The 122,957-nt window shown below is 52.3% G+C and overlaps 6 protein-coding genes across 38 annotated transcripts; 1 reads left to right on the top strand and 5 right to left on the bottom strand.

Annotated features, from left to right (window-relative positions):
- Positions 1–43,971: 43,971 nt before the first annotated feature.
- SLC6A9 (solute carrier family 6 member 9) lies at positions 43,972–75,229 on the top strand. Of its 9 annotated transcripts, none has more exons than XM_059134901.1 (14): positions 43,972–44,180; positions 49,560–49,681; positions 61,551–61,707; positions 62,309–62,440; positions 62,827–63,097; positions 69,072–69,204; positions 69,423–69,557; positions 69,649–69,752; positions 70,135–70,372; positions 70,463–70,597; positions 70,707–70,806; positions 70,896–70,996; positions 73,667–73,837; positions 73,951–75,229. In XM_059134901.1, the coding sequence occupies exons 2-14, from the start codon at positions 49,652–49,654 to the stop codon at positions 74,143–74,145; spliced, it is 1,902 nt and encodes a 633-aa protein (XP_058990884.1). In that variant the 5' UTR covers positions 43,972–44,180; positions 49,560–49,651; the 3' UTR covers positions 74,146–75,229. The 9 variants fall into 9 exon arrangements, with proteins under 9 accessions (XP_058990884.1, XP_058990885.1, XP_058990887.1 ...); XM_059134902.1 differs by lacking the exon at positions 43,972–44,180 and adding an exon at positions 44,330–44,410; XM_059134904.1 differs by lacking the exon at positions 43,972–44,180 and adding an exon at positions 44,575–44,943.
- Positions 75,184–79,128, bottom strand: CCDC24 (coiled-coil domain containing 24). 13 transcript variants are annotated; one of them, XM_059134927.1, is made up of 9 exons: positions 78,697–79,126; positions 78,342–78,546; positions 77,945–78,132; positions 77,697–77,813; positions 77,125–77,202; positions 76,581–76,635; positions 76,049–76,118; positions 75,860–75,938; positions 75,184–75,776 (listed from the first exon to the last, which is right to left on the bottom strand). In XM_059134927.1, exons 2-9 carry the CDS (start codon positions 78,465–78,467, stop codon positions 75,539–75,541), a joined length of 951 nt encoding a protein of 316 aa, XP_058990910.1. In that variant the 5' UTR covers positions 78,468–78,546; positions 78,697–79,126; the 3' UTR covers positions 75,184–75,538. The 13 variants fall into 13 exon arrangements, with proteins under 13 accessions (XP_058990910.1, XP_058990916.1, XP_058990912.1 ...); XM_059134933.1 differs by having other exon boundaries at positions 75,887–75,938; XM_059134929.1 differs by having other exon boundaries at positions 77,125–77,199.
- Positions 79,129–79,269: 141 nt separating this feature from the next.
- Positions 79,270–89,389, bottom strand: B4GALT2 (beta-1,4-galactosyltransferase 2). Of its 4 annotated transcripts, XM_059134919.1 has the most exons (8): positions 89,114–89,389; positions 88,527–88,683; positions 87,097–87,452; positions 86,650–86,885; positions 83,250–83,440; positions 82,973–83,095; positions 82,756–82,860; positions 79,270–80,148 (listed from the first exon to the last, which is right to left on the bottom strand). In XM_059134919.1, exons 2-8 carry the CDS (start codon positions 88,559–88,561, stop codon positions 79,998–80,000), a joined length of 1,197 nt encoding a protein of 398 aa, XP_058990902.1. In that variant the 5' UTR covers positions 88,562–88,683; positions 89,114–89,389; the 3' UTR covers positions 79,270–79,997. The 4 variants fall into 4 exon arrangements, with proteins under 4 accessions (XP_058990902.1, XP_058990904.1, XP_058990903.1 ...); XM_059134921.1 differs by lacking the exon at positions 88,527–88,683 and having other exon boundaries at positions 89,008–89,388; XM_059134920.1 differs by lacking the exon at positions 88,527–88,683 and having other exon boundaries at positions 89,114–89,387.
- Positions 89,390–90,290: 901 nt separating this feature from the next.
- ATP6V0B (ATPase H+ transporting V0 subunit b) lies at positions 90,291–93,608 on the bottom strand. The gene is made up of 8 exons (XM_059134937.1): positions 93,420–93,608; positions 92,649–92,697; positions 92,334–92,417; positions 92,102–92,179; positions 91,828–91,897; positions 91,667–91,718; positions 91,257–91,447; positions 90,291–90,597 (listed from the first exon to the last, which is right to left on the bottom strand). The coding sequence occupies exons 1-8, from the start codon at positions 93,484–93,486 to the stop codon at positions 90,571–90,573; spliced, it is 618 nt and encodes a 205-aa protein (XP_058990920.1). The 5' UTR covers positions 93,487–93,608; the 3' UTR covers positions 90,291–90,570.
- A 1,923-nt stretch (positions 93,609–95,531) lies between these two features.
- DPH2 (diphthamide biosynthesis 2) lies at positions 95,532–99,248 on the bottom strand. Of its 8 annotated transcripts, none has more exons than XM_059134911.1 (6): positions 98,668–99,224; positions 98,340–98,452; positions 97,831–98,054; positions 96,948–97,631; positions 96,691–96,867; positions 95,532–96,625 (listed from the first exon to the last, which is right to left on the bottom strand). In XM_059134911.1, exons 1-6 carry the CDS (start codon positions 98,812–98,814, stop codon positions 96,597–96,599), a joined length of 1,374 nt encoding a protein of 457 aa, XP_058990894.1. In that variant the 5' UTR covers positions 98,815–99,224; the 3' UTR covers positions 95,532–96,596. The 8 variants fall into 8 exon arrangements, with proteins under 8 accessions (XP_058990894.1, XP_058990893.1, XP_058990896.1 ...); XM_059134910.1 differs by having other exon boundaries at positions 95,532–96,609; positions 98,668–99,206; XM_059134913.1 differs by having other exon boundaries at positions 95,532–96,609; positions 98,720–99,206.
- A 2,408-nt stretch (positions 99,249–101,656) lies between these two features.
- IPO13 (importin 13) lies at positions 101,657–121,812 on the bottom strand. Of its 3 annotated transcripts, XM_059136279.1 has the most exons (20): positions 120,989–121,807; positions 118,524–119,260; positions 113,057–113,197; positions 112,790–112,931; positions 112,515–112,681; positions 112,183–112,303; positions 111,949–112,096; positions 111,347–111,528; positions 111,240–111,266; positions 110,925–111,059; positions 110,590–110,733; positions 109,259–109,339; positions 108,359–108,496; positions 108,084–108,180; positions 105,071–105,123; positions 102,776–102,842; positions 102,629–102,687; positions 102,393–102,482; positions 101,917–102,098; positions 101,657–101,825 (listed from the first exon to the last, which is right to left on the bottom strand). In XM_059136279.1, the coding sequence occupies exons 1-20, from the start codon at positions 121,070–121,072 to the stop codon at positions 101,729–101,731; spliced, it is 2,892 nt and encodes a 963-aa protein (XP_058992262.1). In that variant the 5' UTR covers positions 121,073–121,807; the 3' UTR covers positions 101,657–101,728. The 3 variants fall into 3 exon arrangements, 2 of the variants coding, with proteins under 2 accessions (XP_058992262.1, XP_058992263.1); XR_009345122.1 differs by lacking the exons at positions 101,657–101,825; positions 101,917–102,098; positions 105,071–105,123 and having other exon boundaries at positions 102,402–102,482; positions 120,989–121,810; XM_059136280.1 differs by lacking the exons at positions 101,657–101,825; positions 101,917–102,098; positions 102,393–102,482; ... (1 more) ...; positions 102,776–102,842; positions 105,071–105,123 and adding an exon at positions 106,749–106,891 and having other exon boundaries at positions 120,989–121,812.
- Positions 121,813–122,957: the final 1,145 nt, after the last annotated feature.

The following is a 122,957-nucleotide window of genomic DNA, read 5'->3' as shown; positions in this document are numbered from 1 at the left end:
ATTTTATATTCCAGATAGGGGTTTATATTTGCCATTTCATGGAGGGGTTTTTACAGTTGCCAAAATAAAATACAGGTCTCCTCATGGTAGACACATGGAGGCACCCCTCAGATGCCCCTGCAGGGAGAGCTGGTTTTCCAGCTTCGCGGAGCACAGTAGGCAGATGCTCTCCAGCTGCCAACGATTTCAGAATCAGCCTCATCTACAGAAAACTGCCGCCTGCCTGCAGCCCCTACCTGGGGACCGGAGTGGCGGCAGGCAGGCAAAGGCCCAGCTGTGTGTGGGCCAACACCAAACACCGAGGTGCGTGATTCTTGCTAGAGCTCCCTGTTGGGTTAGTTGAGGCTTGTGGTAGCCATATCATAGTTCAAATTCTTACTCTGCCCAGTCCTGTTTCCTGCCCCCTGCCACTCATCATGTTGACCCCTGGTAAGCTTCTTGGACCTCACATTACGTTTCAGCATCTGCCTCTGGAAAATCTATTCGGGGCATGGATTGCAAATATTTTCTTCTGTGAGTTATGATTGGTTGGTTATGGTTGTGCCCCAATATAGTCCCGCCTCACTGACGTCATCTGTTGCTCACTATGCCCCCTGCCTTCCTTGGCCATTCAACACCGGGCTCACTGTCAGTCTCTGCGATGCTGCCCTGTGATCATTCCTGGTCACTTCAGCGTAGCCAGCGATGTGCCTGTTCACACCTTGGCCTCTCAGCTCTTTGGTGTCCTCTCCTCCAGGAGCCTGACATCCATCCTGCCTCAGCCATTCAGGCCCATGGTCACACCCCAGACTTTGTCACTACAAACTGTTGCAACTCCCTATAATCCTAATTTCACACAGTCCACCCTCCAGTCAGCTCCTCCCCATTTCCAACTCACACCTTCTAATACGCCAACTCCGAGGAGCCTTTGGTTTCACCATTACCTACAATCCATTCATCTTACCTCTTTGTCATTCTCCTGGACTGCTTCCTTCCATACCTTTATGGACTGAACTGTGTCCCTCCAAAATTTCTGTGCTGAAGCCCTAATCTCCAGCATGATTGCATTTGGAACAGAGCCTTTAAGAGATAATTAAGATTAAATGAGGTCATATAGGTGGGGCTCTCCTCTGATAAGACTAGTATCCTTATTAGAAGAGGGCACTATAGGGCGCCTGGGTGGCTCAGTGGGTTAAGCCGCTGCCTTCGGCTCAGGTCATGATCTCAGGGTCCTGGGATCGAGTCCCGCATCAGGCTCCCTGCTGAGCAGAGAGCCTGCTTCCTCCTCTCTCTCTCTACCTTCCTCTCTGCCTCCTTGTGATCTCTCTCTGTCAAATAAATAAATAAATAAATAATCTCTAAAAAAAAAAAATAAGAGGACATTATACTAAGTGAAATTAGTCTGAGAAAGACTAATACTTAAGATCTCACTTATATGTGGAATCAAAAAACAATATAAGAAACCAAGCTCAAAAATATAGAGAACAGAGTGGGGGATGGGGTGGGCAAAATGGGTGCAAGGGGTCAAAAGTACAAACTTCTAGTTATAGAATAAATAAGCCATGGGAATATGATGTACAGCTAATAGTACTGTATTGCGTATTCACAAATTGTTAAGAGAATAGATCTTTAAAATATATATATATTTTATTTATTTGACAGAGGGAGAGAGCACAAGTAGGCAGAGAGGCGGGGGTGGGGGGAACAGGGTCCCCGCTGAGCAGAGAGCCAGATGCAGGGCTCGATCCCAGGACCCTGAGATCACGACCTGCGCTGAAGGCAGGGGCTTAACCCATTGAGCCACCCAGACGCCCCCTAAGAGAATAGATCTTGAAGATTCTCACAACAAGAAAAGAAAATGTGTCAATATATATGGTGAAGATGTTAAGACTTATTGCAGTGATCATTTTGCAATGTATACAAATACCAAGTCATGTAGTATATCTGAAATTAATATGTTATATGACCATTACACCTAATAAAAAAGGAAGAAGAAGCACCGGCGATCTCGCTCTCTCTCTGTCTACACACATAGGAAAGGTCATGGGAGGACATGCAAGAGGGCTACGGTCTGCAAGCCAGGAAGAGAGGCTTCACCAGAAACCAACCCTGCCAGCACTTTGATCTTGGACTTCCAGCCTCTAGAAGTGTGAGAAAATAACTGTCTAGTTTACGTTGCCCAAGTACCTTGGTATGGCAGCCAAGACAAGATACTTGGCTCCTACACTTCCTTACCCAGTGAAATTTTCATGATCAAACATAACGAACCATTGTCAATGCTCTCAAGTCCCTTGGCCAGATCTCAGTTTGCATCTCTTGCTCCGCAAAACCCAAACCTTGGCAGAATCCAGTTCTCCCAGCTCCTCCACGTTGGCATCAATGCTGCAGAAAAACACGGCTGAAGAAAAAGGTCACTGTGTTGGCCAGACTCCTTCACATTCCTGACCACTTACCTCCAGTGGGCACTTAACGTCCTGGCAATTATTCTACATGTTTCTAGTCCATTAACTCTCTTATTTGCGTACTTAATTATTTTACATCTTTTCCTCCCTCTTCACACAGGTTACATCCCTAACTCCCTGCCAATGACCTTGCTCCTCGTTTCACTAATAGAGGCCATCAGGAGAGCATCCCACCGCGCCTGCTCTCCGGACTGCCGGTCTCCCGGCATCTCTCCACAGGGACTCTGCCTTCTCGCCTCAGCTGTCTGCATCCTCGCTCTGCTCCTGCAATTTCCCCACAGCCTCGATATTTACTTGCTAGTGGATAATTGCTGTCAGCATTCAGAGATGCTGTATAATCTCCCAACACCCCCCCCAAACCCAGAAAACACGAAGGCAAAGACTTCCCTTTACCCTATTTCTCCTTCCAGCTATTATACTGGCTCTCTGCTCCCCTTCAGAGCAAAATCCTTCAAAATAATGATCTGTTCTCACCATCTCTATTGTCTCTTCATCCGTTCTCCCCTGAAGTCACGTCAGGCAGGTTTTCAACCCTGTTGCTCCTCAGGGCTGGGCCGCTCTCTGCCCGACTCTTTTTTTTTTTTTTTAAAGATTTTATTTATTTATTTGACAGACAGAGATCACAAGTAGGCAGAGAGGCAGGGGGAAGCAGGCTCCCTGCTGAGCAGAGAGCCCGCTGCGGGGCTCCATCCCAGGACCCTGAGATCATGACCTGAGCCAAAGGCAGAAGATGAACCCACTGAGCCACCCAGGCACCCCCCCCCCAAATACATACTTTTATTTCACTTTCCTTGTTTTGTGTCGTTAGTGCTAAGTCCACCTAACCTAATCTATTTTACCTCCCTACTGTGTTTGTTTTCTGTCTTCCCATTAGAATGTGAGCTCCATGGGGGAAGGAATTGTTGCCTTCTTTTCTTATTCATTTAACCCCAATGTCTGGCATATAGCATGTGCTCAATAAATACTCATTGAACCAAGAGTAACGCCAACTTGCCCATAAATATGAGTAGCTCATCCTCCCCCGCAGGACATTTGTATATATTTAGATGTCTCCCTAGGCAAAGAAATGGTGTTCATTTTGCCTTTGGTAATTCAAGTACGTTTTTAGCAACGAGCAAAGGCTAACCCAGTCACCATGAATCAAAAACTTCTGAAAATCTTTCCCAGGTTTAGGCAATTCTATCCTTCAGCAGTGATCAGGTCAAACTGTAAAGGAAGTGAGTAAAGCCCTGCTGAAATGAACAATCCACTGCTCTCATCACCCACAATTAGCTCAAGGTGGGAGAAAGCCAAAGCGGGATTTCAAAAAGGAAATTAGCCAAATCATATAGACCGAAATGGTCAGATGTCTTGCCTACAATTCTCAAGATCATAAGAACTATACCAACAGAAGAACTGGGTAACTTCATGTAATTTCTCATTGCACTTCCAGTGCCATCCACTTGGGAAATATTTATGTATTCAATGGCATTTTGCTATCTTATTCCAAAGCACTATTGAAGTGTGTCAGAACTTCTGTTCACAGGAACAAGAAACCTGAAAGATCACCCTGGTGACCCTGAACTATAATCTACAAACTAAAGATTGTATAAACCTTAAGATGCACCAGAGAAACGGGGCGCCTGGGTGGCTCAGTGGGTTAAAGCCTCTGCCTTCGGCTCGGGTCATGATCCCAGAGTCCCGGGATCAAGCCCCGCATCAGGCTCTCTGCTTAACAGGGAGCTGCTTCCTCTTCTCTCTCTCTGCCTGCCTCTCTACCTACTTGTAATCTCTGTCTATCAAATAAATAAGCAAAATCTTTAAAAAAAAAAAAAAAAGAGGCATCACTTGAATTTCCCTGGAGGAACCATCTCAGCTTGGACTGACCACCCACATAACCAGGTCCAGGCTTTCCACCTCAAGAAGACATCTGTGCCACAGGCATGACAGCTTCTCAGGCCTATTTCATGGATATTTAACCTTAACCTTAAAAACAACCTGGCTGATATTTTATACTGTCTCCTTATTTGCTCTCTGGATGCCAGCTGGCACTTATCCTGACAACGGGCTCTGAGTGCAGGCCGATTTGTGAGCAACACAATGAGGTCACAGCTTTAAAGGAGTAATTCTAGGGGCACCTGGGTGGCTCAGTGAGTTAAAACCTCTGCCTTCAGCTCAGGCCATGATCCCAGGGTGCTGGGATCGAGCCCTGCTTCGGACTCTGCTCAGCCAGAAGCCTGCTTCCTTCACTCTTTCTCTGCCTGCCTCTCTGCCTGCTTGTGATCTCTGTCTGTCAAATAAATAAATAAAATCTTTAAAAAAAAAAACAAAACAAAACCGTTCTTTCGGCTCATAAAGAAACTTCACATCACCAGGTATTGCGTCAGTTCTCAGGGGATACCCAAGATACCAATGCTCCTCCTCTAGGAAGACTTTTGAAGCCCAGGGATGCAAAACCATTGTTTTTGATTGCTGCTGGAATGGGACCAATAAAGCCTTCCAGACGCACCATCCCCAGCGTAATTTCCCATATTTCCATACTCTTTCCACAAATAGCCATCGCCATTAACGTGTTTCAGTGTTTCATTCAAAATGGATTAGTTCCTGTGGCTAGTGGCCAATGTAATTATAATGAATGTTGTATTAATCCTTATGATATTTCCCCAAATTTGATACATCACTGTATCTTAATCTTCCGCTATTCAGTTGCTCAATTGCCCAATTAGGCTGTCGGTGATCATTTATTGGGACTTATTTCATCTGTGGTACATGAGCTGACTTTTGGCATCCAAGGAATTGGTCTGGCGTATGTGATTATGGGGATATTATCCTGGTTATGCACCACTTCTAGTCTCTCCCCTAAGCAAAATTATAGAATCTCAGAGAAATAAGTGAAACAGAAAGTCTTTGGACATTAACTTTCCAAATATATGGTGTTGCCAGGTCCATTAAGAAAAATTATCCAAGATTTTAGAACAGGTTGGTAATATCACATATAATAACACTCTGGAAGATATTACAACAAAAAAGATTTCTGTCACCGGCAGTATGGTTCACTAGAAAATGCCCTCCTGCTTGAAAACATTGATACTGGATAAATTTCAACAAACAGACATTCATACATTTTGCTAGGACCTTTAAGACACTAAAGAAAACCTCCAGGGGCCTAAAACAGATACAGATTGCTGGAATTGGTGATATACCAACGTGGAAGCTAGGCTATCATGGGGAAGGTGTCACTATCAGAAACCTAAAGCTTTGGAGGTAAATAAACATTATGGGGAATGGGGGATAAGTTTTGGGCTTGTCTGAGGGAAATAAGAAAAAAACCTGTCTCTGTTGTGACTTTGAATGAAAATAATAATAGCCTGCCCAGAGTTCTAACCATGAACCCGTCCTCTCATGAGTCTTGGGTTCAAATTTATATCATTTAATCTTACAGATTATTTAGCCCAATATGAGCAAGCAACAAAAACAAACAAACAAAAAACTACCACGTGAGGAGAAATAAGCCACCATGAGACAGAGGCAGCAGAAACAGAAACAAATAAAAACAGTTTAGAGTATGACTTTTTTTTAAAAGTTTATGTTTTGGGGCACCTGGGTGGCTCAGTGGGTTAAGCCGCTGCCTTCGGCTCAGGTCATGATCTCAGGGTCCTGGGATCGAGTCCCGCATCGGGCTCTCTGCTCAGCAGGGAGCCTGCTTCCCTCTCTCTCTCTCTGCCTGCCTCTCCGACTACTTGTGATTTCTCTCTGTCAAATAAATAAATAAAATCTTTAAAAAAAAATGTTTATGTTTTGATAATCTCTACATCCAATGTGGAGCTTGAACTCATAACCCAGGGAGGTCAAGAGTTGCCTGCGCCAATGACCGAGCCAGCCAGGTGCCCCTAGAGTCTACCATTTAAAAGGCAATCAGCACGATCCACCATAGACTAAAGTGTGAGATTATCTCATGAAAAGCATTTGATAAAAATCCAACATAATTTTGAAGTAAATGATAGCTGTGGAAGGACATGCTTTACTAGACACCAAGACTTATTATGAGACGTGATTAAGACATGAAGGCATTAGTGCAGGCACAGACAGAAAAATGGGGCAGACATACATCCTAGACATACACACAGGGACTGTTGCTCTATGACAGAGCTGTCACTGAAAAGCAATGGAGGAAAAGAAGTCCTTTCACTAAACGGTGCCAGGACAATTGGTTATTTGGAAAAAGTGAAGCTGGACTCCCGGCTCATATCACATACTGAATTATTTCCAGGTAGACTAAATACTTTGTCAATCAGGATCCAGTCTGGCAAAAGAAACCACACGAGTAACATGAACAGGACAATTTTAATATAAAGAATTAGTAACTAGTTATAAGGGGATTAACTACTTAGAGGAGTAGAGAACTACAAATAATGCAGGCAGAGCAGACGCAGAGAGCAGCCACCACCTCTATGGCTAGGGCAGAGCACCCAAGAAAACACATTTGGAAGAGCGCCCACCACCCACCCAAGGCTGAGTTGCAGATCCCACTGAAGAAGGTGTCGCTGCCCTCCACCGGTTGAGAGAGAAGGTGCTGCAGACCAGGGCTGGCCGGCAGAAAACTGCCCACTGGGGTGCTGGTAAAACTTACTGGGAAATCACTTGCAGCAAAACCCACTGAGAAACCATGGCAAGGAAGCCACTTACTGGCAGCTGCACATTTGGAACAAGAAGGAAAAGCTCCAGGACCAAGAAGCTACCCTCCTCTCGCAGTGTCTCTCTAGCGCCCTCTCTGGCAAGATTTAGAATTGTATCTGCTGATAAAGGAGAACCATTCCTAAGGTCCCGCTCCGGGATGACAAAGCAGGACAAAACAGGGTGCATTTGGAGCTGAGCACTAGTAAATTGATAACTGCATTAAATATATAAACATGAAAGGCAAAACCATAAAGCTGTTAGATGACACGATAAAAGAAGAGACCTCCAGACCTCACTGTCCTGGAGGCATTTACAGCAACAACCATAAAGGAAAAGATGGATCATTTGACTGAATTAAAATACTATTCAGGGACATCTGGGTGGCTCAGTCGGTTAAGCGTCTGCCTTCAGCTCAGCTCATGACACCCGGGTCCTTGAATCGAGTCCGCATCCGGCTCCTTGCTCAGCAGAGTGACTGCTTCTGCCTCTCTCTGCTGCTCTCCCTGCTTGTGCTCACTCTCTTGATCCTTCTCTGACAAATAAATCTTTTAAAAAATAATAAAATAAAATACTATTCAACAAAAGACTCCATTAAGACAGTGGAAAACTAATCCTCAGAGTGGCAGTAGATGTCTGCAGCATATATAATCAATGAAAGATTTGTATCCAGAAAAATGTAAAGAACTCATGTATATAAGGGATTGCAGAGGGTGGGCTTGGGGGAGAGGTGGCAGTAAAAAAAAAAAAAAAAAAAAAGAACTCCTGTATATGACAAACATATTTTCCAAAGATAGTATCTTCCATGTGCTCTTATATAGTCTAGCTTTCTAATCCACCAGGAGTTAAATGAAATATTTTACATAGCAATAATAAAAAGAAAAAGGACATACAATCCAATACTACATTGGGTAAGAACATTAAACATGCATTTCACAAATGAGGAAACACAACAGCCAATAAATGTATGCAAAGTTGGTTAACGTCATTGGATTCAAGAAAATGTAAATTAGAACCACAGTGAGATACATCCAATAGAAGGCAAATATTTTTAAAGTCTGACAATCTCAAGAGTTGGTGAGGAAGTAAGTAATGAAAATTTCCTGACCTGGACCCTCTAGAAAGCAGAGCCTGAGACAAGGATTAAGACAAGGACTAATGCTTTATTTTAGATGTGCCAGCTGAGGGCAGTGAGGTGAGGGAGGACAGGAAGGGAGCAAGGGAAGCTAGGGTATGATGGTATGCTTGCAGATCACCACAGATAATGTTGCCATAAATGTCTTTGTTCCTACAATCTGCCTTGCATGTGCACAGACTTGTGATTCATGCTTTGTAACCAGCTTCAAAGAGACACAGCTGATTGTTCATTAAACATGGTCACTCTTCATGTGAGCAGGGTTGCAAGATGAACTACGCTTTGGAAGAGAGAAAGAAGGTTCCTGGTTCCTAGCTTCTCTCGTTTCCATTTCCTTTTCTTGTTTCCAGGCTGCTTCCCATGGCTCTCTGGCAGATCTCCATGGTGTGAATTTCAGCCAAATCTGGAATTGGTCAGGGAACCAGGGGCAGTTTGAATGCTCAGGAAGAAAAAGAGAGAAAAGGAGGCCTTTGAAGAAATCTGAAGGCACACAAGGTTTGTGTCACCTTAAAAGATATTCATACACACTGTTGATGGAGTGCTAAATTGGCACAACCCCTTGAGGGAAATTTTGGCAGCAAAGTTTACAATGCATATACCCGCAGCCCACCAATGCTACTCCCAGGTTCATACCTTTTTGAAATTGATGCACATGGGAACCACATCACATGCACAGAAATGTTTATAGCAGCATTATCTGTAGTAGTCAAAATCTGGAAGTATCTCAGAAAAATGCCCATCAGCAAGGGAATGAGCAAATAGATGGTTGTTTGTTCTTACCTTGTCATACTATAAGAACAGACTGTGATTACACACAGCCATATGGATAAACTTGAGAACGAAATGTGAATTGAAAAAAAGTAAACCACTGAAGTATAACATATATTATGAAGCCCTTCATATAATACCCAAAGATGCATAAAACTTAGTGACATACTTTTTAAGGTCACGTACATAATCTGTAATAAAATGTTAACAAAAAGCAAAGAGGTTATACCCACAAAATTGAGAATGACCATTATCCCAGCAGAGGAGGGAGAGGAAAGATGGGAAGAATCTTCCAAAAGGCTTCAAAACTATGGGTGAGGCTCTGCTTCCCAAGCTGGACGATGGGCACACTGGTCTTTATATACACCGTATAGTCTTCATACATTAACATTCTCTATGGTGTTTTTATTTGTTATATTACAATGTGGGATGCAAAAAATTATTTCTTTTATAATTTTTAAGAAAACAAAATGTATCAGTCTGAAGGATCTTGGTTGGTATGGACCTCAAACAAAATAGGATCTCAGAGGTGATAATTACATTGGTGATGTTTACCCATTGTGTAGAAGAGAAACTGACTTGGTCAAGGACTCTACGTGCTTGATCTCTGTGGTAATAGATCCCTACTATAGAAACATTTTTTAGATCCTGAGACAAATAAACATTCCTATAGGTTAAAATTATATACAACAACAATGGTAGCAAATTCAACCATGATGTTTACAAAAATCACATGTCTCTTGATTTTATTCTAGCCAGGAAAAAGGATTTTGTGTGTTCATTGGTAAAGAACACCAATGAACAGAGGGCGCCTGGGTGGCTCAGTCAGCTAAGCTTCCGACACTTGATTTCAGCTCAGGTCCTGATCATTCAAAGTAGGGTCTGCTTGAAACTCTCTCTCCCTCTCCTTCTCACCCTTCCTTCAAGTAAATACATAAATCTTCTCTTAAAAAAGTATTGAGCGGGGTGCCTGAGTGTGTTAAAGCCTCTGCCTTTGGCTCAGATCATGATCCCAGGGTCCTGGGATTGAGCCCCGTATCGGGCTCTATGCTCAGTGGAGAGCCTGCCTCCCTTCCTCTCTCTCTGCCTGCCTCTCTGCCTGTTTGTGATCTCTGTCTGTCAAATAAATAAAATCTTTAAAAAAAAAATGTCACAAACTCTACAGATGGAGCCAGCCAGGCTCCCCTATATAAAAATAAATAAATAAATAAATATGAATTTTAAAAGTATTAAGTACCAGGTTGAGGATTATGACTTACGACCTTGGGCTGGTATCTGACTTAAAAAACTAGTAATAAAGTTATATAAGGAACCGTAATCATATTGGATATAACAGTCTTGTTAATATGTGACAGTAACGAGTCATAGATTAAGTAATTTTTGATAATATATCATTATTATGATATCTGTACTATTATGATACAGGTGTACCTCAGAGATATGGTAGTTTCAGTTCCAGATCAATGCAATAAAGCAAATACAGCAATAGAGTCAAAGGAAATTGTTTCCCATGACATAGAAGAGACCTGTTTATAGATAGTCTATTACGTGTGGAAAAGCATTATGTCTAAAAAAACAATGTACATACCTTAACTTAAAAATACTTTTTTGCTGGGGCGCCTGGGTGGCTCAGTGGGTTAAGCCGCTGCCTTCAGCTCAGGTCATGATCTCAGGGTCCTGGGATCGAGTCCCACATCGGGCTCTCTGCTCAGCAGGGAGCCTGCTTCCCTGTCTCTCTCTCTGCCTGCCTCTCTGTCTACTTGTGATCTCTCTCTGTCAAATAAATAAATAAAATCTTAAAAAAAAAAATACTTTCTTGCTCACTCGGCATCAGGGAAATACAAATCAAAACCACAATGAGATATCACCTCACACCAGTCAGAATGGCTAAAATTAACAAGTCAGGAAATGACAGATGCTGGTGAGGATGTTGGTGGGAATGCAAGCTGGTGCAACCACTCTGGAAAACAGCATGGAGGTTCTTCAAAATGTTGAAAATAGAACTACCCTATGACCCAGCAATTGCACTACTGGGTATTTACCCTAAAGATACAAACGTAGTTAAAAAAAAAAAAAAAGACACAAACGTAGTGATCCAAAGGGGCACGTGCACTCGAATGTTTATAGCAGCAATGTCTACAATAGCCAAACTATGGAAAGAACCTAGATGTCCATCAACATACAAATGGATAAAGAAGATGTGGTATATATACACAATGGGATACTATGCAGCCATCAAAAGAAATGAAATCTTGCCATTTGCGACAACGTGGATGGAACTAGATGGTATCATGCTTAGCGAAATAAGTCAATCGGAGAAAGACAACTATCATATGATCTCCCTGATATAAGGAAATGGAGATGCAACATCGGGGGGTTAAGGGGGTAGGAGAAGAATAAATGAAACAAGATGGGATTGGGAGGGAGACAAACCATAAGTGACTCTTAATCCCACAAAACAAACTGAGGGTTGCTGGGGGGATGGGGGTTGGGAGAGGGGGGTGGGGTTATGGACATTGGGGAGGGTACTGTGCTATGTTGAGTGCTATGAAGTGTGTAAACCTGGCAATTCACAGACCTGTACCCCTGGGGATAAAAATACATTATATGTTTACTAAAAAAATAAATTTAAAAAATAAAAAAAAGACAAAAAAATTACTTTCTTGCTAAAAAGTGCTAGCCATCATCTGAGTTTTCAGTGAGTCCTAATCTTTTCGCTGGTGGAGGGTCTGGCCTCGCTGTTGACCGGTCAGGGTGGTGGGCACTGAAGGCTGGGGCGGCTGTGGTGGTTTCTTAAAATAAGACAACAAGGAAGTCTGCTGCACTGATGGGCTCTTCCTTTTGGAAACGATTTCCCTGTAGCACGTGATGCTGTTTAATAGCATTTTGCCCAGAGCAGAACTTCTTTCAAAATGGGGACTCAGTCCTCTCCAACCCTAAAGCCGTTTCAGCAACTGAGTTTACGGAGTGTCCTAAATCCTTTACTGTCATCTCCACAATCTTCACAGCGTCTTCACTGGGAGCAGGGTCCATCTCCAAAAACCACTGTCTTTGTTCCTCCGTAAGCTGTAACTCCTCACCTGTTCAGGTTTTCTCAAGAGATGGCCGCACTTCAGCCGCTCCTTCAGGCGCCTCTTCTGACTCTCGTTCTCTTGCTCTTCCCACCCTATCTTCAGTCACTTTCCGCTCAAATGCTCAGCCGGTCACAGTCACCTGTGAGGGCTGGAACCACCTTCTTCCGAAGTCCTGCTCATGATAGTATTTTGACCTCTTCCCATGAATCATGATTATCCTTAATGGCATCTAGAATGGTGAATCCTTTCCAGAAGGTTTTCGGTTTACTTTGCCTGGGTCCACCAGGGAACTCGCTCTCTATGGCAGCTGTAGCCTCAAGAAACGTATTCCTTAGATGATAGGATTTGAAAGTCAAAATTAAACTGCGATCCGTGGGCTGCAGAATAGTTGCTTCTTCAACAGGCATGAAAACATTCATCTCGTCCATCCCCATCAGAGCTCTTGGGTGACCAGCTGCTTTGTCAATGAGCAGTCTTATTTTGAAAGGAACATTTTTTTTTCTGAGCAGTTTTCAACAACAGACCGACACTATTCAATAAAGTATGTTGTAAACAGATGTGCTATCATCCAGGCTTTGTTGTTCTTTTTTGTTGTTGTTGTTGTTGTTCCCTCCAGAAGTTCAATGCATTTCTTCTTTTTAATTGATTTTTTAAAAATCTATTCATTTGACAGAGATACAGAGTCAGAGATAGAGAGCACAAGCAGGGGGAGAGGCAGAGGGAGAGGCAGAAGCAGACTCCCTGCTGAGCAGAAAGCCTGATGTGGGGCTCCATCCCAGGACCCTGGGATCATGACCTGAACCATCTGAGCCACCAGGTGCCCCTTTGTTGTTCCTTCGATGGAACACAGGCAGAGTCGATCTCCTATAATTCTTAAAAGCCCTAGGATTTTTGGAATGGTAGATGAACATGGGCTTCAACTGAGTCACCAGCTGCCTTAGCCTCTAGCTGGAGTCAGCCTGGCCTTGGAAGCTTTGGACCCAAGCACTGACTTCTCCTCTCTAGCTATGAAAGTCCTAGATGGCATCTTCTTCCCATAGAAGGCTGCATTGTCTACACTGAGAATCTGTTGTTTAGGGCAGCCGCCTTCGTGAAATCTCATAGCCAGACTTTCTGGAGAACCTGCTGCAGCTTCTACAGCAGCACTGGCTGCTTCACCTTGTACTTCCATGTTGTGAAGATGGCTTCCAACCTCAGGAACCCACCTCTGCTAGCTTCTGACTTTTCTTCTACAGCTTCCTCCCCTCTCTCGGCCTTCAGAGAACTGAAGAGAGTTAGAGCTTTACTCTGGGTTGGGGAATGTTGTGGCTGGTTTGATCTTCTATCCAGACCACTAAGACTATCTCCATATCAGAAATAAAGTTTTTTTCTTTTCCATTTTTTTTTTTAAATCACGGATGTGTTCACTGGAGTTGCACTTTTAATTTCCTTCAAGAACTTTTCCTCTGCAACCACAACTTGGCTGTTTGGCTTAAGGGATCTGCCTTAGGACCTATCTTGGCTTTCCACATGCCTTCCTCACTAAGCTGAATCATGTCAAGAGACACGTGACTCTTTCTTTCACTTAAACAGTTAGAAACCATTGTAGGGTTATTAATTGGCTTATTTCAGTATCATCATGTCTCAGGGAATAGGGAGCCTGAGGAGCGGGAGAGAAACGGCGGGTCGGCCGGTCAGTGGAGCGGTCCGAACACACACAACATTTATTGATTAAGTTTGCCGTCTTGTAGGGGTGTAGATCATGGTCCCCCAAAACAATTATAATGGTAACATCAAAGATCACGGATCACAGATCATTATAAATACAATAATAATAATGAAACAGTTTGAAATATTTTGAGAATTACCAAACTGTGACACAGACACACAAAGAGAGCAAACACTGTTGGAAAAGCGGCTCTACCCAGGGTTGCCACAAACTTTCAACTGTTTGTTTTTTTTTTAAATACAGTATCTGTGAAGTGCAAGAAAATGAGGTACACCTCTAATTAATTAATTCATTGATTTTAATATATACATATTTTGGTCCAGTCTCAACTACAAGGAAATTCTAGGTCACAAATTGGGATGAGGGGAAAGACTTATAAGTCTTTAAAGACTTATAACAAAAACTCAAGAAGCTAAAAATACTGTGTTTATTCAGGTGCTGTGGTGATTGTTTCCCCTGAAGATAAAGAAAGATGAAGTACTTACAACCCAGTGAGCAATGCAAAAAAGGCTTGTTAGCTGACTAGTCAGTCCAACTCTGGCAGAGACCAGAGTCCCAAGTAAGATTCAATTTGAATTGCTCTGTTTTTCATCATAACTTACAGACATTCTCTTAATTTCCTGACATTAGAAACTAAGCAGAGAGGGGAAAGCCCTCTGAAAAGCCATATTGTTTTTACCACAGAGTTTGGTAGATGAACATGACGCTTTAATCTCTCCGGCTTGGAACCCCTTGTCTCAAGGCTTGAGATAATGCCAATATTTGTAAAACATGTTTCAGAAAATTTCAGAGTCATTTATTCTGTCTATTGTAGGGAATCATGCTAGTTTGTAAGATATGTTTGTTAATACTTACTTAAGTCACTATGAGAAGGAGTCCCATTCATTGGTCTTCCCATTGCTGCTTGTCTTAACCATACAAGATTGGAGATTTCCAACCGGGGTGAGGAAGCAGGTTAGGTGGTGATGGCGTTGGCAGAAGGACATGCGGGAAGAAACAGTGATGGAGGCGGAGACGACATGTTGCTGGCAAGAGAATGGACTGGGAGTGGGGGGACCGGAGGCAGTATAGGCAGTAGAAACCGAGATGAGAGTAGCCTTAATGATGGGATCAGTATGAGGAGCCTGATGTGGATGGGGATAGAGCTAAGACTGGGGTCTCAAGGGGAATTGAGATGGGGGATGGAGGAAATTAGACCTAGAAGAGGGTGGGTACACATAGGATGAGGATGGTATGGGGGAGGGACGGCATGGGGATGCCAGGCATGCTAATGGGCATGGGGCTGAATGCTCTCCTGGGTGAATGGGGGAGGAGATGTGGGTTATAGAAGAATGGAATAAAAACAAGAACGGGGGGCGCCGGGGTGGCTCAGTGGGTTAAAGCCTCTGCCTTCGGCTCCGGTCATGATCCCGGGGTCCTGGGATCGAGCCCCGCGTCGGGCTCTCTGCTCCGCGGGGAGCCTGCTTCCTCCTCTCTCTCTCTCTGCCTGCCTCTCTGCCTACTTGTGATCTCTGTCTGTCATATGAATAAATAAAATCTTTAAAAAAAAAAAAACAAGAACGGAATGAGAACTGAGTATGTTGCAGTGGTCATCAGGGAAATAGTCACTTGTTCCTTCATGCTTAATTATTTACTGGGTAGCTGCTGTGTGAGGCACTATTCTGAGTGCTGAGAATACAAGGGGGAAAAAGACCAAGTCTTCCCACATGGAACTTATATTCTAGTGAGGAAGATAGAAAGTAAAAAAAAAAAATATGTTCTATATTATTATGAGAAGTGCTACCTATAAAAGCAAAGCGAGCTAAAAGGATAGAGGGATGGGGGTCACCACTGTAGAAGGGTGGTCAGGAAAGACTTCTCTGAAGAGCGGACATTGGGGCAGAATGAAGGGAGAGAAGAAGTCATGCGAGCAGCTCAGAAGATCTGATGTCCAAGGCCGACCTCTGTGCTGTCAGTAGGTCCCTTTCTTTCTCGACCCCTCGGGATTCCATTTCCAATATTTCTTCTCTCTTCCTCCATCCATCTTTTGGGTTCTACTGAATCAATCCCCTAGATATACTGAAATAAGGTGCTGTAATTTTTCCTATTTTTAAAAGAAAAATCTCTCATGTCCCTAACCCACCCTCCAGCTAACATCTACTGTACCTTTTCACAGCAAAACTTGAAAGAGTTGTCTGTCCACCTGACTCCTACCCTTCTGTTCTTTCTCTCCCAGACATGCTCCCCTAAGCTTTGGCCCCACCATTCCTGCACTGTTCTTGCCAGTGGCATCAACGACCTTCCCGTTAGCACATGTAGGGGGTCAATTCTCAGACCTCCTCTTATTTGACCTGGGACACAGCTGACCCCTCTCTCTTCCATCAGATCCCTTTACCACTAGGCTATCAGGGTGCTGCATTTTCTTGCTTTTCCTCCAAGTGTACAGCTCCAGCTCAGATCCCCTGAAACCAGACTCCTATACCCGTGTGGACTTCTAAGGGCCATTTCCATTAGCACTTGCAAAACTGAACTCCCCATCTTCCCACTCAAACCCATTCTTCCCACCACCTTCTCATCTATTAGCAGAATTAATCCCTTCTAGTTAGACAAAAACAACCTCACTTTTCTCCCCCATACTTCCAAACCCAACCAGTCCTACCGCACCTTCCTTTAAGTATGTCTAGCATCTTGGACCACATCCATTGTCAGCACCCTGGTCCAAGCCACCCACATCTCCGGCCTGGCTATGATTGCCCCAGAAAGCATCATCAGAGCTGCAGGGGTTGAGGGAAGGGACAACAGTGGCCCAGGCAGCACAGGGAAGAAACGGTGTGATGGAGAAGAGTGGGAGCTCCAGATAGATACTACTGGACAGAGAGTGGGTGACAAAGAGTGGGGAGAGCTAACGCTGAGTGCACACCAGGGACCAGAGGTGGGGAATCTGGATCATTACCCGCTGGAGCTTGGGTTTCTTCTGAGCCAAGGAGAACTCAGTGAAACCTCACCAGACTGGCTTCAGCATGGGAAATGGACTGAGAACGTGGAGGTGGGAGAGACCCATTCGGAGGCAGTTGCTGCGGCGTAAGCAAGAGATAATGGCGACCCAGAAAACTGAGAAGCACATTCAGGATCCTTAGGAGATGGTTACAGACCCGGGAGATGACTGTAGGCAGGATGTGGGGGAGGAAGCTTTGAGCTTGGGGATGGAAAAGGTGACAGACACAGCTGCTCACTTGGGCTTGACCCAGCCATACAGAGGCCACCGAAGGTGTTGTGGGGGAGAGGAGAAATCAAGTTCAAGTTCAGGTTTAATGAACCCAAGTGCCTGGAAGGGTATGTGGCCGGATACGTGGACCTAGAGCTAAGGAGCTGAGCTGGGGTGGTATTTGGAAGTAACCTAATTACAGATGGTAACTAAGACCCGAGAAGGGAGGGAGCCAGACCAGGAGAGATGGATACAGGGCCGGAGGGGGAGAAGGCCCCGCCCAGAACTCTGGGGAGCACAAACACTTTGGGGAAGAAGAACCAAGAGGAAGTCAGAAAGGAGGAGGCTAAAGAAGTCGAGGAGACACCAGGAGAGAGCAGTTGTCACAGGACCCGCAAGGAGAGCTTTTCAAGGTCAGAGGGCATCACGGCGGAGCCCAAAACATACCAGTGTGAAGGTCATTGGTGACCTTGGCAGTTTGTGACTCTGCAGTGTCTGAAGCCACACAGGATCGGAGATCAAGGGGTGAGGAAAGAAAAAATGAACACCTTGAAAAGATGAGGCTTCCCAGGCGCCTGGGTGGCTCAGTGGGTTAAAACCTCTGCCTTCGGCTCAGGTCTTGATCTCAGGGTCCTGAGATGGAGCCCCACATCAGGCTTTCTGCTCGGCAGGGAGCCTGCTTCCTCCTCTCTCTCTGTCTGCCTCTCTGCCTATTTGTGATATCTCTCTGTCAAATAAATAAAATCTTAAAAAAAAAAAAAAAAAAAAAAGACGAGGCTTCCCATCCTTTCTATAGATGACACAAAATACATTTTCAATTTTCAAACTAATATAAAACTTGCATGTATGCTTAAATTCAAATAAGCCCTTTCTAAATGATTTTAAATGCAAAGTTAACATATTGCCACTCTTCGTTGAAAATAACTTCTGCTGTGGCTGTCTCACTCCTTCTCCGGAGGGTTGCTCCTCCTCGGTGGTGCCCCCCAGCACAGGCCTGGCTCCTCCGTTGGGTGGCCCAGCAGGGTTTGGCTCTGATGGGGACAGGAGAGAAGGGAGGACGAGGAGGGGGACTTGTGGTGGAGACAGAGTGGGGCCTTTTTTTTTTTTTAAACAAGGGAGGATTTTGCATGTTGATGGGATATAGATAGAAACCCATACTCTTGAAGGCTCAACATGCCTAATTGATAGAACATGAGGGTTGAAGGTGGGGGGGATTTGGAGCACAGGAAGGACCGCTGAGGATGTCGGGGCCCCACCCACGTGCTCCCAAGGCCTCAGTGGTCACAGCTGTGAGGGGCACTGGGTCTGAAGGAGGGGACAGGCATTAAAGGCACGGGGACAGGTGCTGAGGCTGGACAAGAGCCAGGAAGAGCAAAGGGAGGACGTTGGTTCCCTTGGGGTTGGGGTATTGGACACTGACCCACCCAAGAAAAAAGATGTAGCCTCTCCCTCAGCACCCTCAAGGTGAGGGCAAAGGGGAGGAGAGCCCGCTGGCCTGGGTAGAGCCTGCTGAGCCCCTTCTGGACAAGACCCCTCCCTGGAAAGCTCTCGCTCCCTGCTGAGGCCCCCTTTCCCATCCCCACCTGCCAAGATGCCCCCTATCCATCAGCCAGACCGATGGGAGAACTGGAATGTCTCCTACCCAGGCTGTCTCAGCCTCTGAATTGCTGCCACGAGGGTGTGCTGGCTCTGACTTTCTGTGTGACTGTCCTTGAGATTTCCATTTCTGCTGGAGGTGGGGCCCTGGCCGCTGAGAGCGGGGGACGCTGCTGGGGGAGGGGAGAAATGTGTGCAGAAGGCCCAGGGGAGGCCCCCTGGTTCATGATGTCCCAGTGGTGACCCCAAAGAATAGACAGAAGGGCAGAGGGTAGCAATTGTGTTGAAAAGGAGGGTGGGGCAGGGGACACACTCTTTTTCCTTAGTTTAAGTGTTTCTCGAATGGCCTCAGGTAGAGATGAGGAACTATGTGGATCATCTACAGCTTTCGACAAGGTTTTTCTCTGGTGCCATCCTGGAGAAAACAATCTGTAGAACCCCAGGTTCTGGCCCTGGAGAATCATGCTGGCAGAGCAGGAGTTAACCTCCCTTTTCCCCTCTCCCAACCCCCCCCTCCTCACCATTTGCCCTTCTATGAGACCAGAATGTTCCACTCCACACTGAGGCAAACAGCTTGGGAAAAAACTGCCCATCAGCCAATGAATCAGATATCACATTGAATCTAGCACTGTCAGAGCCCGAGATCAAGGAGAAAGCCAGGGTGGGGGAGGGGGCAGCAGGTTGCTAAGAGAGAAAAGCCTCCTGTTCTCGCCCCGCCTGAGTAACTGGGAGGGTGACAGTGATGACTGGGGGTGGGGTGATGACAAGCTCAGCCCTCACTGGAATGAAAGGCTAAGGAAAGAGCTTGGTCTGTCCCTCTGTGTCCAGACAAGGAAGAGTGGTCGCTGCTGCACAAGCTCAAGCACCCAGGGTCTTCAGGAACCCAGGCTTATACTTCCAAGATCTATAGACAGTCCCCCGATGCTGCCCTTGTCTAGCTGTCCTCCTCTATCCCCCCACCTCAACCCTGGCCTTTCCCAGTGAGCTCAGGCTGGCACTGGGTCACTGCCAGGACTGTGTCCTGGTCACTGCACCCAGCCCCAGTCACTGTGAGAGCTGGTTGTTCCTTCTCTAAATAATTTCCCTCAGCCACATGGGAATCAACTTCCCTGGAGATTAGGCACCTTCCCTGGGGTGCAAATGGCTGTCCTGTCCCACTTGCCTAAAGCAGGGACAGATTCTGTAGTACGATTCATGTTCCAGTGTTCCCTGGGGAACCAGGACGAGGAGTCTCCAGAGGAGACCATGTCCACATCTTTGCTGAACTTTCTTCATCTGACCTGTCCTGTTCGTCACTCACCTTGTCCCACACATACTCATCCAGTAAATCACTTAAGCAGGAATCTTCCCAGCAGGCTTTCTTCTAGGGATTCCAGCCAGTCTAGAAAACCCCGTATCATTCATTCACAATCAGCATCACCCCCAGTCTCCTGTGAGCCACAACCCATTGTCACTTGAATTTCAGCCTCACCGAGAACCTGATACCTGGTAGTAAATTCCTTCTTGTTTAAACTCGATATTGCAGATTCTGTGGCCTGCAACTGAGGACTTTGACCAATACTATGATTCACACAAGAAGGTTGTGGCAATTAATGCTCAAGGGAACAGGGAGTCTGGTCTAGGAGTGGAACTGGTCATCTGACCTGGTTGGGCTTTGAAGGCATTGGAGGTCCTATTAGTAACAGAGGATGACATAGTGAGAACTATTTACCCATTGTTTTAATTTTGTAAGGAACATAATGAACACCCATGAGTTCAACACTCATCCCAAGTTATATTATCAGTAACGTGGGTCTGCCATGTGCTCCTCGGGACCTGTGTCTCCCCCAAGAGGTCACTACTGTCTGAAGGCTTTATCACGTATGTGGATGCCTAAGTAAGATATTGTTTTTGTCTTGTCTTTGAACTTTATGAAGAACATAGTCATTTGAGACTTGCTTTTCCACTCAGAATTATGCTACTCAGATTTACCCATGTTGTGGCATATAAAGGAATATCACTCATTTTTACTGTTGTATAGTATTCTGTGTGTGAATACACCACAACCCATTTATTCTGGGGCCACTCGGCACTTGAATTGTTCTTGAATTGAATTTTTTTGTTCTTATACAAAGTGCTACCAGCAACTTTCTTGTCACCTATCTTCTGATGCACATGGCAAAAATTTCTGTTGGCTATAAACCCAAAAGTTGAATATCTAGGTATATGATTATCCAATAGCATAAAAGAAAACCAAATTGTTTCCCAGAGTAGCTGTTCAATTTGCACACCCACCGTCAATGTATAAGAGCGTTCTCGTTGATCAATGTTTTCTTCAGAAAGTATTGCTCTTAATTTTTGCCAACTGGCTGTATTTAAAATGGTATCTCATTCCAGTCTTGATTTCCTGATTATTAGTAAAGTTAAACATTTTTCATCAATTTATTGACCATACATGCTTTCTTCTCTGAGAATGTCTTTTGTCAATTTTTCTATTGAATTCCTTCTGTTTTTCTTTTTTTTAAAGATTTATTTATTTATTTGAGAGAGAGAGAGAGTGTGTACCCACAACATGTGGGAGTGGGGGGAGGCACAGCGGGAGAGGGAGAGAATCTGGAGTAGACTCCCCGCTGAGCACAGAGGCTGACCTGGGGCTCAATCTCGCAACCCTGAGATCATGACTTGAGCCAAAATCAAGAATCAGAGGCTTAACCGACTGAGCTACCCAGGCGCCACCCCATTTTTAAAATATTTATTTATTTATTTGAGGAGGGAGAGGGAACACATGTGCACGCCTTCTCTTTTTCTTATTATTTTATAGTAATTTACATACACTAGATATTAATCTTCTGTTGATTATATGTGTTACAATTATCTTCTCCTTTGCTGTGGTTTATATTTTTATTTCTTCTGAGGTGTCTTTTTACTAAGTGAAAGTAAGATAGCTAGTGAAGAGTATTTTGATTAATGTTAGGAATACTATTACACCAAACAGTTCTACAAAATTGGAATTATGATAAAATCTGATCACTAGTTTCTGGTTTGTGTTATTTAAATTATTACAAAGAGTTCTAGACCTTACAAAATATGAAGTTTGGGATGCCTGGCTGGCTCAGAGGAGTGTGCTACTCTTGGCCTGGGGGTCATGAGTTCGAGTCCCATGTTGGGTGTAGAGATTACTTACAAATAAAATTTTTAACCGGAAAAATAAATTATCCAGTTAAGAAATGGGCAGAAGGCGTGAATATAGACATTTTTCCAAAGAAGACATACAGATGGCCAACAGACACATGAAAAGATGCTCAACGTCACTGATTATCAGGGAAATACAAATCAAAAGTACAGTGAGATACCACCTCACATCTGTCAGAAAGGCTTAATTAACAATGTGGAAAACAGATGTTGGCGAGGACACAGAGAAAAGGGAACCCTCTTACACTGCTGGTGGGAACGTGAACTGGTGCAGCCACTCTGGAAAAAAGAACGGAGTTTTTGCAAAAAGTTGAAAATAGGGCTACCTTACCATCTAGCAATTGTACTACTGGGTATTTACAAAGGATACAAACTTCTGATTTGAAGGGGCACATGCACCCCAATGTTTATAGCAGCATTATCAATAGCAGCCAAATTATGGAAAGAGCCCATGTGCTCACTGACTGATGAATGGATAAAGAAGATGTTGTGTATACGTACAATGGAATATTACTCAGCCGTAGAAAAGAATGAACTCTTGCCATTGACAATGCTGTGGGTGGAACTAGAGGACATTATGTTAAGCAAAATAAGTCAGTTAGTAAAAGACAAATATCATATGATTACACTCATATGTGGAATTTAAGAAACAAAATATAGGATATAGGAATATAGGATAAAGGAAAATCAAAGAGGGAGGCAAACCATAAAAACCCTTTTTTAAGATTGATTTTATTTATTTATTTAAGAGAGCACAAGCAGGAGGAGGGGCAGAAGGAGGAAGAGAAGCAGGTTCTCTCCTCCACTGAGCAGGGAGCCCAACCCCAGGGCACTGGGATCATGATTTGAGCCGAAGGCAGATGCTTAACCTACTGAACCACCCAGGCGCCCTGCCATAAGAGACTTGTTTTTTTTTTTTTTTTTTAAGATTTTTATTTATTTATTTGAGAGAGAAAGGGAGAGCGAGAGGGAGCATGAGAAGGGGGAGAGGGAGAAGCAGACTCCCCACGGAACAGGGAGCCGGATATGGAGCTCGAACCCAGGACCCTGGGATCACGACCTGAGCCAAAGGCAGACGCTTAACTGACTGAGCCACCCAAAAGGCAGACGCTTAACTGACTGAGCCACCCAGGTGCAGCTAAGAGACTCTCATCAATGGAGAACAAACTGAGGGCTGCTGGCGGGGAAGTGGGTGAGCAATGGTGTAGAATGGGTGATGGGCGTTAAAGAGGGCACTTGTGCTGAGCCCTGGGTGTTGTATGTAAGTAATGAATCACTAAATTCTACTCCTGAAACTAATTTCACACTATATATTAACTAACTAGAATTTTAAATAAAAACTTGAAACATTAAAAATAAACAAAATCTTAAAAAATAATATAATAATAATATAAAGTTCTTCCTAAAGACACCTAGTTAACATCTTTTTTCTTAAGAATTGTATTAACTGTTAACCTGCTCCTATATTTAATGGTTTGAAAGTTCTTAGTCATTGCTTTTATACACACAATTAGCAGCTTTCAAATCATCAATTATTACAACATTTTACTCGTGAAATATTAAATATGCATTTGTACTTCAACTGGCTGAAAGAATTTAAGCATCTAAAGCAAAGAAGGACATTTAAAAAAAAAGATTTTATTTATTTATTTGACAGAGAGAGCCCAAGAGAATAAGAGGATGGAATGGCAGAGGGAAAGGGGGAAAGAGACTCCCCACTAAGCAGGGAGCCCGATGTGGGGCTCCATTTCAGGACCCTGGGATCTTGACCTGACCTGAAGGCAGACGCTTAACAACTGAGTCACTCAGGTGCCCCAAAGATGGACATTTTCAGTGATTTGCATCTGAAACAGCTACCCATGTTTGAAAGAAAATATTCAGATATTAATAGTAAACCTAAATAACATGGCTTACTTAAATTTGCAGACATTGTTACCTTGATAAGAATTGATGAAAATCATGATCATGGACCACACAGAAGTTCAAAGACGTCAGAAATGATACTAAAGTAAATGCTTGGCTGTTCAACCTTCTAAGGGTTCAGGCCAAAGCCACAGTTGAAGAGCTGATATGAGCCAAAAACCAGGCCCGCAGCTAATCTCTGTCATGACCCTAACACAGAATTATTTAAACTGTACATCATTAAATGACTTATAGCTAATGTTCTCCATATATTGGCATAGAAAGTTGGCTAGAATGATGATCAACAAATGTTGAAGATGATTGTTTTGGGATAGTGGCCCTTGGTGCAATTAAGAAAATGTTTCTCCATTTTCTACATTAGTTTTTACAATGAGCATATGCCTTTTATGATAATTGGTTTAAGAATCTTTTCTCAGGGCGCCTGGGTGGCTCAGTGGGTTAAAGCCTCTGCCTTCGGCTCAGGTCGTTATCCCGGGGTCCCTGGATGAGTCCCGTATAGGAGGGTTTCTGCTCAGCAGGGAGCCTGTTTCCTCCTCTGTCTGCCTGCCTCTCTGCCTACTTGTGATCTCTGTCTGTCAAAAAAAAAAAAAAAAAAAAAAAAAAAAATCTTTTCTCAATTACAGTACCAATAGCTACTAATACTTAACTATAATCTTACTGCTTTGATTACCCGTTGCTGTGTTCAGCATATCAGGCCTTCCTTGTTTCTCAGCTAACTTTTCTCATTTGCTTTTCCATTTGGCTGAAGCACTTGCTCTAACAGTTACTTCAGAGAAGCTACACGGGCAGCATTTGCCCATTTGGGATCCGCTTTCCACCTTCTCCCACCCTGCTCTGAGGCCCCCACCCCACTTCCTGCCAGCATTCACCCCGTTTCCTGGCTCCTACTTCCCTCATCACCTCTCAGAGAAGCCCAGATGCATCTCCGGGCCTGAGATGCCCCCGATTCCTTTGGGGTACATTCTCCCTGTTGCTGCAAGCCGAAGAAACTTAACTTGGATTACAGGTGTGTTTGATACAGGTGTGTTCCTGGCGGTCTTTTGCTGCTAGATTTTGACATCATATGTAAACTCGTTCCCCCTGAATCTACGGCTATAGACAGAAGGTTGCAAATTAAAACCGAGTATTATTATTCCTAAGGTCTGTCTAAACCCCACAAGCAAAGAGTCAGAATACGTTCAAGTGATGATTTAAAAATATATATATAGGGGCACCTGGGTGGCTCAGAGGGTTGAGGCATCTGCCTTCTGCTCGGGTCATGGTCCCAGAGTCCTGGGATCAATTCCCACATCGGGCTCTCTGCTCAGCAGGGAGCCTGCTTCCTCCTCTCTCTCTGCCTGCCTCTCTGCCTAATAATTGTGATTGCTGTCTGCCAAATAAAATAAATAAAATCTTTTAAATAAATAAATATATATGTACATACATACACACACACACACACACACACACACACATATCAGCTGTCAGCTGTCAAATCTTACGATTAATGAACTCTGGAGCTGCCATAATGAAAAGTATTGCCAAATATTGCCGAAGAAACAGCTGGTTCTCCCCTTTCTTACCACACGCCTATGGAAGATGGTATTTTCATTTCACACTGCAATGTCAAAGACATATTGAAAAAGACTGAGCCTTCACTGACATAAGAATCTGACTCAAGGGCACCGGCGTGGCTCAGCTGGCTAAGCATCTGCTTTGGGCTCAGGTCATCATCCCAGGGTTGATTCGGGGATTGAGTCCCATGTCGGGCTCCCTGCTCTGCAGAGAGTCGGCTTCTCCCTCTTGTTCTGCCTGCCGCTTCCCCCGTTTGTGCTGGCTCTCTGTCAAACAAATAAATTAAGATCTTAAAAAAAAGAAATTTAAGAATGTGACTCAGTAATATCACTCTTAACAACAGGGTGTTAGGCAATCTTTTCCATTTTATTGGCATGTAATTTAGAAATGGTAATGTGTACAAATTGATTTTAAATGCATATGTCCTGTGTAATCACCATCCAGATCAAGAATACAATAAGTACAGCTTCCCAGAAGATTCTCTCCCATCCCTGCAAGTTAGTACTCCTCCCATGGGTAACTCCTTCCTGATCTCTACTACGGTGGCTAGCTATGCCAGTTTTTAACTTCATATAACTCTAATCATACAGCATGGACACTTTTGTGTCTGATTATTTTTTAATTTTTTTAAATATTTTATTTATTGGGGCATCTGGGTGGCTCAGTGGGTTCAGCCTCTGCCTTCAGCTCAGGTCATGATCTCGGGGTCCTGGGATGGAGTCCCGCATCGGGCTCTTTGTTCAGCAGGGAGCCTGCTTCCCTCCTCTCTCTCTGCCTGCCTCTCTGCCTACTTGTGATCTCTCCGTCTCTCTGTGTCAAATAAATAAATAAAATCTTTTTAAAAATATATTTTATTTATTTATTTGAGAGAAAGCATGAGAGGGGAGGTCAGAAGGAGAAGCAGACTCCCCATGGAGCTGGGAACCTGACGCAGGACTCGACCCCAGGAGTCTGGGATCATGACCTAAGCCGAAAGCAGTAGCTTAACCAACTGAGCCACCCAGGTGCCCTACTTTGTTCTTTTTTATTGCCATGTAATAGTCTGTTGTGTGAATTTATCAAAACATATTTACCCACTCTGCCGTTGATGGACATCAGAGTTGTTTCCCGTGTGGAATATGATGAATAGAGCTGCTATGGACATTCTCTTCCATGCCTTGTGGTAGACAGAAGCATTCATTTCTGTTAGGTATATATATCCAGGAATAGAATGCTGATTGTGGGAGGTATGCACGTTTAGTTTTTGTAAATACTGCAGACATTTTCCAAAGCGGTCGTCTCAGTTTACACTCTCGCTAGCTATGTGACTGTCCTGGTTTTTCCTCACCTTTGACCTTAAGATACACAATTTTTTTAAAGGCCTGGAAAATGGTACTATTTTTAAATTTTTTTTTAAAAGATTTATTTATTTATTTGACAGAGAGAGAAATCACAAGTAGGCAGAGAGAGAGAGGGAAGCAGACTCCCTGCTGAGCAGAGCGCCTGATGCGGGCCTCAATCCCAGGACTCTGAGATCATGACATGAGCTGAAGGCAGAGGCTGAACCCACTGAGCCACCCAGGCGCCCTATTTTTAAATTTGAGGTAAATATATGTGTATAAAATAAGAGATGTCTGACTCCTTATATTTGATCTTAATAAAATTATTTCTCTAAATTCTTAAATCAGAGTTACAAATATATCCAATTAAAATTTTGATCAGAAAGTTTTTATTATTTCTTTTGAGGGGAAAAAAAGACTGACTCTACCAAGTATTGGAAAGCATGTGCGGTTTCTGTGACAGTGGGTTTTGGCAGTGGTTTGTTGGCAATTATTTAACAAGTGGCTCTCTGAGAAAAAAAACTCTGATTTGTAGAAGTTGCCGATTTCTGTGGCATAAATATTTTTTGACGTGGCTGAACCCTCACACGTTGCCGGTGGGAGTCTAAATTGGCACAACCACTTTATAACATCATTTGATGTTACCTACTCAAGTTGATGGGGGGACAGCAGTCCCAGTGGTAGGTATGGGCACCGAAAGATTTATATTTCTTGAAATAGTCAAAAAGCCGGAGAACTCGAATGGATAAATCGTGCATTAATGTAATGGGATACCACACGGCAATGGAAGTAAACAAGTGGCTGCTACACATAACAACAGGAATGAATCTGAGAAATAGCAGAGAGTGTATACTATGCAATTCTAACAATATGTAAAGTTCAAAAACAGTCAAAACTAATCTAGGGAGTTAGAGGTCAGGATAGTGGTTACCTGGGGAGGACAGAGGGTGGTAATGGGGAGGCTTCTTTACAAAATGGTTATTGTATGTACTGAATGTTTGTGCCCCCCAAAGATCACATGTTGAAGCCCTAACCCCCCATGTGACGGTATTAAGAGGTAATGAGGTCATGAAGGTAGGGACCCCATGGTGGGATGAGTGCCCTTTTAAGGAGAAAGCACCGGGATGCCTGGGTGGCTCAGATGGTTAAGCGTCTGCCTTCAGCTCAAGTCATGATCCCAGGGTCCTGGGATCAAGCTCCGCATCCAGCTCCCTGCTAGGCAAGATCCCACTTCTCCCTCTCCAACCGACTTCTCCTTCTCTAGCCTGCTTTTCCCCCTGCTTGTGCTCTCTCTCTGTGTCAAATAAATAAATAAAATCTTTTTTTAAAAAAGAAGAAGAAAGCAAGAGGGTGTATGCTCTCTTTCCTCTTCCTTTATCCTCTCCCTCACCCTCCACAGTAGAGAGAGGGTAACCTCTGGGAGTGAGGAAGAGGTTTCTCACCAATCTGCCAGCACCTTGATCTTGGACTTCCCGGCCTCCAGAACCATGAGAAATAAATGCCTGAAATTCGAGCCATCAGATCTACAGTATTTTGTTACAGCAGCCTGAGCTGACTAAAACAATTAAGTTTACACAGATGTGTTCAAGTTGAAATGATGCGTTAAGCTATATATTTATGATTTATGAAATTTTCTGTGGGAGTTATTTCAATTAAAGGGTTATTAAGCTAACGCATTCATGCACATAAAACCAAAAATCTTATTATTATCAGAATAAATTAGCTTTTCAACATCTCTAATTCATAGATAAATCTTACTGTGTTCATAAATTAAACAAACTATACCTCAGCCAAACACATGAAGACAATTTCACCAAGGGAAACTTAGGCTCACAATCAGGCAACTCATTCACATACTTAAGGGCAAAAAGAATATTTTCCCAACCCCCAAATACTAACTTTTAACCAATGAGCTCTCAATCCAGTCATATCAGAGGAAGTTTCTGGTTCGAAAAACAGAACGTAGTACCTTCTCAGAAGGAGAAAAAGTCAAACACACATTTCATGACAAAAGCATTTACCATTAAGAAGGAACCTCTAAGTCATCTGCTCTTCCCCTAAAACCCTTCTATTTCCCCATTCTGATAGAAACATCCCTTTATTACACTGTGGGTATGAGGCTGTGATATCCTGCAGTTCTCCATCTATTCCAGGTGAACCAAGTGAATCCGTGGAATCAGGACGTTTCACAGCATAACTGACATCTAGAACCACCCCAGGCATGCAGCCAATTCTGCTTGGAAACTTACAGGCTCTGCCTCTTCTTTTATTTAAACCACCGTATTTAGTCTACTTTAGGAAAGGGGAAAAGTTCCTATCTCCACAGGCTTCGGTTTTCTCACATTTTTAAATAAAATCTTTGGGCCATTGCCATCAGCTACTCCCACATTTTGCCTCTATCACCATTTCCTGACATCTATCTACATGGACACACACACACACACACACACACACACACACACACACCCCTCTCTTTCGTGGACCTGCTTTCCAAACACTGTGGAAGCCATCCCCTGGTAAATAATAATGTCTTTGGTGAATTTAGCAGCGTACCTATCAGAGTCTGATATTGCTTAAATTCTTAAAGTGTCCACTAGAGGACACTATAACACCACCTCTAACACCGATTTGAGGCAGAATGGCTTCTGTGAACTCCCGAGGGAAACTTCCTCTTCCTGTATAACCCACCTACATGGTCCTATCTGATTATTCCTTATATTAAGCACCGAAAAAAGAAATCGGTGGCATGAATAAGAAAGGAATGCAGCACCACCATCTATCCCTCTATTCTTGAGCCCTTGGTCCCCGGGCAGGATACTCTCACTTACAGTCATTCCTTCCCTCAAAGTGTATGTGACTGGGCGCCCGGGTGGCTCAGTGGGTTGGGCCGCTGCCTTTGGCTCAGGTCATGATCTCAGGGTCCTGGGATCGAGTCCCGCATTGGGCTCTCTGCTCAGCAGGGAGCCTGCTTCCCTCTCTCTCTCTCTGCCTGCCTCTCTGCCTACTTGTGATCTCTGTCTGTCAAATAAACAAATAAAATCTTTAAAAAAAAAAAAAAAGTGTATGTGACTGACACAGGTGCATTTTTAGGCGAGTTGATTTGACAGTGCCGGACCCCTCTCAATGCTCCAGAAAAAATCAAAGGGTTGAGTTGGGTCTAGGATCATTACGAAAACATTAAAGATAGGTCAACATTGTTGACAACCCCACCTCATGACCGGGCGGTCTCCTCTCTAGACCTAATTCTTCTCCTGGTCACCCCCACCTGCATCTTCTCCTCCCTTCTCCCTGGACCTTTTGTCTCAGGACCAGCTCTCCTTGTTTCCTCTCCCCAAGGCTGTTATATCTAAAGTCAGGACTAATCTCTCAGTAGCTCACCCAAGAGAATGGGTGCCTTCATGTTATTAGCACAACTACTTTATCTTAGAAAAACAAAAACGAGCAACCTTGAGTGTTGAAAACCCCTCTATGACTGAGCCTTGATAATAAAACGTTACTTCTTATTATACTTTTTTGACAAAAACGGACATATCTAAACATAAATATATTCAAGATGGTGGCTTTTGCGAGGGCACGTGTTTGAGCCAGACTGCCTCGGATCAAATCCCATTGCTTGCTGTTTACTGGCCGTGTAGACTTGGGCAAGTTACTTCGTCTCTGCGCATCAGTTTCCTTAGCTGTTGGAAGAGGAAGGTATGAGCGTCTACCTACTTCCCCACGTTGGTGGTATGAAGATGACAAGAGTTAATGAATGTATTTACATGGTGCCCGCTAAGCCAATCAGAGCCGATCTTCGGGATTTGGAAGTAGGGAAGCCAGGAAAAGCTTCTCTCTGTTCCTCTGACCCAACCAAGGCCCCTGTGATGGAAGACCTGAGCTGCTTTTGGCTGTGTGGCTCCCTGTGTGGCTCCTGCGTGGGGAATCTTGTGTGGATTCCGGAAGAGTCCCACCTGCAGAAGAAGCTGTATGAGAAAGGGAGAGAATGTCTGAGTCCCGGGATCTAGATCTACTCTTATTCTCTCAATGAACAAGAGTCACTAAGTGCCAGGCGCTAGGAGGACCACTTTCCAGGTATGGGCCCAGTAACCCCAATAACCGCAGAAGCGTAGTCCATGCTAGATAGGAGGAAAATTGCTCAAGATGGCAAAGTGCAAAAGCTGGGATTTCAGCCTGGGCAGCCAGCTTCGGAGCAGACAGTCTGCATGTCGGCCCCATATTCTTTGTTGTGGGGGGCCTGTGCGCTGTGGGATGTGAGCGGTATTCCAGGCCTCCTCCCACTAGACGCTTAGCACACCTTTCTCCCAATTGTGACAACCTAGACTGTCTCCAGACACAAACGGATCACCCTCTGATGAAAACCACTGTGGCCACTCCTACAGTCTCCCAGGTTCTTTTTGAATCGCTACCATGGAGTGACCCAGATGCTGCATTAGCCACAATTCAGGGCGACCCGACGCAAGTGTCAAATACAAACAACCCAATTTTCCTCACACGCTGGGTCACCCACAACACATTGCTTCCTAGATCCCGGGTTGTCTAAAACCCCAGGTCACTTACCAGCCTGTGTCCCCAAAACTTCCTGTCACTGAGTTTTCTATAACCCATTACCTAGTGGCATCCCTGCCCTCTGTTCCCAACCAGAGTTTCACAGGGTCAGAGCCACAAAGCTCTTCACAGAGACAAGGCACAAAATACCCACGGAGGCGGAGACAAGGAGACAGAAACCCAGATGCCAAGACAAGGCAGGAAGAGGCAGAGACGCTCCCAGGGACGGAGAGAGGCTCTACACAGCCAAGAGGGCCATAGCTGGTTATGCTAAATGGGTCACCAGGGACCCACCAAGGCCCTTCCCCCCACCTCAGGATTAGACCTGGGGGTGGGGAGGCTAGATTCTCAGGGTAAGGAGCTTAGACCCAGCGTGACAGCTAATCGCCCACACGAGACCTCTGTGTAGGTCACCTAGCCCCGGGCAGCGCCCACCCCCACAGCCACTCCTCCGCTCCTCCCATCAGGTTCTCCATGGACAAGTTTTTACCCCTGAAAAATCACAGCCCGGAGGGCAAGGGCAAGAGGTCAGACCGTCCAGCCTCCCCTCTAGCTCTGCTACTGGGGAGTCAGGGTGGGGCAAGATCCACAGGCACCTACTGTGTTGGTGGGGGCCCGGGAGCCCCCCAGACAGAGATCTTGGGCTTTCCACTAGATTGTCTCTGGCAGGATCTGGCTGAGTCCAGAGAAACATCTCTCTGGGTTGAGAGTCATGGTGGGGAGCAAAGGGTCCCTCCTGTTCCAGACCCCTCACCCACAGGGCCCCTGAGGATTACCAAAATGAAAGAATCACGCCTGGGTTTTGGGGCAATAAGTCTTTAAAGCAGCCCCACCCACACACTGGCCTGGCCTGGTTGCCATGGTGATACCCCAGTTGCTCCAGAGGCGGCTGCCAGGCCTTGAAGTGGGGACAGGGGAGGCAGCGGATCCTGGAACTGCGGCGGGTTGGGGTGAGAGGTCAGTGCTCTCTGAGAACATTCCCGACCATGGCTGGGGGCTGAGTGCCCAGGTCTGTCTCCACTCCCACTCTCTGAGCTCAGGCCCCATCCGCAGCCTCCGGCCTCTACTTCCTCTGCGGCTCCCTGAAACGGACTACCTCAGAGGCCATAATCCACCTGTAGTTCACCGAGGGCAGGGTTCTGCTGTGAGGACTGATCAGTGGGCTCAGGCCCGGAGGCTGGGTGAGGAGCTCAAGCATGTTGCCCCAGGGTAAGGGCTCAGAGAGGTTCCAGAGAAAAAGAGAGGGGATGAAGGCTCAGCATAAAGGTTCTGGAAAAATCCAGGCTAGACATAGGTACAAGACTTCAGGCTTGGGGCAAACATGCCCTAAATATGACAGGAGAGGGACGCCTGGGTGGCTCAGTGGGTTAATGGCTCTGCCTTTGGCTCAGATCATGATCCCGGGGTCCTGGAATTGAGCCCCACATCGGGCTCTCTGCTCAGTAGAGAGCCTGCTTCCCTTCCTCTCTCTCTGCCTGCCTCTGCCTACTTCTAATCTCTGTCAAATAAATACATAAAATCTTTAAAATAAATAAACAAATAAATATGACAGGAGACGTCAGTGGGGGCTCAGGGACGAGGACCCAAGTGGGAGGGCACCGATGGGGCTCAGGGGAGGATCTGTACTGGTGCCTCCCTTCAGTACTGACTTGTTACAAAAAACAATTGTTAAAATACTAAACTTCTGGAAAGAACCTAGATATCCATCAACAGATGAATGGATAAAGAAGATGTGGTATAGGGGCGTCTGGGTGGCTCAGTGGGTTAAAGCCTCTGCCTTCGGCTCAGGTCATGATCCCAGGGTCCTGGGATCGAGCCCCGCATCGGGCTCTCTGCTTGGCAGGGAGCCTGCTTCCTCCTCTCTCTCTCTGCCTGCCTCTCTGCCTCTTGTGATCTCTGTCTGTCAAATAAATAAATAAAATCTTAAAAAAAAAAAAAAAAAAAAGAAGATGTGGTATATATACACAATGGGATACTATGCAGCCATCAAAAGAAATGAAATCTTGCCATTTGCGACAACGTGGATGGAACTAGAGCGTATCATGCTTAGTGAAATAAGTCAAGCAGAGAAAGACAACTATCATATGATCTCCCTGATATGAGGAAGTGGTGATGCAACATGGGGGCTTAAGTGGGTAGGAGAAGAATCAATGAAACAAGATGGGATTGGGAGGGAGACAAACCATAAGTGACTCTTAATCTCACAAAACAAACTGAGGGTTGCTGGGGGGAGGGGGGTTGGGAGAAAGGGGGTGGGGTTATGGACATAGGGGAGGGTATGTGCTTTGGTGAGTAGTGTGAAGTGTGTAAACCTGGCGATTCACAGACCTGTACCCCTGTGGATAAAAATATATGTTTATAAAAAATAAAAAATTTAAAAAAATACTAAACTTCAGGTAAATAACTTTTTGAATGTATGAATTAAAAGGGTCTTTTGTGGGGCGCCTGGGTGGCTCAGTTGGTTGGGCGACTGCCTTCGGCTCAAGTCATGATCCTGGAGTCCCAGGATGGAGTCCCGCATTGGGCTCCCTGCTTGGCAGGGAGTCTGCTTCTCCCTCTGACCCTCCCCCTTCTCATACTCTCTCTCTCTCTCTCAAATAAATAAATAAAATCTTAAAAAAAAAAAAAGGGTCTTTTGTGGTGTATCTATACAATGGAATATTATTCCACCTTAAAAAAAGAATGAAATCTTTTTTTTTTTCCCAAGATTTTATTTGACAGACAGAGAAAGACAGTGAGAGAGGAACACAAGCAGGGGAAGTGGGAGAGGGAGAAGCAGACTTCCCGCTGAGCAGGGACCCCAACAGGGGGCTCGATTCTAGGACCCTGGGACCATGACCTGAGCTGAAGGCAGATGCTTTTTTTTTTTTTTTTAAGATTTTATTTATTTATTTGACAAACAAAGATCACAAGTAGGCAGAGAGGCAAGCAGAGAGAGGGGAGGAAGCAGGCTCCCCGCCGAACAGAGAGCCAGATGGATGTGGGGCTCCATCCCAGGACCCTGGGATCATGACCTGAGCCGAAGGCAGAGGCTTTAACCCACTGAGCCACCCAGGCGTCCCTGAAGGCAGAAGCTTAATGACAGAGCCACCCAGGCACCCCAAAAAGGAATGAAATCGTGCCATTTGCAACAACATGGATAGACCTTCAGGGATTATACTAAGTGAAATAAGTCAGGGAAAGACAATACCATATAATCTCACTCGTATGTGGAATTTAGGAAACAAAACAAACAAGCAAGGAGTGTGTGAGGGGGAGACAAGCCAAGAAACAGACTCTTAACTCTAGAGAACAAATTGGTGGTGACCAGAGGGAAAGGGACAGAGGATGGGTGCAATAGGGGATGGGGATTAGGGAGTGCCCTTGCAGTGAAAAAAAATTATATGATTTTAAAAATATTCCTCTTTCTTTAAACAAAAGGGATTTAAATTCAGTTACATTCCTAGAGGTTTCTCTTAACTTTTCTTTTCTTTTCTTTTCTTTTAAGATTTTATTTATTTATTTGTCAGAGAGAGTGAGCACAGACAGAGTGGCAGGCAGAGGGAGAAGCAGGCTCCCTGCCGAGCAAGGAGCCCAATGCGGGACTGGATCCCAGGACTCTGGGATCACGACCTGAGTCGAAGGCAGCTGCTTAACCAACTGAGCCACCCAGGCGTCCCTCTCCTAATCTTTCTGAGATTGAGTTCTCTTATCTATAAAATGGGAAGAATAGTAACTGGTTTGTGGGTCATTGTGAGGACTAAATGGGAAAGTGAATGTGAAGTTCTTAACACAGAATGTACTCAATAAATAATAGTGTAAAAAAAAAGTGCACTTAGAAACAGAAGAGACGGTATGAAGCAAGAACAGCAGTAACCACACAGGTCGCTGCCCACCAGCCGATGTTATCAGTCCCGAGGGCAGGAGTTCGTAAGGATCAATTTCTTTTCTCATTAAGAAAGACGAGGCTTTGTGGGGAGAAGGTGCACCCTTCATGAGGGAGAGGGAATGCTGCCAACTACAGTAGGAACACACTAAAAATCTGTAGCTTATGGGCTTTGGCATGTAGGCAGTAGGATAAACTTACTTTCTCATGGTACACTAATCAGAGAGGTCTAGGGCAGAAAAGGGGCTCTCTTTTAAACATTGACATGTAATTGACATATAATGTGTAAGTTGAAGGCAAAAAACATATTGATTTGATACATTTATACTGCAATGTGATTACCTAACACCTCTACTGGGTCACATGATTAACATTTCTTCTTTTTTTTTAAAGATTTTATTTATTTATTTGACAGACAGAGATCATAAGTAGGCAGAGAGGCAGGCAGAGAGGGGGAAGCAGGCTCCCTGCTGAGCAGAGAGCCCTATGCCAGATCTCAATCCCAGGACCCCGAGACCATGACCTGAGCCAAAGGCAGAGGCTTAACCCACTGAGCCACGCAGGTGCCCTGATTAACATTTCTTCTGGCAATGGGGACAATCATGGTGTAGTCTCTTAGCCATTTTAATGTTTATAATACAATTTTGTTGTCTTTTTTTGTTTTCAAAATAAAACTCCAGCAGCACCTGGGTGGCTCAGTTGGTTAAAGCACCTGATTGGTAATTTCAGCTCAGATCATGATCTGTGTGGGTTGGAGCCCCGAGTCAGGCTTCATGCCTAGCGGGGGAGTCTACTTGAGATTCTCTTTCTTCCTCTACCCCTCCCCCTGCTCATGCTCTCCCTCTCTCTCTCAAATAACTAAATATTTATTAAAAAATAATAAAACCCCCCATTCAGTGGTTCTCAAACTTTATTTCAGGACCTCTTTGTACTTTTAAAAATAACTGAGGACCCAGAAAGTTCTTTTTTTTAAGATTTTATTTATTTATTTATTTATTTGTCAGAGAGAGAGAGAGCGAGCAAAAGCAGGCAGAGTGGCAGAGGCAAGTAGAGAATCAGGCTGCCCGCTGAGCAAGGATCCCAATGCAGGACTCAATCCCAGGACCCTGGGATCATGACCTGAGCCGAAGGCCTTGGCTTAACCAAGTGAGCCACCCAGGAATTCCCCCAAAAAGTTCTTTTTAAGTGGGTTTTATCTGTTCATATTCACTATATTCAAAGTTAAAAGTGAGAGACACTTAAAATACATATAAATTGAAAATAACAATATCCATGTATTACAGGTTAACAGAAAAAAAAATGTCTACGAAAAATAGCTGTGTATTTTCCAAAATGAAAACTTTAATGAGAACAGTGACATTGTTTTACATTATTGTAAATCTCTTTAATGTCTGGGTTGACAGGAGACAGCTGGATTCTTATACCTGCTTCTGCATTCAATCTGTCACCATATGTTGGTTTGGCTGAGTTATGCAAAGGATATTCAGCCTCACAATGTATGTAGCTGGAAAAGGGAGAAGTGTTTGAATAGACTTATCCACTGTGCTTATTCTTTCATACCACACCAAAACTCGCCAGGCATAGTTTCCTGAAGGTTAGTTGCAGTGTGGAATCTGAAACTCCATTAAAGAGGTTTTCATATTCTGTTACATGAAATCTCATGGGTCTGTCCTGCACCCTGAATGCATCTTTTATCCATGTGTGATTTTGAACATCACATCCCGGTCATTTGGAAGATATCGGTTCACTGAGTTATGCAGATTTTCCAAATACTGACACATTTCATTATACAATACAAACAAACCCCCCCCCCCCAGTTCATTGATGTCATCACCAACCTCATCAAAACTGAAACGATTTCAGGGGCACATGGGTGACTCAGTGGGTTGAGACTCTGCCTTTGGATGTGGTGCCTGGGTGCCAGGGTGGCTCAGTGGGTTAAAGCCTCTGCCTTCGGCTCAGGTCATGATCTCAGGGTCCTGGGATCGAGCCCTGCGTCGGGCTCTCTGCTCAGTGGGGAGCCTGCTTCCTCCTCTCTCTCTGCCTGCTTCTCTGCCTACTTGTGATCTCTGTTTGTCAAATAAATAAATAAAATCTTAAAACAAACAAACAAACCTCTGTCTTTGGCTCGGGTCATGGTCTCAGGGTCCTGGGGATGGAGCCCCACGGGGGTTCTCCATTCATCGAGGAGCCTGCCTCCCCCTTCCTCTCTCTGCCTATTTGTGATCTCTGTCTGTCAAATAGATAAATAAAAAATCTTTTAAAAAATTTTTGAAAAGATTTCAAACTCACAGTAGCAGATAGATATTTGCCAAATTCTAATTTTCACTTGAAAGCTCTAATTTTATCAATGGCGACAAACACTAAGAAGTTGTTTCCCTTGAAGTGACGGGCTCACTTGGTTCACTTTGGAGAAAGTGGATGCCAAATATCCAAGCCTGACTATTTTTTGTCATTTGTTTTTTTAAGTAAAACGAGTGAGAAAAACGACTTTCAGCTCGTAAGTTGACTGCATAAGTGCTTTTCTCCAAGATTACTATCATACAACAGAATGCAGAAGACATGCCTTATGTATACTTCCCATTTGTCACAAAAATATTGAAAAGACACTTAAGGGTTGAAAGTTAAAATAGTTAATAATTTTACTGTTTCATCAAGACATTTTTAAGTGAAACTGGCCTTTTTTTCCCCTTTTATCCTTTTTCCTCTCTCTTTTTTCTTCTGCGCATGCACAGTGGCAGACAAAATTCAAAGCTTGCTGGTACAGTTGGGAGCCACGCCCTGATTCCTCCTTGGGCATCAGATTAGAACTGCCCGCCTGCTGCCCTTGCATCACTAACGTGAATATCGACAAAGGGAAAACAGCAAATAAAAATTTGACATTATTATAAAAATCGTTTTTGTCTTGTGGGTCCCCTGTAAGGGTTCTGGAGACCCCTGGAAAACTTCAAACAAGACCTTGAGAATCGGTGCTTAAATTTGAATTAAAGAATTAGAGTGGTTGTATTGACTTTTCTTTTTAAATGACCCTTTTTGGGGGAGATATCATTCAAAGGTTCGTAAAATGCTCTCTCAAATATCCCATGGAAAAAAATGAAAGTCAATTCCATTTGTGGTACTATTTGCTTTACTTCCTCCAAAAAGGGGCGGAGAGAGGACTCAGAAGTGGTTCGGCCCCTGGGAGTGCACAAGGCATGTGAAGTCATCCATCATATGTGTCATGGTGAGCAGACACAGTCCTGAGACTGCAAAGGCAAATGGTGTTGGGAACTCAGGGCCCTCTGTCACCTTCCCCCACACAGTCTCAATAACCACACATGCCAGCACCAGACGCAGGCACACACGCACGTGTGGGCAGACGAGCCACACGTTTTACCATGGCCAATTTCAGACAACATCAATGACAACCCCGACCATGGTTTATACTCACACAATGCAATCAGCCACATCATAGCCAACAAAAGATCCCAGTAGTCAAACACCCAACCTTATTGTTCTTAAAACCAATTCACGTTTTATAGTCACAGTTGGAGAATTTCAATGGCCATACACCCAGTCATAGTTACACTCAAGCTATCAGTATGGCACAAAAAACATCTCCTGGGTTGCCATGCAACTCTGTATGCATACTGTTCACACGATGAGAGTGTAGATTTGGGAGACGGGACCAACTTGGACTCAAGTTCAAGTTCTACCATGTACTAGTTCTGTAACCTTGGGCAAATTATTTAACCTTCTTTAGCCTTAATTCTAGAGAATGGAGGTCATTCCTACCTTGTAAACTTGATGTGAGGACGACACAAAATAACCGGACAAGTGACAACACCTTGTCTGGCCAGATGTGCCCAGGGATCCAGCTGTAATTGCCATGTATGGCTTTTGTCACCAGAGGGCACCAGGGCTCCAAGGTGTCCATAGGGGGTGCAGGAAGAAACCAGGCCAGAAAGACTGGGATTCCTGGGAAGGATTCCTGAGGCAGGTGCAGACTGGGAAGGTATGGGGGTGCACACGGGGATGTGCATGGGGCTGTACAGCCCCCGAAAACCCCAGACCCCAGTGAGGCTCAAGACACCAGAATGTGCTGCTGGGTAGGATGGGCCTTTCTGGGTGAGAATTCTGATGTCACCTAGGAAGCAGGACAAGTACTTACTATATACCAGGCCCTTTTCTATGCCTACTTCACACATACTTGATCCCCACAATACTATGATTGATGGTCACTGCTAATAGTATTCTTGTTGAGGAACATTGTAGAAACTGAGGGCCCAGCTTACCCGCATGTGAAATGGAAGAGCTGGGGTAGGAAAGCAGGCATCTTGGCTTCAGAAACCCTGTTCCTAACCCCTGCTCTGCATTGCTATCCCAGGGACCCCTCCCCTCTGCCTCCTGGGGCTCTGCGAGGACACCCTGACCCCTGCTGTCTGTCCTGGAGCTCAGCCAGACACAGCTGACCCTTTCCTCTTTTCCAGCCTGCTCCCTGCCTGCACCCTGGGCCTGCCCTGGTAAGAGGCTTATCAGGCATGTGGGGGGGACAGATAAGGCAGGGCCCCCGAACATGGCTTTATCCAGTCCTGCCATCCCCAGCTGCTGGGACTTTGGGGAGCTGCCAGCAGATGGAGCCCCACCCACCCAGCCCTATGCCACCCACACCCAGAGCCTGGTGTCTCTCCCTGCCATGTCACAGCTCCCTGTGATGTCATCATCTGTGGTGACATCATTGCTCCTCCTCTGAGTCTAAAGGGGCCACCAAGATGGGAGTTGGGGAAGTGGAGTGAGACAGGAGTCCCAGCCAGGCTCCAGGTCAGCAGGGTGGGTTGGGCTGAATGTCCCAGCATCCTCTCCAGGGTAGATGGTTATTTTTGGTATTGGCTGCTTCACTTAGAGCCACCCCTCTTCTGGTCTTCTCAATTCAAAGAGGATCTGGATCTGGCAGGGGCTGGAGAAATCTCTAGGACCACTGCAGGGTGGCTCTGGGGATGAGCCTCTAGCTCTGAGCCAGCCCCCTACTCCCCACAGGGAGGCCTGATGCTGGCGAATAGGGACCTTGCATCACTTCCCGTGGAAAGTGGCAAGGTGGGGAGCGACTAGAAGGATGTCCTGACGGGTGGACAAAGCCAGACCTGTTCTGACAGTCACGTATGTCAGCTTGCTTGTGTCAGCAAGTTTATGTTCACAGCCTCTGACCAACACCATCACACGCCAACAGCCGTTCCATCTCACGGCCAGGCCTTCGGCCACAGATGGCCACATGGTGAGCTACACCAACACACCAGCAGAGGCACACTATCCTACCTCCCACATGGGAGAGCGGGAACCCCTCTCCCCTCATGTATTCCTCTGTATTCCTAGAGATTAGCAAATTCTCAGTACCTTGCACACGGACACTCCTAATGTGGTAAGTCCATGGATGTCTGATTATACGGGACCTGTGACTGGGGTGGGGGTGGGCCTGGGAGAAAGCCAGCCTTTCTGTGTCCCCTCTTGGCCTCTGCGGACCCAAGATGGGGGCAACGAGGAAGCATAACTGCTATTTCCAGCACTACCCACAGCCCCAACTCCAGTGATAGTCGCTCCCCAGTTTACACCAGTCCCTGAAGGTCTCGGGGCCATGCAGGGGCACTCCTCCATCCCCTCCAGGTGGTTCTCTGGTGGGTTGGGACATTGGCACTCAAAATTGGGTATTAGGAATGTTGGATGATCTAGATGTTGGGTACCCTGGGCATAAGCCCACCTGGGTATTGGACCCCTGAGGCTCTGGGTATTGAGAACTCTGGATTTTGGGTTCTCTAAAGTGTTAGGAGCTCTGGCGCCCTTGGCATTGGGTATTCTGGATTTGGGGAGATCTATGGTGTTTTAGAATCCGGGTTTTGCACGCTCTGGACATTGGGCCTACCCACCCACCCACCCCCAGACAGGGCCAAAGCCAACGTTTCCAGTCTATAGGCCTAATTTCACCCGGAGCTGCTAAGATCCAGCCTGACACCCTGCTCTGAGCTCCATGATTGGCTCATGCTGCCCCCTTGGACCAGACCCAGAGACAGCTCAACAGAATGATCTGAGGGACACACGGAACCCCACAGACATCTCCTGGATTGGGAACCAATTTAACCTGCTCCCTTGCATTAGGATAGGACAGGGAAGATGCCAGGTACTGAGCACTGGGCTCCAAGTTCAAGGAGAAAGAATCTGAGAGCCGAGCCCAGGCGGGCCACTCCCAACAATCTTGCCCTGTTCCTGAGGCTGGGACTCCAAGCAGGTGGAGATCAATGGTCAGAACAGGCTGCTACCCAAAACAACGGTCTACCCTCCCCCAACGTCTCAGCAGGGCCCCTCCCCCTCTGCACCCTTGCACCAAGCTCCTTCAGTGCCCTCTAGAAGCGGCCCACGTCTGGTCTTATCCCTATTGCCACAGACACAGGCCCAAGCCAACTCTGTGTGTCCCAACAGAGGCCTTGATCCTGCAGGCTGATGACAACAAAGGAGGAAGCCAGCCAGCACTGGGGGATCCGACACTGGGTGCAGCCCTCCCAGGAAATAGCACTGTAACTGGAGGCTTGGGAGACACACCTTAGCCCACAGTGGGTGGGGCCCCACCGCAGGCTGCCTGCCCTCTCGCTGCCCGGCCCCAAGAAGACAAGAAGCAGCAGGTCAGCAGGTCAGCAGATTCCACTGGTCCTCTTGTCTGTCCTAGGCCTGATCCCCCTACTCTCCTGACAATGGTCCAGGCTAGCCATGCCCTTCCCACTTTGTGGGCCAGCTGCCCAGGGCCAGGAGCTCCCAGCCAGGGACGAAGGCCATCCAGTTCTGACCTGGGCTCGGCCCAGACCTGCCTCCCTTGGGGCCTCATTTTAGTTGGGGAAGAAAAAAAAAAAACACACAGCTGCTCTCATCCCTGTCTCAGGGAGCCAAAATCTTTCTCAAGTTTCTCCTCAGGATTCAACTCACTGTATGGCTGCCTAAAGCCCTTTCTGGATCAAGGTGGGTAAAATACACATTTCCATGAATCTCTCTATACGTTTACAAATATATTTTGTGTTCTGTCATCTCTGTCTACCAAACACCCCAGGGAAAATCTTTTCCCCCAACCCATGGACTAAGGTGATAACTGCCTCCGCACCTCCCCACTCCCAATTAATGCCTAACTATCCTCCCAGTAAGGCCTCAGGTTGCTGAACCCTGAGAACCTCACCCTCCCCTGTCCCCAGTCCCAAAGCCTGAGGGCCTCCTGGGCATCTGGTTCTGAGTCTCCTGAAATGCTTCCCTTCATATGGATGCCTTAGTGTGAGATAGGAAGTCTCCTCAGGCCTAATAATCATCAGACACTTCACTGATCTGCTTGGGGCCTTCTTGTGCCCCTTCACTCTCCATCTACTGCTCCAAGAGCCAAGGAGCCCAGTGAAACCCCCTCTCACACACTTCCTTGTCCCCACTCCCTACCTCCGGGCCTCTTCCAAGAGACTCCAGAGAAGGAGGGAGAGCGAAACCAGAAACAGAATGCATGTCCTAGGCAGGAGTGTCAAGGAGGGCTTCGACACTCCTGTCGAATTTGATGCTGCCAGTCCCCGGAGTTGGGGACACACACACACACACACACGCCACTGCACAAAGTGGTGGCAGTGCACAACAACTCCTCTAGCAAACACAGACCCACCTCCTCAAATCCACAGGGTAAGCGGACACAGGCCCAGCTGACTCCCCGGGCAGAAGTGCACTCGTGCACGCACGGGCACATACATGCACAGGACACTTGGCCATTCGTTCTAGAACAGAACAGAACTCTCTAACCTGCTGTCCCTGCTAGGTTTGGGAACAAGGTAAAAATGCAAATAATCTGGTGATAAGGTAAAGAGTCTCTCCAGATCCAATCAGGTCTCCAGTGTAAATAGGTTGTAAGGTCTGAGCCTACAGCCCTGGGGAGAGTTTGTGAAATGGGCTGTGTGTGGCCTGAGAGCACTCCTGTGGACAGGAAATGTTTGTGCCTGATACCTATTATCTTGCTCAATGCCTCTGATCGTAAATTAATCGAGTGGAATCTCACTTGTGTGACTTTGGTGTGTGCTATCAGCTTCTTGGAGGGTGACTGTCCCCAGGGAACAACAAGACCACAGTGAGAAATAGAGGCAGGGTCCAGAGGGCGTACCATCTCCCCAGGCTGGGCCCCTGCTAGGCAGATGCCCCTCTCAGGCTGGGGCAAGACCTGTTTCTCTGACTGCCAGTACAAACTGGTGGTTCTCACAAGGGAAGCAAACTTTCCACCAACTGCCAGGCATTGCTGCCCAGGGAGGCAGCCTGGAGCAATGTGTGTTATACACAAGGATACACATTATCTCAGCTCATCCTCTCCACTTCCCCAGGAGGAAACTGAGGCTCAGCAAACTCCTTTTGGCAAAGTCTCCCTTATCTAGTATTGGAACCCAGGTCTGACTCCCCAGGGAGGGAATTAAGGGGCCCAGATTTGTGTCTGCAGCCCTCAACACAAGCAGCCAAGTAGGGCTGACCAGTAGCCCAAGGAGTCTCCCTGGAGGAAGAGTTACCCCTAGACCTCCAGTTCCGAGGATTAGGACCTGGGCCTTACCCAGCTGTGCCCATAGTCCCCAGAGGCACCGCTCCAAAGGCAATGGAATTTGCTCTGACTTCTCCCTGGGGGCAACGCAGGCGCAGAAGACCAGGGGCCTATAAGGCCAACTCCAGCCCCAGCCCCCCAAAGCGCCCCAGGTCTTCTGGCTTCATTCCAGGCTAGTCCGAAGTGGGCAACGACATCTGCTTCCTCCAAGGGCCCCAGCTGGGGGTTGGAGGGGGGGCGGGGGGGGCAGCAGGCAAGGGCGAAGGGGGCTCCTTTGTGGAGCCCACTCCCAGGGGTTATGGGGATCAATCATCTGAAAGCTGGAGAGACTTGTAATTTTATTCCCCGGGAGGAGGAGCCTGAGAAGTCGGCCAGTGGGGTGGGGATGAAATGGAGGAGGGGGGGGGACAGAGGCCAGGGAAGCTGTGTTCAGGGAGGGGAGGGACTTGGCTAGGTCTCCCAAGCCTTCTCCACTCTCCAAACTTTCACCAAACTCTTGGCCCCCGCCTCCCCGAAACCAAAACACAACAAGCTCTGGAGGAGCCGCGAGCGCAGCGGCGGGGCGGGCGGACTCGCAGCGGCACTGAGCCTCGGGAGGCTGATGCAACTTTCCCTTTAAGAAAGCCACCTGGGCGCACCGCGGTGCGGACCCAGCACGCCTGGGCCAGGGGCTGCAGCATGGTAAGGGGGCTTGGGGAAGGGAGCGCTGCGGCCCGCGCCTCTGTCTGTCCTGCCGTCGGTCTGGGTTTGGTGGCTCCTCGAGGCTAAGCCCTAGGACCAGCGGGCGTGAGTGTGTGTGTGTGTGTGTGTGTGTGTGTGTGTGTGTGTATGATCGGGCTTGCATGCGGGCATCTGTGGGTAAGAGTGTGGGTGCACGCACGAGGATGTCTGTCTCGCCGCAAAGATCGGGGGTAGGTGCGCGCGTCTGGGTGTCACCGCTGTCACCAAGGAGCTAAAGCGAGCGAGAACGGATGGGGGGGGCGCGCTCCCGAAGGGGGGGCGCTGCGTGCCGACGCCGGCTCGGTCGGGGGCGGCGGGCGCGGAGCTGTGCCGGCAGCGCCGGAACCAGAACGTGTCACGGTCCGTCTGGGGCGCCAGTGGGTCTGCGAGCCGGGGGCCTGCGGCGGCGGGGAACCGGCGGGCCGGGTCTGCGCCCCGCGTGCAGGCTCCCGCTCCATCTCTTCGCACCGCTGGCAGGCCTGTTTGCCTATCTGGCCCCTTCAGCCTGCCTGCCTCCCTATCTGCCCGCCCACCCACCGGCCCGGTTTGGGTTCCCGCGCGCCTGCGGGACCCGGGAAGCCGCGCCCGGGGGTTCCGACGCCCCCAGGATCTTTGTCCGCGGCTCCCGGCCACGGCTTTGGGAAGGGACTACGGCCGTGCAGTTATTTGGGGGCTGCTACTCCAGGGAAAATCCGCGCCCTCCCTACCCCAACCTTCGTTTCGGGTGCGTGTGGGGCGGGCCCGGGCGGCCACAGGTGAGGGCAGGGGCCTGGCAGCCGGGGGCGCCCACCCGCAGCCGGCGCCCCGCACCCCGCAGCCACCGCGGGGCGGTAGAAGGCGGCGGGGCTGGGGCGGGACGGGAGGGGGCTAGCCAGGAGGGCCGGGAGGGGCCGGAGCCGGCCTGAGGGCGGGACAGGGGGCGGGCACCTCGGCGCCCCGGTACTTTTCCACCGCTGGGGCCGGGGGCGGGGCCGCCGCCTCCACACCAGCTGAGAGGCCCACACGTGGCGGCTGATGTAACACCGCCCCCCAACACCTCGCACCCTGATTAAAGCGGGCGCACCCCGCTTCGAGGAATCAGGGTGCTACGGGCGGTGCCGCAGCTCCAAGAGTGACCGCGCCCCTGCCTGCCGGCCCGGGGCCTCCTCGCAGTTCGCCGGCTGCTTCTTAAAGGAGCCGCGCCCCCTTTCGGGCCTGCTCTCCGCAGACCACGCCCCCTCGCTGGTCACTCTTAAAGGAGCCGCGTCCCCGGCTCGCTGACAGCTTCTGCACAAAGCCTGGGTCTATTTCCTTGCTGAAACAAGCTTGATGCTGCGGTTGTTAGAAGATAAAGGCTGGGGTGGAAGTGGGGAGCGAGAAATAGAAAAGGAAAGAAGGACCTGAGACCTCCAAAGTGAGAGAGCATCGGAAGGTTGGAAAATAGTGGGTGAGGGAACCGGTTGGCGGCACTGAGCATGCCCGAGTGTTTCCAAGGACCGCAGAGAAAACGCCCCCTTAGTCGGCCTACACTGCGACTGCGGCGGTGCCCGCTCAGTGCCCAGCCCTGGGGACACAGAAGAATCACACGTTTTCCCTGGACGATCTCTCCAGTTCGTGGGGAGCGAGATCTGGACATAAGTAACCATGCCGCGACACTACATGTGACGAGCGTGTTCATGAGATGTACACGCTTTGGGGGTACAGCGAAAAGGTAACTGCAGCTGGAGGAGGAAGGAAGGCTTCTTGAAGAGAATGCTACTGGACAGGTTTGAAGCTGGGTAGGATCTATACAGATGGTAATGGGGACAAGGATGCTCAAGGAAGAGGGAATTGCCTGCAGGAACATGGAGGCAAGAACCTCTGGGAATGGTCCCACATGGCCACAGGTGGCTGCAGATAGCCAACTTGGGCTCCAGGCAAAACTAGAAGCCATCCCCTGCTCCCACAGCCCCTCTGCTCCAGCATCACAGTGAATAGAATTTATGTTTCCTCCTCTGTCTTTCTCCTAAACTATGAGGTCCTCCAAGGCTTGGCTCAGATGGACCCTTACAACCGATTGACAGATAGCTCCCTCGGGGAGAAGGAAAGACAGAGCAAAGGTAGCTGGGTCCTGGGACTGCCCTCTCACCATCCATCCTTGAGTGGCTCCCAGGCAGCTCACACCCAGCTCACCTGCCTCCCACTCTAAACCTGCAGCACCCCACACTCCTGTCCCTAGGCCTGGCACTGGCTTTTTCCTGTTGCTCCTGCAGAAACCAGAGATCCCCGCTTGTCCCTCACCTCCTGTGCAATTCATCACCAAGTTCTACCAATGTCAGCTTCTATATTTTTCTCAGATCTGTGCACCTCTCTCCACCCTATGGCCACCTTCCTCATCCACCCCGTCATCGTGGCCTGGCCTCTTCCAGACTGTCTTCTCTCCCACTAACCACTCCTTCCCGTCCTTTCCCCACACTGTGTCTAGGGTGATGTTTTCTAAATGCACCTTCTACCATTTGCTCTTGCCAGGTGCAACTCTGCCTTAAAGCCTTTGATGGAGACGATTGCCCTCGGGATAAAAATCAAAATCCAGGCTCCAAAGGCCCTGACCCTGTTTATCTGTCCACCTCCATCTTTGGCCACTTTCTCCCTGGCAATCTGAGCGCAGCCTCGGGGTCTTTGCACATATTTAATTTGTTTGAACCTCTCTTCCTGTTCTCTTCCTCATTGCCACTTTGCCTGAATAAGTCTCACTGAGCCTCTAACATCGCTTCCTCAGGAAAGCCCCCTGTGACTCTCACACAAGGCCATGTCCCCTTGCTCCCAGCTCTCATGGAAGGATCTTTCTCCCTCAGCCTTTGATCGTCTACATCTGAGTCACGAGTTTCCCTTTCCCCCTAGTCTGTTAGATGCAGGAGGGCAGAGACCAATGAGTTCTTGCTGCCCAGAACAGGTCTGGCCCAGAGCAAGCCTGAAATATTTGTGGAATAAATTAATTGAATTGTGACCAGCCCTAAATGCTCACTAAACAATCTAGGCCGTATCTGTTGGCTGTGGAGAACCATGAGGGGGAATCAGGACTTTAGGGCTTTGGGAAGCTCAATGAATCGGCTAGAGGGGGGGACGTGCAGTAGAGTCCAAAATTAAGCAGAAACTTCAGAACTTACAAAGGAAGTATTACTAGTCCCATCTTCCAGTTAGAGAAAACTGAGGCTTAGAGAAGTTAAGTAACTTGCTCGGAATCATACGTAGTAACTGGCAGAACCAGAATTCCACCCCAGGCCTACCAGGTCCCAGAGCCCAAGCTCTTCAACACATGCTAAACTAACTGCTTGCCAATGGTGGTCCATATGTGGTACTTTTTGAATGGATGGACAGGGCCATTTAACAGAAATGGCAGAAGTGGGAGAAGCAGCAAAGCTTTCTGACCAACTCATTTATTCTCCTGGAGCCACCACCAAGCTGTCTTCTGGTCACCAGTAAACATTCTGAGCACAAGGACTGTATTTGTAGTCTGTGCTCGGGGATAACCTGAGTGAGAACACTCTGGAACCTGAGTTCCTGAGCAGAGTGCCCTCAGTTTATTTACCTAGTGAGGGGACATAATAATTACTAACCCAAGAGGTATATTTGAATATTGCCATGGGCTGTTATTTCCATTTGTTGGCTGAAGAGGGACAGCTTTGGGTAAGTCAGATCTAGAGTTTACAGCTTAAGGAGGGGTGCAGTGAGTGAGGAGGACAAGGGTATGACCTTCTAAAGGGGCACAGACACCCTCTTCTCCTGACTGCCCCAAGAAGACCAAAGCCCTGTTCAGGGACCTCTTTAGGAGGACTCTTTGAGAGGCAGAGAGGCCAGATGGGGTGACTGACGAAAGGGAAATGGTTACAGATCTTATCCATGCCCATACCCCTTCCGGCACCCACCTTGGAGAGAAGACTGTGCAGGAACCAAGTGGCAGGGGCCAAGTCCTACGGAATCCAAGAGCTGATTTTCACAGGCATGGAGCTGCCTCCTTGTCCCTTCTGGCCTTCTAAAACCTTCCTGGGCCTATAGGAGAGAGGGGGCCCTTGACAGGTGGCTGTGGGTGGGGCAGAGTAGCACCGAACAGCCTTGGGAGAAGAGTCTGCTCCCTGGGAGGATAGAGAAGGCCCCAGAAGCTGAACCCAGTCCCTCCTGGGACCAGGCACTATGGAGGTTGAACATCCTTGTCCACCTAATCCAGGTTTTCCTCCCATGAGAGAATTCCTTGAGGCTCCTTGAAGGTTGAATCCTCTCCTGAGGCTTCTCAAAAACGAGCCCCTATTGCATCCGTGTCTGACATTAAACCTGTATACACCAGCTCGGCCATGGCCGTGTGGCCACTCCTTCCGTTTGTCCGCCACCTCCACTCGTCACGCCCACCCTGCATCTCAGATGCTTCCTCCAAGGTCTCTGGCTGGCCTGGACCGTCATTCCAATACCTCAGTCTCACCCATTGCCCTTCAATCCCATTTGAGCAAGACACCCTGCTTGTGTGCCCTGGGCTAGGGGGCAGGCATGGAAGGTAAATGAAACAAGGACGCAACCCACGGTGAATGCACAGACTCAGGTTGATGGACAGAAACAAATAAGTCTAGTATGAGCTGGTAAGGACACCAGCAGAAACCTGCTAAAAAAAGAAAGGAAGAAGTAGTTTGTTCACTCTGGTTGGGGAGAGTGCCAGAAAAGGCTACAGAGAAGATGTAACATTTCAGCGTGGTTCTAAAGGATTTGCAGAATTTTACTGGGTGAGCAGGAAGGAAGACGTTGTAGGCAGGGGAAGGCCTGAGGCAGGGCAGGGAGGTGGTCCCACGCACCACATGTTTGGTGTTCACAGAGCCTGTGGTCCAGGTCCAGCTTGCCCGGCTGTTCTGGAGCCCCAGAGGAGTGGCACCAGGATGAGGAAGGAGCATCCTGGCTGCCTGGCTGGGGTGAGCTCGGGGAGCACGTGCTGATCCATGCTGACTCCCCTTCAGGAGAAAGGTTGAAGCCATCCACACAGACGATGAAGGAATTGGACCCTGTCCCAGTCCTGTGTTCATTTTTTAATCTTTTATAGAATTGGGCATCTGGAGAGTCAAAAATAGACCTTTGCCCATTGGGACAGGAAGCCTGGAGACCAAGGGATTCAAGGGAAGGGTTGGAAGAAGGGTTAGAAAGGAGTTGATCGAGGGTCATCCAGAAAGGACCAGATGGGAAAGGGCCTGGCAGAGGGTGGGCCAACCTGGGAGAGGAGTGAGGGCCTGCCAGCTGGTGGCCCGGGCCCAGCACTACCTGTCCTGGAGAGCTCTGACCACCCCACCTGGCTTGCCCTCACTTTCCTGGGCCAGGTTCCCACCCTGCTCTCTGCTCTCTCCACAGCTCTTGAGGTCTGTGGTCTGAAAGGTGCTGGAAGCAGAGCCTGTGAGCGTGGTCCAGGACTCCAGGCCCCCGCCCCCCAACCTGCTGCTGCCATGGTAGGAAAAGGTGCCAAAGGGATGCTGGTGAGTACAGGAACCAGACTGCAGGGAGGAAGGGGGGATCAGGAGCACTGCCCCCCCGGAGACCTTCTGCCGGCTGCCTGCCATAACAGGAGAGCCGAGGGGGCTTCTTGGGGCCCTGAGTCTAGCTGCACTGCTGGGGCTCCTGAGTAGTAGGGCTGTCCCAGGCCCCAAGTAGGTAGCCCCTTACCTGACAGGCTCAATGGTATTGCAGCTCTGTGCCCATAAAAGGGCCAATGCTGCCACAGAGCCCACGACGGCACATCAGGAGGCAGGAGCGCACACCCCATCCTCATTACGAGAGGTGCTCTGGCCAACAAGACAGGAGGACACCCAGGACCATCACATAGTTGGACCCCAGTACCCCACCCCCACCCCGTGCTCTGCCCACCACACGGAGCATTCCGTATGTGCGAACCCAGGGAGCATTCCGTATGTGCGAACCCAGGGGTCTTCAGACCCCGTCTGGTTTTTCTCTCCTTCCCTGGTTCCTTCTCACTCTGAAAAGGAACAGAGAACATTTTGTTTGAATCCTCTTCCAAGGCCTCAGTAAACTCCCCTCTCCTCCTTCCCCAAGCCATGGCCTTTCCTTTGCCCACGGCTACAGAGCACAGGAGCGGTGGTAGTGAGGCCCCACAAGAGGCAGCAGGCAAGGGCCGGGCATGGTCAGGGCTTGAAGGAGGAAGACTCGCCGATGGACAGAGCAGGTTGGCACCGGAAGCAGGAACCGGGAAAAAGATGTCAGATCCTGTTCCAAGAGCAGTGGTTGTGTTTCTTCAGTTGGGATCTTGCCTCGGGGACAAACTAGATGGGGCAGCTGTCAGGGGAGGAAACCAGCGACGGATCGCAACCCTGCCCTTGGCACCTCTCTCGCCCACATCAATTCCTTCCATTGCTTTTCTCATTCTGTGAAGGACTGACTGGACTAGGGTCTCTGCAGAGCTCCCCCACTCCCTAAATAGGTCCTATCTCTCACCAGAGATTTCTGGGGCTCCGAGTACTTGGTCCAGAGAAATGGCTTGGGAGCGGAAATGGGCAGTTTCGCTCCAGGGTAAGGACCCTCCATTCTACCCCGTTCTGAATGTCTAGCATTTAGTCCCTCAGGCCTGCTCTGGCCTGGCTCCTACCTCGTTGGAACATGTCTGAATGAGCCAAGCTTCCGAAAGTACTCCCGAGCCAGCCTGAACTCAGGGTGTTCACAGATGGGCAGGGAGGAAGTCTCGTGATGGGGTCAAAATGGCCTCCCTTTCCCAGAGAACTCTGGGAATCGCCACAGGCTCCTCATCCGTAGGAAGTGGGGTGTGGCTCTGCCCCAGGCTACATGGAGATTCTGAGCCCCATGAAACCTAAGAAACCCTCGGAGGATTCCCCGGCTGCTCTTCTGTCTTGGGAGTGACCCTGAAAGGACTGGTGGGAGCAAGCAGTCGAGATGCGGGCCACAGAGGGAGCATGAATCACAGTGTCCCATAATCCCTGCCCCGAGCTGGGCTTCCCGGACTTCGGGCCCTGCCCGGCCAGCCTGTCTGTAGAAGGGAGTGCTGCCTTGGGACGCCCGTTCCCAGCCCCAGGATGTGCCTAAAGATAGCTGGGGCTCGGATGCCCTCTGCCCTTTGGCTTCTGCCCGCCACTGCTGGTTTGAGGCCCATAGCATCTGTCCCCTGGGTTCCCCCCATCCCCCACCACAGTGGTTGCTAGAGATTCTATTCCTGCCTCTTTCTCAGTTCTGTTGATGACCTTGGGCTACTCTGTTTTCGGGCCCCAGTTTGGAAACGAAAGCCATCTCCATTCAGAGCCTGTCTCTAGGACACAGGCTGCGAGGGGCGCCATCCCTCCTGGCTAGATGAGTCAGCCTGTTTTTTAGGTGTCTGTGCTCCCCTAAGGGCAGAGAGCTAAGGACACTCCTTTCAGACATGCCTTCCTCTCCATGCTGGCGAAAGGGCAGAAGAGGGGCTAGTGAGGGCCACGCATGTAAGCTGCATGGACGGTCCCAGGCCTGTGGCTTCTTTTGCCATTTGTAACCTGGTATGCGGGGATGGGGTAGTTAACCCCTGCCACTGGGTCATTCCTTCCATCCCCTTTCTCTCCGGTTTGGGTGTGAGGACATGGGTGCCTCCTCTGCCCCCATCCCCAGGCTCTCTTCGGTGTCAGCAGACACCCTCTGTCATCCTTGGAACTCCTGCCCTCTCCCTATGGGGCAGGGGCCTGGCAGGGAAGCAAGACCCTCTTCAGCACGTGCCCAGGCCCACATGCCTGCTGCACGTGTCCCTCCCCCACCCCCAGCCCAGATGGTCTCTGCCGGTCTAGCTCAGCTGCCTCCCTCACGCCTCAGCAGCTCCTAGGACAGGGCCATGAGAGAACCCAGCTGGCCAGGGTGCCTCCAAGCCTGGGAGCAGCTGGGATGCTTGGGGGCACTGGGGGATGGGTGGGGTGATACTTGCATGGAGATCTAGTGCCTCTGTACCCGCATGGGGCGGGGGCTGCCTGAGGCTCAGAGGACAGGGAGCTGGGAGAGAGGAGCCTAGGACAGGAGAACCCCACTGGGATCGGCTATAACCACATGGCCTCCCAGCAAGGTCACCAGCTGGCTGATTTGGTCCCCTCCCTGTGCCTGCTCCCCACTGACAGAGTCTTGGCCAACAGAGGCCTTGGTGAGCCTCATTGGCCTCTCCCTGTGTCTTTGAGCACCCTGGTCGCTCTTGTCATTGGGCAACCTTGCGATGATTAAGAGCAGAGTCACCTGGGCTAGGGCGGTAGGCGCCAGAGCATCTAAATCATCCCAGAAGCCTTTGCAGGCACCACAGGCACCCGGGGCTGCCCCGCCCTGACCCGCTCAGTTAGGCTTTGACAGGAGGATTTGTACAGTTTGTACATCTCTTATTTGCGATGCCCATCACAGGGCCTGGCACACAGTGAGTCCTCCCCCAGCCCACAGCCTGACATGAGGCAAGTGCTCAGCTAATAGGGGCTTGGCACATGCTGGGAGTTTACCAAGCACAGGGTTTGGCCGACGTTAGGCACTTCCTAGGGGGAGAGCCTGTCCTCGGCTAGGCCCTCACCAAGCACCAGCCCCAGCACTAGGGAGGTGCTCACCCAGGACAGACTCTGCATGCATTGGGCGCCCATCTGCCAGGTGCACAGTGGGTCCTCCCGCAGCTCCACGCGGGGCATACCATGGGTCCTTACCTGGCACGGAATTTGGCCTACATGGGCTACTCCTCTGGCACAGGACCTAGCCCACCGCTGGGGTTCGCTGGTGTTGGGCTGATAGGAAGGGGTGCTCTCTTCACCCCGGCTTGGCCCCGTGCGTGTCCTTATAGCTCAGACTTTGCGCATCGTGGGCCCTCTGCTAACACAGGTCCCGGCCCACAGTGAGTGCTTTCCAAACACAGGTCCGGGGTGGTACAGCAGGTACAGCTTTCCTAAATCGGTGCCTAGCACACAGTAGGTACTCTCTTAGCTCAGGGACTGGCACATAGTGAGTGCTCTTCTTATAGGAGGCCTAGCCCAGAGTTGGGGCTCTCTTAGCCAGGACAGCCTGAACAGTGACCTAGGTAATCAACCAGGTGATTGGAGACATGTAACTACACCCTCCCTGTGAAATGGACGGTATCTAGATCCAGAGGAAAAGGCTCCATGTTCCTGAGGCCTCCTCTCTGGACCTAAGATCCTGCCCTCCCTTCCCCTTGGTCTCCTTCCCCTCCCCACCTTCCTGGGAGCACACCTGCTCCATCCTGTGCCCTCCCCTCCGCTCACAGGGCTTCCCTGCAGCCCTTGCCCTGCTCAGTCCTAGCTCTGCAGGACCTTCACCCTGGAGGCACAAGGCACAACAAAGCAACTAGATTCCTTGCCCCTCTGGAGGCATGCCCACTCTTATTAAGAAAAGTCAGGGGTGGGGGCTGGGGGAGTCAGTCTCCCAAAGTGGGGCTGGAGCAGCTGGGTCCCACTAATGAGGCCTCATTACGGCCAGGGCCCAGCTGGGCTGCTGCCGCCTCCTGTCCCCATGGCCAGGGCCAGAGAAAGCCGTCCAGCCAGGGCTGCCTGTTCTGGGCACCCTGCCCAGGCCAGAGCAGCCAGAGCCGGAGCCCACCCTGGGTGGAAGTGAGCATTTGGGCATCATGGGTGACTGGGCCTTCCTGAAGGCAGTGGCCCAGCCAGGGCCTTGGCCCGTAGTCTGTGCGCACAGGAAGTCAGCGGAGTGTGTCTGGGGACCTGACTGCATGAGGCTGGCCCAGTGAGACACTGAAGTCAGTGGGGTCTCAGACCATTCTTGGGAGACTTGCTTGAGCCAAGGCTGGTCTCTATCTATCCCCAAATATGGGGCTAATATCAAGGGATGGGTCTACATCAAGGTGTGGAGGGATGATATATATGGCCCATAGTAAGCACTCACTATGTGTTATCTATTACCGTTACTGCTAATTCTCACTAGACTCGGTGGTGGGTGGATGTTATCCTTATTTCAGAGATGAGGAAGCTAAGACCAGACATATTAAGTGATTTGCCTGTCTATATGGTGAGAAACTGGCTGTGCTGGTGTTTAAACCAGGTCTGTCTGACTCTAAATCTTGTGCCTTTTTTTGTTTGCTTAAAGCCATTCTTTAAAAAAAAAAAAAAAAAAAAAAAAAAAGCCATCCTGACATGTTCCCTTCAAGGTCACCGTACTTACCAAGCTCACAGAAAGGGCTAGGTTTTCTTTACATCAGAATGCATGCTTCCAGATGGTGGGTGTTTGCTAAGATTGTACCATGTGCCCGGCCCTCTGCCGACCTATCCATTTCCAAAGAGATGTTCGCCTTCCGGGGATTGGAACACTCTTGTCCGCCTTCCTAACCGCTGGTCTGTGGCATCTCAGCATCAGCTGGAGACGGACCTGTGAGTGTGGTCTCAGAGAAGTGGGACTGGATGGGTCTGAGTGACATCCCGCCCCAGTGACAGGGACACCTGCTGGACGGAACCCAGCCCACACGGCACAGACTCCCAGAGCAACACGTCAGGCTCTGGGCAATGCAGTACAGATCTCTGAGAGTCCTAGTCCATGGATCCTCCTTTGCCTGGCCTCTGTGGTGACCACTCTCTGAGCTGGTACCATCTTTCTTAGGATAGGTGACCGGGTAGTTCCTGGGACCAGAGCTTTCTTGCATGGTCAGCCACATTCTCCTGTGAGGACCTCAATCATCTTGGCTGGTTGAGGGTCTCCAGCTCTTGCAGGAGGGGGGGAAACAGCTCCAGGGCCCACCCCCCCTTCCCCCAACCCGCATCACTCTAGGCAGTCTAATGTGCTTTGTTAGGGCCCTGTGGACTATGCACCCCCCTTCTTCCTGCCCTTCACCAGGTCTAGAGCCCAATGGCACCCAACCACCCTACCAGGAGCCCACCAAGTGCCAGGCTTGGGAGCTCAGAAGCATCTGGGCCCTGAGGCCGCTCACTCTCTTACGCGCTTGCTCTGCCTCACTCTGTGGTTGTGAGTGTGTGTGTGTTTTGTTCCAATAACTTGCTGGGAACAAGAGAAAAACACAACAAACTCCACGCCTCACTCCAGCTCCAGAGCACCCGCGCTGGGCTGCTGTGGGGACTGGCCGGAGGGGGAGGGCCAGGGGAGGGGGAGGCAGAGCTTCGGGAGGAGACGAGGTGAAAGTAATTGATGCTGCCCAGCCGGCAGTGGGAGAGGCAGGGATGCGGCAGTGTCAGTGTCGCCTGGAGCTGGCAGAGGTGTGAATGAGCAGCGGAGAGGGCACATCCTGGGATGGCCTCGGCTTGTGGACCTGTGGCCCCCTCCTCCCCAGAACAGGTCAGTCACCTTCCAGAAGGTTGAGCACCCCCCTCCTGGAGCCAGGCGGTGTGGGAGGCTGGGCTGGGGGTGGGGAGAGGGGCTGAGTGGTCTGTGCCAGGGAGGGGCAGGCACAGCCAGGCAGGGAGACAGACACCAGCAAAAGTGACCCAGAAAGTTACAACTGTGCAAAGGAGTGCAGGAAGAGTTAGCTGTGTGGCGGGGGCCTGGGGGAGGAGAGTGGGGGGAGGGGTTGCAGGCTCCCCCAGCCCAAGGACCTGCTGAGAATCTGCTCTGTGTATCAAAGCTGCATTGTCCCAGCTCCCGGGGAGACGGGCCGGAGGTGCCCAGGAATTGTACTAATCAATACAGCCCCATTGTCCGTTCCACGGCAGTTACTCCTATGGGGAGAGTGAGCGAGGGGGTAGGGGAACGTGGTACATGGACTCAGCAGTGACAGTGGGGGAAGAGGAGGGGATGAGAATCTCCGCTGGGAGGAAAGAGACCCCAGAGAACATTCACCAATGTGCACGGCAAGTGCCCGGATGAGGTGGGCACCCTGTGGCCTCCTCCCTGGAAGCTGGGGTTGGGCAAAGATGTTGGGGAAAATGGGGCTGATGGCAGCAAGAGTGAGGGGGACAGGGAGAGCCATCCTCCCCACCCTGTAGAGCATCCTGATTTGACCTTCAGAAGGCAAGAGAAGGAATGTCTTCTGGCGAGACGCAGGTTGGGTCCCGGAGAAGCATTATGCAGAGCTGCCCTCGGACCTCAGAACTGCCAGGGTCACAGACCAGAGCCACTTCTCTGAGTGCCAGCCCCACTGCCAACTGCCTGGAGTAGAGACTGCCCACAGCCGCTGCACGTGAGGCCGGGCTGCTGGACTTCTCCAGGCCCACCCAGTGTTCCCCACCACTGCTCCTCAGGGCCTGGAGCGGAGCTGGGCGTGCCTGGGAGTGCCCCTTCTGTCTGCCGTCCGTAGTGTTGGCGTGTCTCTCTCCACCAATTAGGGCTCTGGGCGAGACAGCACAGGGTATCCCCTTGCCTCTCTCACCTGCTCTACGAAGGCTTAGACTCCTAACGGGTGCCCAGAGTTTTCTCTGAAGCTCTCCTGGAAGCCAGAGGCACCCACAGCCCGCCGGGTACTGTGCGAGCCTCAGGCAGATTTTCCCATGGTCCTGTCCCTCCACCTCGGGTCCCTCTTTCCGGGATCTGGATCAGCGAGGCCAGATGAAGGATGGAAGGCTCTGTCATTGCAGGGCAGCGCTACGTAAGGGCCAGCCTGGCCCCTGGACCAAGGGGAGAGAACTTGGGGGAACAAGAATCTAGGGGTATGAGGCCGTTGTGAGGTCTTCTAAAGCGGCCGCAATTTACTGTAATGGCGTTCCTGCCTGAATTCCCTGATGGGGCTCAGAGAAAGTTGCCAGTGATCTGGATTTGGCTCAAGGTCAGTCTGGGATGTGGGGTCTTGTCTGTCCTCCTTCATAAAGTTTGTCTTGGATGGGACTTCATCCCATGAGCAAACCCTGGGGCTGTGGAGTTCTGAACCAGAGGCCTGCTGGATCCCAGCGGGGCCCGCCCAGCCAGGCAGCTCCAGGATTCTTCTGTGTCCACCGAGAGCAGGAGGAGGGAGCTCACAATTCACAAAAATATCCAGTGGACCCTGATCCGGGAGGGCAGGAGTCAGGAGCCAGAGGAAAGCCGTAGCCCAGGGTAGAAATCCGGGCTCTGTCCCAGTCTGTGCATGGAGAAAAGAGGGGGTGCCTCCCGTGTTGGTGGTTACCTCTGGGCGGGTGCTCTGCGGCTTTGTTTCCTCTTCACTCTTTGCTGTGGGTTCCCATTTTTTGGTGATAAGCTTATAATGCTCTTCTAATTAGAAGAAAAACAATAAAATTTAAAAAATCATTTAGAAAGTTAGTGGGAACTAATGGGAGATTCAGAAGAGAGTCAGAAATAGGAAAATTCCAGGCAAGGCAGAACTGCAGAGGCTAGTAGATCTGTGGAGGTGGCCTGGTCTGTGAACGGATTTCATAGTTAAGGATGCTGAGTCGCAGGGAGTGGAAATGACTTGCCCAGAATCACTGGGGTAGCAAGATCTAGAATGCTGGGGTTCTCACTCCTGGCCCAGGTTCCTGCCCTGCCAAGCCCAAGGCACGGTGGGGAGATCTGGATTCTGCCCTCGGAGCTGAACATCGCTTGTTCCAGGAGCTGATCTAGCGGGGACTAAGCCAGGCATGGGGTTGTGTGTAAAGGACTTATGTAAGTGATTGTTCTGTATGGCTCACCTGGCTAGGCAGGCATGGGGTGGGAGGTGACAAGTCCTTGTGTGGGACCGGACCCTGCTGCCTCAGGGACTGCTCCTAAAGGGAAGGGCATCGGTGCATGTGTGGTCTTATGTGAGGGTCTTACGTGCGTTTGTCTATATATGGTTGGGCATCGTGGAGGACAACCAGCCAGCCTACCGCTCTCAACCATGGAAAGAAAGCCCCAGAGCCTGCCTTCTACTTCGCGTGGGGAGCTTGGGCACAGGGCAGGGCTGTCCCTATCCTGGAGACCACCGATCAGGCCCATGGTCATGGAGTCCCAGGTGAGGGTGGGGGCTATCTAGGGGGCCTGGGGAGGAAGCACCAGCCCACTATGGTTTAATTCATCACGGAGGTGTGAGTAGAGGAGGAAGAGAGAGCAGTGAGGGGCTGAGAGTGAAAGATGAGTGATGAGCAGGAGAAGCCTGGAGCCTGGCCAGTCAGCAGGACTGAGCTGGGTCGGGCAGACGGGCCGCCGGTCTGGGTGAAATTATGAGCACAAAGGGGTTCCTTCGTGGGTGCCCGAGAGCCGACATCACTGCAGGGACAGGTCTGATCAGTGACACAGGTGTCTACCCAGCAGATGAAGAAAATGAGCGGCTTGGGCTAGGGGAAAGGACGCAAGGAGAACAAAATCGAGGCAAGTACTAGAAAAGTCTTGCCAGCTGTGGGCCTCTCTTGCCGAGGAAGGCAGCGGCCGAGAGTGCCCAGAGGAGAGCAGAGAAGGGACCCGGCGCCCTCAGAAGCCCCGTGGGGCATGCATTTTGGAGATCCTTTCCTCTGGCGTACTTGGAGAAAGGGGGCTTGCTATGTCCTCTGCAGAGAGCCAAGCCCTCACCAGCCAAGTCCCTTGAATGTAGCTTGCTCTAGCACAGAAGTCAGAGGCCTAGCCGTGCTCCCACGGTGACCTCCCAGCCACAGCTCCGGGAGTCTGCCGCATGCATGGTGCTGAGCCGCAGGGCCCAGGAGCCTGAGGGGGTGCTGCATCTGCGGGGCACTTCTCACGGGGCTTGCAGAGTGTATAGCTAACCCCCAGCTCCTTCTGCCCCGAAGACCCTTAGTGTGGTCAGGGACTTCCACCAGAGCCCCATCCCTGGCTCCCCGCCCCTGGGCCCAGTCCCAGGGCCCCTGCCTCCCCGAGGCATGGATTGTGGTCAGCATAGCTAAAGTGCTTAGCGCAGGGCCCAGTGGCGTGTGGCTCATTAACTGAGTGGCGCTGCCTTCTGAGGGCGGCCTGGGGCACGTGGCTGGGGAGCACTCGCACCCTCCCTGTCCCCCTTGATGCCAGGGAAGGAGCAGACCTCAGAAATCCCAGTCAGGTCCTGCTGAACTTGGTCGGGGGGAACTGGGAGCAGGACAGATGCCCCAGCCTTCCAGCTTTGGGGACCTAGGTCTCTTCAAGGAGCCCTGCCTTTGCCCTGCCCCGTGAAACACTCCTGGCCCCTCGGCTGTCTCTGTTACAGCTGTGAGCTCTGCTTCATGACCCCACCCCTGTACTCGGCAGCTGCCACAGTCTCCTATTGTGCCCCTAAGTAAACAAGCCCTGAACAGAATAAAACTGTTATTGTAGGGTCAACATATAGGAGCCCTATTTGGCCGGGATTTGTTTGGGAATGCAGAAACTGTCCCCTAGCCGGACTCACATCCTCTGAAAAAATGCCCCCCCACCACCCGGACCATGCAGAATTGCTAGGCCTGTCCCCAGGAAGGCTCTCAGAGGTGGGGACAGCCTTAGGCAAGATTTTGTATAGGCCTGTCCCTGAGGGCACCCTCAGACTGTGAGCCACCCTCTCCCAGAGCCAGACTGGCCCTCATGCCCCTTCATCAGGGAAGCTTTCCTGACCTCACCCTGAGTGCACCCCACCTGGCCTCCTTCCTTATTATTGTGCCCTAAGAACTTCCGCTTTGTGGTCACCTTACGGCTGCAATATAAAAATCACAGATTTGTTTCTGACATTACCGGCTTGCTCAGCCACCAGATTCTAATCTCTGAGCGCACCGCCCTGTCTGTTAATTCACTGCTGGGTCCCCAGTGCCTGGGGCGGGGCCTAGCACACAGCGGGTGTTAGTAAGCCTCTGTGGTTGCAGGAATGAATGTATGCGGGCTCTTCCAGCCTGTCAGCCACTCCACGAAGAGGACCAGACCCTGGTTCTCGGTGCCACGTCCCGAAGCCTCCCTTGAGGGTATGAAGGTCAGCATCTCCTCTGGTGTCAATACCAGTTTGAGGGAACACCTCATAAGAGTGTCTGTGTTGTAGGGGTCAGGGTACACAAGCCGAAGGGTGCCCAGGGGTCCATGGCTGGGGCCTCTACTGGCCCCTGGTGCCCCCTGTGTCTGCATTCCCAAATAGGCCTTTCTGGAAAGCACACAGGTCCCCAAGAAGCCATTCCTCCCCTCTGCATTTGTGGTCAGTGTCAGGATCCGATAGCATTTCAAAGCACCAGACCTCTTTGTTTATGGGCCAGTGTCACTGCTGTCCTTGACTATGTCTCTTTCAAGCTGAGGGTTGGTGTCACTTCAGCTACGTCTCTCAGGAGCCATGCTGCTCTGTCTCCAAACCTGGTGTCCTCTAGGGACTCCTGTCTCTTTCTCTCAAGGGAACAGCCCATCTCTGAGAGGCTGTCTCTGTCACTCCAGGGCTCTGTGCTTCTCTGCTGGTGATTCTCAGGGTCCCTGGTCTCCAGTGAGACACCCCCCAATCTTTTAGGTGCTGGCTCAGGGTGGCTTGATTTCCTGGGAGGAGGTGGAAGGGCCACGGCATGGGGAAGGGGCATATTTACACTTGTAAAGGGACTTGCTGAGTCAGATCCAACTGTGGGGTTGGGGTTCAATAGAGACTGTCCTCAGAGGGGCCTCAGGCCACCCAGCCCAGCCCTGAAGCTCCCCAGGGCAGGCCTGGCTTTCTCTCCTTGGGGCGAATCCCCTCATCAGAGCCTCCTGGCCAGCCCCCTGCTCCGCAGCCCATCCCCTCTCAGGTCAGAGACCTTTTTCCGGAGTCCCTCCCTCTGTTTCCCCTAGCAGAGTCTGTCCTCCAAGTCTGGCGTGGTGCCTACAACTCTGGTCTCCTCCCCCAACTCATGGCCAGCACCACCCAGCCCAAGTCAGCTTCCCCAGCGTACCCCCCACCCCGGCTATGGCAGTATAGGTGGCTCCCTTGGGTGCTCCCATCCTGAGTCCCAGAAACACCCTCCCTGATTCTGAGAGCAACTCAGTTGCTCTCCCATCTCCCACCTCGAGGCTCTGCCATCCTGTGCCCCCAGGAAAGTGTCTTTGGCTGGGGGAGGGGTCGGGCATCCCCTCCCCCACACTGCCTGCCCATGGGCAGGCGTGCTTAGCCTGGTGATGTGGTCATGGCGGGTGGGGGGGGCTGTCTGGACACAGGCCCCTTTGTGCCCAGCCCGACTTGGCTGCTTGGTATGAGGCTCAGCTGCTCCCAGATCCTCACCCAGAGGGGAGAGGGGAGGCTTTGGAGGGGCTGGGGCTGGGGGCTCTGGACTTGAGCTCCCTCTCCGCATCCCACCTCTCAGATGTTGGGAGTAGCTGCTCAGGTGGGCTGGTGCCCCTGGCACAGGGTACTGGGGGGCTGGTGAGAGAGAGAGGCCCCGCTTGGCATCCTCTGGCAGCCGCTTCTCCCTCCTCCCCTTCTCTGCCAGGCCTGCCAGCAGCTCCTGCCAGCAGACGGGAAGCCCAGGGTGGGGGTGGGGGCTTGGAGGGTCCATAGTGTCCCTGCTGGGAGAGGCCCAGAGGGTCAGGCACGGGAGCACAAATGCCTTTCTGATGGTAGCTTCTCTCCTGTCCCCACAGAATGGTGCTGTGCCCAGCGAGGCCACCAAGAGGGACCAGAACCTCAAACGGGGCAACTGGGGCAACCAGATCGAGTTTGTACTGACGAGCGTGGGCTATGCCGTGGGCCTGGGCAATGTTTGGCGCTTCCCATACCTCTGCTATCGCAACGGGGGAGGTACCCAGCGGGCACAGGGCAGGGACCACCCACTCGGATAGAGCCTACCCACCAAGGCCCGGGCTCCCCACTCCCCAGCACAGACCCCTCTCCGGACAGGCTGGCCTCTGGCTCTCATTTCCTTTGCCCCAATCCCTGGCTTAGGTACCCTTTACCTAAGGCACCATCACCCCCTGACCCTGGCTGTCTGCTGTTTGGGCCTGACCCTGCTAACCTGCTCCCTTGAGGTCAAGAGAGGTGGAGAAAGGCACCTCAGCCTCCCGAGGTTCCCTGTCTTACACCCCCTGTGTGTCAACAACCCCCTGACTGGCTTGGGGAATTTGAGGATCCCAGCAACTTAGGTTTGTGACTTTGCTTGGTGAACCCATCAAATCCCACCCTAACATGGTGGGTCTGGGGCCTGGGTTCTGTTCAGGAAGCCTCTGCCAAGTTCAAAGATGGGCTGTGGGTAGGATACCTCAAGCCCCAGGCTCCTGCTCAGTGTGTGGCCCACCCTCCTCGGGCCTTAGCTGATCGCGAAAGTTTTGCTGTTGGGTTGTCAGCAGGAAGAGGGTGGGAGCCCCCAAGCCCACCCTGAGCCAGACCTTTCCCTGCCTGCCAGGAGCCTTCATGTTCCCCTACTTCATCATGCTGATTTTCTGCGGGATTCCCCTCTTCTTCATGGAGCTGTCCTTTGGCCAGTTTGCAAGTCAGGGCTGCCTGGGGGTCTGGAGGATCAGCCCCATGTTCAAAGGTGAGGCCTGGGGAGGGTACACCAGCCCCCACCCCCACATACATGCACACACACGCACGGGCCTCTGGGGCCCTATTCACCCATCTGTACAAACACTGCCAACCTCCCCGGAGCGCTGGTGCTAACCCCAAGCCCTACATCAATGGCCAAGGCCACGGATGCATGCTGGGATCCAAGTTTACTTGGCCTCCGCCCTCCCCACCGACCACGTGTATCCATAAAGCCCCTGGGCCGCCCAGATCACCCCTGCTAAGGCCTTGACCTATCCCTTCGATGGCCCTCCACAAAAGCCTACCCCATGGGGGCAGGGCGGGGGCCCATCAGCGTTAACCTTGCTTCCTTCAGCTAGATGCGTGAGGCTGCCCCCGCTTCCCTCCCTCTCGCAGGTGTGGGCTATGGCATGATGGTAGTGTCCACGTATATCGGCATCTACTACAACGTGGTCATCTGCATCGCCTTCTACTACTTCTTCTCGTCCATGACGCATGTGCTACCCTGGGCTTACTGTGATAACCCCTGGAACACGCCTGACTGTGCCGGGGTGCTGGACGCCTCCAACCTCACCAATGGCTCCCGGCCTGCCACCCCACCAGGCAGCCTCTCCCACCTGCTCAACCACTCCCTCCAGCGGACCAGCCCCAGCGAGGAGTACTGGAGGTGAGGAGGTCCCGCTGGCCCCGGACCGGACCAAGTGGGGGATGGGGTAGGGTGGAGGGGTGGACACCTGGTGCCAAGCCTTGGCTCTCCCCGCCTCCCCTCCACCCTCCCTACCCAGCACCTCCCTGCTCGGCACCCCCAGATATCGGGCAACTTTCTGCTGAGCGGGTAGGAGGCCAGGACCAGAGCCAGGGAGAGGGCCTCAGGAACTTACGGATGAGCTCAGGAGAGAAGGCTGACCCAGCCGACAATGCTGGAGGGCTAGACACTGAGTGCAGCATCCTGACCAGGGTGCCATGAGGGAGGGAGGGCTCCAGCAGTTGGGCACGAAGCAGAGTGGAGTGGGGACAATGGGGTGTCTTCCCTGTGAGAACGGCGTGAGCAAAGTCCTCAGGTCCCAGAGGAGCAGAGGCTTGTCCTAACCCCGAAGGGAGGCTCTTCTGCTGAGACTCATAGGTGTTTGGGAAACTCCTGGGACCTAAGGGAGCCAAGGAGGGGCGCCAGCCTTCTTGGAGAACTTCTATGAATTAAGCGTAGACATACCACTGCAGGGTGAAGGGAGCTGTAGAAGTTTCCTGAGCCCAGGGCTATCATCATCAAGCTATGCTTAGGAAAGACAGCCTGGCACTAATATGGTGACAGAGATGGGAGTCTCAGTCTGCTGCTGGAGTGTTCTAGAACACCTTATCCCCACAGGGTAGGAGTGAGGGTGCAGGGGGAAGTCCTGAAGGAGACTCCCCGTGTCTTGTTGGGGAACCGGTGGGAAGAGAGTGTTAGGGGCCTATGGGTAGGGCATGTTAATTCATTCCACATCTATGGGGTCTGCTCTACCAGGTCCTGGGTACCAATGGGGTCTGAAGAGCCCAGAGGCGCTCACCTGAGGAGTCCACAGCCCTGAGGGGTTCCGATTAGGGCAGAGGTGTGGTAGGGGCACAAAGAGGGGGTGGCCAGTTCTGAAGGGATGGGGGCAAGAGGAGGTGGCCCAGAAGGCTTCCCCTAGGAGGGAGGAGGGAGGTGTAGAAGGGACATGGGAAGGTAGGCCATGGCTGCGAGGTGGCTGAGGTTTGAAGTCTCTCCACCAAGTGGCAGAGAGCCGTGGGTGAGAGGGCAGAGGCCCCGGGGAGGCTGGAAGTTCTAGCAGCTCAGTATCCTCTGAGCCTGGTCCCGGTGCCCTGACCCCACAGGGTCCGGCTTCCCTGCACCAGCCGCTATGCTGTGCCACCGACGTTCAAAAACAGCTAAGATGTGCTCATTACCACCAGGGGCTCGCAGTGTAGACAACAGGGCTCCTGCCTCCCAGCGAGGGGCAGGCAAAATTACTGGCAGGCTGACTCAGCCCCTCAGTCGCTAGACAGATCATTTCTTTTCTTTTTTTTTTAGGTTTTATTTATTTATTTGACAGAGAGAGAGAGAGAGAGATCACAAGTGGGCAGAGAGACAGGCAGAGAGAGAGGGGGAAGCAAGCTCCACTCTGAGCAGAGCAGACTCTGAGCAGAGCGGACTCTGAGCAGAGCGGACTCTGAGCAGAGAGCCCAATGCGAGGCTCGATCCCAGGACCCTAAGATCATGACCTGAGCTGAAGGCAGAGGCTTAACCCACTGAGCCACCCAGGCGCCCCTGGACAGGTCATTTCTTGAGCACCTAGTGGGTACCAGACACTGCCCTTGGAAGGGAGACAGCATGAGGACTGAGACACTCGGCCCCTGCCCTCATGAAGGTCCCATCTACTGAGAGGACCAGGCAATTTACTTCCCAGTTAGGTGTTGTGGTACATTTGAGGCACCATGTGGGCTGGCAACTTGATCTAGACTTGGGGGTAGTGGGGAGTCTGGGGAGCACAAAGCCTCACCCACACCCACACGAAGCCCTCACCCTAGCAGCTGTCTGCCAGGAAGTCCCAGCTAGCTAGGGCCAGCCAGGGCAAAGTTCTGGAGATTTTATCCAGAGGGGAATAGTCCTCAAAGAAAACTGTTCATGGGTTGGGAGGGCTCACTGGATGGCGCATTGAACTCTCCTCAGTCAAAGCTGGAGCCAGGCCTGCCTCACTAGCCACAGCCCCAACGGGACTCCTTCCCTGCAGGATGGCTCCCTGCTGCCCCCTTCTGGAAACCCTGGGAAAATGACCCTTGAGAGGTCTGCCCAGGCTGGCTTCCGCAAGGAAGTGGGGAGAACAAGCACCCGCATTTCCTGGGCCCCTACTATGTGCCAGGCATATTATCTCCTGTCCTAGTACCCCTGTTTTTCAGATTCAGAGGCTGATATTCAGAGATTAAGGAAGTAGGCAGCCAAGCTGGGTCAGGATACACGCCCTCCCCTGTGTGTGAATCAGGTCGATGGTATGAATCAGGCCAATGAGACTGCAGGTGTTCTTGGCCCACACTCTCCAACACCCCTTCAGAAAGCTGTGTGATCACATTGGAGCCCCACCACAACCTTGTTTGCTAGCTCATGCAGGTAGTATAGAATAGTCCCATTTTACAGATGAGGGAAGCAAGTCAGAAAAAAGATTAGGAAACACTTCTAAAGCAAGAGAAGGACAGATTTCTGAGCCCCAGTCTGCCTCCTGCCCACCCTCTGGCCCATGGTCTCCTCTCTCCTACCAGCCCTTCAGTCTTATTTCACGATCATCTGCGTGCTGGTCTGATTCAGGCCCGGAGGCCCTAAGAAACGAGCAGGCCCTCACCTCCACAGCCTGTGGAGCCCAGAGCACCTGAAACCCAGTGGGACTCAGGCCCCAACACCCTGCTCTCAGTGTCTTCATGGCAGCTCTGGAGTGGCACAGACCTCCCTCAGATCGTGGTTCTTTGGCTTATCAACTGTTTGGCCTCGGGAGACCACCCAACCTCTCAAAGTCATAGCTGTTCATCCACTAAATGGGGGGGGGGGGTCACAGCACCTACTGTGTTGTAAGGAGGAGATGAGATCACTCAGATGGACCATGAAGGACAGGGATGGGTGCTCAGGTAGTGATGCCTGCCGACGAGCTCCAGCTGCTGCTGGAGACACAAAGAAACAGATTAGGCTGTTTCGTTCTCAAGGAGCTGATCGCCAGGCTGGGGCAATTAAAAAATAATGCAGAATAATTCCAGAGATGTTATGCACCGAGAGCCAACTTGTAAAGATGTTGGGGTCCAACAGTTCTTAGGTTAATTGATCTCAAAAGCACATGGTCCCAAAACAAAACAAAAAGCTAAATATGGTGCCATAAAAAAGAGAGGTAGAATTCACTACTTGGTACCCAGGCTAGCATTCTAAACTTTGTTAGCCCCCTGGTATTGTAATGCTGTACCCTTGCAAATCATATAAATGATTAAACAAAGTCATATAAAACACTCCCAGTTGAACATACATAATTAGACAAAGTTAAAAAAAAAATCTTTTGAACAAGAAATTATTTTCTTTACATGGAATGCTATTGCCTGAAGTAAGGCAGGTCTGAGTAGTAGAAGCAGAAGGACCCTGTGGCTATTCTAGAGGGCAGAACTTCCCAGCACTTACGTGCCCCGAGTAGGTGTGCCCCGTAGAGTGGGGCCTGGGCAGCCCGGAGCCCCAGCCCAACTGCCTTCAGCTTTGAGTGATTTTGTCTGTTACCCCCAATAGCTCCCAGAATACTTTTTCTGTGTACTATGAAGGAAAAAAGATTGAAAGCACTGTCGAAGGGGACCAGGTGCCTCTTGGATGGTGGTCCCGCAGCTCCTGAACTTTTGCCATCCCCTTGACCAAGAGCCTGGAGTTGGGGGCACAGAGGGATGTGTCCGACAGCGCCCTCTGCGGGTTGCGGTGCAAAGGGTGGTCTCCGGGGAATTTCTGCGGCTGCAAAGAGACAGGCCTGCGGAGCAAACACCAAATCCCAGGCCTGGCAACATTGTCCTATGAGGAGACAGAGCAACATCGCATCACAAGGTATTAAAAACGTCACCGTGAGGTTTGAGAACTGACTTGGAAAAAAAGGTGAGAAGAGCTGAGAATGATAGAGGACAGTCTATGAGCTATTCTGAGAGGTCTTAACTGTGAGAGGGGACAGAAGTGAGCCTGTATTTACCTAAATCCAGCTACAAATTATGCTAGATTGGTGTTATTATGCCCATTTTACAGATGAGGAAACTGAGGCTCAAGAGCTTGCCTCTTGCTCATCACTTCTGGCCTGGACAACTGCAATACCAGGCTGGTCCCCACTCCCAGGTTCTCTCCTTTCTACTTCCAAGTCCTTTTACCACGGTGTTCACTTACTCATTCATTCATTCATTCAACAACATCTTTTGAGTACTGCTCTGTGCCAGGCACTTCGCTAGACAGTGGGGGAGCTGGGTACTCCTGTCTTCCAAGAAAATGGATGACAAACAAAATAAATTAGGTTAAAAAAAAGGAGATGTGTGCTGTGGAGAAAAATCTAGCAAAGGGGGTAAGGGGTGCTGGGCAGGGACCAGGGCTGCCATTTTAAGCAGAGTCGCCAGAAAAGGTCCCTTTGCAAAGAGGGTACGCAGAGTAAGTACCTGAAGGAGCTGAGGAGGGAGAAGGCGATGCCGACAAACCCAGCGGCGTAATTTGTGGGGCCCAGTGTGAAATGGACATATGGGGCCTCTTATTCAGATGTAGTCAGAATTTCAAGATGTCAATGGCAGAACGTTAAGTCCAGCACAAGGCCCTTTGAAGCAGGGGGCCCTGTGTGACGGCACACGCCTCACACCCACATGTCCATATGGATGTCTGGGGAAAGAGAACTCCAGACGGAGGGAAAGCTCATGCGTGCAAAGGCCCTGAGGGAGGTGCCTGGCATGGTTCGGGAACTACGCGGAGCCCCGTGCAGCTGGGGCAGGGAGCGGGGCATCAAGTGGGAGGACAGGAGACCAGAGGGGTGGCAGACTGAGGACAATGGACCACTTAGGGCCTTGCAGCTACTGTAAAGACTTAGGCTTTTTCCTGGTGAGAGACGAGTGCTGCTGCAAAGTTTTGAGCCAAGGAGAGACCCTGCAAGTGCTCTTATAAAAACCCTTCGGAAGCTTCCCATTGCTCGCAGGATAAAATTCAAACTTCTCAGCCTTGCCTTTCATGGCTTCTTATAATCTGGCTTCTTCCTCTCCTTCATCCTTCTCTCTTCCCTCACCTTCTCTACCAGACTTGCTGAGCTACTGACAGACCCAGGCGAGGCCACATTCTTTGGCGATCCCCTGTCCTGCTGCGAGCTGCACCCACAGCCTGGCACGCACGTCCTCTTCTCTTCACCCTCCTGCTCCCTTCCTCACACCTTAGCTCAAGCCTCACCTCTTCTGGGAAGCCTTCCAGAGTGCCCCTCCGCCTGGGATCGAGATGCCCTTCCTGTATCCCACGTGCCTGATGCGGGTCTCTGTGCCCGGCACCTATCACAGGGCCCAGCCAGCCCATAGGTGTCCCGTTGATTGAAAAGGCACTGCTGAGGCGGTGTAGGGCACCAGATAGAACCACACATACATAGGGGAGGAATTTGGGTTCAGGCCTAGGCCTGCCTGCATCAGAGCTTCCAATCTTTACTGAGCACTCCACCACCTCCCTCAACTCATCAGGGATGGAGAAGCTAGTGTGGGTGGAGAGTTTCCAGAAGGCTTCCCGGAGGAGGTGACACCTGACAGGATGTGTCCATTCTAGAGGAGAGAGCATTACTAAAGGAAGAAAGGCACAAGCCAGGGTCTGGGATGGGCCCGAAAAGGGACGGGGAGACCTTGACACCCCAGGGGCTGAGGAGGCTGGTCCAGGCTCAGGGTGTTACCTCTGGGCACCTTTGAGGGTCCCGGAGGGGCTGCAAGCAGAGGTGTCTCAGGGAAGCAGGCAGAAGGGGTGGGGTGGGGCCCGTTGGGCTGGGGCCTCCCAATGGGCCCCTTCTTCCATGCCGGGACCTCATGAGAAAGAAGGAATGTGCAAGGCCGTACCCTGGGCCTCGGGACTCAGTTGCTGGGCATCAGGGGCCCAGGCCTCAATAACAGAGTGTCCCCTTCCCCAGGCTGTACGTGCTGAAGCTCTCAGACGACATCGGGAACTTCGGAGAGGTGCGATTGCCCCTCCTTGGCTGCCTCGGTGTCTCTTGGGTGGTGGTCTTCCTCTGCCTCATCCGAGGGGTCAAGTCTTCAGGGAAAGTAAGTACCCCTCCCCCAGCAGGGTGTGTGCCCACCCAGGAAGACCCTGCCTGCCCTGCTGGGGTTTAGTGTGTAGGGCTTGGGCACAGTCAGTGATGAGGGGACATGGAGGGGAGAGAGGGGCCAGAGGGCCGGTGGTGGCTGAGGGGCCAGGCAGGGGCTGCCCAGGGCAGGAATGACAGCTGGGAGGAGCCCAACAGAGCCTGTCTTGCGCACAGGTGGTGTACTTCACAGCCACGTTTCCCTACGTGGTGCTGACCATCCTGTTCGTCCGAGGTGTGACCCTGGAAGGAGCCTTCACCGGCATCATGTACTACCTGACCCCCCAGTGGGACAAGATCCTGGAGGCCAAGGTGGGCCATGGAGTGTGGCCTGGAAGGGGCGGAGAGGGGCCGAGAGGTGCCTGCCTCTGACCCCAGCTCCTCTGCCCATCCTGCCCCGCAGGTGTGGGGGGATGCTGCCTCCCAGATATTCTACTCGCTGGGCTGCGCCTGGGGAGGCCTCATCACCATGGCTTCCTACAACAAATTCCATAACAACTGCTATCGGTGAGATCGCCCCCCACCCCCACCCCTGCCCTGCCAGCCCTGGGCTGCCCCCTCTACCCTGCCGCCTTCCCCAGGCTTTCCCAGATCCCCAGACCCAGTGCAGCCTCCTAGGCCTCCCCCGAGGGCCCTCCATTCCACGCATGGCCTGGAGGTCCTGGGAGCACTGGGTCTGGAGTGGGTCACTGGAAAATCGCCTGTGGGGACTCGAGAGGCTCAGCCCACTTAAAAAGGCCAGGAGCAGACCAGAAAAGAGGTTGAGAGGGATTCTGTTCCTAGAATGTTCCATCTCAGGTCTCCTCCCTGCCCGACTGGGCAGAGGGAAGAGGGCAAAGGGAAGCCGGCTGCTCGTCTTGAAGCCTGTTTTCCCTCCCTCTCCCCCAAGGGACAGCATCATTATTAGCATCACTAACTGTGCCACCAGCGTCTACGCCGGCTTCGTCATCTTCTCCATCCTGGGCTTCATGGCCAATCACCTGGGTGTGGACGTGTCCCGTGTGGCTGACCATGGCCCTGGCCTAGCCTTCGTGGCTTACCCCGAGGCCCTCACCCTGCTGCCCATCTCCCCACTCTGGTCCCTGCTCTTCTTCTTTATGCTCATCTTGCTGGGGCTGGGCACTCAGGTAGGAGGTGCGGGACATGGCCCAGGGGCCCGGTGAAGGAGGAGGTGGGGCCAGAGGCCAGGCCCCTGCTCTGACAGCCACACCCTGCAGTTCTGCCTCCTAGAGACACTGGTCACAGCCATTGTGGATGAGGTGGGAAATGAGTGGATCCTGCAGAAAAAGACCTACGTGACCTTGGGTGTGGCCGTGGCTGGGTTCCTGCTGGGCATCCCTCTTACCAGCCAGGTAAGACGTGAGGGAAAGCCTGGGCTGGAGTGGCCAGGGTAGGGGGGGTTTCTGGGGCAGGAGATTGGGGCCTCGGGCACTCCCGACTCAGCTGCCCACTGGCCCGTAGGCAGGCATCTACTGGCTGCTGTTAATGGACAACTATGCGGCCAGCTTCTCCTTGGTCATCATCTCCTGCATCATGTGTGTGTCCATCATGTACATCTATGGTAAGTGCCCAAGCTCCTGTGTCCTCTCCCGTCCCAGGCTCTGGCCTGCCCATGCTGCCCTGCCAGGCTTACTGACACCCCTCTCTCAGGGCACAGGAACTACTTCCAGGACATCCAGATGATGCTGGGCTTCCCACCACCCCTCTTCTTCCAGATCTGCTGGCGCTTTGTGTCTCCAGCCATCATCTTTGTAAGTTTCTGGTCTGGCCCCTCCCTCCCTGCTGCCCTCTGACAAGTGTCCTTCTACTGGGAACCAGCAAGGGAGCTCAAGAGCCCATCCATCTGGCCAGAGCTCCCCCAAGGGGTCTCCGCACCCGGGGCCACTGGGAGTCTGAAAGAGGTTGCACAGAATCAGGTAGAGACTCAGAACCACCCAGGCACCAGCCTCGGCATAGGGAGGGAGCTGAGAGCCCTTATTTGACTGAAGAAAGCAGACTGGCGGCTGCTGAGAGCTGGCCCTCCCTTCTGCCTGTCCCTGATGGGCCTCAGCAACCATTAGTGATATGGGTGTCTGCCTTGCTGGGCCTGGCTGAGCTCCCATCTCCAATTCCTCTAAGCCCAGGTGCTCGGGGTATGCAGTGTGAATGCATGGGTGTTCCACAAGAGGGTTGTTAGAGTCCGATGTCAGCTCCAGAGTAGAGGCAGGCCTTCCAGGCACCAGAGTGGCCTGGCTCTGGAGAGGGAATGCTCTCGTTCCACTGATCACCAACACCTGGGAGACTCCCACCTGCACGTTGTTCATGGATCGGCTCATGTGATCCGACTCTCCAAGGTATCGTTGTCATTCCCACTTGACAGATGACGAGACAGAGGCACAGAGATGTTCAGTCATTGACCCAAGCTGACACAACTAATAAAGGACAGAATCACGCTTGGAAGCCAATGGTCCCGTCTGGGGCCTGTGTGCTGGGCCAGGCTACACCAGAAGCGCCTGCAGGAAGGCGGACTGGTCCACGGGCTAAAAACCATCTGATTTTGCTCCTTTATGCCCAGGGTTGGGGGGGAGCCACAAAGTGTTTAACGATGGAATGGTGGCTCCACAGAGAAGAGGAAGGGCCACCTGAGTGACAGAAGGGCGAGCCTAGTGGCAGGGGCAGCAGTGTTCTGTCATGTCCCTGTCATGCCCAGCCTCGCTGGGCCACAGGGACCTCAGCACTGGATTTCCACTTGAGCTCCTATTTCTGGGGGAGGGAAAAGGCCCCCGAGACTGAGGAGGCCTCTGTCACATGGGGTGTGGGATCTTCCCGGAGGTTGGCACAGCCACCAGCTCTGGCCACTGGCCCAGCTGTGAAACAGGAGCAGCGGAAGCCTCCTGTAAGTGGTGGGAGGCGGGGGAGGCCAGGCACTGTGGCCAAGCGTGAGCCCCCTGGGGGCTGTGGCTGTGGCTGAGGCCAAGGCCTGGGACCCTCCAGAGGGGAGCTCACCCTCCAGAGCTCCAAAGAGGCTGCCACCCTGGGCAGAGACCCCCGGGTACAAGCCAAGGCAGAGCAGGAGGCAGAGAGGAGACAGACACAGGAAGGCTCCCGAGGTTTCGGCAGACTGGGCCCAGGTCCCATGTCTCTGTGAGATTGAGACAAAGAGCAGCTCCATCTCTGAGTTCAGAAAGCCAGGCCAGAGTCCCCCTAAGCCAAGGACTCCGGGCCTTGTGGACCCATATATCTGGGCTGTCATGTCTTCTTTAGGGGCTTGGCTTCTTTATATTTCTGAAAGGCTCTTCTTGACAAACCATCTTTCTGTCAGCTGAGACAAGGGACTTGTTTACACCTTGATCAGCATCTAGTTCCATTCAGGAAACTTGTCATAAGCTCCTACTATGCACATCCCTAGTGGATGTGGATCTCGCCCCCCCCACCCCCGAATTGGGGCACCAGGATGCTGCTGAGGGCTCTGGAGGCACTGCTGAGGCCCCCCGGGGAATGGCCCATGAGCCACCTGCCCATCTTTCTGCTTCCTTAGTTTGTTGTCATTGCTGTGGCCCCGGGGTTCATTTCCCATTCCACTCCTCTCTTTCCAAAACCGTTCCCGGTGGGTCCCCAGCCTGCCGTTCACCATGTCTAGCCTTTGGAGCCTCCCCTGTGGCTCCTGCGCCTTCGACAGGTGGGGGTTGGCCCTATCCTCTCCTGCATCGCTCCCTTCTCTCTGTACAAGTCAGTTCAAATCATCAGTAAAGTTGTGCCAGGCACTGTGCCGGGAACTGGAGACCCTGATGAGGTCCCAGGAGGCCCCAGGCCTATGGGAAACATGAAACAAGTGCTCAGCAGTTGGAAAATGCCATTGAGAGCCCTTTTAGGAAGAGGGATGAGAAATCTGGAAAGGCTTCTTGAAGGAGGTGGCATTTACATAGGGTCTGACAGGAAAATGGAGAGGATTCTCCAGAATAAATGAAGAGGGAGGAAAATGCTGGGTGCAACCCAGACACTGAGACCAGGGTGAGACCAGGGTAAGAACCCTAAGGCCCGGGACTCGGCAAAAGGGAGCCATCGAGAATCTCTGAGCGGAACTGACTGACTGCAAAGGCGGTTATCAGTTGTTCCCTGGCCGGTTCGGGATTATGGTGCGGACAGACCTCTCCTCCTCCACAATGCCTGATGCCTACCTGTCCCCCAGGCCCTGGACCCTTGGTTCCACCTGCTTTTTCCCCTACCCAAACCTTGACATTGCCCCTGTCCTGCCCCAAATGCCTCTTCCTAGTTCTGGAGACCAGAGAGGAGGGGGAAGGGGTGCTGGGCGGAGGGCGCGGAGGCCTAGAGAAGGGTGGGGATGGAGCGGGGTGGGATGAAGGGGTGGAGGATGGAGGGGCGGGGATGCAGGGGCGGTGCTGGGCTGGCCTCAAGGCACTCCCTTCCCCTACTGTCTGCAGTTCATTCTCATCTTCACCGTGATCCAGTACCGGCCAATCACCTACAACCACTACCAATACCCAGGCTGGGCTGTGGCCATCGGCTTCCTGATGGCTTTGTCCTCCGTCATTTGCATCCCCCTTTATGCCCTGTTCCAGCTCTGCCGCACAGATGGGGACACGCTCCTCCAGGTGAGGGGTGGGGGCAGGCCACAGCCAGATGAACCGGGAAGGGGTGGGTGGATGGGGCTTCATGGCCCCCTTCTGAAGCACCCATCCACCCTCCATGTCTACCTCTCCTGCAGCGTTTGAAAAATGCCACAAAGCCAAGCAGAGACTGGGGCCCCGCCCTCCTGGAGCACCAGACTGGGCGCTATGCCCCCGCCATCCCACCCTCTCCTGAAGACGGGCTTGAGGTCCAGCCGCTGCACCCGGACAAGGCCCAGATCCCCATGGTGGGCAGTAACAGCTCTAGCCGCCTGCAGGACTCCCGGATATGAGCACAGCAGCCCGGGGAGGGCCCCACCCCCGCCCGTGCTCCCACCACAGAGACTGGGGAGAGAGGGGATGGGTGTCACCACCTGCCCCTGCCATGCCCTGGCCAGGGCGGCTGTTGTCACTTGGTCAGCACTGGTCATTTGTGCTCGTGTCCCCAGTGTTTACAGGTCCTTTGGATGCCAAGATGGCAGCTGGGGATGGGTTTGGGCAATAGGAGGGTTGCCAGGGGTGGGGCCAAAGCACTTTGGAGGGGGTCTCAGGCCAGGTCCACAGAGATCTGCTGGGCTTTACATGGCCTCTGATGCCCTCATACTCTGTCCGGAGCTGCGGTTCTAGGTGGGCCCTACCTGTCCTGGTCCTCAGGCCTCCAGCCTCCTGACCAGTGTTCCTGCCCCCAGAGCAGACCCCAGCCTCTGCCCAGGCAGATTTGGGTCTTCCTATCCAGGGGCAAGTTTGGGGCTAAGGGGCTGTACAGTGTTATTTGTTAGGCTGTGCTGCCCAGCCCTGTTTGTCTGTGTAATTATTTTTGTAAAAATCGTATTCTCTGTGGTTGCCACTCCCATGCCCCCCACCTTGGGCCCCTCTGTCTTCCCTGCCTGCCTGCACCTCACTCGGCTGCTCTGGGGTTTCCACACCTCATTCCAGCCCTGGCTGTCACGCCCAGCCAGCAAAGGCCCATGACCCAGCAGCCTGCCCAAAGCACTCGTTTCTGAGGGGTAGGGGTGGGGGTGCTGCTCAGCAGGAGGTTTGAGCCCCGAGCCCTAGGGAAGGGGACCTTACACAAAACCCCCTCGTCCTCCCTCCACCAGGCTGAGGTCCGGTCCTCCCAAACTGGGCTGCCCTTGTTCATGTGCCAAATGGCCCCATCCTGCGTGCCCCATCCCCTCTGGAGCCAGAGCTCCCTTCGCCCCAGCCCCGCAGTGTCCGTCTGTCTATCCTCTGTGCCCCTCTGTGCAGTGACAGCCCCGAAGAGCCGCCTCTAATCGTCTGTAGCAATAATGGTGCATCGCCCACCCCTACCCATCCGTGCACCACTAGGATTTTAAAGTCCATAGATTTTAATGAAATTTCTATTCCTGTCTCTGAGCTGCTGCTGTGCTTTGTCTGAGTCCCCCAGGGGGACAAGAGTCGGGGCTGAGATGAGACCTCTGCCTGCCAGGCCTTTGTGGAGGACCGGGAGAAGAAAGGCCAAAGGCTCTGGTGGTCAGAACCAGACACCAGGGGCTCAGCGAGGGGGTGGGGCAAGAAGGGCCAGACAGACGAGAGCCTTGCGTCCTGGCTCGGGCCCATCCAAGACTAGATCTGAAGCAGGCTGGGCCACAGCAGCTGAGGGGTGGGCAGCAGCGGACGGGGTGAGTTCCAGCAGACGCCAAGGCCTACTTGATGATCAGCCCTTCAGGTGGGGGCCTGGGGTGTAGCGCTGGATGCTGGAGTAGACACTGGCCTTTCCCCAGGGCTGCCCTGAAGCTTCCGGCCCCAGCGGCAGGTGGTAGCCAGGTGTCGGGGGCGGGGGCAGCTCTCGGGAGGCGGGGCAGGCAGGCAGCACTGGCCAGGCCCTGTCCAAACCCCAGCCTTCCGGAGGGGGCAAGGCCGGGGTCTGAGACCTGGGCTGAAGGATCCCACGGGCTGCTGCCTGAAGAGGAAAGAGCAGCAGTGAGCGAGCAGCGGCCTGACCTTCTGGTCACCCTGTCCGGCAGGGCCACCGCTGGGGTTGACCTGAGGCTGGAGGAGACATGGGAGGACCTGGGAAGTGCCTGCAGCTCCCGACGCATGGCTGCCTTCTGCTCCTTCAGCTCTGCGGGAGAGATGCCTCTGACACACAGTGCCCAGCAGCTCTGGGCTATACACCAGTGTGGGGTGGGGAGTGGGAGGCTGGGTGCTCCGGGGCCTCCTTGGAGTCCTCACCTGCCAGGGTGGGCACTAGGCTTGCCTCGGAGGGCTGGGGTGCCCCTGTGTACTCCTCTTCCAGGCAGCGCTGCCGGGAGAGCTGGCTCAGTGCCTGGCCTGAAGCATGGGTGGGGCAGGGCAGGGTGCAGAGGCCAAGATCCCCATGGCAGGGCCCCCCAAACAGGCTCAGGCAGCCCATAGGGGTGGGGGGGACACTAGCTCTCCTGAAAGGTCCTTCTTGGTGAGGGGGTGGCTGGCTTGGACTCAGACTTAGGGAAGGGAAGGAGGCAAAGACAAGGGACAATTCAGCGAGTTAATCTAAAAGTGCTGACCTTGGGCTAAGGGGCTCAAACAGAACCTTCTGGATTCACAAACATAGGGACTGTGCACATGTGAGAAATGGCCACAGCACCCACACACACCTTTCCATGCACATGTGCACCCAGACAGACACACACACACACATGGCCTTCCCATGCCAGGTGAGAGGCCGTGGTGTCTACACTCGGCAGAAAGGCTCTGGGCAGGGAGGCCCCAGGCTGCTGCTCACCTGCAGGACAGGGATCATCCTCTCCAAGGTGTGACACTCCTCCTCTAGGAGGCTCCTGGGACACATGGGAGTATGGCAGCCACAGCCAGCTCCACGAGACCCAGTCTCAGTTAAGCCCTCCACCCAGCCCCTAACCTCCAGCCTCCCCACCACTAGAACCTCCTGCCTCAGCCCACCCTGCTTTCTGGGGCCAGGCACTGGCTGCAGCCTTCCACTCCTGCCAGCCTCTGCCAGGACAGGATGTGTCCTCCCTGTGCCAACCTCACAGTGCCCACCAGCCTCCCTTCTGCATTCCTGCAGGGCCCTCCTCCAGCCTCCCTTCTCCCCCACACCACAGCCCCTCCCCAGCTTAAAACCCTGCCACAGTTCCTCTACAGTGGCCCTGCAGCAACCCACCCTTTCCACTTGTCAGCATTCCTCTCCTGGTCCCCACCAGGTGTGTGTCCCCCTTTTCCTCTCCCGCAGTCCAGTCCCGGTACTTGGAGACCTGTCCCAGCCCCATCCTCCCTGTGTCCACCCGACCATGCGCACTCAGGGGCCTCACCGCAGGTGTCCAGCAACCTGGTCGATACTGGACACATTCAGTTGGTCCTTGATGATGCTGAGGTCCCTCTGACCGCTGCTGGCAGATGAGGTCACTGTCATTCTCCCCATGTTGCCTCACCCCAGGCCTTCAGGATACAAATGCCACTTCTCCTAGACAGCTCTGTGTCTTTTCTCACAAAGGCAACATAATAGACCGCAAAGGGGAAGAGTTCTGGAGCTTGGGTTTGCAAATCGGCTCTGCCACCCTTCAATGTGCATGAACTTGGGCAAATGGATTATCCCTTCTGAGTTTCAGTTCCTCGTCAGTAAAAGGGGGCCATCATTCCTCTAAAGGCTTGTGTGAGAACTAGCAATAAGTGGCTGCTTATACACTTGTGAACATGCTCCTTCTCCTTTATCTCAGGCAGTCCCCAGCACTCTCTAGCCCAGCTCTCTTGGATCCCTACATATGGTTGTAGGAGGTCCAGCTCCAGGCCAGGAACTTCTCCAAGGAGCCAAGTAGAACCCACCAGCTGGCTGGGGTCCTCTGCCAAGCAGGAATAGCTCCCTCCTCTTCTACCACCACTTTACCTGGGTTCACCAGCTCTCATCTGCAATACCTCCTGTTCTGGCAAATCACACCTAGGCTCCTCCAAGGCAAAGCGCAGGACCCTGGGGCTATACTGAACCCAAGCCTGGGTCTGGTCCCTGCAGAAGGTGCACTGAAGGTAATTCAAGGGCTCCTTCCAGGGAACCATCAAAGGCAATCCTGGCCCCTTATCAGGCGCACAGCTAGCCCCTCTTAGCTCTGTCACAGGGCCTGTGTCTGAGGTTCCCACCTGCCCTCGCAGATGGCCTTCTGGCGGAGGCCTAGGAGCAGCTGCCTCAGTTCTTGGCGCATGAGGTCTCTTAGGAGGGGCGGTGGTGCCAGAAGGGAGGAGGGATCGGAGGTGGGGCGGGAGTCTGAGGCTTGGGAGGATCGAGCCTCTTGGAGCAGTGACTGTAGCATCACCACCTGCAAGGAGAGCTGGGACACCTTGCGACTCGGGAGAGAAGTGACGGAAGTGAAGGGGGCTGGGGGACTGAGGAGCATAGCGGAGTCAAGAGGGCTGGGGACGCTGAGATCCGGCAAGATCTCGAGAGATACCAGGCAGGACCGGGGACCCGGAGGAGGTGGGGTAAATCACCCGAGTCCTGGGACAGGCCTGGAGTGTGGCCCATCTGCCCACTCCCCACCTCTGCTCGTAGCTCCAGGCTCAGGTCCACCGTCGTCTCCCCCAGAATCCTCTTCACTTCGGGCCGCTCCGGGAGCGGAACGTGCTCCTCTACCAGCTCCCACAGAGACGGGGAGTCCCGGAGCATGGCCCACCCGCGCTGCCGCCCTCCGACGAGCGGCCAGGGGCTCGCACCCGCGGGAGAGCAGGTGGCCCGGCCGCGTTACCTGGAGAAGGCCAGTCCTCAAGGGTGGGCCCGGCCCCCTCGCACCCCGCCCCCCTCCCTCGCCTCACGGGCCACGCCCCCAGCCCGTCGCTCTCCCCGGCCTGCCCAAGCCCCACCCTTGTTCTGCCGCTTGTCTCAGCGACTGAATTACCCGGTCCGGAGCCGCCGGTCTCTGGCACTGTCCCTTCTGCCCCGCTTCTGGCTGACTCTCGGGGGCCACGGTTCCCTGTCACGGCCCCCAGGAGCCGGGAAGTGGGAACCGGGGCTCTAGCCCCTCCCCTTCCGCGCGGCCGTCACCCGGGAAACCGCGCCGCTACCCAGGCTCCGCCCCCAGCCATTCCAGGTGGGGTGGGCGGTGCCGGCTAGCCGGGAGTCCGACCCGCCGCCTAGGTAGGTGGTCTGTGAGTACGAACCATCCAGGCTCCCGACGCCAAGCCCTCTGGGCTCGTCTCGCGGCAGCTTTCGGCTTCGGGGCAGGTGGGAAGAACCGAGAAATCGGAGCCCACTGGGACCGTTATTACTTCATTGCCTCTCCTGGCCGGGAGGCAGCGGTAGGGTAAACCTTTCCTCCCAGAGTCGGCTAAGTCTCGCGAGCCACTGGGACCTGGGGAACCCGGACAGCCCGGGCCAGACAGACGGGTTAGGCCAGGTGCCCTCCCACAAGACACACGCGGTCTGGAATCTGGGCCCAGATTCGCTAACCCCAAGCAGACAAAGGGGCTGCTCCATTCACGTTTTTTACTAAAGCACCCACACAAGTTTCTGTGCAATGTACAAACAACGAGCCGGCCCTGGGGCTACTGCCTTCTCTCTGAGACAGGGAGGCGGGAACCAGACTGACTGATCTAAGCCCCACCCGCCCCCCATGCAAAAGCCCAACCTCAAGATCCCAGGCAGCGCCACAGCACCCCCTCTGGTCCCCTCCTGGGGTTGCTCCTCAGCAGGGGGCGCACCAGAGTTTGCCCCTACAATGTTGAATGAAAAAGGTTTCCCCTCCCCTGGGAGCATGGGGGATCCCCAGGTCTGAGAATTCCCCCTGGAAGCTACACTGCCCCCTAGTTGTACCTCCCACTCTTCCAGGCCCTAGGGGACTCAAGGGGGGAGAAACTGAGGCACAGAGAGGTGGAGTGGCCTAGCCCAGGCCACTCGGTGAGGCAGTGCAGGGGCTGGCCCGACCCTGACAGTGAGGGAGGACTGGGCTGGGGAGGGAGGGGCAGGAAGAAGGGTTGACCCCAGAGAGGGCCACACTGGAGGGGCTTGCCCAGGTTGGAAGTCCCCCAAAGTAGGTTCTGAAACTTCCAGGTGCAGCTGGGGGAGCCTATGGAAGACCCTCCGAAAACAGAGCCCACAGTCTCAGTCCTGGGGGGTCCCACAGAGTAGTCGCCAGCCAGGCTATCGAGGTCAGTCCTCTGGCAGGCAATCCTTGGCACTGGGAGCCTTGGTCCGTTAGTATCAGCCCCGGGGGGGCCATGACGGGGGCCGCCCAATGTCCACTGTGATATTGGTGAAGAGTGGTTGCCGAGACACCTCCAAGACCTGGTACCGCACTGACCCGATGCCATCCCGCTTCATGGTCAGCTTCGTGTTTTGAATCTTCGTAAACCTAGATAGGATAGAAGTGGGTCCAGATCAGGGCTACCCAATAAACCCAATATGGGATCTCTGGGGCTAAGAATCAAGCCACCCTGGCTTCTTCCAGGGATGGCTCAGTTCTCACCAAACCATCTGCCCGTCACCTGCTTGGAGCCCTTTTGCTCTGGCATCTGCTTTCAAAACAGATCTTATCCTCTTGAGTCCAGAATTGTGACACCCTCACAAATCTCTCTCTGATCTCAGCCTTTCTCCTAAGCCTTAGACCCAGACACAGGCATCCAACAGGCACCTCAAATGCAAGGGGTCCTGTGTCAGTCATCATCTGTACTCCCCAAGCCCCTCTTCTCTTTGCTATCTCTCTGTCCCTTACCACTTACTCACTGAGCAGTCCCCAAGTACCAGGTTCTGCTCTTAAGTACCAGGGACACAGTCAGGAACAGGACAGTAAGTCCTTCCTCTAATGGCAAGTCTATTCCCCTAGGGGAGACAGGTAACAGACAAGGAGCACATCAGAATGCTAAGGGGGAGACAGGGCAGAGAGACCAAGATGGCTGCCCTGGGAGGCGTAAGCACATGACACCAAAGCTGACAGCAGGGGGAAGGGCATTCCAGGCAGAGGTAAGCACATGCTGACCCTAAACTGGAAATGAGAATTTGCACAGCCAGTGGTTCGAGTTTAATGGGCCAAGGGCGTAAGAACAGCTTGGAGGCTGGAGAGTGTAGGGATGGGGCTCTGGAAGTCAGAGGATGCAGGTTTTTTTTATTCTAGGAGTGAGAAGACAGGGATTTTTAGCCCAGTGGGAGGCAAGTGGGGAGGGCCAGAGGACAGGAACAATAGAAGGACGAGGGGGAAACAGGGAAACTAGTGAGAAGTGACTGCAGGAGTCCAGACAAGAGGACAGAGGCGGTGCTGGGGCAGAGGGGGTGAAGGGAAAAGCGGAGGGGCTCAGAGATGTTTTGGGAGGGGCACAGGTACAACCTACTGACGGTTTAGACACACCGGGTGAGCGAAAGAAGAATCCAGGGAAACTAGATTTGAGGCAAAAGCCACTAGGTGAATGGAATCGTTCCTTTCTTTAAGCCAGAAATGCCTCGCTGTCTTGCCACTTCCTCACCCAAGGCGGACATCACTAATTCATGAGGACACGGTGACCCGAAACAGGACCAAGGCTCCCGGCATGTGCTTTGAGAGCTCCCCGCCCACCTTCACTGCAACTGTTTTGATCCTCCTGCTCCTTCGGAGCTCAGCTCACATCCCTCTCCAGAGCTACCCCAGCACCTAGCACTCTCCCTCAGATGCCCTGCAGCCCCTCTCCTCCCGTCCCTGTCCACCCTGCTTTTCATTGAACTGCTTTTCCATCAGCTCCCTGGACGCCCAGTGCTTCATGCTCCTGCCAGAGGCCAGCCCACCACTGGTGCTGCAGCCTGTCTCCCCACTCTTGCACCTGGCTTCAGAGCAGAACATCCCTACTGTTCTATCCAGGCGTGTGGCAGCCTCACACCCAGCACACCCCCTAGGCCCCGTGATTCCTCCAAGCTTCCTTCCTGGCCCACCGGCAGCTCTGCCAGCCCTTCTTCACCTTCTTCAAACTCAAAAGGTGATCTTTCAAAGCCGAATCTGATCCTGATACTTCCCTGCTTAAAGCCCTCCCATGACTCCCCATCGCCCCTGGCACAAAAGTGAAACTCCCAACCTGGGATCCAAGACCCCAGACACCCAGCACTGACCCCACAGCCCATCCCAGCCCTCAGGGACTGTAATACCAGAGTCCCAGACTCTTAACTTATACCACGCACGTTCACATTTCCAGACTCCTGCAAATACCATTCCTTTTCTCCAAACTGGCCTCCTCCACTAACCCGGTGAATATAGCCCTGTGCCCAAGGCAGGCGTGTGACAAACACCTGTTGAATGCATGATCTTTCAAACCCTGGTTTACCATCACCTCCTCCTGGAGAGCCTCCCACCATCACTCCCTCTTCTGCCGGGACAGCACCTTGCCCTGATCACCGGGGCCATAGCTGCCTGTCTCCCTCACTAGAGTGAACTTCCTACGGGCTGTCCAGCAGGGACTGGTTCCAGACTCCCCCTGCCCACTCCCCCAGGTTAGAGCAGTGCCAGGAAGCCCTTGTCTACACTGCACATGCCCTCAGGTGCCTCTCCCGGCTGGCACCAGCACCTAATGTCGCTAAGTCCTCAGGGACGGAATGGCCTGCTCCCGTCTCAGAGGGATCAGCACTGTCTGTCCGTGCCCTGCCCCATGTTGCTCGGGCCACCTTCATTGGGTCCCCAGGCCCGGGAGCTGTGCCTGGTGCCCGCTACCTCTTGTCTTGTCTGCTCTGGCATAAGGGAGGTCTGTGAGGACACCAACGGGGATGTAATCTACTCAGGGAAGATTTGAACCCTGCCTTTACATTGTTGTCACCTCTAGGAATTAGGCGAGGGATGACAGAAGTCTGGGGTGAGGATGAGCTAGGGGTTGGGGAACAGGGATCAGGGGCATGGGAGTCCTCTCCAGGAGTCAAGGGGTCAGAGGCCTTGGGAATCACGTCTGGGGATCAGTGGCACTGGGAAGTCCCTTCCAGGAAGTAAGGGATTAGGGGCACTTGGGGTCACCTCTGCGGGTTGGGCTCGTTATGCTTGTCCCGGTCGTGCTTGATCATGCGGTAGCGGCCTATGCGGATGTCTGGGCGCGAGATCTTCATCCCAGTCAGGGAGATCCTGGGGATGGGGACAGACGGGCTGGAGCAGGCACCAGGAAGGGCAAGGAGCCTCGCCCGGTCTGCGCTGCACCTGCTGCACCCAGTCTACTCCCCGCCCCGCCCAGACTCACCGGTTGAAGATGTCGTCATCCTCGCCACCCCAGCCCCAGTACTCGTTGGGGAAGCCGTTGATTCTCAGAAACTGGGCTTTACTCAGGCCTGACACACCTCCGAAGTAGCCGGCATAGGGCAGCCTGTGGCACGGAAGGGCAGGAGTCAGCTGTGGGCCTGAGGGGATTCCAGGGGGAAGGCCGGAAATGGGGTGAGGGGCCAGGAGCAAGGGGGCGCTGGGTGCAGTACCGACCGTCAGGGCAGGAGTCTGGGTCCGGCTGAGAAGGGAGCCCTCACCGGAAACCAAACTTGTCCATGGCAATGGCAAAGTGGCGGGGCTGGTCACCACAGCGGTACAGGTTGCGGTCATCCATGGGGACCAGGTCCACGTCACTGAAGATGAAGCAGTCATAGGTGGCATCCTCTTTCAGTGCCTCCAGGAAGCCTACGTTGAGCAGCTTGGCCCGGTTGAAGGTGTCCTCGCCATGCTGGGGTTGGTGCAGGGGACAGGTCAGCTCTGGGCCTGTGACTGGCAGGCACCGGCCACTTTACCATTGGCCAGAGTGCTCCCCAAGGGGCTCCTACTTCCCCGCATCCCCCTGACCCCACTCTGAATGGCTCCCCTAAGTCCTGCCTTCCAAGACCTTCCAGGACTTGGCTCCAGACTCCCCTCCAGCCGTTGCCCTCAGATCCCAAGGCCCAGCTGCGATACATTCCTCAGCAGCCCTGGAATACTCCAGGCTCTTTACTGCCTCGAAACCTTGCTGTTGGGGCGCCTGGGTGGCTCAGTGGGTTAAAGCCTCTGCCTTCGGCTCGGGTCATGATCCCGGGGTCCTGGGATCGAGCCCCATATCGGGCTCTCTGCTCAGCAGGGAGCCTGCTTCCTCTCTCTCTCTTTCTCTGCCTGCCTCTGTGCCTACTTGTGATCTTGTCTGTCAAATGAATAAAATAAAATCTTAAAAAAAAAAAAAAAAGAAACCTTGCTGTTAGCTCTGGAATGCTCTCCTCTGACGGTCAAGCTGGTGTGTGGACAGGCATCCCTGATCACACCCCCTGCCTCCGCATCATCGTTCGTTCTATCCTGTGAGCTTCACTGAGTGTCCGGTTACACTGGAACTTAGAGCGCTCGTTCTTCTCATTCTTTCACTCCTTCATCCCAGCATGCCCTGCAGCCCTGTCCTGGGTGCCAGGCACCTTCCCTGTGCCGGTGGGAGCCTTTGAGGAGAGCAGCCCGGAGCCCACTGCATCCCTGCTGAGCACACTCACAAGAGAAGATGAACAGTGAATGCCCCAAATGACCAGCGTCGAAGACAAAGAAACCATAGGGACTGAGCCATCCAGCCCCTTTGACTCGTCTGGATCCACATCCAAACCCCCAGGCAGCCTCTGAGACCGGGAGAGGACCTGGTGAGATTCCCCAGTCTCCCCTGCAAAACGTCAAGACAGGTGTACAGGCAGTCATGGCCCAGAGAGCTGGGGGTCCCCTGAGCAACGGGGCTGCGGGGCCAGGCCTCTTTGAGGCTGGGTTCCTGGCCATGCATGCCCACACTCCCAATTCTAGCCAGAGCAAGGAGGAGCCCATGGAAGGAGCTGACTGCTGAGCCCCCTGTGCCATCCTACCATCTCTAGGCTGGAGCAGGGCACGGCCCTGGAGAAGGGTCTTTAGGCAGGCCCCTTGAGAGCGAGAGGAGGAACCATGGCTCCTCCTTCCCACCAGCCAGCCTGAGCCCCACAGGGTGGGAGCGGCTCGCCCTGCTTGCTCTCTCTCCTGGCCCTGCACCTTCCCTCCCACCAGCCCTTGCAGCAATTGTGCATTTTCTCCTGGCTCATCGGCTCTCCTTTCTGACCTTTCTCACCAGCCAGGAGCCCTGAGTTTCTCCCACACGGCTCATAAACATGTCCAATTTTACCCCATCTCAAAAAGAAACCTCTCCAGCCACCACCCTACCTTTGCCTCCCCTTCTCGTTAGAGTATTTTTTTTTTTTTTAAGAGTTGTCTCCAATTGGCTATTTCCATTTTGTCAAATCTGATTCCGTCTTCAACCCACTGCAATCTGCTTCCGCCCCCACCATGCCCCTGAAATGGTTCTCGCTGGGCCCACCTTGTTGCTAAATCCACTGGACGCTGCTTAGTCCATATCCTTCCTCCCCCAGCAGTGCTCACGTAGCTGCCATGCTTCCTTCTGGACACTTACTCCTGGGCTTCTGGGACACCACACTCTCCTGGGACTCCTCAAACCTCTCTGCCCAACCTTCCAGTCTGCGGTGCTGTCCCTTTCTCCACCCATTCCTTACATGCTGGCTTTCCTCTCCCATGCCCTGAGCTCCCCAGGCAGGATGGACGTTGTTGGGTTTAGAGACCACCTGCATGCTGGTGGCTCCCAGATCCCTCTCTGCACCTCAGACCTCACCGCTGGGAGGACTCATTGGTCCAACTGCCAGCTGAACATTCCTTTCGTACTTCACGCAGGCACTCAGACTCATCCCATGCAAAAAAAGAATCCAGGGTCACGCTGTCCCTGAGACCTGGCCCAGAGCCTCCGTTCCATCTCACTCACAGGCGCAGCTAACCCATACAGCAAATGGCCAGGAAGAACCCTCCAGGTGTCCTGGCGTCTCCCTTTCCTCTCTCTCTACCGTGTTACATCTCTCCCTTCACAGCCACCACTGCTGCTGGCCCACAGACAGGTGCACTGTCTCTTTGCTGAATGTCATACCCCTTCTCAACTGGTCACCCTGCCACCAGCCTCTCCCTCCGTCCCATTCCCCACATGCAACCAGAGCGATCTTCCCAGGAAGCAAGCGTACATGTTACTCCTCACTTAATCCAGTGGTCGCATGCTGCCTTTAGGCTGGAAGTCAACTGCTTCGCTTGCCTCTGGAGACCGTTCTGGATTTGGCCTGTGCCAGCAATTCCAGGCTCATCTTTGCTACCCACCCTACATGCTGGACCCCACACCTCCACCAGTGGTTCCCGAAGACACGAGACCAGCTCTCTGGGTGGGACCTGGGGCCTCCAGTACGTCTGCAGACTGATCCCTACTCATCCCTCAAGACCCATCTCAACTTCACCCCACTTCACTTCACCACCACTTCACCCCAGGGCTACTGTTCAAGGCCCCTCTGTGCCCCCACAGCCCCCTGCTCCAACTCATCCCACACGGTCGTCTTGGAGTCTATGGGGATCCAAGTCCAAGTATGGGAATCCCAAGTACAGGAAGGAGGAACTATATCAGATCCTCCCCGGGTCCCAGCAGCCAGGCCTCACCAGGCCCAGGGCAGGGCTTGGACCCTGAGCTGAGTTCCTGGGGCCTCTGCTGTGGCCATGGCCCTCTCACAGACTTCATCCCTCTTTCAGGCTCTAACCCACCCCTCTCCAAGGGCTGCTCCATAGCCCCTCACAGCCAGCTGACCCTAGGTATCTACATGGGGCCCGCCAAAGGTAGACCATGAGGCTCATCTGCGCAGAGGCTAGGCACACAGCCATCAGCATGTGTGCCAATGCTCGTGTGTACACTCCCCATCATGCACCTGCAAACTCTCCCACGTGAGCAGGCACGTACACGGAGCCCCACACGACCACAGGCAGGTGAGAAGCCATGAATGCTCCCGCCCGCACTCATGCACTGAGAGGCACACGGGTCTCCCCAGCCGCAGGTGCTCACGGTGCCCAGCCCCGGGGCCCCAGGCAGCACACCTGGTTGATGACATAGACGCCATAGCGCAGCCGCTGTCGCCTCAGGATGGGGTGCAGGTAGTGGAGCCAGTAGCGCAAGTGGTGCTCCCGGTGCCGGAAGGGGATGATGACTGCCACCGTCTGGGCCGGCGTGCAGTCGGGGGGCGCGTAGCGGCCGCCCAGGAGCACGCCTGGGTTCTCCCTCTGCACCCGCTCCAGTGGCATGGGCGAGGTGAACTCAATCAGCAGTCGGCCCACTGCAGGCGGGACGGTGGCAGGAATCAGCTGGCCATCGGAGGCCAGGGACACCAGCCCTCTCACTCAGCCCCAGGGGGAGGCCAGGGAAGCCCCGGAATGGCCCTCTTGCAACAGACCCGGACCCCCTGTACCCCCATGGGTCACTCCCTGAACCAAACCACACCAGTCTTCTGCCCACCCCTAGAGGCCGGCCCTACCCTGCAGGCTCACCAAGGCCCGGCGGTGACTCAGGACAGGGAGGCAGGACAGGAGCTGTGGGGCCGGGCCGGGCGCTGGGAGCCTCGGGGAGCCCCGAGCTGGGGGCAGTGGTGTTGGGCCGAGAGAAGTTGGTGCTGCTGCTGGCAGCTGGGTGGAGGGCCCGGGCAGGGCCACGGGCACTGAAGCGGCTGAAGAAGGCCAGGTGCTGGGCGTAGACGTCAAAGTAGAGGATGACGGCCACAAGAAAGTGCAGCAGGCAGAGGAGGAGCACGGCCTTGCACACGCGCTCCAGCGTCCCCCCCAGCAGTCTGCTCATCCCGCAGGCGGCCGCCGGCCCGCCCAGTGGGCCCGGGCATCCGGCTGCCGGCCTGAGCAGGGGGAAGAGAGAAACAGACCCAGCGGGTCAGGGCCAGATGAGCCAGGCTACCCAGCCCCCGCCCCTGCCTGCTGCTCACCCTCACAGACCCGCATCCGTACACGTATTACCTGCTCACATCCTGTGACACTCGCGGACTCCCATTCACATGGACACAGTCCCTGGCAACTCACTACTCACACAGCCTCACACACCTGAGTACTAACCCACAGACACACACGTTCCTCATTCTCGCTGCCACACATACACAGAAACACAACCTCATGCTCCCACACTCAGGTGCACGCCCGTATTGCATGACTGGACACACAGCCCTGTGTGTCCTCAGAAACATGAACACATGACCTCTGATCACAGTGGTTCATACCTCCCAATGAAAACACATTTACTTGCAGACCCACCTGTGTACCTGTGCCCCAGAGAACAGACACCCCCACAGGCCAGCATCCTCAACGCAGAACTCCTGGTCTGGGGAGGCACGACCATTTACTGAGTACCTAGCATGCAGGAACCCTTGGTACTCGTGACTTCAGTTAGTCCTCCCAGGACCATGGTGGGCAGTGGTGTGGTTGGACAGGTACCAGTGACAAGTAGGCCAGGCCAACTAGGACCAGGCTGGGAAGTGGCCCTCAGCATCCAGGAGGCCCAAATATGAACAAGATGTTTATGGGATCCCTACCCTCCGGAGTGGGAGCTCAATATACAAAGTGGGGCATATGACACCCCTCCTTTAAGACCTCAAGGATTGGGATGAACTTTCTGGAGTCTGCCCAGCACTTGCTGGTTCTGATTCCGGGAAGAAGGAACGCCTAGGCCCTGGAGACACGTCCAGGACCAGCATGCCAGGGAAGGGTCTTGGGCCATGGCTCCAGCTGGGGTTCCAACAGAGCAGCACTTCTGGGGGCTGGGTCTCACTCAGAGATACATAGCACCACACAACCACAGCCACCGTGGGTCCCAGCTAAAGTCACCTGCACTCACAAACACTGAGAACTACATGGAGTCACAGACACACCCCAGTGACAGTAACAGTATCAGTAACAGTAACGCAGAGTCACACACTCACAAACAAAGCCGCTGCTCCTCGACGTACACAGCCATGCATGCAGGTTCCCGGGCAGCTTGGACGCCCGGCCCCACGTGCAAACATTCCCACCCCTCCCTCCGGGGCAGGGGTTCTGGGTCAGGCTGGCCGCCAGTCTGCGAGACGCCTTAGGGCGGGGCTGAAAGGCAGACCGTCCTGAACACGTGGCTCCCCGGGGCGGGGGAGGCAGTGAGGACCCGGTGGGTGTGAAGTCTGGGGGGGGGGGCGTGGATTGGGGGAGTGGATGTGGGGCGGGGGCCGAGGCCGGGAGAAACGTGAGTGGAGCGTCTCCCCGCGCCACGAGGCCAGGGCGAGCGAGGACAATAAGGGAGGCAGGCAGGGGGCGGGCAAGAGGAGCCCGGGGCGGGGGATGGGGAGGGGAGGGGAGTGAAGAGCCGAGGGGGAGGGATGGGCGAGGGAAGGGGAAACGCCAGGCCGGGGTCTGGCCGCCGGCGCCTCTCACCGGCTCCTGGGCGGGGATCGCGGGGCCGCGCTCGGGGCGCTCCTCGCGGGGCTGGGTCTGGAATGTCGGGGCCCTGGGCTGGGGACCGCGCGCGCACCCCTCTCACCCGGCGCTCGGGGCTCAGCAGGGGGCACCGCTCCAGCTCGGGCTGGGTTCCCGGCTCCCGTGGCTGCGGACGGCTCCGTCCCCCATGGCCCGGCCCCGCCGCCTCCCGCCGCCCGGTCAGCGGCCCCCGCGGCCCCCGGGCCGCCTCCTGCCGCCGCCGCGGGCCATGGAGCCGAGCCGCCCCGGGGGGCAGGGCGGGGCCGGGCGGCCGGGCAGACCCACGGACCGGCGGACCGATGGACCACAGCGCCGCCGCCTCCCTCCCGCGCTACGGCGCCTCGGAGGGGCAGGCCCGGCCGGCGCGCCCGCGCGCGCGCCCCCGCGGCCCCCGCCTCCAGCGCGCCCGCACCCGCCGCGCGCCTCTGCCGTCCGCCCCTGCCGGCGGCCAAGCGCGGCGGAGCGAGGGGACAGAGGTGGCACGGGACCAGAGAGGGTCGGAAGAAATCGGTAAGGCTCATCCCAGAGGTTGGATTTGGGGTCCAGACTGGGGAGCGTGTGGGTGTGGGCTGGAGCGCGAACTCCGCCAAAAGGGGTCCTGGAAGTTAGGCGACTCTAGCAGGGAGGTTAGGAATTTGTCCTCTCATTGATGGAAACAGCATTATAGGTCTGCTAGCGGTCGCGGGGTGGGGGTGAGGGTGGTTGTTGGTTGGGCAGGACCCTTAAAGGCGTGAGAAGTGTGTGGCAGGGGCTTCTAGGATGACAGGATGTTGGTACAAGATTGCACAGAAGAGGGAGGAGGAGCTGGGGCCCTGGGAACAAGGGACCAAATTAGTTACTGGCAGGGGATGGCACTGGGATATGCAGAGGCAAACGAATGGGCTCCAGGCTCCACAGGGATAGACAGTGAGGGATGCCTGAGGGTAGAGCCAGATAGATGTGGCCCATATGGGCTTAGCAGACAGAACCTTGAAGACCTGGGACTGGGAGGATAGCCCCCTCCTCTGCACAAACATCGGGGTCCATTCAACCCCAGCGTCCCTTGCTCCTTTCAATAAAGATATTCAAGGCTAGAGTCCTCAGGCCAGCACCCTTCCTCTCCACCCAGGAACCAGCTCTGTCCAAAGCAGAGACTGTGTATGAGACAGATACCAAGAAGCTGGCATAATGTTGAGGCCAATAGGTCGGTTTACCCTCTCCCCATGAAAGAATGTAACAAAGGAGGGCAACAGGAGCAGCACTGACCCAGACAGAAACCACGTTTATTTCACAAACACTGGGAAGACGGGTTGGGGAAGAGGCGGGACACAGGTGCACAGCTGCACACGGTCATCAGCAATCCACTCCCCACACCGAGGCTCCAGCCAGGTAGTGCCTCCAAGTTGATGGGCAGCGAGAAGCCAAGTGCAGGGAGGGCCCTGAACACCAAGCCCCGTGAAAGGCCAAGGGTGACAGCTCCAGCTGTCCTGGGAAAACCACAAATAAATAAGAGTGGGACACGGCCCCACCCAAACAGATAATCTAGTCACCCATCTTCACTCTGGAGGTCTGCAAAAGAAGAACAAGGAGAAATCAGGCAGTGACAGAGGAATAAGTAAGACAGTAATAACAAATGACATAAGGTCAGCTCTAGCAAACCCATGGTGGGATGGACAGACCACAACAGATGGATGATGGGACCAAGACGGACATGCTGTGACAAACACCAATGAACAGGGACAGTCAGTCAACCACAGAGTTAGGCTGTGGGACAGAGAGAGGAGTGGCACATGAACAAGACCCATTACCAAGAGTCAACCCAGCTAAACATTCACATTCAGACCTGATCCTCAGCCACACGTACCCATGTTAGAAAAGATGCACACAATTCAGACATACTGTTCTACTCACAGAATAGATACACACAGGCCTTGAGACCCAAAGTCAAACACACTAAGACTGACAGACAAGGTCCCAATCCAGGCTAGACTACAAATAAAGACCAAAAAATAATACAACAGAAAGCCCCAATGAAAGACCTATAGACATAAAGCAGTAGGGAAATAAACGTTACACTAGTCAATGATACCACACTGGAAAGCTTCAAAAGGGGAAAACCGAAAAATGGGAATTAAGTGGCGGGAACCACTCAGTTCTATGGTTACAGATGGAAAGAGAGTGAAGCTGGGTTGGGGACAAGGACACAGGCTCCCCAGGGAATTCATCACCTGAAGGATTGCAACAATGACGCCAAAGAGGCCAATGGCACTGCCAAAGATCTCCACGATGAGAATCTTCACAAAGAGGCTGGGGTTCTGTGCATCAGCCAGGGCAGCTCCACTGCCCACGATGCCCACGCAGACTCCACAGAAGAGGTTAGAGAGGCCTACTGTGAGGCCAGCTCCAAACATGGAGTAGCCTGAGGGGATGGAAGGAAGAGTACTGAGGCCAAGCCAGGCACAAAGGGAGAGGAAGACAAGCCCCCAACATGGACTCATGGGGCTAGTCACCACTCCCAACTCTGCAAAGCAGGCCAAACAAATGGGAGTGAATGTTGAAATGATAGGTCTAAGCTGGGGCACAGAAGTGGGGAAGCAGACATAAAGCCCCAGCTTTTTTCCTTCACATATCCACCTACCTGCATGGTAGTTTCGATGCCCAATGGCTTGAGGGTCAGTGGCACTGAAAGGCTGCAAGAGGCAGAGAAGTAATCAGAAGCCACTCTCCCTCCTCCAGTATCATTAATCACTGTATAGAACATACTGGAATAGATGCCAACCCCACCGTGGTTCTCCATACCTCAGCCATGTTGCTGATCACAATTGCCATGATGATGCCATAAATGGCCACAGCCTCACAGAAGATGATGCTGGTAGTGGTGGGCATGGGGGTGGAGAGGAGAAAAAGATGAGAAAGAAACAAATCTTCCTCCCCCAGAGAGTCCCCAGCCACCACTTCCCCTACTGATTTCCCACCCCATCAGGAGGCTGGTCAGAAGCAGCATGTCAGGTCAAACAAACAGGGAGCTCCCAATGCAGATGGTCTGGCAACCCTCCAAAGGTCCTACATTTACCTGACCAGATTCTTGGTCTTGATCCTGGGAGCCTTCACCCCTCCTCCAATGATAGAAGAGCCAGTAATATAGATGCCCCTGATGGAAAGATGGAAAAAAAAAAAAAAAACCCAAACCGATGAGCAGAGCCCAAGCTTGTCACTGCCCCCAAGATCCCAAGATGACTAAGGACCCACTGACACCACCTGCTATGACTCACCTCTCTCCCCAGTCCCACCACCCCAACACTCACCATGCTGCCCCAACCACAGACAGGGAGATAGCTAGACCAATGCCCAAGTTTGACCACATGAAGGGGGAAGTTTCAGTCAGGAACCTGGTGTGGAAACAGGGAGGAAAGCAGTTTCAGCCTTGGTGGAGAAGTGAGCACAAAATCCATATCCCAACCCTCCGAGCCCACTAGTCCTGAACACTGAGATAAAATACATCTTATGTCCCAAAGGTCCATGTCCCATGCACCTGGGGATGGGGTGGAGTAGGGGCTTAGATCAGTGAAGGAAAGCTGCAAAGAAGCACCTAGGAGAATCCTCTCCCTGCAGTCCCTTACCATGCCACATCAAAGCGGAAACCCAAGTCAAAAATGGTGTAGCAAATTCCTGCAGGAGTGAGGAAAAAAGGGTTAGAGGCGGTTCTCTAGAGAGAAACTTCTCAACTTAAACAAGAAGTCGCTACCCAGCTGTAACGTCCCCAAAGGTCTGCCTACAGGTAAGTCAAGGGAGACTTGTCAGGCTGGTCTCCATGTGAAAGCACGGCTATCTATTCAGACTCCTCGGCTCAGGCCTCCATTTTCTGCCACTCCCTCACTAACCTACAGTCTCCCAGTGACACCACCTCCCAGACCAAAACCCTCCACGGCCATCTACCAGTAGGTCTGAATACCCTGGAGAAAGGGAGAGCGCACCGGATCCCACTAGCTGGATCTGAGCCGCTGTTTACCCAACAAGCTGTGGGTGGGGGCGGAGGGCAAAACGACCAGGAAAAGAGGAACTGGAACGGCCGGCTCGTGACCTAAGCAGGCCCCTCTGGAGCGAGCGAGGGATCGCAACAGTGAGATGGGGGAGGGGCGGTAGCGACAGAGAAGTACGGAGCGGCTCCCGCGGCCCCCACCTCCCCCCGTCCGCGCCCCTCCTCAAGGGGTTAGAGATCCGGGTCTCCTCTGTCAGGGTCAAAAGCCCCAACAGCCTTGAGGCAAGTCCTGGGGCCCCAGACACGGACCCCACGCTGGGGCAGCATTCCCGGGACCCCACTTCTCCCGCTGGGCTCCAGCCCCGCCAGCGGGGCCCGAATGCTGGCCCCGCCCGCCAGGGCCCGGCCTCACCCACGACCAGCATGCAGGCCCAAAAGGCCACGAAGACCCCGGAGTAGAGCAGCGCTAGCCCCGTCATGGCGGCAACGACGGCGGGGCTCGGGTCTGTGGGGCCACAGCTAAACCCGCGTCCCTGCGTCCACCGTGCGCCCCGCAGTCTGTCCGCCCGCCCCGCAGCGTCACCTGACTCACCCACGTGACGCGCGGGCACCACGTGACTCCACACCCAACCCTGCGCCACTATACGTCCAGAACTTTGGCGACGCCAACGCGCTGAGAATTGTGGTTGTTGTAGTCCCTCGCTTCAGAAAGAGATCCAGCTGTTCTCAGTACCTCGACCTCGGGCGGGTCACTTTCATCTCTCCAAACCGCTCTTCCTCAGCCCCTATAGTCAGCTCCACTTGGGCTCACGGGCCCCGCTTTACACCAGAGCCTCCTCACAGGCCGCCTCAGCTTGGCCTCCAAGCCAGTGCTGATTCCATGGAACTCCTCCCTTGCTGTGCTCCCCAGTTCAGCAAGGGTGTCTTGCTAACTTTGCTTATGCTCTTCTTTCTGCCTGAAGCACGCTTCTTCATGTTCATCTCGTTGCCCAGCTAACATCTATTGGTCCCCAGGAAACACTCTTCTAGGAAGCCTTCCCTAACCCAGAGGCAGGGCAATGTGCCTGCTCTGGGCTCCCCTGCTATCCTGGTGGTTCCTATGAAACTTGTCACTCTTCAGTTTAAAATGCCATTTCAGGGGTGCCTGGGTGGCTTACTCAGTTAAGCATCCGCCTTCGACTCAGGTCATGATCCTGGGGTCCTGGGATAGAGCCCTGCATCCGGCTCCCTGCTCAGCAGGAGAGTCTGCTACTCCATCTCCCTCTGCTTGTGCTTTCTCTCTCAAATAAAATATTTAATAAAATGCCATTTCACTCAGAATAAAAGCCACAGTCCTAGTAATGGCCTACTACTAGGCCTCTCCTGGTACAGCTTCCCATGCCCCTTACCTGATCTCATCTAATATTCCCCCATTAACTGCACTGGCCTCCTTGCTATTCTTTGAACATACCAGCCATACCCCCACTACATCATCCTTGCATTTGTTCCCTCTGCGTCTACTTATCCATATGGCTCACTCCATAACTTCCTTTCAGTCTTTGCTTACCTTCTTCAAAAGGCCTTCCCTAATCATCTCGTTTAATACTGCAATCCATGGGCACCTGGGTGGCTCAGTGGGTTAAGCTGCTGCCTTCGGCTCAGGTCGTGATCTCAGGGTCCTGGGATCGAGTCCCGCATCAGGCTCTCTGCTCAGCAGGGAGCCTGCTTCCTCCTCTCTCTCTCTCTGTCTGCCTCTCTGCCTACTTGTGATCTCTGTCAAATAAATAAATAAAATCTTAAAAAAAAAAAATACTGCAATCCACTATTCCTTATGCTTCTTCTCAGCTTTAAAGTTCTCCATAGTACCTATCACCATTTCCATACTAAGTATTTTGTCCATCTCTCTTCCTCCACCCCCCATGAGAATGTAAGTACCATGAAAGGGTTTCTGTTGAGCTTACTGTATTTCCAGTGCCTGGCACACAGTGGGTGCTCCATATGTATTTGTAAAATGCACAACTGGTGCCCATTTTGTCCGCTGCCACAGTCAGTTTACAGATCTGCCTCTACCAGTAGACTGGGCACTCCCTGAGAGAAGGGACCACATCTCTGTTTACCTGCTTCTTCAACATCTTGGACAGTGCCAGTATGCCAAGAGTGTCTGCAAACTTGGTAATGAAGAAATGCCCCATGGGGCGCCTGGGTGACTCAGTTGGTTAAGCGGCTGTCTTCGACTCCGGTCATGATTCCAGGGTCCTGGGATTGTGTCCCACATTGGACTCCATGCTCAGGAGAGAGCCTGCTTCTCTCTCTCCCTCTGCCTGCCAATCTGCTTAATTGTGCTGTCAAATAAATAAAATCTTAAAAAAAAAAAAAAGTGCTCCCAGGGCCTTCCCTCCTCACTGAACGTAGTTTCACTGTCTTGCAATTGCTTATTTAACTGCCCCTCTTCCTAACTACACTGTGAGGACAGGAATCCAGTTAAATACAGTTCACATCTCCACTCAGGACCTATAGTGTTTGATGAATAAAAAGAAACAGAAGAAGAAAAAGTATCCAGTTTATTCAAGTTTCTGTGATCTCCTGTGAGAAACAAAATAGGAATCAGTATAGACTAGCATTGTCCAACAGAAGCTTCTGAAATAATGGAAACGTCCTATAGCTGCATTGTCCTCTCCTGTGGCTAAATGACCATTGAAATGTGACTAGTGTGACTGAGAAATGGAGTTTTTATTTTTTATTCTTAAAGTTAACTTTTTTAGTAATCTGTTGATCCACCATGTTGAACTCATGATCAAGAGCTGCACACTTTTCCAGCTGAGCCAGCCAGGCACCCTGAGAAATTTTTAATTTTAAGTAATTCAAATTCACGTTTAATAGCCATGGGTGTCTAGTGGTTACTTTGTCAGACAACACAGGTCTACACCAGTGGTTCTCAACTAGGGACAGTTTTGCCCCTACAGCAGACACCTGTCAATGTCTGGAGGCATTTTTGGTTACCACAATTGGGTATGTTGGTGGCATCAAGTGGGTGGGCAGAAGCCAGAGACGATGCTAAACGTACTATAGTGCACAGAATAGCCCCCCCACAGCAAAGAATTATCTGGTCCAAAACGTCAATGGTACCAAAGTTAGGAAACCCTGGTCTAGACTATCTAGGACCTTTGACAAGGGCAAACCCTCAATTGCACATCAGAAACTGGGACTGGCCAGAGGTCCTGGGCTGTTCCCAGGAGGACAGATGGGCCCGTAAGACTTCAGGAAAGCCCCAAATCAGTTCCATCAGTCCAACAGGTATTTATCAAGTCACTATATGCTAAGCCTTGTGCCAGGGGCAGGACAGGGACAGAGCAGGATTCCCTTCCTCGGTGAGGGGCTGTCCACCCTTCCCTGAATCCAGGCTCCTTCAAGGATTCTGGCAAAGAAGGCGGATGCAGGGAGCATTAAAGGTCTTTGCAGCAATTCTTAAGTCCATCTGTGTCTCTGGGCCAGATGGTATCAGCTGCTTCCCTCATCCTCGTAGGCGATGGCAATCCCTCGTCTTCCACTCACAGCTCCTGTCACCGGTGTCTGACCCAAACGGGGCTGCAACCCTTGCCAGCTCCGGGAACTAAGGTACAAGGCTGTAGAGAGAGGGGACTGAGGCCAAGTGGGCGGAATCTGGGGAAAGAGTTCAGCTGGGAGCAGAGACTTGGCACACTTACCTGCAGGGCTGCTCTCAGCCAGCTCTAGCTGGGGCCGCAAGGTCAGGGCCAAACACCCAGGATCATCTGATGGCTTCCACACAGGTGGGGGTCGGAGTTCCCCAGTAATGAGGGACACATCTGGGGTGTCCCACAGTTCTGAGTCAGGGGGTGGGAGGGGCACGTGGAAGGGAGAACCTGGGAGGGAGAAAGAGGATCCATACTGGCCTGATTCCTGCCCCACATGTTTCCAGCTCAGGCAATACCCCAGCACTCACCAGGCAATAAATCCGCATAATGTGTGAGGTGGGGAGCCAGGCCTGCAGGTGGCCAGGCAGGGTTGCAGGCAGCTTCCAGCTCACATGGTGCCAACACAGGCCGGAAGAAGCCACCAGAAGGCTGTGGAGCTAAAGCACCAAGAGGGCAAGCCAACAGCACAAAGACATCCACTTCAGGGAAGTTGGCGAGCTTGGGAGGTGTGGGCCGCCCCAGGGCCAACACATAGCTACGCTTGCCTGCAGCCTGAGCCAGGTTCCGCAAGTGTGCCAGTGCCTCACGGTGTTGGGCCACACCCAGTGTCCCTGCCAACAGCCCTACCACACGGGCATCTTTGGCCCTCTCTACCAGATAGTGTCTACGTGCCTTTAGCCGCCCAGCCCGGACACCTTCATCCTGAGTCTGCCCTGTATCTGGGCAGCAGGTGAAGAAGGGCTGCCCTGGTGCCCAGCCCAAGAGCAGCCGGCTCAGGTCTGGGTCAAGATCAAGGTCAGCACTGGCTGCAGAGCCCCCCACATAGAAGGCACCATATTCTTCCAGACACCTCCCTGGAGCCAGGGGGAAGCGGCGCCCAAAACGCTCCAGGGGCTCAGGCTCTGGACTACAGGAGCCCACTGGCAATGGAAGAGCTGGGCTGGAGACAAGCAGGTCCAGGTACCGCGGGCGCAGGAGAGTGGCCAAGGCCTCTGGAAGAAGGAGGTGGTGTTAGAGTTGGGGTCTGCCAAAGGAGGAACCCCATCATCCCCAGGAGACTGAATGTGACCCAAAAGCAAAGACTGGGATCAAGCCCGTATCAAGAGCTCTGTGGGAGTATATTGAAATGTGACTATCAAGGCACAAAGTAGCTGGCCCACCCTTCTTGCATGCCCCAGCAAAAACCCTCACCTAAGGCGTGGGCACAGGCCGGCTCACTTAGCAGCACCACAGGCGCTTTGCCGTCTGGGTTCTGGGCCTCAAAGGCCTTGGCACAGAGCTCCAACTGCACAGAACGTTGACCAAGGACAAAGGCCACAGGCAGTGGGCGGGCTGGAGGGCTTAAGCAGGCAGGGCCAAAATGTACAAGGGCCTGAGCTCCAGCTTGTTCAGCACCCAGTACATCCACACAGCAGCTGCAGGGGAGATACCATTAGTGAGAAGAGTTCTCATCAGGAAAACAGCTGCTGCCCTTCACGGGAAATGTGAAGCCTGAAATGTCACCAGTGAAGTAAACGATGTTATAAATGAAGACACTGTCACTCAGGGGAGCAGCTATAAGAGGGAGCATCATCATCAAGAAAAGAGACAAGCCACTGGGGGCAGACACGGTCATAGAAGGGAAACACCAAGAGCCTCGGACCCTGTACTTACTCCCCAGCCCCTACCCTTGCCCCCAATCCTCAAGCTCAGATTCATACCTGCCATAGGCCGTGTCGCCCAGAATGAACATCTTCGACCCTGTGGTCCCCTCCAGTCGTGCAGCCACGGCCCCAGCATCTCCCAATAGCTGGTCAGGGAACTGCAAGGCCACCTGTAAGTATAAGCCACAGAGTCAGGAACAGCCTCTCCTCCACCCTCTTCAAGAAAAACCGCCCAGAGGTCCCTGCCTAACCTTCAAAGCCCCTCCTCCCAGAGGAGCAACTGCCCCCGTCCACCCCCGCCCAATCCTCACAAAACTATCCCCATATCCAGATCTTCTGGGAGACCCATTCCAAGGTGAGCCACGCCTCCCTAACCTGCCCTCACCCGCTGACATCCCAGGTCACGGACAAATTCAGCGACTCTCTCCAGCTCGTACACGCGGTGCAGGTCCTCTGGAGGAGTGAGCTGCCCCGGGGAGCCCGCCTCTCGCTGCAGCGCTGCCTCAGCGGGGCTGCTGAACGTAGACTCCATGAGGCACTGCTTGGGTGGCGGGAAGCAGCGGGGAACTCCCTCGGCCAACTTCAGGCCCCGCGTCCTTAAAAGCAGCCCTCAGTAAGTCAGAGTCATTTAATGAGAGCGGCGAATCTGGGAAGTCGGTGCGTAGCCCTCGGACCACCCCTCCACGCCTCCAAACTCGCGTTTTTCGGCTACACCACTACACGAGGGCATGTGGGGGATTGCTTCCGGGTTTTTAAGGCGGGGCTGGCAGTAGTTTCGCCAATCTTAAACTAGCACTGCTCCCGCCTTCCAATCCTCGCCAGGCCGCCCTCAGAGAACCAATGATCTGCTCCAGAGCCCAAGTCAATTGGGAGGCAGAGGAAGGCGCGGAGCCTTGTGGGTATTGTAGTTCCCCTGGTCCTCCTCTCCAGCGGCTGTTTTTCCTGTTCAGACCGCCAATGGCACTCGGAAAAAGTGCCACCACCGGGTCCTGGCTGGCTCAGTCAGAAGAGCATGTGACTCTTGATCGCAGGGTTGTGAGTTGGAGCCCCACGGGGTACAGATTAAATAAATAAACTTAGGGAAAAAAAAAAGCAACCCCCTGAAAATATTCGTTTGAGCAGCTCCCATCGTGGTACACTGTTAAGCACTTCATTCCACTCTATCATCTAGGAAGTAGCATTGCATAATTTTCAATTCAGGTGCCAAACTGCCTAGGTTTGGATACTGTGCTCTGCCATTGCTACTTATTCAACGTCTCTGTGGCTGTTTCTTCATACGTAAGTGGGGGTTGTAGCAAGATGATTCCTAATAGGATTGCTGGCTCAAATGAATTTAGATACAAAAGTTTACAAAGTAGTCCTTTGCATATCATATACTGAAAGCATGGCTGTTATCCTCACAGTAGTCTGTTAACCGGGTAAATACTGAGCACTCACTGTTCACCAAGTACTACATTCTTAAAGTTAACAGTCTTTGGAGTAAAACTTGTCCCAAGAGCACCTGGCTTGCTCAGTAGGCAGAGCGTGGGACTCTTGATCTCAGGGTTGTGAGTTTGGGCCCCATGGTGATTATACAGATTATTTTAAAAAATAAAATCTTGGAAAACAAAAAGAATTGTCCCATTTTACAGATGAGGACACTGAGGTCCTAGTAAGACATGGCAAGTCAGTGGCACAATCAGTATCAAACCCAGATTTTACTTCAGAAAGTAGGCTTTACCCCCTCATTATCCTAGCTTATATATGCTACATTTGATCATGGGGGATAGCGAGGAAGACACTTTTCCTTTTCTCCTACATGCAGTAGGAGAAAAGGACTAATAGAAACATTTCTGGGGCACGTGGGTGGCTCAGATGGTTGAGTGTCTGCCTTCGGCTTGGGTTATGATCTCAGGGTCCTGGGTCCCTGCTCATCGGGGAGCCTGCTTCTCCTTCTGCCTGCTCTGCCTGCTGCTCCCCTGCTTGTGCTCTCTGACAAATAAACAAATAAAATCTTAAAAAAAAAAAAAGAAAGAAAGAAAGAAAGAAACATCTCTACATGCTTCAGGAGAAGTGAGAAATCAAGAGTTAAAATGGGACTGAAGAAGGGTCTCGAGATGGCATATGAAACAGGGACTGATGCTAGCTGGCATGGAAAGAGAATGAATGAGGATGTGCCTCCATTCTTGTGCAAAGATGGGTAAAAAACAGGGGAAGGAGTGAGACAAACACGGGAGTAACTAGTTCTCCTATCACCTCCGAGGAGACACAAGGTTCAGGAATGGAAATGGGGAGATCCGAACCCTCCTCTTAAGATCTTACTGAGGAGAAGGCTGGATATCTAAGAGACAAGGTCGGTGGAGACGGAAAGGGGCAGAACCCTGCTAAGGATCAACAGCCATCCAGGAGCTGTCCTTGGTCCTGACTGAGCCTTGACCATCAGGAGCTGGTCAGGTACCACAGAGGTGGAGCGCTCTGGGTATGAAGACAGCTCCAGGTTATGCATTCCTCTTCCCCTGCGGGCTGCCATGCTTCCTACCACACATGCTCAGCCCCACTTTATATATCTTTCCTCAACCATGTGCAAGTTTGGCCTCCATAACCCCATACAAGAAACCTATCCTGGAATTGAAAACCACTCTCCATTTCCTCCCTTCAAGCTGGACCCTGCCCCACCTCACTTCAGCCAAAAGCCCCAAGTGCTCTATCTAGGAAACCATCCATTTCCATCAGAAATGAAAGTCGAGGGACACCTAGGTGGCTGAGTCTACCTTTGACTCAGGTCATGATCTCAGGGTCCTGGGATTGAGTCCTATGTTGGGCTCCTTGCTCAGTGGGGAGCCTGCTTCTCCCTCTGCCTGCCACTGCCCCTGCTTGTGTATGCTCATGCTCTCTCTCTCTCTGACAAATAAAATCTTTTTTTTTCTTTTTAATAAATAAAATCCTAAACAAAAAAAAAAGAAATAAAAATTCCTCCATGCAGCCTTTCTTCACTGGTCCCATTCTCCCAGCTTAACATGGTGGCTATGGAGTAGATTAGCCTTTGTTCAGAGAGAACAAAGCAAGGCAGAACTAGGGGGCTAGTGCTCAGCATTGTTGATTTAATAAATGTATGCATGCACGAATGCTGGGACTAATTTAATGGGTGGCAGTGTGGGTCGGGGGGAGGTTGGTCACATTACTGCAGGACCATTCCAACCCAAAGGCAATGGCAATATTATGAACGGCTCCAGCCTACGAGGCTTTGCTACAGTGGATCCCTTCTGCTCTAGGAGCTAGAAGTTGGCCCCACAACTCCCTACAAACATCCCTGGATCCAAACATTCCCTCATTCTTCCCCCAGGCCTTCGCCCAGTTAGGTGGTGGTGGCAGAGGAAAGGAAGCCGAGACAGCAATGCAATGAAGATCCAGGTTTACTCTTTGGGGACAGGGAGGGGTGAGGAGGCGTAGGTGGGACGGGGCGCCCCTCAGTAGTCAGCTGTATAATCTGTGCCATGAAGCCCCCGGCACAGCAGTGTGAATTCCTTCACCATCTCCTTCACCCGCCTCTTGTTCACTCGCTCACTGAAGAAGGGAAGGGAGATGAGGTTAGTACCATCCACCACTGCCGCCCTCTCCTCTGGACCCAAGCCCAGGCCCCGCCAGCTCTGCTCACCGAAGGATCTGCTGGCTGAAGGTGTCCTTCTGTTCAGGGCTGAGGCGGGCAGAGGGAAAACCGGGTGGCTGCAGGGCCTCCTTGATCCACATGCTCAGGAGGCTGAAGCAGTGTTTGTTCAGAGCAAATAGGATGTCGGCAAAGCAGTCCATGAGGCTGCGGGAGGCCTGGCCCCCAATGGCCTGAGGGAGATGGGTTTTCAGCACACTAGGGCCTTGCACCTTTTGTGGCAAGGGTGCCTAGCCACATCCCACCCACTCCCAAACAGTTCCTCAGCCAAACTGCACATGACAAGTGAATACTGTTTTCTGAGAGCTGGCTGATCCTCACAGCAACCCTAACAACTGTCAGCCATTTAACTGATGAAGAAACAGAGTCAGAGAGTTTAGGGAACCAAAGGCCCCAGCTTCCCAGAAGGGCAGCTGCCTTGGCAGTGAGGGGCACCCCACCCCCCTCAAACACTGGCTCCATCTCACCTCCAGCACTGCTATGAGCAGCATACGGCCATCCTCTTGAACCACTTTCCCCACGGGTTCTACTTCCCCACACCGAGGCAGCAGCTCTGTCTACAGAGGATGGAGAGGCCTGTCAGCCTCAGCTCTTTCCCCACTCTCCCTGGGGACAAGACTGGCACACCACATCCCTACCCTCTGGAGTCCTGAACAGGGCTGGGTACAGGGTGGTGGGGGTCAGGACTGAGCATGGGACTCACAAAGAAGCCACAGGAGGCCTTGACAGTAGGTGCCTCGGGGAACTTGAGGGCCAGCACAGCTGCAGGAGAGGCAGAGGCAGATCAGATAGGGCCTAAAGATCCTCCTGAAGGGGCCCCAGGCCCTCCTGTCCACCTGGCCCCACTTACCACACTGGAACACAGCTTTGACATCCAATCGTTCACACAGGAACAAATCTGGCTTCCGCTTCAGAGCCTGCAGGAGGTGGAGCTGGTAAGCCCAGCCCCAACCAGCTGCAAGGACCAACCCCCCTTGCCCCCCACTCACCTGCCACCCCAGGCCCCAACTTCACGCACCATAGGTTACAGGCTGCCAAAATCAGCCACCCAGCCATCTCTGGGGGACCCACCCCATCCCACAGTTCAGTAAGTCAGGAAGGGAGCAGCCAGGGGATACTATGTACATGTACGTGTACTTGAATGCACTGGTGTGTGTGAGAGGTTGGGGGGGGGGGTTGTCACAATACAGAAAGCTTGGGTCCCAAGTCACTCCCTGAGCAAACATTTATTCTCCCCTCCATCAAGGTCAGATCTCCTGCAGGTTCCAGGTAGCCAGCAGTGACTGTTTTGATTTGGAGGCAGTCAAAACCCCCTGGATTTGTTAACAGGACAGCAGGAAGAGATGGCAGCTGGATGTGAAGCCCAGTCCAAAAGCACCCCTCCCCACATCCCACCTGCATTCCTCAAACACCCTCCAGCTTAGAAATAGGAAAAGTAGGGTAGGAGCCTTGGAGCCAATGGCCCCACCATTCAACCAGGACACCCTGTGTCCAGGCCCTTCTCAGCCACACCCAGCCCAGGAGTCAGTGCTGCCATGTGGGGGGAATGGAAGGATGGCCAGAGAGCCCATCCCAAGTGGCACCAGGACACGAATGGCAGGCACATCCTCAGGTCACAGGAGATACTCTGCACAGCTCCAGCAGTCATCAAACACTGCTGCTCTTCAGCAGCCCCCCAACGCATACCATGTAGATGCCTAACCCCCCATCCCATCACATACATTTCACTACCCTAGGTTCATTCATGTACAAACACACTCTCACGTACCTTCTCTGGGAACACCCTACTTACCCTCAAACACAACTCTATCACATCCCTTATACGGACTTCCCTACATTTGCAACACACCCTGCTACATATTCACACCCCCAAACCTCCCCACATCCCCCAGCCATGTCCATATGCCCACACCTTCAAGCTACCCAGTCCTCTAGCATATGTACTCTCCCGACACACCCATCCACAAACACACATATAAGTGCCTCACCCCCAAGGATGCACCCTCATAGATACCCACACACATCCATCTAGGCCCAGAACACACTCCCTGTTTCCCATTCCCACTGCGCCCCACCCCCTCTACTAGACTTGAGTTCTAAGAGAGTAAGAACTGTGCCTGCTTTTGCTTACCATTACATCCTCAGCATCTGGCAGAGTACCAGATGTGTATTACACACTCAATAAATATTTGTGGAATGATTAAGCAAAGAAACATCATTACCCCAACCCACAGGAACCTCCCCATCAACCCCACACTAACCCCATGTCCCCATAGCTCAACACATGTATCTTCCACAACCTACATCCCCTAATACAGACCTACTGATACCACTACATACACTCCTCCATTAAAACACACACTCCCACAGCCCAACACACATACCTCCAACACATATCACTGTCCAAAACCCATCAATGCCTAATGCACATCAATATACAACATCCATCAGTGCATACGCCCACACTCAAGTACACATTTATCCCAACACAATAGCTGCTCTATTTAGAGCAGCTCCATGATTTCTGTTTCCAAAGTCAAAACACACAAATAAGGTCCAACACACTTAAACACACACCAAACACAAACACATCCCAACGCAGTCTCACAATGGAGCCAGCACCCCACCTCCCAGCAGCAGCAAACCCATCTGCCAGCCTGACTCAGGACTCAGGACTTTGTCCCGAGCACATTCATCTTTAGCCCCTCCCTTTAGAGCTCCTCCTGGCCACCTCTCCAGAGCAGGCTGGGGGCACTGAGGCAGGCAGTTCCCGGCAGGAGCACGGGGACAATGAACCCCAGGCCCTTTAACTCCAATCTTACCCCTGAACTTCTCAGGCATCACAGCTGCACAGGAGCTGCTGGGCACAGTTACTCCCCCTCCCCCACCCAGGCCAGCCCAGCTCCCTCCCTTCAGGATCGCCTCTCCCTGGTCTTGGTGGAAGAATGAGCTAGTTGAGGCAAAGGGGCACTAAAGGAGGATGTTGGGTTGTCAACTTCCACGGAAACAGATGAAGAAACTCTATTCAACTGAACAGAAAAAAAATTTGTCAACAGAAAGCTAAAAATAGGCTTAAATTGAATTTCAACATAAGAGAAAGAGAAAGAGAGAGAACAGAACGTGAATGAATAAAACTAAAACACACCTGTGCCAGGAGTTGCATAAATGAATCAACAATATCAGGATGATCCCTGGGCCCTAAAATATAATAAAGATGGAACTTAAGAAAAAATTATACAAACAGCAACTCAACCTCATATAGTTATGTGGGACTGAGAGCCTGCAGGGAGACAGCGTGGGGGCACATGAGCAGCAGGAAGCAAGATAAAGAAACAAAACATACAAAAACCATGAACTGGGAGAAGCCCAACAGAAAGAGACGGCAAAGTGAAGGACGGGCCTGCCCCAGCTCCCTCCCAAGGGGCCTTCCACCTACTCCCCACTCCTCCTCAGGCCAGTCCCCCGAGTGATCCTTTGGTGCTGGAGCAATGTTGGACTCCACAGAGCTGAACAAACAACCCCCACACTCTTGCTTCAGCCTCTGGCTGGCTGGGGTGGCCCTACACTGCCTCCTAGCACATACCACCCCACACTCGCCATCAAAGAGGAGGGCAGGGTTGGTGGGAGGTCAGTCCTTGGTAACTCCCATGAATGCCTGGCCAAAGGCCCCGGAAAGGTGAGGGTATCAGGGCCTGAGCAGGTGCCCTCTCACTTCCGTGGCCTTAGAGCTCTGTGTCTGGCCAAGGAAAGGAATCTCCTGGGTCTACTTAAACCAGAGGACTTCTCCTTGGCTAGGGCAGGGCCCAATATGCTGTGGAGATGGCTGGCCAAGCAACTGACAGGGTCTGGGGAAGAAACTGTATCATGAGGCCCAAAATGAGAGCCCCACCCAACAAAATCCCTCCACATGGACACCGACTCAGCAGAGGGCCAGGCTAAGGGCTAAACCACCAGCTCCCACCATCTGGACACACGAAGTAAGAGGGAAACCAGTCAACATGTCACCTCATGGTGCAGTGGGAAGGCAGAAGCTGAGAAAGGAATGGCAAGACTGGGAAGTGTAACAGGTAAGAGGGCCATTCTTTCCTGCAAGACAACCAATAAGGCCAACAAATCTGATTGCCGTTGGACACTAGTCTGCTTCCAATGCTGTTGACACCTGTGGTAAGGGCGAGGCATGTGCCTAGAGGGCTGCTTGGGCTGCTCCACTCTGAGGAGGAGGCACCGCACAAGCATCTGCCTGAAACACCACTAAGGAGCTGTGTGATCTTGTGCAAGCCACAAATGCCCAGTTTCCCCAACCATAAAGCAGACCATGAGCTCTTTCCTGCCTCCCTCTCCAGGTTACAAGGAGCCACTGAGAAAGCCCATCTCCTTCACACCTGAGCTCCGAGTTACTCAAGTCCTGGAAAGTGAGGCTCAATGTGCCCCATGCCTGGGTCCCCCTGTGGACAGCATGTTTGATATTCAGCAGATGCCCTGCTAGCAGTAGGCCCCAGACAGTGGGGAAGAAAAGCTCCAAGGGCAGGGAGACCTCACCCTCCTCTCTTCAACAGCGTCTGATACCTACTCTACTCTGGCCTTGTTCTGGGCACTGAGGAGGCAGAGAAAAGAGCCTCAACCCTGCCCTTGAGGGGCTTAGTCTAGGGAGAGAGATGAATACACAAAAGCAGATTACTGAGTAGGACTGGTGCCATGTCAGCAGTGTGTACATGATGTAGTTCCAGCCCAAAGTCCGGAAACACCCAATTCTGCCCCAAAGAAGCCTCTGAGGACCGATGCGTGGGCAAGGCTTGGAGGAGGGGCGCTCACCCAGTAAAGGGCACAGGGCATTCCAGTCAGAGGATCAATGGGACAGGAAGGGAGAAGTCGGTGTGGCTGGACTGCTGGCATGTCGGGGACGCTGGCAGAAGACACTGAGGAGTAAGCAGGAGCTGCATCATGTGGGTGGGAGTGGGAGGAGAACCTGAGGCAATGGAGAACGACAAAAAGGGTTTCCAGCCGGGGAGGAAAATTATTCAGATGTGTGTTTCCTAAAGAACATTATAACTGCAGGGTGCAAAGAGGGGCCTGGGGAGAAGGGCAGATGTCAGGGAAAGCAGTTAGAGGACTGCTGAGGTGATCCAGACACCCCACACTGAGGTGTGGTCATGGAGGGAGGGGAGAGGTAGGCAAACTATGGGATAATCAGGGTCCAGGACCACCCAGACTTGCCCCCGACTAGACATGAGGGGTGGGAGAGGTGGAGTTAAGGATGGCCACACCTGGTTTCTGGCTCAAGTTTCTGCCCACTTCGTACCTACCCACAGCCCACTGGAGCAGAGGCCAGCATCATGGGACCACACATTGACCATATAAGCAGAGAGCACTCTGGCTCCAGAGGAAAGCCCTGGTGAGCGCCCAGCCTATGACCACAAATCCAGGCAAGACTCATGAGGCTAGCAGAGCAGCACCATTTCTTTTCCAAGTTAGAAGCCTGGGGTAGACAGCAGGGGAAGCATGGAGCCCCCTGCTCCCAGCTCTCTCAGGCAGAGGGCCACAGAGAATAAAGCGCTGGGGCCACAGCCAAAGGGTTTCGACCTAGAGTGTAGGGAAAGGAACCAACACTCCCTGAGTACTTCCTGTGCAAAAAACCCAAAGTCAGGGGACCAAAAGACACTACTTTCATATCTATAACAACCCTATCGAGTACATGAAATCTCCACTCCATGGACATGGAAACGAAGGCTCCACAAAACAAAGGTAAGTGACTTGCCCAAGGTCACACAACTAGTTGGTGGTGATGAGCTTAGAATCTAGGTCTATCTGACTCCAAAGCCCATGTTCTTTCCCCTTTTCATTATATCCCATAGAAAAGGAGCCAGCCTAGTGCCCCAAGTCCCTCAGAGCTCTGGCCCCACCTTCCCACACATCAAGATCGGCCCTGAGCCCAGCAGGCCAGTAGAAGACATCATTCACTCTCTTATCCACTTCAACCTAAGATGTCAGCTATTTGTAGGGTGACAATTGTGCTGTGCTTGATCCTGTAAGTTTCCCATCAAGTCCCATGTGCAACTCAGGGGATAGAGGAGAACAGAGTGGGCAGCTTTGGCTCCCCAGTCAGGGAAGCAGAGGCAGTGGCAGTGGCGGCAGCAGCAGAGACCCTGGTCAGGACCTACCTTGCTGGAAGAGAGTGAGTGTGACGGAGGTGACGAGCAGGAAGAGGGCCTCAATTGGGGGAAAGTGGGCAGGTTCATGAGCAAAGATGTGGACCAGCTACAACAAAGCAGGGAATGCTGGTCAGTTGAGGCCCTGTCTCACAAGAACTGGCCAGCATCCCCGGAATGCAGGTCAGGACCCCTGCCAGGGCACCCATTCACCCCATTCCACCCATCCACCCCATCCCAAGGTCAGATGAAATCTAGAATACTGCTGCCTCAGTCAGAAGGCCCACCTGTCGAGTGAGGTCAAGAGCAGAGGCCTGGGGGATGGTGCTGTACATCCGACCCAGCATCTCACACAGCTGTGGCACCATGGGGGCAAAGTCATCCAGCAGGGTCTTAACGGACTTCTCAAAGATAGCGCATACCGCCTTGGGAAGGAAGCAAAGGGGCCCATGAAATAGACAATATTATGATCATCAAACTTGCCAAGAGACTAGATCTTAATTACTCCAACCACTAAAAAGAAACTATAATTATGGGATGTGATGGGGTGCCAATTATCATACAATGGCAATCACATTATAACACAGAAATATACCAAATTCACATGCTGTACACTTAAATTTAAACAATGTTAAACATCAAATATATTTTAAGAAAGAAAGAAAGAAACCAGAAAGTAAAGGGGCCCTGGTTAGCAGTTCACAATCAGCTGGAACAGAACTAAAGCCCTGCACAGAGGAGGCCTAAGGAGGGACCCTTACCTATAAGCCTATCCTGACCCTGCATGTCAGGAAGGTAAACAAGTCTGACCCTCACCCCAAAAGGCAGGAGTCAAAAAGGCCCTTCTCAAAGGGGCAGAGAATAGAACTTTGCAACTCAAGTCTTGCTACTTACATCTCCACCATTTCCTCTCAGAGAGCAGCAATAGCAAGAAAATCCTAAATTGAAAAGGGACCAAAGGCAGGTCTCTGATTACAAAGCGGACCCCTGACTGTCACTCAGCACCAACATCATAGTTCTTTGGTCAAGTACTTTGTGATACTGGGAAGTTCTGAATGTCTTCCCAAAAAATTCCTTGTACCTGTAGTGCAAGATTCACCTCACTGAGATGGGGCAGCAACACTTTCCTCCTGCTCCATATCTAAGCACAGTCACCATGTAAGTAGACAGCAAGGACAGGGGCTCACCTCCACCACCTGGGCATCATTCAGCCATTTGCTCAGCACCTTCTGGATAAGCTGGAAGACCTGCTGCAACACCACAACCACCTGAAGACACAGGAAGAAGTGAGGTGCCCCCACCACACTCTCGCCCACCCAAGATGGACAAGGTAATACAAAGCAAGCTGGAAGTTCAACTCTATTACCCCAGATTAGACATTGAGGACTCAGTGAATGGGACCTTGGGGGAAGGGCTAGATCACTGAATCCCCCATGAATGAAAGAGAATATCCTGAATTCTAAGGATCATTTTAGAGGAAGCCTCAAAGTGCAAAGCAGGGATATTATGAGGGCCTCAGAAAATTACCAAAGCTTTGTAACTTTAAAAAAAAAAAAAAAATCTCTATCCATTTCTGCTCAGAAAAATCCTGTTAGTGCCAAAGCCTAAGGGCTAGCCCCTGAAGAAGTGGAGAAGCTATGTCACCCAAACAGGCCTAGGGTGGAGAGCCCCAAGGTATACATATATATGGCAGTTTATGGAGGAGCAGAGAGCAGATTGAGGTCCTGGGAGGTGAGGGAAGGCAGGACAATGACTATCATGGAAGGAGAAGGGGCTCTGTTGGAGGATGCTGGCCCAAGTTTGATCTAGAGCCAAAAGGGAAACTGAAACTAAGGTGAGGAGTTGAGGAGAGGAGCCAGGATACTGTGATTTCCTTTTCTCCAGGAGAAACCCTGGGAACAATGACCCAAGCAGTCTCCCACATTTATTCAGAACTTTATAGTATGCAAAGTACTTTCACATATGGTACCCAGCACAGCTCTATGAGATGAGCAAGCCAGAGAGTCTGACATTCATGGTTTTGAATGGAAAGCTGATCAAACAGCTTATAAGTGGTCACCCAACCTCCATGTGCCTAAGCTTACCATGGTACTTGTCACACTGCTTTGCAACAATCTGATTACATGTATACATGTAGAGCATGTAGGTATCCCCAGTGCCCACAGGGAACAGTGAATAGTGAAGTAGAAGTTGGGAGTTAAACAGGGGTCCATAATTACATCACTTAGGAGGTTGAAGGATAATGCCAGTGTCCCCCATGGGGCGAAGGAACCACAATGACATCACCCCAGTTGGGTTGAGGACAAAGACAACATCGCCCACAGGGTTGGATGAGGCAATGACATCACTCTCTATAGAGTGAAGGGCAATGATAAGGTCATTCACAGGGTCAGAGGACCAAATGCATCATGCCTCATGGGGCCAAGGGAACAATGACAATATTACCCATAAAGTTGGGGAGAAACAATGACATTCCCACAGGGTGTATGGTCAAGGGGACAATGGCAACATCACCCACGGGGTTGGGTCCCTGTGGCACTGGCAGCTTCCGGAGCTCAGGGCCTTCATGATCGTCCTCATGATGACTGACATCCAGTGTGGTGAAGAGGTTGGAGAGAAGGCCCAAGATGTGGACAATGGCCAGCTTGTTGGAAGGATTAGGCTATGGGGAGAATCAAACCAAGCTCTGGATCTCCCAGCCTCAGTTTGGCTCCTGATCCCAGCCCTGACTGCCAACTCCAACCCCACCCACCAGCAGCCACAGCCCACACAAAGGGAAGCCCATCCCTGCCCTCTGGCTACCCGTGTGTACACACACACACACACACACACACACACACACAGCTCACTCACTATCTCCTCTGCTAGCTTCTCCAGCTGCTGGATGTAGGGCGAGATAAGTGAGTGCAGGTTCTTAAGGATCTCCTCCACCTGCAGGGCTGACAGCAGGAAGCCCAGTGCCTGCATCAGCCACATGCACTGGCTCGTCTGTGGGGCAGAACACAGAAAGTCAATCCTGGACATATCTGGCCATGGGTAGGAGGAATGAACCTCTTGGGGGAAGGTTCCAAGAACAGGAACAAAAGACAAGGGGTAGGAAAGGGCAGAAGAGGATTTCCACAGATTTCCACAATATCCCCAAGGACCCCTAGAAACTTCTGGGCTCACCTTGTGGATCTGTTTCATCAACACATCCTGGAGATAAACAGAAGGAATATGGGATCAGTGGAGTGCAATGGGCCATGAGACCCAGCCCCACCCAGGCCCCTGCATACCTGGGAGACAGCCACAATGTTAGCAGCATAGGGTGGCAGGTCATACTTGCATTCTCGGCAGATCTTCTTGAGGGTGGACACAGAAGAGACAGAGAGCTCAGGATTGCCTAGAGCATGCAGTACAAGGGGCAGAACACTGTTGATCATGACAGGGTGGTCAGCCAGCCATTCAGACAGAGCTCCTGGGGGAAGAAGGAAGAGGGGAAGATATTGGAGGCAGGCCAGGCTGGCTTTGTACCATGTTCCTGTGAGGCACACAGAACTTCTGGCAGGATCAAGTTACAGTCTTAGTACTGAATAGGGAAATATGCATGCACATCCTCAAACAGGAGCTTTATAGCTGAGAAGCAGGAAGGAGTTACTCAGAAGAGGCCTAGCAGTGCTGTTCCATTGAAAGCAAACAAGCCTGACTGAATTGCAGCTCAGAACACTGTAGGAAGGACCCCTAGATGTGCCAGGACAGTCTGTTGGGTGCAATGCTGACTGTGTGTGTGGGCATGTGTGTCTCTCCCATTCTGGACAGGAACCAGCAGGCTGACTGTGGCTAGGGATGGGTGCCTGTGGCTCTGGAAATGTGCTCATGGGTGTGTGCCAGGTCTCACCAATGGTGAACATGACAGTATCCGCCAGCTGCACGTTGCTGATGCTGATCCGTGGAATGAGGCCAATGAGCCCAGGCACCACATCAGAATAATTGACATCGATGGTCTCTGCGATGGATTGGAAGCCATAGAGCAGGGCCTCTGTGTGCTGAGGAAAGAGGGTGCCACTGGCTTGGCTGAGGAGGAGATTATGACAGTTCTGGGAGGGCTGAGGGAATCAGGTTTGGGAGGTACCTGCCAGGAGTAGGGCTCCTCTGAGCTGGTGAGCAAACGGCCCAGCTTGTCATAGAGGTTGCTGAGCAGCTCGGCCCCCAGCATCTCATACACATACATGAGCGTATCTGAGATGTCCACCCTAAGAAGCAGATGAAGACCTTATACACTGCCCAATCCTGCCCCCAAGTCCAGAAGCCCACCTCCACCAATTCCCTCATAACCCTGCAAAAGTGCCTAGAGAATAGAGAAAGGAGCCCCAGGTTTCAGGAAGGCTGGTCTCGGGTTCCTCTCCTTATTGCCTTCATCAGTTCAGGACTCTATTTAGAGGTAGGACTGCCTGCTACCATCACCTGTAAATCCGGAACTGTTCCTTCTCATCTGAGGACCAGAATCCGTATTCCTCGTCAGAAGGGAACTGGGCCTTGTGCAGAAGCACATCCACTAGCTGGAAGTAGACTGGCCGGTACACCTGCTGGTATACAGCCTGCTTCTCTGCCTCGAAGGACAGAATGTCATCCTGAGAGAGCCAGGGAAGGAAGTTAGCCACCTAGGCACCAGGCCCGTAAGTCCATGATCTGCCTTCTATAATTACAGCTCAATCCTACTGGAGGTCACACAGACACACCTGCAGCGTGTACCAGAAGGTGAGGGTCAGGGAACTGGTGGTCTCGTTGACAGGGTAGTGGCCAGGGATGCCAGTACAGAACATAATCATGTTGACAAGGGCCAGGAAACTCTGCCAGTGCTCCACTTGATCCAACAAGGCCCTTGGAAGGAGGACGTATAATAAGGTCATTCCACCTCCCCCAGTAGGGCTTCATAACTCCACCTCTTAGAGGGCCCTGCTATTCCCCACTCCTCACCCCCCACCCGCAGCTGCCCCACTCCTTACCGGGAGTGGTTCTCGCCCAGGGCCACAGCAATGCGACAGATGCCATGGGAGGTCTCCATATCCCCATTCTGAACTGCCTGTCTCAGTTGATCTTGCAGTCCCAGCACCAGCGGGATGAGTTTCAGAAGTGTGTTCACATACCTGGAGGCAAGAAGTTAAGGAGACCCATCAGAGCTGCCTGCCCATCCCCCACCAGCTTTGATAGAGACGCACATTCTCTCTGTCTTCCAGCAAGTCCCCTCCCCTACATTAAACCCAAAGTGAAAAAGAGATCAGGGCCTACAAGGTAGCTTTAATGCTGCCCATGTTGGGGAAAACCTCAGCTCAGGAGCCTACCTCCAGGAGAACTCTGGGAAGAAAGTATAAGAAGGTCAGTGTTGAATGGGTTGAATTATGTTCTCTAATTAGACTTACATTTGATGCTGGCATGGGTTAAGACGTCTGGTGAAGTTGAAATGAGATGCACATATTTTGCATGTGGGAAGGACATAAATTTTGGGGATTAGAGGGCAGACTGTTATGGGCTGAATTGTATCCTCCCCTCAGAAAGTATGCTGAAGTCTTAATCTCTAATATCTCAGAATGTAATCTTATTTGGAAACAGGGTCAGTGCAGATGAGGTCATAGAGTAGGGAGAGCTCTACAACGGGTATCCCTAAAAGAAGGCAACCACATGAAGACAGACTTACAGGGAGAATGACATGTGATGACAAAGGTAAAGATTGGAGTCATGCAACCGCAAGCCAAGGAACAAGACTGCCAGCAAACCGCCAGAAGCTAGGTAGAGGTTAGGAAGGGCTTCCCTATAGATTTTCAGAGGAAGCCAACACTTTGACTTTGGACTTCAAACCTCCGCAACAGTGAGACAGTAAATTTCTGTTGTTTAAAGCTACCCAGTGTACTTTATTTAAAGTGGTACTTTATTACGGCCCCTCTAGGAAACTAATATAGACAGTGTTAAGGGAGACTGAACAAGGATAGGAAACAGAGGAGTTAATACAGGCTCAGGAGCCCTGATCAAGATTTCAGGAGACACCGACAGCATCAATCCCCACTGTCCACTCCACTCCCTGCCACCAAATCCGAACTCCTTTGTACTCTGGTGGCAGTATGAAGGGAGAGCAGTAGAGGATGAACTGGAAGACAGCTAAGAGGCAAAATGGTCAGGACTTGATGACTGACTGGATACAACAATGGGGAAGAGTTAAGGACAGCTCTCAGGTTACGAGACAACTACTAAGATGGTGGAGCTGTTTACTGAGGTCAGGAGAAGTGGGTGGAGGGGGATAGTACTAAATTTAATGGAAGGCCAGAAGGTGGTAAGTTCAGCATTAGGCATGTTGAATCAGAGGTACCTGGTGAGATCTGCAAACAGAAGTGTCCAAAGAGTTGGATATGAAAACCTGAAGCCCAAGAGAGAAGCTGGAGCAGGAGACAGTCATGGGCAAACAACTGATAATTGAAGCTATGGGAGCAGATGAGCACTGAATGAGAGAAAAAAGGGTCCAAGTCAGAGTCCTGAGGCACAATGATCTTAAAGGGGGAGCAGGGGAAGCACAGTATACAAAAGAGACAGAGAACACTAGCTCCACTCACTGGACCCCTCTCCAGCAGCCTGCTCTGTGGAAATCAGACTAATCAGAGGAAATGATACTCTCGGCAGGTTGGGGGATCAGATGCTTGAGACCCTCTGCTACCAATCATAGTGTCACCAGAGCAATCTATGGAGAGGAAGGGGGACTGATGTACCAGAGGAGTTCTATCTGTATTCGCCCTAAGCAGGCTGCAAGGCAGGCAGGTAGTCTCATAACAACAAGAGGCAACCAGCCCAAGATATTGGCTTTCTCCAAATCCCCATTCTGGTGGGACAAGGTGCCCATGCGAGGATACCCCCAACCCAGAGACAGCCCTAGAGGGTGCAGCTTGGAGACAGCTGGGATAGCTTCAGTCTCATGACCCTGACACAGGCTGCACCACCAGACAATGGGTACCTTCAGGCCAGACTCTGGCACAAAGAGCAGGGGGAGGGCCAAAGCTCTGGCCTGCAAGTTTCCCAGCAGCTGAGATGGGGGCAGGAGGTAGTGCTTTATCCCCAAGCATCCCTACCAAGGCTCTCTCACACCTGCTGAAGTTGATGTACCCAGCAGGTACTCAGTCTTCACTGGGTTCTTGATTTGTCATATTTGAGTTGCATAATAGGCTCAATCACGGACAATATGGTCCAGAAGGGCTCCGAGTATTACTCAAGGTCATACAGTAACTTAGAAACAAATGCCAGGCTGGGGCAGCTGCTTCTACTGCAGCAGGACAGCTCTTTCAGGGCCCAGCCTGAATTTCTCCAAATGATCTATGCAAATCTCAGTCCATATCTCAAATTTGAACTGATAAGAGCCGCCAAGAGTCTGTCTAATTTCACCTTCTCTCTTCCCCCAGCCCCCAATGAAAAGCTTTTCTAGGATTAAAAACGCATTTTCAGGAAAAAGAAAATCAAGGCAGAGAGAGCCAAGCAGCTTCTAGAAGAGTGGGAAAGGGGACCTGAGTGCAAGCTCAGTTAAGGGGACAGCCAACGTCAGGACACCTGGGGATAACAGTGGCCAGATGACCCAAGAGTCAAAACCACAGGTGACTTTCTCAAGACAGAGTCCTGGAAACTAGACTAACAGAGCAAGGCCTAAACTCTGACACCAGGCTGGGTGCAGCCCACCAACAGGGAAAACACTAGTTTAGATTTCCTACCACCTGGGCACCTATTCCTGAGAACTGTGAGTAGGCAGAAGAACAAGTCTGAGGCTTCTGGAGGCTTGTAGATTTCGGGGAGGGAGATAGAGAGGATATCTTTAAGGCCATGGCTGAGACTGGGTTTAAGAGGCCTAGTTCCCACTGGTCAGCTCAAGCTGCCGGGGCAGGGCTGCTAGAACTTGCTGGCTGCCACTCACACTGAGCTCAGCCCAGACCTGCAATTAGAGCTCTGGGAGGAGAGCTGAGAAAATGGGGAGAGTTGCTAAGCAACCACGGGGGCTGCAGCCAATGGGCGCTCAGGAGGCTGAGGGTTCCCTCACTGGCTTCTTGTTCGCTCATTCGTTCAGAGGAGAAGAGGCATCAATTACCTGCCAAAGCCCTTGAGACTGGCTGGGTGGGTAAACCTGGGTGTATCCAAGGACACCCCATATCACCCATGCAGTGGCCCCGGGCAATTCCCCTTAGCCACTAACTGTCCGAGCCCAGCTGGCACTTGAGCTACAGGCTGCTGAGGAAGGCTAGCCCTGGGACTCAGCACCCACCTTGAGTTGGAAAACCTGGGAAACCACAGGAAAGACAGACTAACTACGAATGCAGTAACAAATACCATAAATGGTGGCAAGTACCATTTATGGGGTGTACAGGAACCACAAGAGACCTTTCACAGACCTTCTCTTCTTTGATCCTCATACCAAAATATTCTTTATAGAGCATCAGGAGCCCTGTACATATTATCCTGTTTAAGCCTTTACAACTCTGTGTGGTTGATACAATCACACCCATTTTACTGATGAGGAAACTGAGGCTTAAAAATGACTTACCCAAGGTCTCAGATCTAGCAAGCGGACCATCTGAGATTCAAACTCAGACGTGACTAATGCCAAGGCTGGAGCCATTAACCACTCTCTGATGCTCTCTTTGGGTGTTTTCCCCTCCAACTCTGTTAAGCGTTTCTAAAGCCCATCTCTCTCCTTCTTCTTCCTCTTTTTTTTAAATTTTTTTATTTTTTAATTTTTTAAGTAGGCTTCATGCCCAGTGTGGAGCCCAACTTGGGGCTTGAACTCACAACCCTGAGATCACGACCTGAGCTGAGATCAAGAGTTAGATACTTAACGGACTGAGCCACTCAGGCTCCCTAAAAGCCCTATCTCTATAGTGTTGTTAGTGTCTCCAGTCTTGCCCTGTCCAATCCAACCTATACTAAAAATCTCATTATGCCATTTTCTCTGCTTGAAATCCTTTAATATCTTTACATCCTCCTCAGGATGAAGACCAAAATCTTAAACCTAGCTGACAAGGTCTTGCATGATCAGGGATCAGACCTCCAACTGGCCCTTAAACCCTGCTGTTTAATCACCCCCACTCACCAGGCTCTCTCAACACATTTTCATTGCTCAGGCTCTTTAAAGCACACCTCCTTTGGGAAGCTTTCCACAACCCTAAGATAGGGTTAAATGCCTCCTCTGGGCTCTCACAGTACCCCCAACCCTGCTTTCTGCATTATGGCATTCATCTCATTGACCATCCTTGCCCCTTTAGGTAGGTCTGTTAGACTGTGAGCTCCTGGCTTGCTGAAGTCAACCCATTCATCTCTGTGCACCGGGTGCCCAGCAGAGGGCCCAAGACACCAAACAGGTGCCTGACAAACATCTGCACAAACAGCTCACTACACTCACCTTCTTTCAGGCCCCTGTGGGTACTACGGTGCTGCCCACCACAGGCCTTTGCCCCTGCTGTGTTTCTGAAGTCTGGAACACTCACTCCTCCCCTGACCTCCCCCACCCCGCTCCCACCTCTCACCATTCAGGCAACTCCTACTTCTCATCTGTTCAAAAAATGCTGAATGCTACCAAATGCTGCCAGGCACAGTGTGACAAAATAAAATGACACAGTGCCCATCCTCACAGAGCTGAGAGACCAATGGGGAGACACACGGTAATTTACAATGAAACTGCGTTATAGGCTAAGAAGGAGAAACAGTAGGAGCTCTGAGATGAAATAATTAAGAAGACCAAACTTAGTGTTAAAAATCACTGATGGCTTTCCCAAAAAAGTGAAGTTTCAGTTGAAGTAGATGATGTGCCAAGTACATGGGATGGTTTAGAGGCTAGAAGGAGCATGGGACAGTCAAGGAACTGAAGAGATCATATGAGAGTGAAGAAAGGAGTGTGGCATGAGAAGAGGCTAGAGATGAGCCACAGTGTGCAGCACCTTTGTGAATCACATTAAGGATTCTGAACTTCATCCTAAGAACTGTAAAAAGCCACTGACGGGGTCTGAGCAGAAAGGACAAACTGGATCCTCATTTTCAAAAGACCACTCTGGCTGCGGGGTGTGCAGTAAAAGGTACAAGAGTAAAAACCAGGGGACTAGTGAAAAAGCTCTGCAGTAATTTGGGGAGAGAGATGATGACAGCTTGGACTAGGGTGGTGGCAGTGGAGACGGAAAAAATAGATTTGCAATATGGTCAAGAGTAGAACAGCTAAGACTTGGCGACTGATTGGTGGAGAGAAAAAGAAGAAAGAGTCAAATATTGTAATGAATAATTTGTTGGATAGTTAGTTGTCTGTCTCCCTCTCTGAACCATAAGGACCACGTCTTGTTTGCTTCCTTGTGTATCACCAGCATAAGAGCACGTATGCCGTAGGCACTCAAATAGTGTTTACTGAATGGATGGATGGATGGCCAAGCAAGCTGTCCTTCTCTGGGAAGATGGGGACCAGCTCACCTCTGGGCATCAGGCTGCGAGATGGCATTGACAATGGCCTCCACACTGCTGTCGAAGAGCTCTGAGTCCTGCAGAGCAGCAAAGGCAGCCTGAATGAGCGCCTCACAGTCCTGCAATGGCACCTCCAGCTGCACCCAGCTGGAAAAGCACTTGAGCACCTTCTGACGCACACAGCTGGGTGAGCTGGGCTGCTGTAGCAGCTGCTCTAGCAACGGGAAGACAGCCCCGCACTCCACTGCCAGGCTGGCCCGCACCAGGCCTTTGCGATACTGGGGAAGACGGCTCGTCTGGAACTCCTCCGGCAGCACTGTCAGCAGCTCGAGCAGGGCCAGGCAGCGGCCCTGACCATCCACCGGTGAGTCCTCAGCCTGGAAGAGCCGTACCATATCTGCCACGGCACATGGCCAAGCGTCAGGCATCATGCTGAGAGCCAGGGAGGCCAGTGCCACACAGAGCCGAGTCAGCACAATCTTGGAGCCACTAGCAAAGTGGGTGATCTGGGTGAAGAGCTGTGCCTTTAGACTTTCATACTGGTCAGTGGGTATGTCACTCCAGTAGCGAGAGATCTTGATGTGCAGGGCACTGGCCCCAAAGTACTGGATCTCAGGCACCTTGTCGGGCTGCAGTAGCTGCCAGCTGAAGTGCCAGGCCTGTGGGGAGACCTGGGCCTGCATCAGCCATTTCTGAGCCAGGTTCTTGTTCTCAATGTTGGGATCGTAGTAGAGCTGGTGCAGCGCCTGCAGGACAGCACAGGACTGAGCAGGTGCTGGGCACTCTGGATCCTGCCAGAGCCCAGAACAGAGGGTATGACTTGGTCCTGCAAGTCTGCTCTCTCTGAGGGGCTGAGCAGGAAGAGCCCAGGGCTCTACAGTGTTTTCTGAGCCCAGGGTTCTACTGATATCTTGAGAGCCTGAACTCTGCCCGTGCTCTACCATATTCTCTTCTCCTTATAGCAAAGCATTATGGGTTCAGAGAGCGAACCTCCACAGGAAGTCAGAAAGAGGAGGTTGAGCTCCCCAAAAGGGAGACACCTGAGGTAAAAGACAAGGCCCAGGTTGAAGGAATGGCTCCACAGGGATGAAGCTAAGCCCGAGTAGAACATGGAATAGCCTGAGGGGCCCTGACCCTCCCAGGCACAGCTGCTCCCATCAACTCCAAGACTTCTCTTCAGCTCCCCCAGGATCATCCCTAGGTCACTCCAGATGCTGGCACCAAAGCCAGTGTGAAATCTGAGCAGGGCTAAGATTTTGCCTGGCAGCCGTAGGCCAGAGACATACTGGAAGGGAGGGTGAGCACAGCCCTCAGAGAGCACACGTGAGGGTCCAAAAAGCTGGTCAAGAAGTCTTGGCTAGCAGCCCTGGCAAATGCCTTGTCTGGAGCTCTCAGCTAGCCAAATCCCCAGGGCCCCAATTCCATAGGGACTTCACACAGTAAGAAAACAGTGGTTTGTCTCCCTGGCAGCACATGGAAGAGTGCGCCACCATGCCAACACCGCCCAGCCCCAGGGAGTAGAACAGCCAGGTCAGGACTCTGACCCCCTAAGCAGGCTCCATTCAAGTAGTCTTAGCCCAATCTGTACTTCTGACAGCAAGTTCTAGCTACTGTCCCTTTTTTGACCACTCCAGGATGCTGAGGCAGGCACAGAAAAGCAGAAGATCCCTTTTTGGGATCAAGAATAAGAAGTGAATATCTGTTACCATTCCCCGCTTCCCAGTAAGGTAGCCCTATCTCCCCATACATCACAGTGGGGAGGCATTTCTGCATCCCAGGCCTCCGGGGCAGAACACAGAAAAGAACCAGAGAAGCAGTTCAAAAAAGATGGCCTGGGCAGTGGGAGAACCTGGGAAGGCCATGGCAGGAAGCTGTGTGGGCAGGAGAGCAAGGAAAGGACCCTGAGGCTGCCAGCAGGCCTGAACCCCTTGAACCCAGCACAAAACAAAGGGGGCCAGCCCTTCCCGCCTGCCCAGGACTGGTCTGGCCTCCATCCAATACAAGAAGGACCCTTCTTCAAGAAAGTGAAAACAACCCAGACTGTTTTAGTTTCAGGTAATTTTCTGAGCCCCTGGGTCACAAAACACGTCCAGGATGGCTCAGCATCTGTAAGGTTCCTGGAGACTGAGCTGCAGGTCTCCTGGGTTCTTGGTTTCTTACTGCACTGCTCATGCCGTTCCCATGGAGCTGGAGAATAGCCAGTGTGGCTATAGGTCTAGGCCATCAGCACTCTGGAGGGACCATCCCAAGACCCTAGAGTATCCACAGAGAGCCCATGTCTAAGGAAAGCCAAAAATAGACCATTAGGACACCACTACACTGCTGTGCACGCCTGCCCAGAGAGACAGCAAATGCCAGGTGCTCTGGGGGCACCATCCCAGCAGGCACCCAGCCCAAGCCTGGGCTCTGGCATTGGTATCAGTCCCCAAAACTTCTGCTCTGTCACTGGACCGCCCACCCCAGGGCCCTCATACCTTCTCCACGTTCTCCACAGTGAAGTCCAAGGCTGGTGCTGCTCCAGCCCCTGTAGCCCCTGGCTGCTCCTCCCGCCGCTCCATTTTTGCTCCCTCCCCAGCAGGGAGGTGGACCCTGACCTGTCTCCTGCCCCAGCCCCTTGGCTGCTGGCCCCCTGCTAGACCCCGGCTTGGGTCCCCAGGAAGCGGTGGGGTGACAGGGGGCCCAGGGCGGGCATGGCTGCCGAGGCCTCCCCACCTCGGTCGGGGATGGGGGGCTTGCCAGAGGCCAAAAGGGTGCTCTTAAGAGGAAGCCAATGAGGGGGACTCCGAAGAGGGAGCCGTCAGTGAAGAGTTCGCAGGCGGGGGTCCCGGTGGTGGGTTACGGCTCTGTCCCCAGAATCTCTGAGGAAGGAGTCATAGGGAAGGCAGGCCTGTGGGGGAAACCGAGCCCCTGGCCCGTGAGAGGTCACAGGGTCGTTGGTCTGTACCCACAACACCCTCGTCTGAGGGAGCTCTCGGGTCCTACGAGGAGGTCACGGGGTAGGGGGTGACGAGGGAGAGAGCCCTTCGCGGGTTACGGAGGCGTCCGACGAGGCGCAGGGGTGCAGCTTCGCGAGTCTAGGGCGAAGAGTCCGTAGAGTTGAGGGGCTGTGGCAGGTCCCCTCCGCTCGGCCTGGCCCGCGCTCTTCTCACCGCCCGGCTCCGGCCCCGCTACCGCCGCCGCCGCCGCCCTAGTGACTGACAGGCGAGCCGGCCCGGCCGGGACGGGGCGGGGACCTCAGCGAGGCGCGGGCTGCCCCCAGCGCCTGTTCCCGGCACGGCCGACTCAGGCGCCACCCTCCCCCCGCGCCTGCCCTGGCCCGGCCCGGCCCGGCACAGCCCGGCACGGCCCAGCGGAACTGCGCAGAAACTCATTCCGGGTCTCTGGTCTTGTCCTCGCCCAGGCCCGCGCGCCCCCGAGCAGGCGACGGAGCGGCGCGGCGCTCGAGGCCCCCACTGAGCCAAGGCCCCGCCGCTGGGTACCCTGGGAAACGTAGTCCGCATTGCGGCTAGCGGGAGGGCGGCGCCTTGCGGCAGAGGTCGGGAGCACGTGGACTGGGGACCCGTGGAGCCCCGCCGGCCCCAGACCTCCGGCCCGCCTCAGGGTCAGATCTGCGGGAGGCGCTGATGAGCAGTTCCCTAGGAGGACGTGACCGAGGGGGCCGGTGGTTTGAGCTGGGAATGTAGGCTAGAGGAAAAGGCGTGCGTTGGGGCTTGGCATGGAGGAACAGGTCACCGTGGTGCCGCGCTGCCGGCGCCTCCTGGGGTCCGGGAAGAGGGCAATCTGGGCAGAAGGCATCAGCACCGCCCACAGTAGAAAGGGGGCTTGGTGCGCCCCAGGAATAAAAAAGGACGGCTCTGCGAGTGCTCAGACCAACCAGGAAACCACATACCATGGACAGTACTCGGAGAATTTCCTAGGGTGCTTGGAAGCAGCTTCTCTTTATGAGTAATTAGAATAAGAATAGCTCACATTTAAGTGCTAGGAACAAGTAGTACTTTGCATACCTAAGTCTGATTCTCTGGACAACTCTGCGGTGGGTTTTTTAGTCACCATTTTCCGATGAGGAAACAGATCGAGAAAGGTTGAGCTTTCAGCTAGTGTAGCAGAGACCAGCATAGATCTGGTTGACTGCAGACCCCAGCAGACTCTACTCCTTCACTTCCATTGTCCTTATGTTAACTCTTATTTTTCAAGTTTATTTATTTAAGTAATCTCTGCACCCAACGGTGGGGACCAGACTCACAACCCTGAGATCAAGAGTCCCATGCTTTTCTGAATGAGCCAGCCAGGCACCCCGATCTTTTATTAACTCTTGCCAGTGATCCCAGCAGGGGAAAAAATGATCAAAAGGGAAAGGAGGACTTGTATTTGTATTCAGTGGAGGAAGCTGACATTGGCAAATACCTGCTAAGGCTGAAGAAGGTGAGTGCAGGCTTCCCTGAG

Source organism: Mustela lutreola, chromosome 10, assembly GCF_030435805.1.
Source record: "Mustela lutreola isolate mMusLut2 chromosome 10, mMusLut2.pri, whole genome shotgun sequence".
NCBI lineage: Eukaryota > Metazoa > Chordata > Mammalia > Carnivora > Mustelidae > Mustela > Mustela lutreola.
This window is presented reverse-complemented; position numbering and strand designations above follow the sequence as displayed.

What these genes read in the sequence shown, in the direction of transcription:
- SLC6A9 (XM_059134900.1), top strand. Translation starts at nt 55,422, where the DNA reads ATGGCCTCGGCTTGTGGACCTGTGGCCCCCTCCTCCCCAGAACAG. An exon ending in CTGCTATCGCAACGGGGGAG is followed by an intron (nt 61,708 to 62,308) that starts GTACCCAGCGGG and finishes CCTGCCTGCCAG; the next exon opens with GAGCCTTCATGTTCCCCTAC. An exon ending in CCCAGCGAGGAGTACTGGAG is followed by an intron (nt 63,098 to 69,071) that starts GTGAGGAGGTCC and finishes CCCCTTCCCCAG; the next exon opens with GCTGTACGTGCTGAAGCTCT.
- CCDC24 (XM_059134923.1), bottom strand. Translation starts at nt 78,467, where the DNA reads ATGCTCCGGGACTCCCCGTCTCTGTGGGAGCTGGTAGAGGAGCACGTT. An exon ending in GCCTGGAGCTACGAGCAGAG is followed by an intron (nt 78,133 to 78,341) that starts GTGGGGAGTGGG and finishes AAGGTGTCCCAG; the next exon opens with CTCTCCTTGCAGGTGGTGAT. An exon ending in CCTAGTGCCCACCCTGGCAG is followed by an intron (nt 75,939 to 76,048) that starts GTGAGGACTCCA and finishes TCTCTCCCGCAG; the next exon opens with AGCTGAAGGAGCAGAAGGCA.
- B4GALT2 (XM_059134919.1), bottom strand. Translation starts at nt 88,561, where the DNA reads ATGGCTGTGTACGTCGAGGAGCAGCGGCTTTGTTT. An exon ending in TGAGTCACCGCCGGGCCTTG is followed by an intron (nt 86,886 to 87,096) that starts GTGAGCCTGCAG and finishes TCCCGCCTGCAG; the next exon opens with TGGGCCGACTGCTGATTGAG. An exon ending in ATGGACAAGTTTGGTTTCCG is followed by an intron (nt 83,096 to 83,249) that starts GTGAGGGCTCCC and finishes TCCGTGCCACAG; the next exon opens with GCTGCCCTATGCCGGCTACT.
- ATP6V0B (XM_059134937.1), bottom strand. Translation starts at nt 93,486, where the DNA reads ATGACGGGGCTAGCGCTGCTCTACTCCGGGGTCTTCGTGGCCTTTTGG. An exon ending in TTCCGCTTTGATGTGGCATG is followed by an intron (nt 92,418 to 92,648) that starts GTAAGGGACTGC and finishes TTTCCACACCAG; the next exon opens with GTTCCTGACTGAAACTTCCC. An exon ending in AAGACCAAGAATCTGGTCAG is followed by an intron (nt 91,898 to 92,101) that starts GTAAATGTAGGA and finishes CACCACTACCAG; the next exon opens with CATCATCTTCTGTGAGGCTG.
- DPH2 (XM_059134910.1), bottom strand. Translation starts at nt 98,814, where the DNA reads ATGGAGTCTACGTTCAGCAGCCCCGCTGAGGCAGCGCTGCAGCGAGAG. An exon ending in GGCCTGTGCCCACGCCTTAG is followed by an intron (nt 97,632 to 97,830) that starts GTGAGGGTTTTT and finishes TCCTTCTTCCAG; the next exon opens with AGGCCTTGGCCACTCTCCTG. An exon ending in GGCTGAGAGCAGCCCTGCAG is followed by an intron (nt 96,610 to 96,690) that starts GTAAGTGTGCCA and finishes CTCTCTCTACAG; the next exon opens with CCTTGTACCTTAGTTCCCGG.
- IPO13 (XM_059136279.1), bottom strand. Translation starts at nt 121,072, where the DNA reads ATGGAGCGGCGGGAGGAGCAGCCAGGGGCTACAGGGGCTGGAGCAGCA. An exon ending in ACATTGTGGCTGTCTCCCAG is followed by an intron (nt 111,267 to 111,346) that starts GTATGCAGGGGC and finishes GTTTATCTCCAG; the next exon opens with GATGTGTTGATGAAACAGAT. An exon ending in TGCTCATAGCAGTGCTGGAG is followed by an intron (nt 102,099 to 102,392) that starts GTGAGATGGAGC and finishes CATCTCCCTCAG; the next exon opens with GCCATTGGGGGCCAGGCCTC.